Source organism: Camarhynchus parvulus, chromosome 2, assembly GCF_901933205.1.
Source record: "Camarhynchus parvulus chromosome 2, STF_HiC, whole genome shotgun sequence".
Classification (NCBI taxonomy): Eukaryota; Metazoa; Chordata; class Aves; order Passeriformes; family Thraupidae; genus Camarhynchus; species Camarhynchus parvulus.
In genome coordinates this window covers 71,150,974-71,295,152 of record NC_044572.1, presented here as the reverse complement: position 1 = coordinate 71,295,152, position 144,179 = coordinate 71,150,974, and the positions used below count along the sequence as shown (strand labels likewise).

Below are 144,179 nucleotides of genomic sequence, written 5' to 3'. Positions count from 1 at the left end.
AATACAATGCACTTAGTCCTAACAGCTATGGAGACATACCAAGAAGACTGGGTAGATCTAAGCTACCTGATGGAAACCTTAATTTTGGTATTTGACCAAAGTTTGGCACACTGCTCTAACCCTGTTTTCTCTTGGCAGGGCTGCTGAGCAGCCAAGTACCTGCCTTAGGAATGGGCTGGGGAATGGGATAGGTCAAAAAACTCTGTTGAGCCCCATGTATTGCAAAGTTCACAGGATGACACTGAGAATGGAATCAGGATGTTCCATCTCTTGATGATGAGGAGGAAAATCACTGGGCACTGCCTCATCCAGTCAGCTAATTATCAAATCCAAGTTTATTCAGCATCCTTGGTCTACCAGTAGCTAGGGACTTTGGAAAAGAATGCCCCTCATGAACTGTGTATACAAGAAATCAGTGTGACAGATAGATAAATCCAGATACTTGAGCAAAGTATGTTTGCTGCCTGCAGGGCACAATGACAAGGAGAAAATTATAGCCTGTATTGGGTTTTGCTGGAACATAAAATGCACATAAAATCTTTTTATGCCCTCGCGCTCTGGTTTGCTCTGCCTGGCTGACAAGGTGCACCTACACATTGGTACCAGTTTACACATCTGTTTTTTGCAGAGAGGAATCTAGTGCCACATGGCACATGTTTCCTGCTGAGGCACTTTCTCACCACACCTGCAGTGCTGCAGCCCAGCTAGCAACCACTGACTGACTGCCTCTAAAAGTCTGGTCTGTGATCATTCCTTCCCCTTCCTTGACACACCGATGTGCTGCAGCGACTATTACCCAGCACTGTACAAAACCGCAGCACAAAAGGTTATGTATACTGCACTGCAGGCACAATTTTCATCCAGCCTTTGAAACTTCCCTCCCTTCCTCTGGCTTGAGGTAGAAAACAGAGCATTACAGTATTGGGTGAACAAAGGCTGAGAGTCTGTTATGAGCCTCAGGGAAGTCAGGGTGCCAAACTTACCACCTTGGCAAAGTGGTAGTTAGTCAAAATGTTTATCATAACAATAATGAGGGAGGAGAGAGGAAAAACTGCTAAGCTGTTAATCACTTTTTACTGCTAATCACTTTTTCACAATCCTGCTTTCTGGAATTTGCAGTTCTCCTGTCTAAAGCAGATTGGCAAGTGGGGAGTCATGGTCTCACTGGAGCCTGTATCGCATGATCTCCCTCAGTGACACTGCTCTGGACCCACTGCTGCACAACCAGAACTCAAGGGGACACTGTGGGACACAAGCTCAAATCCATTCAGGGCAAATTCTTCACTGCCTGGTTCTGGGGTTCTTAGAAACCCTGAAACCATCCAGGCCAAATTCTTCAGTGCCTGGTACTGGGGTTCTTACAAACCCTGCAGCAGGTCAGAGAGGCCATGGTGGAGCACCTCAAGTCTTGGATAGCTTGAGGGAGGGAACGTCCCATCCCATCATCAGTACTTGTTTGGTGTCTGGGCATACTCTCCAAGGCAATCCACATGGGAACCAGTGTGCAGGTTATTTTCTGGCACAGGTCCCAGTTCTGTGTAACTCAAATGACATTTTTCAAGGATGCTAGTGAGCAGACCAGGCTTTTTTTTTTTTTTAATCTGACCTGTCTCCTTGTCTAGTAGTAATATATTGGTGATTATACACGACACATAACATTCTCCATCTGAACTGCTTCACTGCCCTGCAGAAAAAAAGGAACAGCCTCTGTCCCTACATTACTAAGAGGGAAAGTAAGGGGGAAAGATGTGCTGACTGTGGTGACAGAGCAGAGCTCCTGAGTACACCAAGCAACTCGCAGTCAGTCCTGAGACTTAACACTGCACTTCTCCTGTTCCACCTTGCATTCAAAATCCTCTTCATAATCATTCTTTCCCCAGCACTTCACTTCTTTTGTTTTCCCAGTAAATATTTTTCCACATTTATATTGTTGTTACTGATTTATGTAATGCTTTCTTCTTCAACCACACAATTCACAGCCAGTACACATCAACCCTTCATTAACTCTTCTCCACAGGATTGAGGCAGTCTTTTGCTGATGCTCAAGATAGAGAAAAAAATGACTGACAGCACACAAGGCAGCAGGGGCTGGATGCATCTTCCTGCTTGCCTGGGCTTTCTCACCTTAAGCTGCTCTGAAAAGCACAGACAGAAAAACTGAATATGCATAGTAGCAAAAAACCAAACCAAACAAATAAACAAACAAAACCAAAACAAAAAAAAAAAAAAAGAAAAGAAAAACCCAACAAACAAACAAAAAAAAAAAAAAAAAAAAAAAAAAACCAACCAAAAAAGAACCCAACTCCCCCCCCCCAAAAAAAACCCAAAACCGAAAGATGAAAATTAAACTGTCTCACTTACCTGAGAGACCCACTGTGGAAACCTTGCACTCCTGCACCTGAATGAAATTTCTGTTCGGCAGAAGGACAGGATGACCAGAAGACCCAACATGCAAGTTCACAGGGCAGTGAAGAAAGCATGAGTTTTCCCACTAACACAGGTCACTATGAAACATATTTCCACATTTCAGCATATGATTGAAATGCAGCTGTACAATGGTGCCTCTGCAATAACAGTTCACAAGTCAAAGCATAATAATGTCTTAGTACAGATCCCACTAGAACATGTATTGACTTGGGTGCATGAAGTATGAATATTACTGCTGGCAGCCAAATAATTTTGCTTATTACCAGGCATAGTGGAAGCTCTAAGAATTTCAACTTTTATTCTCTTATACTGGAAAAAAATAAGTCATCAGACTTATCAGACATACACTCTGCAGGTTCTTTTGCAAAGAATCTTTTAAGTACAGCCTCATATTTTGTTTGGATACAGACAGAACTGAGCTTTGGAAGATCAGCCCAGAAGAAACTTTTTTAGGTGTTTTCTTCATCTCAGAATAGTCCACACAATGAGATTTGTGTCAAAGAGGCACAGTATAGTTCAGGTTCCCTTGAACAAACAGAAGATCAGGCAGTGTGTTCAACTAACTAGTTAGTCAGTTTTTATATGCAAAGGACAGCATCTGGTACTTAATCTCCAGAGTAGAAGGAACCATTTACACAGATCTGAGATCACTCTGTGACAGGTGCCAAAGAGTAATTTCCAAAGCCTTGCAAGCTGACCATATGCTACATCTTTCCCAAGCTGGAATAAAGGCATTCAGCTATCATAAAATTCATTAGCATCATAGGACAAATAGATAAATTAGTGATGAAATCACACTAAATATATAGTAGGTATACTGATGTCTCAAACAAGCTAAGCAAAAATAATTACAATGCCAAAACTATGGTTCAGGATTTTATTCCAGAAACATGCAGATGATCAAGCTGAATATTTGGTTTTGCAATACATAAAAAAAACCATGGTGCACCACAATACCACTTTATCATAATCTATGTTTAATATGTTACCACTCAAACAAGCCTGAAACCATACTTATAGAAAATTCTTTACCAAGGTGTGACAAAAACATAAGAAGAGAATGGGAAGAATTCTCTGAATAATCACTCAAATAATTATAAAATCAGCAAATTATTCAATAATCAAAGTGTTTTTAATTTAACTAAGCTCATGTCCCAAGACTGAACTACCAGAAGGAGAGGAACAGAAATCTGGATACTAAAGTTTTACTTGTGGGAAGTGATGAGTAGGATCACACAAAAACCAGTCATGAGATTTTCCTTATTATCATTTTTGTGGAAAAATTCTGGACTGAGCTGAGGTACAGAAATTCTGCAGGCCTCAAATTTCCCTAGGTCTGACCTCAGAAGTCCATATTCTTTAATTTAAAAAAAAAAATTTAAAAAAGGGAGAATATCCACATGTTGTTCTCCTGGTTTTCAAAATCCCTCAACACTATATATCAGGGCAGCAGTTTCTATTGCTTTTTCAGAGGCACTGCTTGGGATAGGAAACTTTTCTACATTTCTCAGAAGATCTGGAGAAAAAGGGAAAGGATTGAGGGGTCTCCTGGGTGAGAAAGAAAAATATTGCCTCTCATGACTGATGCTACAGAAAAGCTATTTCACACACTTTGTAATCTCAAGTTCTTATTCCAAAGACTAATGTAAACTGGAAGAATCATTTCTACCACAGGTGGCCAGTGACAATGGGATGGAGTAGAAAAGGAGTAGTAACCAAACAAGGTGTTTATCCAGAGTCATTCCCTGCAAAAAGGCTTTTCAGGATCTGGACTGTGTAACCAGCAGAAGCCTAGCACTGATGGGTTCAGCCATCACTAATTTCCAGCCATTTGGGAATAGGTGATTATTTGACAGTAAGATGGGATCTGAGAGAGCTGCTATTAAAATGTGGAGAGAGCTGCTATTCTGGCACTGCAGCAGTGATCTAATACAATTGCAGAGCAGTGTGACTGGTAAAATCCACAGGGGAACAGACTTCTTCCCAGGGCTCAAATTATCAGCACATTTTCATTGCTGCCGAGAAAGAGACATGTAATGCTGTCAGATGCTCTTTGAGTTGGGAGTTTTTAAAAAGAGATGGAAGTGTATGCATTAAAGAAACCAATATTTACACAAGGACACTTCTCCTGTGAAATATAAATACTGGAATTCTGCTGGTTACAATCCTTATTTTGAGCTTTTACATGAGGGCAATAAACTGAAGAGGATGCAATTCTCCCTTCCCACTCACCATTTAGATTATCTTATATGAATTTTAAAGGGGTTGGGTAAAATCCAATCAAAGCTTCATTTATAGATGCTTGTACTTTACACTGCTGTCCTTGGTACATACTCATCCTTAGACCAAGCAAAATAATTCCAGGCAACAGTTTCTGAAAAGGAATGTGGTTTTAATGAAATAAAAGGCTCATCATGACAGGTCCAGGTTGAGAATAACACCCTATCCTGTTGCCATTACAGACAGAGATAGAAATATATCAAAGTCGCCTCGGCACTTGAAAGAGAATGGCAAATAAAAGGGACATGTCCGAGCAGTGCTGATGGCAGGTGTTGGAAAGTGAACATCAGCAGGATCAAATAGAAGATCTTTTCTCTGTTGCTTCTTGAAAAGGAATAAAAACCCCAAGACCCATAGAATTTTATTAAAAACAAAGCAAAATTAGATTGAGGCAACACTAAAGGAAGAACCTGGGGTTCCTACAGCGTCGGCTTGCAGAGCTTGGCTTACTTTCCTCCCAGGACACAGCACAAAAGCAGAATATTTGGCAACGTGTTCTTTGCTAGCAACGTGTTCTTTGCTAGCATTCCCTCATGGACTACCTCAACAAGCTTTTGGGTGGGTTGAGAGATATGGGAAAGCATGAGGTGCTTTTTATTCCCCCCCCTTGATAAAACCCTTTTGTGATGCCTCACTGAGAAGCAGATGTACATGCCAGGAACGTCAAGCTTTCCCATCAGCTGGACCAAATTGGGCTCTAAGCATGCTCAGCTGCTGGGATGTCGAGCACTGTGCTCCCATCCCTGCTCTGCAGGGAGATGACAGCTTCCACAGTTATAGAACTAAACCAGGGCTCAGGAAAACTGTTTTCATCTCTCAGCTCTGCCGCAGGTGCTCCACATGACTTTAGTCAGATCCCTGAGGTCGCATGTATGTCACATGTAAGTCAGGTGTGTCACATATATGTCCCATGTGTGTCACATGCGTGTCACATGTGTGTCACAGGATAACTGCGCTGGCACTGCCTGCAGCTGACACCCTTGGTGTGCACACAGTGCAGAGCTCAGCGCCAGAAGTGATGCATTCACATAGTGCTCAGTGAAATTACCAGCTTGGTTCTGAGCCAGCTTGGAAATCCCTGCATTCTGCTACACTTATCCATAGAGATATGTCTGCCCTTCTCTAATGGGTGATCAAACTGGTACCATTTGTTATACTCATTAATATTGCCAAGTTGCGTACCCTCCTACGAGTCCCTCAGTTCAGCTGCCTTCTAACTTTACCCAGTTTAACCTGTTTGGCAGAAATTTTACTTGCCCATTATCTGTGCAGTTATTTATATCTTTTACTGCAAGACTTCAGGCAATGCTTTTCAGTCATTTCCAAAAAAATCCTAATGAGAAAATACATTATGCTCTTCATGACAATCTTTCCCTGGAATTCTCTCCTGAAATTGAGCATTAGGCAAAGACCAGAAATTTGTCTGGGGAGAAAAAGGAATAAATCAGGTTTGTGCCTATATGAAAACTAGTCCAAACGTAGCTAAGTTAAAAGCCTTTGAATAACTGGTGTTCATGCATATCTACAATAGGCTGCTTTGATTTTAGCAGCTGAATTCCCCAAAGAATCTTCACAGGATGTGCTGGAGATTTTCACAACTCCTGTGCGTGAAGGAAGCATTGCCTGTACTACTAAGCAGAGAACAAGGGAGTGTGTTCAAGCCAAGGGTCATAGGTATGGTTTCCCTCTGTAATGACTGCTTGGATTCAGATATACACAATTGTCTTTACTGTGCTGTTGGTGCCCCTACTGCTGGCATCCAGGCAGCCTGGGAAATATAGCTACCCTATCAGAAGACATGGGAAAAAGGAGAGAAAGGAGACAGATCCCACACAGAGCTGGTACAGAAGTGAAGAAAGGGACCAGGAATAGGGGAAGGACTTTATGGAGAGTGGTACAAAGGACACCTAATTGCATATGGTATTACCATGTTCATTTTATAAACATAGAACTGATATAAATGCTAATCCCACATAGAGAAAGTTTATATCCTGACACTTCTTAAAGTTTGAAAAAGATGGGTTTAATTTTTTTTAAAAAAAGTACCATTTTGTGTATGCATTGTCCCAAATTTATCTAAAAATAACTAAACAATAGAAAAGACAATAAAACATACACAGACATAACTTTCATTATCTGGAGCCTTCCTGAAACACATGCAGGTCATCAGCAGAGTTGAAGACTTTCCTGCCAGCACACAGATTTTGCCACTGAGCTAATGGAGTGGCTGCTTGCATTAATAGATTGCTGTCAGCCTTGTGGGCACATGCCGAAGGGGGATGCAACACCCCATTGTGGCAGATGGTTCCAGACAGAGCAGTGACATTCCCTGATACAGGGGCAGTGACATTTCCAGATCCCTGATAGAGGGAACAAGATATCTGCTCAGACCTGTTCATGAGCTACCTGGCTCAGAAAGGGAGCATGCCAATGCAGCTCAGACACATCTACCACTACTCATAAGCTTGGGGGTTTTTCTCATTAAACCAGTCCACAGAAGCCTGATCTTGCCTCTTCCTTGTCCTTGGCTCCTAGGGCAGCTATGTACTTGACTGGGCTCTCATGCCCCCTTCAACCTTCTTGCTCACCAAGTCTTCATCTCACTGGATGCACAGACTTCAATTTCTAGACCCAGAGCCCTGTTGCTCTAAAATTTTTTAGATAAGAATTAATAAACAACCTCAAGACCGAAAAGTGAAGAGTCCAGACTCGTTCTTCAGTTGTGTGGGCTGAAGCAGAGACATCCTACGCATCTTGGGGCAGCAAATATCAACAGGCAACCCGAGATTGTGCCATATCCAGCTCCACATTCCCAGTCTATTCACTATTCTTCATCACCCAGCACCACATGTGCTCTCCATGAGGCCTCCCGACTCTATCCCCCTTGTCTTACTCTTGTAAATCACCAGTTTCCTTCACTCTCTCAGTTAGATCTGTCCTCCTTTCTGTCTCACCTCATCTCAGCCCCACCGGCTCTCTGTTCTCTCCTCCCAACCTATGCAGTTTTGTCTTCCTCCCACATGGCCAGGTCTTGTTCACTATCCCCAGTCATCACTCCTTTGTAGCAAGAATGGACTTTAATGTCCTTCCATAGAGATGGTGATGCCATGCCTGACAAAAAGGCTAAAATACCTTGAGGGAATTTCAAAGCTTGGAAACTTTGAGTGCCCTAAAACTGCTTTAGCACAATATAAACAAAAGGTCTCTAGCAAGTTCCTTTCTCCAAAAGAGTATCTTCAAAACCATCTCAATGCTACAAAAATTTGCCCTCTTGTTAAAAGACAATAAATAGAAATCGATGCAATGTTCAGTCACTGTTGCTAAATGACAGACAGAGGATGGGGCTGGTCAACCCTAAAATCAACTAATGTCATCAAACACACATTCACTAAAAGCAACTGCAAATAGAGTTGAAGAGTGTAAGATAAATTGTATTGTAAATTGATAAATTGTACTGTAAATTGACTGTTTTTCATATTGACTTCTGTAAATTGAAGTCAATATGAAAAACAAGCAACTAGTCTTCCAGTTTAAATGCTCTTTGAATTTCCTAGGTCAAGGAGCTTGAAGTCCAGACATTTATGTACGGCTGATCCATTCAGTGAACTGCAATAGTTATTTACTTGGTGTGATTCATGTAATTCATGTAATTTAGCTGACCAGTCATCATTTAGCACCATCATAAAACTGCAAATAGCAGTATATTAAAAACATAACAACAACCGAACAAACAAAAAACCCCAAAAAAAACCCCTTCCATTCAAGGGCTGGATGTAAAACTGCAGCTGGAAAATTATAATCTTGCAACAAAAAAATCTTTTCACAAAAGAAAAAAAAATCACTAAATATGCAATTTCTTACAAATGAGTCACTCAGATCCATTATTAATTGGACTAACTTTGGCTACTTAGTGGTTTTGATTGCTTTTGATATTGTTTATTTTATGATGGTTTAATTATTGTTGTTTATTTATTACAGTAATTGCATTTTAATTGTCTTTGGAGCAGCACCCTGACTGTCTTGGCAGGGAGTCACTAAATAAATAAAAGCATTATTATTATAAACATAATTGATGGTAATAGTTTTTCACTGTTATTGTTATCAATTCATAAAGAAAAAAAATACATATATAGTCTGTAAGATAGAAACAGTAATCAGAACCTCAAGGTTATATATCCAATTCTGCCACTGATTATATCTGTGACTTTGAAAAGTCACTTAGACTCCCTCTTATCTCAATTTATTCATCTGTGAAAGGATTATCATAACACTGTTGAATCTCCCAGGATTAGCGTAAGAATTAGCTAATGTCTTTAAAGCATTTTGATCTCCTCAAATGAAAAGTGAAAAAAAAGCTTTAATCTTTAGATTATTAATAGTAGAACAGAAAAACTGGTATAATCTACTAAACTGGAAAGTTACTCCAGTATTAATATTTTTAATCTATAACTGGTGCATTTATACTGTCCATATACTTAAAATAAGTCATTCTACTACTAGCTCTAGTAAGGCAAGAATCCATTCCCGAAAGAAAACAAAAATTGCTTCCAAAGTTTCCAAGCTGAGAAAAAGCTTGGAAAAAGAGGAAAGCGGTGCTTTGTGGTATATAGAATGCTTCCTCCTCTCTATTTCTACATCCAGACTCTTTTCTTAAAAAAAAAAAAAAAAAAAAAAAAAAAAAAAAAGAAAGAAAAGAAAACTACAAAAACCCAACAATTCCAAAATATGGAACACTTTTTTTCTTAGGATACCCAAAGACAAAAGTTGTTTATGAGGATTCACAGAAGCAGAATGCAAAAAAAAAAAAAAAAAAAAAAAAAAAAAAAAAAAAAAAAAAAAAAGAGAGAGAGCAAATGCTGCACACTGAAATTCAGAGAACAAATCCAAGCTTTAAAATCGGAAAATTATAGGAGAAGAAAACTTTGACAAGTTGCGCAGGAGAGTGATATGTAAATATTTTATTGAATCTTTTTTACGTTTCAAATATTTGGATTTCATTTAAACTAAGTAATATTGTTTTAGGCTTTGAATCATTATGCTAGACTTTCACTGAATTAACTGGCTTCTTGGTTTTTTCGTCAAGTAGCTTGTCAGAAACTGCTGCAATTAGCAAAAGTAGCAGAAAGAAACACTTGACTACAGTAGCCTACCTACTTGCTGGGCCCCTAGCCTGAGGTAACCTACCTACTCCTCTTTCTCCATATCCCCACCCAAACTCTTACATGCCTTTTTTACTGTTGTAATTAAAAGAGAGTTCTGCATAAAATGCAGTAAAATCTCAAAAAAAATGTATTCACTTTTGCTATGAAAACGTTTGCTTGACCTCACCGAGATTCATTTTCCTTCTCACTATAGAGGGCTATACCCTGAGATGTGATTGTCCATGAGGATTTTTTTTCGTCTAGAAAATGCTGACCTGTCTTCCACAGCTGCATGGTTTGAGTTATCCTCCCCCAAAAATCTTTGCCTTGTCATGCTTCATTCGCACACATCAATACTGATGCCTGTTGACAGTCAAATCCCTGTTCATACTCCTATTAATTAAAAATTTATACAGCTGATAATTTGTTAACATTGAGAATATTGCAGCCATTATTAATGATATTTGGCTTCCCATCCTTTTCTCCCTCCAGTGCTGTTTGCAATGTTATTGATGACTGCAACAGGACATTATCAAGACACTTACCAAATGAAATTCTGGTTTTTGGTAGACTGTCTTGTGGCAAAAATCTACCTAAAATCTGTAAAGAATAAATTCATACTTAGACTGTGACCAAGAAAGAAATACTTTACACATATAGCATTTCCAATGCAAGGATTTAAGGTTATTTATGCTTCATGTTGGGACACCTGTGTTTGGCAGATATCACAATCACAATCGATTTTGTGCAGTGAGCTTAGTCACTGTTAGATCATGACAACATTTTTAGAGAGGGCTCAGAACAGCTCAGGTGAGCCAGATAAGCCTTATATGCCAGGAGTGTCAAGCCCTAGGTATCAGTCAGGGTCAATCAAAACTGCAGTACCAAAGCACCTGTGAAAGTCAGACCCCAGATTATTTGAGCTGGGCATTCAAAAACCCAGGGACCCAAAATCAATGACAGTTTTCAGCAACTTGCCTGAGGTAATGGAGCAAAACCCTGGCAGAGCTAGGAGTGTATCCCAGTCCCTGCTGCTCGAATTGCTGCTGCGGCTGCTGTGACATCTTCTCTCCTTAGAAAAGCCATGCTTAATGTGTCAAGCTTATCCACCAAACCCAGTGTCAGAGCACTCTGCACACACAGGCAGAGGGATCTCACCTCACCTGATCCCTGCATTTGACTCCTATTAATACTCAACAACAGCTTAAGTGTGTTAGAATTCAGGGCCAGCCTAAGGATGTGCTACATGCGGCTGCCCAGGGTCCCATGATCCCCTTGGTTTCTCTCTGTCAGCATCCTTTCTGGACAGCATCCATGGACCCCTGGTTCACCTCTCACTGCAAGATGAATTGAAAAACTCAGTTCTCCAAGATCCTACAATCACAGCATCCACATCAGTTTTCTTAATGCTTTCATTATGAGAGTACACTTATTTTCCAGTCACTAGACAGTTTGTAACCACATTTCAGTATCCATGAGATGCTGAAACCTCACGTCCTTAAAAATGGGCCTCCCTATCACATAATCAATCCCCTTTTCAAACCCTCCTTCCATCTCAGTTGCATACCTAAGTCTGCCCAGGTCTCTTCTCAGTCCATAGACAGCTACAGAATTTTGCAGGGTAAGTTAAAGCATAAATTTGCAGTACGTCGACCTCCTTTCTCCACATTCTTAAACTTATGATTAATGCATTGTGTTTTATACTTTCTCTTCTTTCACAGAAGGATGAAATACCTCAGGTTACTTTACAATTACCATGGCACAAGGGTATACATGCAAAAATGTTACCATGGAGCTGCTGAAACACTGCAAATTCACAGCTTCGCTTCCTCTGTAGAAACTTATTTGGGTGCCTCTACCCACAGCTTATTTGCACAAGTTCTCAGAGAGACCTGAGTCTGGCACCAAGAGAATCAAACTTCCCTGCTTATTATGGGGAATGGGAGTTGCATATGTTGGAGTCTGTGGGGCTCTTCTTGTCTGTGAATAGCTGCCATTACCATTTATGGGGGGTATGCATATTGAGGAAAGAAGAGAATGGGCACCCACTGAGAAGAGAGCAGGCTCCAGCAATTCTATTCTTATCACATTGTGTGCTTTAGTCTTCACTAATCTCAGCAAAGTATCCTCATGCAAGTCTTCTGAAATGTTTTTTTTCTTTTTATCTCCATAGAAATTGTATTTTTTTAATAAGAAAGGTGACGAACGGTTAGCTTATGCTCCAGTAAATCCATAGAGTGAAATTATCTCATTTAAATATCTATTCAACTCTCAAAACAAATATCAAAGTTCAGACTTTGCAGATTCATACTTTGCCAGAGTAAGTAGGAAACTCTCCTTTATACCTGTTCAGGCTACTTTGGGGTCTGCTTATTCCCTCATATATACACCTGTGTTCTCTTGTAAACATTTTAACCTGTCAAATGAAGGTCTCTTCCTTTGTCATAGGGCCAGGAGACTTTCACAATATGAGCTGTTTCTCAAAACCTCTGCAGCACTACAGCCAACAGCAGAGTTTCACCACAGGGAGGATAAACACAGGCTAGGCAGTGACAGGATTTTTACTCTTGCCTGCTCTGAGCAAGATTAAAATGCCAGCAGCTAGTCCCAGTTAGCCCCTCTAACTGTTGTTATCACCAAGAGAGGTGAATCAGTGCTGTGCAAACGCTGGGAAATCTAATGAAAAATGTTAGTGCCAGCAGAAGCACAGAGGCTTAACTGAAGTGCTGATAGAGAATACTTTGGACAGCAAGAACTGATAGCTGCATACAGAGAGAAAAAGCCTTCAGAGCTTGCCTTTTCTTCTTCAAAAGCATGCATGAGAATTTTCATTTAGCTAAGATTTAAATTAAGGTTTTGATTTTTAAAAGTTTTACAGTTCTTTCTAGTCTGCAACCAAGGAACGCTGGTGTGACTACATCAATATCAAAAGAAAAAGCAAATAGTTTCTTCTCTCTACTTCACATTCACAAATGATGAAAAAAACCCTGCCTGAACCAGAACAGACTTTTCCCCCTTTAATTCGGAAATCCCATGTTCCTTTACTATAATACCAACTATCAAATGGAAAAACATTTAGTGTCTCCTCAGATTTAGTTGACATTTGAATTCTTACAAACTTGGGAAACAAGTAAATGTGCAAGATTACTGTTTGCTAGAAATCAGTCATCTTCCTATGAGGTTACACCAGAAAGTCTCAGCACCACAGAACAAGTAGCACTTGATGCAGGACAAAGGACAAGCTTGGATTTAAGCCATTCTTCTTGTATAATCTTCCCCCAAAATAAGGAACTAAAAATGAGGTTCAGGAACTTACTGAAAGCGACAGAGATCCAACCTAGCAGGACAATATCCTCTTCTCATTTGTCTGGCCCTTTGGAAGAAGCCTTCAGAAGAAGATGCAGGAGAGCATTCCCTGCCAAAGAACAGCCTCATAGAGATAATTTTGAGAAATGAATTACAACTCAAACACAGAGAGTTTGGTTAGGTGGCTTATTTAATGAGAAGTCATCCAAGCATGCAGAAGTGCTTGCAATGATGCAGGTGCTACAGGTACCGTGGATTAAGTTAACTACACTTGTGTGTAGAGTCATTAAATCTTATTCATTCTTCAGAGATCTTTCCTGCCTACCAGAAAGTGCTATGGAAATGAGAATGAAAAGCGCTTATGGCACAGCACTACCCTGCTTGGCAGAACAGGTGATGATGCCTAAAGCTATGACTGAGCAAAACAGAACTAAGGTTTGGAAGGAACATTTGGTAGAGTCTCCTCACTAGCAATATTTAGTCTCTTGACAGAGTTGAGTGATAAATATATTTTCCTTTACTTTAGAATGTTAATTGTATTACAAACCAGAGAACTTCAGTGGTATAGGTGAAAATTCATAACTGCTAGATCCCTGACCTGCTGCCCCCTCTAGATGAGGAAAAGCCAAAAAAAAAGGGTCTTTGTATTCAGTTAATAGGAATATTGCAACCCATAAGGGATATAAACAACTAGATCAAGCAACTTGCTCCAGCCTGTGATAAACAATGATTTTGTGTTACTATAAGTGTTCTCTACTGTCCTGGTGTCCAGGCTCTATTGCCTGTTCTCTTTATATGAGTGCTGTCAATGGCTGCTGTAGTCTTGCAAACCAATCAGGGGCCTATGCCAAATGACACCAACTTTCTTCCACATGTCTCATTTCCCTTCAAAACACAGGCTTTTTCCCCAACTTACCACAGTCCTGACAAATGCTTTTCTTTATGAAGTTCCCACAAGGATGGTAGGTTACTGCATCTTCTCATTTCTGTACTGTGAAGTTTAGCACACAGAGCAGTGCAAAATTGGCATGTCATTGTGACTGAGAACAGCTCCAGGACCTTTTTCTCAGCAGCCAAGGCCTTAACCAGTAAGCAGCAAATAGAAGTTGCCATGCAGAAGAAACTGTAATTAGACCCAAAACAGACTGGCAACACTGACAGAGACAGATGACCTTGAGATGAATAGGTGATCAATAGATAGATAGACTGGTTCTTTTGTTTTTCAATCATTATTGATAGTACATCTTAAATTAATTCATCATTCTGTAAATCTTCAACTCTTAGAACAAAAGCATTCTGGAAGTTTAATTTATCTTTTTTCTTTTTTTTTTTTTTTAACTAACACATACAGTAAGCAGCAACTGAAAGGCAGGAAAAATCAAATCCAGAGCAAACTTGTTATACTCAAACATTTGTAATTAAGCATGATAACCAATTACAGAAATACCTGGAATAGCTCCTGATTCACTCTCATATCAGAGGTTCCCTAATCAAACTGAAACAACTAAACACTGCTACAAAAAATAAGCAAGATCACAGCATTTACTAATGAGTCTCAAAAATGGATTTCACTGCATGAAAATCTTCATTGTCAGGAGAAAGCCTGTGTTCCCTGAATCTTTAGGGTCATTTCCATTTGCATTCAACTGGAGAGAAGTCTCTTGTTCTTTTCCTCCTTCTCACATTCTCTACGACTCCACACTTTTTTTTCTCCTCTCTCCCTCTGTGAGTTGGTGGTTTGTATCAATGTTCTACACTAACTTCTAAAAATACATCCGAATAAGGCCCTTTGTGCTGAAGTAGCTTAAATCCACTTCAATTATTATCTACTTTCGCTGTTTACCATGAATATAAATTTGGAGATGTGTGATTTCTGGAAAATTATATGGCAGAAGATGCAACAGCATAACTCTGAAGCACACACCAGGATAGTGTATTATGTTATGAATAATACCACTTAAACATTTGTAAAACGTAAAGCTTTTCTGAGCTCTTGTCCTTCCCCAGAGACTTGAACTCTTGTTGAACAAGCTGTTCAAAGCTCACAACTCTGATGAAATCCTACCCCAACAACAGAGTGACAGTCACTTTTTTTTTGTTATTGTTGTTATCTTTATTATTAAATCACCGTTTCAGGTTGCCAGTTGCTTGGTCTTCCTGCAACAAAAAAAAACCCAACAGTATCCATTTGACCTACTTGTCCCTAACCCAGCAATGTTTGGAGCAAGATGAAATCTGATTATAATGAACTTTTCTTGAAAAAGGAATTGCAAACTATGTCCCAGACCCTGCAATCAATTATTCATGTGAGCAACTTTGAACTCAGCAGGAGCACCCACAGGCATAAACCTTCTTACAGGGGAACAGTTGGCAGGATCAAGACCCACCTCAGGAGGAAGACACACAACACAACATTTGAACCCTTTGTGACTCTTTATTTTATTATTTTTTCCCCTTTTTGTCCTTGTTATTGTTCAATTTCATTTGCTAGTGTGTTTCCCACTTCCAGCTGGGAGTAGAAGTGAAGATGCCAAAATAAAAAGACAAAAGCTGTTGTTATGCACAGCTGGAAGAGAAAGTCCTAGAAATCTCCCTCTCAAAAAAAAAAAATTAGGCATAGATATTTTCAGACTAATTTTTAATTCCCCAAAGGCACCATGATAGTTCAAAGAAATTTTGTAAAATTTGTAATGGAAAGCAAAGGAAGAAAGGCAAGTTACTGGTGGGTTGTAATTGTCCTGACTAACTTCCCTCACCATAATCTTTCTTCATCAAGACAATGTTAACAATCCTTACCTAGAAGATGCTGCAGAGCCCTCTAGATGCAGAAAGACCCCAGGTCCACAGCCATGTAACCCTCAGACCTACAAGAAGAGAAAAGACATCTCTTATGATCCTCCTCCCAAAGAAAAGGGGCTCCCTGGGCAGAGAAGATGTCACCCTTAGAAAAACTCTCTGCTTTAAAACAAGCACTTCCTTGTCTTTGAGCTCAACAAACTCAGAGAAAGAATGAGATGACTGGCTGTTGATAAAACAAAGCCTAAATGCATAAGAGCTATTTTTGTAGACCCAAATCTCTTATACACAAATGAAGAAACTTGGACTTATGGAGTAAATTACTGAGTCAGAGGAATTAATTTCTCACTTCCAGGTTAAAGCTGGTAAGAGGAAAAAAACTCTTAAAAAGAGGAAAAAAGAAATGAATACTTTCTAGGACAAGGTTATAAAACAAATGAGGAACAGATAATGTTAGGATTGTTGGTGTTCCTGAGGAGTAGCAAGCATAAGACATCACAAGCTTGAAGCCCCTGAAGTAGACGTTGCAATTAATGTCACAGAGGGGGAAGCAGGAGAGCACCTGTAAGCTTCTGCAAGGTGATTAATCTAGGGTAGCTAACATACTGAAGTGCATGACTGTATACCAATTGCTCAGAAGAGCTGGAATATGTGGTAAACTAGAAAGTGAAGACATATTCCTGTACAGAGGTGTTCTAAGAGTGTTGAAAAGCAAATACACACTATTCATGGCACTAGCCACATGTTTTTACAAGCCATGAAATGCCTCATGAAACACCTAAGTACTCTATTCAAGCTGTGTGATAGCCACTAACAGTTTCCAGTATTCAGCTCTGTCAAAATCCTCTGCTAAAAAAAATCTGTTCTTCATGCTGCTGTTGGGTAAATAAGCAAGAGGATCCCAACTGAGATTAAGGTATATAGGTGTTTTGCATTGTGTGAGACTACAGCCAGAATACTGTCCTGTTCAAATGTCCACACTACAGGGGGGTGACACTAAATTGACAAAGGCTATGAGAAGAGCTGCTTGGATGTTTATATTCACTGAATCACATGCCCTATAGTGACATGTCTTAGCCTTATGACAAGGGGGTACAGGTATGATTTGATCAGAAACAGGGAGAAGCAGAAGAAAAGTCTAAGTCTGAAAGTCAGAGCTAGACAAAATTCAAGCTAGCCATAAGGCAGAATTTTTTAACAGTAAGGATAATTAACTACCGGAGTGTTAGAAATATTAGAGTGGAATTTCCATCATTGGAAATGCCTCAGAGTAAGGGTGGGATGTCTTTTTTTCTGACAAGCTCAGATGATAAGTCAGTTAGGAATTTCCTGTGGCCTACATGATTACTGAGGTCAGAAGAAGCAGCTGACAGTGTTTCTTCTGGCTGTGCATTTTGCATGCTGAATGCAAGAAAAAACTCTCCTGCAACAGTCCACAGTGTATAGCTGAATGCCATCTGGGTAACTCTGGGTTTGTTTTCCTTTCATCCTTTGTTTTCCTTTCATCTGCTGAGCATGTCCTAAAGACTGCCAGTGGTTAGGCTTTATATGGTGCTTAACAGCAGCATTCCCACCATGTCCCAATTATCAGAGCTTTACAAAATATGAAGGAGATCAGTCATTCCCACCAGCATATAGAAGCTTTGAAAAGAATACTCAACTGTACATTATTCTCATTTTGGCTCTTATGCTGGATCAAAGTAAAGAGAAACACTCCAAATCACCCTGCATCTTTGGTGCTGTGGCATCAACAGGCATCTTTGGGATCACAAATTGTTGCTTTGTGAGGGAGAAATTAATTCAAAAATTTGCTTGAACACTTATGGGTCTATATGAGCCAAACAGAGCCATAGTCAGTTCTTGACAAGCAAAGCCTTTGGACACAAGGAGGCTTACACATTCCACTAGCAGCAGGAAAACCTCTTCATTTTGAGGGCTCAGTTCAACCTCTGAGAAGAGATGGAAATCTCTTCAGAAAGAGGAGATTTTAACATATCGCTAGTTAACTGAAATTGCAAATGATGCAGCAATGAAGACAATTTCTAAACCATACTTCAAGAACAGTATTGTGACTATCTCTTATTTGGGAGGTGAGTCTCCCAGGTAGCCAGGGAAGCTAAGGTCCTGATGGTTGTGGCCTTTGTGACTTTAAGCACTGATGAATGAGGGACTATTGAAATAAATAATTTTGCCTCCCTGACAACTGTAGTATTCTAAGATATTGCAAATGCTTACATGACAGAAATATAGCATACTCTCCAGCAGCAGGAGAAAAAAATCTTCATAAAGGCTAATAAAATGTTGGCGTCTGTATGTGAAACATTTAAATTTATACCAAGATCATGCCAAAAGAGTATGAAGAGAAAACCGTGAATCAAATGAGGTAATAGCTTAGAAAACGTGCTAGAAAATTAATAAATTGCATTTCATTTTGGTATAACGCAAAATTTTAGAAAGCACAGAAAAGCAGATAGATAAACTCATAGTATAACGTAACTTATATAGTATAAGTATACATGGTATAAGATAACTTATATAGTATAAGATAACATAGTATAAGATAACTACAGATAGATAACTCATAGACTAAACCAAAAAGCTACGTTCAGCTTTAGCTAAATCCTTCATGACTATCCATATAAAAAGCCTGGAAAGAACACCTGAGAGCAGGACTGCATTTCACAGAAACAGACCTAACTGTGAGAAAAATGGCAAGTCCCAAAGCAGCAATGGCTTTCCAGGGGAGTTTTATTTAAACTCTAACTAAATAACCCCCAGGCTCTCCAATGAGCTCAATGAGGCCAAAAGAGCAGTATCTCACCTCTGACTGACCAAGAGGTAACATGATGTGTTACTCAGGCTAAGGAAGCAATCCTGCTGACTCTGCATGCTGGAAGCCCATTTCATTGATAAATTATGATGGGATCATTCTTGCCAGAGCCTTCGTCGTCAGTTGGAAAGAAGTTGCGACTCAAATTATTCATGTAAATCAGGTCAGATTCATTTCATGTCAGCTTTGGACACACCACCCCAGGCCATTCATTGAAACAAGTACCATTTCACAGCACTCACAAGAGCCTTTGGAGCCTTTCTGCTAGATTCTTTCCTTAGATTTGGCTGAGATGTCCCCATAATTTCTTAATGGCCTACAGTTTGGTGACCAGTGTTGATATTAGAGTGGATTAGGCTGCTTCACACCCACTCTTCCTGCCTGTGTGCCTCCTTGCTCGTTATGAAGGCAGGACCAACTTCAACCCAACGGCTGAGTCAGCACTGGTACCACTAAAATGAGCAGCTGTGGGGATTGGAGAGTGCAATGTAGGGGTAAAACTGACCATATAAAATGACAGCAGCAACAGACTGCTTATTTGGACCCAGCACAGACTCAATTCTTGAGCTGAGAAAGCTCAGTGCCCAAACTGTTGAACAGTTTGGCTTCTCGCCTGGATATGGGATTAAAAACAAAAAGACATTGGTGGGATTTCCAATAGCTCTTTTGACTGCCAGGTGAATTTATATATCTAGGAATTACGATTTCTGGAAATTTAAAACAAATGCTTCAGTTATCATACCAATCACAAATAAATGAGCTCTACCTCTATAAAATTTCATAAAATCCTGCTTCAGTGAAATTGTTGGCCAGACAGATCACATGCAAGTAACTCCATTACCATGCTCCACAAACCACACAAAGCAAAGCAGCTTTTTCTATTATAGTGTGATACTATTTTCAAATCTGTTATCCAAAGTGCTTCTGCTGTTTGTGTGGATATTCATCCCTCCAAGAGCTTGTTCTTAGCATGACTTTTGAACTCATTGGCCAAATTTAGACAAGCTGAACAAAAGGGCAGAGGCTGTAACAGTCTTAAATTCCTGTGAGTTTGATGAAAAGAGATGACAGGGTAAGAAGATCTTACTACTGAATGGATCACTGAAAGGCTGTGACCTGTACATAAGATACAATTCTCCAGTCTCAAATCACCCACTTCTAAGACAGAAGGCTTGCCTCCAAGGCTCATAGGCTACCTTCCTGCTAGTAGAGGGAAATGTCCATATGTCTATTTTAAAGAGACTGTGCCTACCAGCTGAGAATCAGTAGCTAAGATTCCCAGATTTGAGGGAGCATTATGATGCCTTTGTAACTTCAAAACATAGCCTTCTGAACTGCTCTTAATAAAACAAAAAAAAGTCCTAGAAAGCAAAAGCTTTGGAATTTTGTAGATGCCAAACATTACGGTGAGTGTTGGGCCCTGGCACTGCTCACTGCATGGCAAGCACTTGGTCCACTGAAGTCCTTCCCATTGGCATTAGCAGATTTCCAGGTATGGCTTGACATTGCAGCTTCACCCATGGTTTCAGCACAGTGTGGAGGTACTTAACCAAGTTTCCACCCAATCAGTGTGAGTACCAGGCACAATAAACTTAACACAGCAACACAGAGGTCAGTGTGGGTTATTCACCCACACTGAATTGACTCCAGCCCACACTTGTCCTTGCATGATAACTTTTCAGATGTAGTCAGTGCAGCAGAACCAGTAGACTAGAAGTCCTGAATAAAGTCTGAATATAAACCCACATGCTTTCATTCTCTCTCTCTCTCTCATCCATTATCTCTAATCCCAGAGTTTGGCAATACTGAGATGCACTACTGGAGTGCACATACCCCCACATGGGCCTACCTGCATAATGAGCTAGCATAACCTAGAAAGACTTCAGAAAAGCATGCTTCCCACCTGTATGGGATTGGAATACTCAGTTCGCCTCAGGTAGCAACACTCTGTATTAAACATATCTGAAAAAACTCAAAAACACCTGCAGCAGCATTTCAGACACGGCAACGTGCACTCTAACCTCCAGCGTCACTGCCAGATTATCCACTGCATCCTTCTATCTCTGTCACCTGTTCTTTTTTCTTTCTCTTTCAACTGCTAACTGCTTCTGCATTTGAAATCACTGGGAACAATGAGAATCCAAGCACTATGTGAACGCATTATACTCTTTCTCCTTTCTAATGTATAATATTTTGGTACCCAAAACGTGCTTGTTTTGGAGTACTAGAACACATAATGTAGGGGAAAAGCACAAAAACAGAAAGGAAAATGGTCCTTGGCTAAAAGTCCAGCAATTTGCGAACCACTGCAAACTGACAGACATTTACTGAAGTAGCACAGTTTGCTTGGAATAATTTCACAGAATCACACAAAGGGTCAAGTTGGAAGAGACCACACCGAGTCATCTGGTCCAACCTCTCCGCTCAAGCAGGGTCATCCTAGATACTGATATACATTGATGAGATTTCTTCTCAGTTTTGCCTTCTCAAGACTGAACAGACTCAGCTCTCCCAGCCTTCCTTTGTAAGAGAGAGGGTCCAGTCCCTTAATCACCTTTGTCAGCCTCCTCTGGACCCATGACAGGAGAACCCTGTCTCTCTTGTGCTGAAGATGCCAGAACCAGACACATCAGGGCTGAGCAGAGGGGCAGGATCACCTCTCTTAATCTGCTGGCAACAATGCTTTTCCTAATGTACCCCAGAACACCTTTGTCCTTCTTGGCAACAAGGACACACTGCTGGCTCATGGACAGCTCATTGTCCACCAGGACCCTCAGGTCACTCTCTGCAAAGCAGCTCCCCAGTAGGTCAGACCATGCTGGTTCATGGTGTTATCCTCCTCCAGGGGCAGGACTCTGCCTTTGCTGAATTTCAGAAGAGTGGAACCTTCTGAAGGCCCAAACAGCCCTCAGGGTATTGGCCACTCCTTCCAGCTTTGTGCCATCAGTGAATTTGCTTATCCGGAAGCAGTTTCTCTCATTAGAGGAGGGCTTGTAAACTTGTATCATACCTATGAAATGTCCTTCAATTTTCTTCTTTTCTTCTGTTTTTTTCCATACTACTGTAGTTTATGGAAGAGTTTGTTTTAAATACCTCTAGTGTGACAAAAAGGGAGGGAATCCATATGAGCAAGCGATAGAGCATTTCAGGGTGATCCTCTTTAACTGAAGAACCCCTCTAAAATCAAAATTTTCTGTAGACTTTAAACCTAGTTTTGATTAGAACATAAACTAAGACAAACTAACATATAGGAAATCTCGTGTAAATTTGAACCTGTCAAGGGACAGTAACCAAAATAAATAGTTCCATGGCAGAAGTGCTGCATGCCTTCAGTGAGTCCCACCCCAGAACACAACATGAACTTTTTCTGATGAAGTTACAGTGAACTGAGAAAATTCATAATACCTCTTAAATGCTCAGATATTATGATATTATCCATGCAAATAATTAAATAGATGGATTAATCTTCTTTTTCACAATTGAGATCCCTGTTTAGCTCACAATTCTTTTTTACTTCAGTCAATAACTTTTAAACCACTTCACTTTTAGTAGTCTCTTATCCTGAAAATTTCCAATTAAATTTATGGTTGGAAATTATAGAGCTTTATATAAAAAAGATTGTATTGTTCAGCTCACTCTACAGTATAATTCAACTGGCAGCCTACAGCCTGATTCCTCGGAGATCCTTGGACAGGGGAACAGGGGAAGTGTTTCTCTACTTTCTGTGAAAAGGCAAAAGCAGAAAGATAATGGCATCTGCTGGAGTACTTTGCACTGTACTCTGGGCAGATGCCACTCCTGCTACAGAGGCATTGCTTGTTCATTTTCCTTCTGTGGAGCTGCATTGTCAGCTGGAAAGGAACCTGGGTAACCTTGTTGCCACTCCAGCCTCTGCAGGAGTATGTAAAACTGCATAATCTCAACAATAAATATTGTTGTCTAAATGTGCAACTTCACCCTTTGTTCATACACCTTGACTACTGGTAATGGCCTGAACTGGAACTAGTAAGGCGCCATGGAACTAGAGAAGTCTTGACATTTGTTTAAACTTTGTTGCAGAGATGAAATGCTCTTGATATGACTGCAGTGGCAGGGCAGGAGTGAAAACAGGGTTGTCCTGGCAAATGATGGAAACTTCTCCTAGGTGATAGTCTTTCAGGGGTAATATTTTGTAATAGGTTACTTTGCATAATTACAGATTGCTCATGCCTGGTTAAATAGGAGAATAACCAAATCAAAGAATTACAGAATGATAGAATGGTTGAGGCTGGAAGGGACCTCTGGAGGCCATCTGGTCTAAGTCTCCTGCTTAGGCAGGATCACCTAGAGACAGCTGTCCAGGGCCACATCCACAATATTCCTGATGTGGTCTCATAAGCACTAAATAAAGGGGAAGGATCACATCCCTCTACATGCTGGCAATATTTTGCTGAATGTAGCCCGGGATAACCTTAGGCTTCTTAGCTACTAGGGCATGTTGCTGGATCAGGTTCAACTTGGTCTTCAACAAAACCTCCAGGTCTTTTTCTGCAAAGCTGCCTGCCAGCTGTGTGGCACATGGTGTACATTGGTGCATGGGGCTGTTTCTCCCCAGGTCCAGGATTTTAAACTTCCCCTTGTTGAACTTTCTGAGATTTCTGTCAGCCCATTTCTCCAGCCTGTCAAGGTCCCTCTGGCTGGCAACATGACCCCCTGACCTATCAGCCACTCTTGCACTTATTCATACCAATACCAGAAAAACACATTGGTAAACTTGAATTTTCTTTTAATTCATAGGTGGAGATGAAAAAAAGCAAAGTGAAACACTATACAGGTAGACCCTCATAAGCATATTATGGGGAAGAGTCAAAAATGGGATTGGTAATGACTGATGCAAGTGATAATCTTTCAAACTATAATAAAAATTTCTAATAAAGGAAGGAGGGTGACTATTTAAAAAGCAAGATAGGGTTTGGGTTATGTTTTCTTGTTTGTTTTTTTGGATTTTTTGTTTTTTTTTTTTTTTTTAGATTTAAAGACATCTATATAATATCAGGAAGAATTAATGGATACATAGCAGGGAGATGGATTTGCACCTTATTAGTGAATCCATTCCAGAGAATGCACATATTTCTGCAAACAGAATGTGGTAAGGTAATATGGAAAGACAGAAAGAAAAGGATTTTGTTCTTCACTACAAAGTTGTCATGACAAGGTTTTGTTTTCTGTGAGTACAAAGCCAATAACACAAAAAAAAACGTGCCTTGCAGCCCAAGACCACCTTGATGGCAACAGCAGATTATACATGGATAGGTGGCAATGTATCTACCATGCACATAGTAACAGAGGACAAAGCACTGAAAATGAGAGATAAAGAAAGTTTGTCTACTTCCCAACTTTATAGTCATCCAAGTAAACAATTAGAAAACATCCCATTTGTGGTTTTTTCAGCTTTTGTCAGCTCTGCACCATATCTTTCATCCCACTTCTTGGATAACTTAGTGTTTGAAAAGGAAGTCTAAAAACTCAATGAGTTTCTCATGATTAAAGGACCATGAGGATCCAACTTCAAAGCTTGATGCAGACAAAATAAATGGAGTTGCTGTGTGAGGCAACTGCCACCATGCTGGGCTTATGATTCTGGCAGCTACTTTCAATATTAAGGAGCAGGAAACAGGATGACAGAGGCCTTTCTCTACATACCAGACAGATACTTCGAGCCTTTTGTTAACATTCAGAAGAGTTTCTCTGTGGTCTCAGAGGAGAGAACAAACAAGAACAGTATCATTTCTGTTGCAACTACATCAGTTGATGATGATGACAGGGAAACAGGAAAGGAAGAGTGACCTTACCTCCTCTGCCTTCTGCTCATCAGCAGTACAAAGGCCTAGAAAGGAAGAGGGAAGTATAACATGAGAAATTCACATAACTACAGTCAGTTCTAAAGAAAAAAAGAGGAATCTTTTTAGTCTGTGTTCCATCAAGCAAACTTTTATTAAGTGCTATTCATATGCGCTGTATCTGGATCGTAGTATGCTAAACCACACCAGCAAATATGAATACATTTATTATTCCAATTAGCTTCTCTGACTCCCCTGGAAGATATTAATTTGAGATCTAATGAAAAAAATGGGATAAACAATTCTTTTGTTGAAAGGATGATGAACAAGATTGGTACAAAGTTGATTAAAATAAGTAGAAATCACTGCTTTCTAATCTGGGATTTTGGCTAATTCAGTGGGACACTGAACACCCATTTTACAATCTTTTTAGCCCCAAGCAGGAGACATGAGAGAGAAAATTGCCAGCAGGGGGTAATGTAATGTGACCTCATTGGGATGTTCCTACAGATATGATAACAGAAGGTTTTGATCATGACAGGGCACCCTGCAAATGTACTAGTTGGCTAGGATTTGGTAAAAATTTTATGTGTATGGCTTTTTTTGTTACAGAAGTGCCAATATTTTATGGACTTGTTATTGCAATACTAGTGGGAGAATCATATATTTACCTGATCCCTCTAATATAAGAACCATTCACAAAATAAAAGGGGAAAAATACTGCCTGGAATCCTGTCATTATTTTAAAGGAAGAAATAAGAGTTTACCCCCCAGATGCCACTGAAAAGTACAAGCAGTTTGGCATTCAACTCTTAATGTTGTCTAAATCTGACTAGGCAAAATGTTTACGTGCAGTTATGTGCTCTTTTAATTGAAGAGAAACTGGAAGAGTCATAGATGAGCCTGAATCACAAATTAAATACCACAGGGCTAATTTGCTCCATCTAGAGCTTTTGTTTTAGTGTAAACAAACATCTTTTAGCCTGCTCTATTTTAAGATGAAGACTGTACAGTGAGAAGTGGCTGTTCCTATGATACCTCTGGGAGCAGTGCTGCAAAATATACACCATATTCTTCAACTCTGACACGGAGGGATTGCCAGAGAGCTCAGAGTGGTTGGGTCAGCGCAGTTACCCACTCTGCCTCTCACTTCACACTGCAGCCTTGCTCTTCCTGATGAGCCACAGCAACTGCTTATCTGACTGCTCTGTAAACCAGATCACTCAAATGCTTGGGGTTGAAAGTTACTCTGAGAAGTTACAGCAAAATAACTTCAGTGACCTAGCTCACTGGTTCAGCTCTCATCAAGCTGTGTCAGCAGAGCTGGAGGAGTTGGGATGGTGAACTGCAATGCAGTCTTCAGCATTTCCTGAGCATCCTTCCCAAACATAACAAGTAAATACACCCTCCTCAGCCTCTGCAGCCCTAGGAGCTGGATGCCTCTTACCAAAAATCCCAAAAATAACAAGGCTGTGCTTTGGCAATATAGTGCATTTGGCTTCAGAGTTCATCATAGATTGTGGATGTAATGTATTAATTCACTCTGCCAGTGGTGACAGGTGAATTTTTACCAGTTGGCTGTATCAGCAGTTGTCTGTTGCCCTATAGCCAGCATGAAGCCACTGTACCAACACATCATCATTCATTACTGTGAATCTATGCTCTGTTCAACAACCAAAGAAAAAGCAGCTGTGAGCCGGTTCTTGATCCAGGCCAGATGTCTGTTTTGCAGCAACCCAGCCCACAGATCCACTGCTTGGGAGTGTGGAATTACAGGCTGGGCAAGGCTGGCGTGAAGGCAGCCTCACTCCCACCCTGTGCCTCATGCCTGGCTTGCCCCAGCTCTGTGCCAGCAGGATGGGCCCATGCAAGGAAGCACAGCAGCTTTCACCAATATTCACATCAGCTTGGCCACAGGAACCCTCAGTGCTACTATGGATACATCGTCGTGCAAGCTTGGGAAATCATTTTCATCCAGCTCTAACAGCGTTTTCCTTTAAAAATTTGCCCGCTGTGTAAGAGAGTGAAAGCAGTGATGGATTGCCTTCTACCTGGCAGCTGACACAGTTGGCGAAGGCCAACTGGAAAGGCCTTCTTGAGGAGGGAGAGCTGATGTGCCATTCCAAAAGCCATACTGGAGGGGGAACTTTTCCATAAAAGGTAATGCCGCAGCTCGGAGATTTTGCAGGGAGATATTGCAGTGTGTCTAGGGCAGCTTCTGTGACAAGCAGTTCCCAGTTCCAAGCCAATCCTGGTAACAAGCACTGCTTAAGTTCTGATGACTGGTTCAGAAATAACAGGGACCCTCTCCAAAGCTCTTTGGTCATCTTGTGACACAAACTACACTTTGGTGAGATTACTTTGCACTTTCAGAAGCAGTATTCACCTCCTTAACAGATATGGAGCCTTTGTATGCGTTGCTTTTCATTTCAAGATTTTGGATTCCTGAATAAAGCTCACCTGTCTTTTCACTATAATATTTCAGATTTTATTTTTTTTTCTGTTGATTATGCCCCTACTCCTTGCAGATTTCAGAGAGTCAGGTTTTCTCTTGCAAACCACCCAAGAAAAGAAATGGAAGTATCTTGTAAATCCCAAACCAAGCCAGTATAAGCTAGTAAGTGCAAAAAGGACAGAAAGAGCCATAATATTCTGTAGATGAAATGCATGGGTAAGAAAGGATTCTGTGTGTGTTCTTGCCTCCTTATGTGCATTAGAGATTCATTGCAGCCTTTAATTGCTGGTGCGGGTGGATAAAATAGAAGGGTTGAAGAAGAGAGCTAAGGAAAAAATAATGGAAACCTGACCAGTGACAGGAGCTGATTACTGTTGGCAGACTGTATAGGTTTCAAATTCATGCTGTGACTTAGGAAATAAGGCCTGGCTGGGATGCATTTTTCTGGAATATCCCTAAGGAATATCTATCAGTGATTCATCTAAGCAGCCACTGGATATCATTACCACTCTACCAAAAATGAGGATAAAATAACAATCTGGAAGAAATGAAAGAAACAAGTGCCCCAGATTTTCTCTCCAGCTGTAGTAAAGAGATCACAAGGGTGGGTAAAGAAAGGAGGGGGGAAAGAGGAAAGGGCTGAACTTTTCATCTGCATGTCCTCAGTTTGCCTTTAAGCTGTGCACATCTAGTTTACTCTTGTCAGAAGCTACCACCACCATACTTTGTAGCTCTAAAGGAAAGAGATAATTGCCTTTTTTTCCAGTCACATGCTCACTAATACAGAACTTTATTTCTTTTTCCCCAGCCCTACACAGTAGGACCTCCATCATTCAAAATAGCATAAGCTTTGCTAGAGATGTTAATGCACCATCCAGAGCAAATACAATGCACAGGCTTTGACAGGTTCACATTTTGAAGTCCCTTTTTGAACTCACAGTTTCTCTCTTTTTTGTCAGATGAACAGTGGCCAATTATAAATTATGGCTCTTTCCAAAGGCCCCATCTCAACAGCCCCTATGAGTTATGTTCCTACTGGGTGTCTGTTACATTAGGCTGATTTTATGTCTCCAGATAGTTGTTGGGCATTTTCCTTGCTGTGGTGGTTAGCTAATATATAACTAATCTTATGGGACAAAATAGAAGGGGAAATTAATTCTAGTAATAAAAAGCCTTATAAACATTTTTTTTTAAGGACATGCCAATAAACCTATTTTTATCCATAGCATCAGATACTCAGCTGGACCTTGAACAAGAGTTCACTAATTTACGTCAGATGCCCCATAGGGTCTCTTTGATTTGCAAGTTTAAATAGAAGACTGTTATTGAAATCAGTGTTCTTATATATAATATATAGCTGATCCAAAGAGAATGTAAATATCTACCACAAACCAAATTCACCCTAGATTCTCTGAACCTTTTAGGAATTAACTGCAAGAATTACACTTTGGAGCTTTTAAAACATGAGATAATTGCCTCTTTTTTCTGTCATGGGTTTACTAATACAGAACTTTAGATTTTCCCAATCCTCCACAGTGGGACTTCCATAAGTCAAAGTAATGTACACTGTGTGAAAGATGCTAATGTTAAGCACTACAAAAATATTCAAATAGGCTATACAGTATTTCAAGTGTGAAACAAAGCCTGTGGGTTCAGGAAATATTTCCTCACCCAATTCAAGGAGAACAAGTAAACAGGATTTTTTAACTCTTCATAGTCTGCAGTGGAGCTTTACTGTAGTGCTAATCCCTACAGTACCTTGAGCCCTGACTCAACAAAGATGTAAGGTGAACACTCCAGACTTGGGTGGACTACTCTGGTGCCCTAAGTTTAGTCTGTTTCTATTAACTTGCAGAGCTGCAGCCTAGGTCAATAAACTAGGATTCCCAACAAGAATCCCAAAGCAGCTACTGTCTTCCATTTTTTACTGTCTACTGTACATTTTACTGTCTACCCATTTTTATGGGTCCTTGCTAGTATACTTATTTTCATTCAACTACGAGATGGTCTTTTCCTACAAGAGCCCACCAGCATCACTAATTCCTGCTAAAATACTTCCTACCTTAAGAGAAGGCCAGTTGAATAAAAGGTTAGAAGGAGGATCTAGTAGAGGATGTTTAGCTTTTTCCTTTTCAGTGTAGTACCTATTAATGTGATCTAGGTGTGTCCCACAGCATTGCAGTTCCTGAAATAGCTGCAGGAAAAGGAGACAGTGAAATGCAGAAGGCAGTGTGTTAATTCTCTTGTGAATTACTATCACAGTTTGCTACTAATTGAGAATGTAAATAAAAAAGGTCCCGGAAATACATTCTTTCCTAGTGGGGACTATTCTCATTAAATGCAAAATAAAAGGCTCCTCCTGCATCTCTTTCTGACTGGAAATCCTTAACAGAGGCAAGAATACTTCTCTTCATTCAAGGAAAAATGGCCCAAAATCATATTAACACCAGGCTGAGTAGCCAGCTGCCTTACGCAGTTTCAATATTTCCTTTGCATTCCACAGCAACCATTAGTGAGCTGCCTCATCCTTAGGGACTTTACTTCTAACGCCACGCATAGTTGTGCAACTCCATTTGAAGGGAGTCATAAAAATTTCTGCTATGAGTTTGGCTCCTGGTTTCTACAAGTTCCTTGAAAGTGCCAGGGCTTGAGGATGCAGGATACAGGATGACTGGAGGATTAGGATGAAGGGTTACAAGTTACCAGCATGGAAGCAGATGAGGTGGAAATATTTTAAATTTTGCAGCCTTCTAAGAAAAGTCTATGTGTTTATAGACACTGCATGGACATTTTTACACTTTCAGCTGCAATCACACTATTATTTGACATTCAAACATCCTCTTAAATCCAAAATACCCCTGCCTTCTTATGATGCAGACTGAGATTAGTGCCAGTCTCCTACAGTAACACATGTTACAGTCACAAGAGATAGGGACAAAAAAGTTGTGAAAATGTCCTGCTCTGGACTTCATAAACTGGAATCACGAAGTTTGCCTGGTGGCTTCAAAGAAAGGCAGAAGGAGCTGCAATTTCCACTCTTCAGATGAAGGCTTTTGTGACAAACCAGATGAGAGGAATTCCAAAAAGAAGGAGGGGGAAAAACCAGACCTATTGTAGGGAAGAATAAAATAGCCCATGTGAAATGTGACAAAAAAAAATTTGCTAGGCCCTTGCCTTCAGCCAAACATGAGAAACAGCGAATTATGTTCTTAGATAAAGCAAATAGCATACAAAAAACCCACAAAGATGTGGTGCCAAGGGTGTTTGTTTCTTCTGGGATGACAATAGTGGTTGTCAAGTAGAAAGGCAGCAGCAGATCCACTGATTAGCTCAAGTAAATGCTAATACAAAACTCTAGGTCACTTCAAATTCTGTATATAGCTAGAGAACAATCTTTCACAAGTGTCCTGGGGAGTTTTCATCATTTTTATTACTATGCTGCTATACAACTTCTCCTGAAAAGGGAATGTATCTCTTAATGTGTAATATGACACTACTTTTTTTCCAGTGACACAGTCTTTAAGAAATTTCCCCCAACCACCAATCTCCTGCATATACACAAAGGTGCAGTAGTTCACAATCCACTCAAATTTACCACTTCAACAGGTGATCCAAATGGTCCAAATTAAAAACTAACTTTGTCAAGAATAATTTCTAACCATATTGATTTCTGTGCCCAGATTACAGCACATCCCATTGATGGTTTTGATGACAAAACTGGGAGAGGTGAGCAGGGGCAGAGGCAGGAATGATGAGCCCACAGGTAGAGGAAGGGGAAATGACTTAAACTGCTCTGTCAAGAAAAATGCAATGTTCATTTGCAGCCTTAGTGTAAGTGAGGTTTGTGGGTGGGTGTGGGCGTGTCGCAGAATTCAGTGCTGGTAAAATCCCACAGGTCACTGCAGCCACGCAAGGAACATACTTGGGATTATATGAATCAAAAAGTGGAGGAAATGGGGGAAAGCAAAGCACCACTTTTCAGAAAACTACTCAAAAATTATCTACTATTCATTGTGTAAACCACCTAGCCTAACAGACAGAAAAGTCTGTATGTGTCAATATTGTTATCAGTAAAGATGAAGATTTGGGCTAAGTCATAATCCTGAGAAGGAGAAACTGATCAGCCTGGGGGAAAAGTGACCTGTGGTTCTTAGCAATACTTATCTGAGAAATGAGAAAGATACACCTGGATTGAAACCTTTGGTAGGGACCAGCCATGACAGGCACTCTGAGTAAGAGGATAAAATACTGTTTTGAGCTGGAGCAGAGTAGGAGCCAGGTTTGAATTTTATCCCCAGATCTAAACTGACCCATGGCATGAATCTGAACTCATGTCATCTCTTCATTTTCCTTTTTAGCATTTGCCTTTCATCTCTATTTAGGTGACAAATCCTTTGGGCCAGGAAATCTGCAAATGGATGTATATATGTGTGCACTACTGAAAAATACACTGTGATTTTGACGTATTAATTATCTGCATGACTTTTTTAGTGCTTTTTCTCCCGTTGTACTAGGTACTGTGCAAGCTGAGGTAGAAAAGACAGTTATTTCTCCAGAGGTTATTAAAATACAAAGTATGTTCATGTCAGACTCACAAGCAAGTTGTTACTGCGCAGTGAGTAGCCTACATCAGCTGAGGCATAGTACCTGTTCATAGAGGTACTCTTAGCCAGGAACACATGGAAGATAATTCTTTTTAGCCCAGTCCACAGTGAAAAGGGATTGACAAAATCAAATTACATGGTGTTTTCTACCATCTGACAGTACATACAGACAGTCACTGCAGCTCAGGCAGTGAGAAGTAACTGGTTAAACCATGGTAAATTACACAGAATCTCTGAGCCCTTAGAGAAGAGAGAATGATGGATATGAACAGACAGGGGACTGGTAAGAACATTAGATTCACACAAATAAATAATAGGTTCCTTGGCCAAAGTGCAGCTTTGTGACAACAAATGCAATCATGTAGAAGAGTTCTGCAGGTTGCACAATAAATTAAAGGATTTTTTTACAGAAAATTAAGTATTTCTTGAAAAATGTTTATATGTATCTTGTAAAATATTCCCAAAGCATCCAAAACTTTGACAGATGTGGAAAAATTAATTACCTTCTAAATTTGCTTCAACAACATAGCATGTGGAAAAGGGTAGTATCTCCAGATTCTGATTAGTGCCCATGACTAACAACTCCTACAACAGCAGCATCAGATTATTACTGATAACCTTTTGTATCAGTTCCAGGGAAGCTATCGAGATTCTGACTGCAGCTGGATGATGTACAGTGAAATTTGGTCATGCACTCATTCTATTGTATAATGATTATTCAGCTAGAGGGATAGAATCTGATTTTTCATTTACTTCCATCCCTTGCACATAGATGTGTGTTGGCTTCTCATTTATCCTAATGATGCAAGCTCTCAGTTTTAAAGACCATACTGGTTGAGGTTTAGTTGATCTCCATGGTGCTTTGCATGGAAGAAGTCTCTGTCCTTTCAGGCCTTTTCTATGGCAAGTTGAAGTGTTGGTTGCTTGTAGGAATGCTGATTAGTGCAATTATAACTTCATGTACCTGTTGAGGCAATGAAACTCCCCAGGCATTAGCTGCTATTTACCCATCTTATTTGTTACACTGACATTTTTATGCTTCTGTCAGGAATGATCAATCCGACATATTGGGAATGCAAACGGTGAAGCATGCTGTTGTATTACTTTTAACAGCAGAGTTTCTTGGTTGCTTGCCATGAGTGAGGGGTGAACCCTGAAACACAAAGGTTTGGTTCAGCTGAACCTATATAAACTATCTGCATGTGAAACTTACCTGCCACCCTTCAATTTGTTACTTTCACAGCACAATACTGTAATTACTGATTCCACAAGCAACACAACAACAGCTGTTCTTGTGATATTTTAATACCACTGGAATTAGGAGAGCTAAGAAATTCAGAGGTACATGACAGTTTTGAAAATATCTGTTTCAGTATGAGTTTAATCCAAAATGAAATTGTTTTTGCCATCCCTAGGCAAAAAAGGCATGGACTAAACACTGAAGAAAAAAATGGTGAGGGACCATGATGGTCAGGTTTATTCAATTCAGAAGTAAAGCTATTCCTTAAAGAAAATCTGTGTTTCTTTGAAACAGTACCCAGAGAAGGACAGGAATAGCTACCATGGTAGTTGACTGGAAAATCAAATCTCCAGAATAGTTTTGAAAATAAATTTTCATCTTCAACCTTGACAAAAAGACATTAGTTCCAGTTTGCTCAGAGGAACTGCACAATTAATGAATAAATACAACTACTTCAAGGATAAACCAAAAATGCTGTTACTATTTTCTAATTACTATAATTCCCTGATTTACACCACTGAAATGGGGAAAGACAGACACTCAAGAAACCATAAAACTGCAAGAATTTGCAGTATCAGGTTCCCTACTTGGGAAGCAGCTGAGAGGTTCAGACAGCAAGCTAAGAAAAAAAAGGCAGATTTCATAATGTTTCCACAAAATCAGCAAGCTCTGATTCACATTTTGCTTCTTTGTTCTTTTGTATCTCGCAGTGGGAATCTTTTTCACCCTAAAATATCTATGGAGTAGGCAGAAATGGAGTAGTTCCTTCCTCATGTGGCTTATGAAGGAACCAATCAAACCATCTGCTGCTTTTCTTCATCACTTCTAGAAGGGGCTAAAACATGTAACTAACTCAAATTAGAACAAGGCATTCAGATTCATTGGAATAATCTCCTTCTACAATTTTGGGGGCCTCACTGGAAGAAGGACATTGACAAAGAACAAAACTATTCAGAAATTGAGAACAAATATGCTACGCAGGGCTGCATGCAATCACTGGGATCCTTTGGGCAAACCATTACTCTTCCAGTGGCCAAGCAGACCAGGATGAATTGACAGAAAATGGGAAAGTGGTTTGTGCTATCCTGTTTCTGAGGTATCTGCAACAAACTAGGACTAGGAAGACACCAGGGCTGCTTCAGTGCTGTGAGAAGCACATCTTGCTTGAAGAATGGTAAAATGTGACGTTATCTCAACCCTTACAATTGCCTGGCTAATCCTTGATCACTGCATATAGATCTACAGGACTGGGCTTAAACACTTGAAAGATGTGTCACTCAAACTTGAGAAAGCAAGGCTCCCCACCCCTAGGAAAAAATAATAAAGCAAAAAAGAGGGAAGAAACATTTTCTTAGACTGAGGTTTCCCCTTTATAAATTCAGAATAAGGTCCCTCTTTATTTTTGGAAGAGGCTGGGCAAACTCTGAAGTGTGGAGTTACAAAGTGAGACATTTTGTAGATACTGCAGCTTATAGTGAACCATAAGTGGCTGTTTACTCTTTAAATTCCACATAGACATCTTCTATTGTTTGGAAATAGTATTTCATCTAAATAGCTTAGAGAATATTGCCATATATTCCTAGCTCATACTGCATCTCCTTTTTGTGCTGGTGACGGAGACTCATGGACATTATGGTCACAGTCGGAAGGGTTTGGACATTCCACAGAGATTGCAGAGGCAGAAGTTGCCACTTGAAGTCTTTGTTCTGACTAATTCTTGTCAGTCCATGGGCAGGAATGCTTGCTAAAGAGAACAGCCACAGACTAGGCATTGAGACAGTACGTTTACCTTGAGTACTCATTCTGATTTCCAACACAAGATTGGTTCAAGAGCTGCAAACAATGTTTTTCTCCTTTCCAGTCTTGGAGTCTTAGACTCATGAACGTTCAGTTCTTCTTTGAACCTTCTTATATTCTCCACCTCACAGCAGGGAAGTTGTTTTCAACCAATCTTGATCAATTTTCACAATCCTAGCTGAGTCTTTCACTCAGCTAATGTATCAAGTATACAGGACTCTTCACTGGCTAATGATGTGATCTAATCTGCTAATTCTATTATCATTATAGCTGTCAATAGAAGAGGGCTGAGGAAGAAAAGCATCATCCTGAAAATATCTCTCAAAAATGAAAGAAGTTTTCTTCACACAGCTATGGACTTCAAATTGTGAACCACAAATTTACATCATTAATCAGAAGATAAATATCTTATGTACATGTTATGAAGAACACAACAGTTCCTGCACTAACTTTTCCTTTTTAACAAAAATACAGAAGTCCTTCTTGGATATCATTAATTCCACTCTGAGAAAATAAAATAAAAATAAATAAAATAAAATAATAAAGCAGCCTTACCAAGGCTAATGAGAATATGATGCATCTAGGAATGAATAGTGCCCAAGGAGACCTCAGGGTTAGAGTGGGCAGTGAATCGACAATGCAATATGGCAGGGAACAAGAAAGCCTGCAAATGTGGTCTGTCATAAAGAGAGATAGACTGTGTCCAGAAAGGTCCTGTGGGAATGCTCTGCAAATATTCACTGAGTTCCTGACCTGTCATTGTTAAAAAAAAAAGAAAATAACGAGGGAACCAGGAGAAGTTCAAAAAAGAGCAACCAGAATGATCTCCAGGCTGGAAAAACTCAGCCATGGAAAGACTAAAATAGCCAGATCGTGGCAGTGGTACTTCAGTGGGTTTTCAGGGTGATTTGCTTGAGTTCACAAATATATGCAAAGCAGAATGCAGCTTCTTTACACTGCTTTGCCTTTTGTAGTATCATACAGAGTCCTTAAAATAATTAATTCTGCCAACACAGTGGCTGTGGGAAATAGCTTGAAGGCTTTCTTAAGGAGCCTGTTGTCCACAAAAATCAGACTCGTTACCTGGTGTGCAACAAGTCAATAATTATACACTCAAGAGAGACATTGATTATTTATTTCACAGTTGCACAAGCCTGGGTGCTTGGTGGTATTCTGCAAATCAAGCACACCAGCTATCAAATTTTTACTATTTATACATTTCAGCAAACAAAGGAGTTAGTGTTCATCGGTGACATGTTACATAGTTCTCTATTAGTTACTATGCTATCATCTTCTATTGATTCTCTTGCTTCTCATGCTAATTAATCTTTATGCTCAATCTTTCTCTTGAGTTGTTGGGTTTCTTGGGTCGATGATCCATGAGTCGGTGGTCATGATCTCTCCCTGCCAGAATTACCTTTTACCCAGTTGGAGCTGATTTCAGCACAATTGCTGAGTTATCTTTATTAGTTTCTTCCTTACCTTGGGAGTTCTGCCAGTTCTCCTTGTGGCCAGCAAATTCTGCATTCTTTGTGTCCACTAATGGAACATCCTTCTTCCCAAGCTCTGGTAACCTTCCCCTAGGTCCAAGATCACTGAAGCATGTCAGGCCCTAACCCTTAAGAAGGCAATTCTACCAACAAATAATTTGTTTTTCTAACACCTGGACATCACTTAGAGCATGATTGTTAGCTGTGTTTCATGGATTAAATCTCCCTTCTTGTTGACTAATCTTGAGTACACAAAGATCAAACATTAAAGAACATCCTTCCTTAAGAAAATTTTACATATTCCACATTTTACAACAAGCCCAGCATCAGTTTCAGCTGTGCTGTGAAGATGATGCTGCAGCACTGAGCACAAGCAGCAAGATTTCTACCTGAATTCCTGCTGCTCAAGGTATTTAAATTAAACTAAAAGCCTTGAAATAGTCCAAAAACAGGACACAAAGATGGCTTAGAGCCAGCATAGACCCATCCTTAAGACATACAGCATGTAGAAATTGTGAAAGGTGGATAGGAGCAAGGGAAGAAAAAAGGAAGAGAAAAATAGAGAAAAACAGGATGACTTTAGATTTACTGGCAGGGAAAAAAATCATAAAGGTCAAACCTAAGACGGTGGAGATGCGAGAGGCAAATGGCAGAAAGCTTCACTTCTTCCAACATTTCCTATGAATCTTAAGGGGACACTGTGCAGCTGGAGTGGACTCTTGTCAGGTAAACAATAAACTGGCTGTCAATTTCCATCTGGTAATTTAAAATATAGATTAAGAAAATGCAAAGCCTTATTTCAGGCTGTATTTAGGCGTTTGGGGGGGTGTGGGGGGGAGAGACTGTACAAAATGCATGTGTGCAGAGGGCTCCACGAGTCCCGCAAGCAAAAGCTGAGATTTCAGTTTGTTCTGCATTAAGATTAGTCATAACCTCCTGAGTGGGGAGCCCTCTGGGAAGAGAGGGACCAAGCAAAAGCAGGCACCTGGAAAATCCCCCTCCGCTGCTTTCCATTCACATAGAAACCGCCACATGCGACCACGAAGTGTCATCTCCATTAATAATTCACCGAAATATCTTGATTCACCAAGTCCAGGAACTTCCTGGGAAGTGTGGGAAAAGACCAGCGGGGCATCTCAGACGTCGAGAGAAGGACTTAAGACCAGCTCGGAGGATGAGAAGCCGCACAGCACAAACACACAGTTCACAACAGAGGACCGTGCCTCTGCGTCCTCTTTATCCCCCCTCCCCCGATTTTATTCCGCTTTAGCTATCGCTACCGAACGATTGGGAAGAAGCTGGCTGCGCTCCACCTCAAGCACGGAGCTGCTCTCGGGGGAGAAGGGGGGCTCGCTGGCACAACCCTCCCCCTCTGCCCTCCCACCGCATTCAGTTGCAAATCCCTGCCCGCCCGGAGGAATCGGCTCCGCGCCCGCTCCGCGCGCCCCCCGGCCCCAGTGCGGCAGCTCCGCCAGCCCCGGCAGCCGCAGCGCCGGCGCCAGGGGTGCGGGTGCGCGTATGTGCGGGTGTGTGTGCGCGCCTGCCAGGGAGCCAAGCCGAGAGGGAGGAGTTTGGCTTTTTTTTTTTTTCCTTCCCTCCCCCTCCTCCTTTCCTTTTTTTTTTTTTTTTTTTTTATTAATCAGGAGCAGTGAATGGAAACCAATCAGATAGAGAGCCCCCTCGGCTCGGGCTGCCTGCATGCCGGAGTTAAAAAGTGCTGCTGGCCGAGCGGGAGCCCTAGTGCGAGCCGGGGAAGCTGAGCGGCGGGAGAAGGGGTCGGGGAGCTGCGTCGACCCGGGTGAGGCTCGGCCGCGTCGTCCCTGCGTGCCGGTAAGGAGATGCGGCTCTGCACCTCTGGAGGGGCAAGTTCTAGCTCTCACCAGCCAGCCGCCTTCTGCTTTTTTTTTTTTCCTTTCTTTCTTATTATTTCTGCCGTGCTTATTGGGAATGCTAATTAAGGGGGGCGAAGAGGAGGGGGACAGCACTTATTTTGCAAAGTTGGCAGCTGTCTTGCGGAGAGCTCTGCCCCCCGCCGCCGCGCCGGGGTGACCCCCCCGGGGCTCCGCGCCCTGCCCGACGCTCAGGGGCGTGCGGGGACCACGTTTGCTGGCGTTGCCAGTCAAGCGAAGGGATGCGGCGTTTTCCTGGGGATTGTCATCGCCAGCAAGACACTTCGGGCGAGGAGAGGTGGTGAGAGCGGGAGAAGGGGTCGTGTGTGCTTGGAAGAGAATAACAGTAATAATTAGTAATAACAACAGCAAAAGGATGAATAACTAGAACCTAATAATATTTAAAGTCTGTCTCTGTTTCTTGATACTGCCTAGTTGCTTTGAAATGAATACAGGGCAAAGCCCTTCGAATCATGACCAAAATCCGAGGCAAAGTGCAGAACTGAATGTAGAGCACAGTTGAATTGAGGCGCTCCCTCAGTGAAAAGAAGGGGGCAGAGCGAGCAGATCGGGGGACGTTACAGGAATTGACAAATGTGAAGTCTTTTATTTGACAAAAGAACGGGTTGAGGAGTGCTGGAGGAGGTGGAAGTAAGAGGGTAGGCGTATAGGCATTTTTACAGGAAAGAAGTTGGGTAATTGCAGAAAGCAAGCGCTGAATTTGGTGGTGTAGTAAATGTTTCTAAGGAGCTGGTAACATACTTTCTGTGTCAGCTAGGTTGAACTATTTATATATTCGTATGTATGTAACACCTACTTACGTGCACGCACAGGGAAAACAGTTTGCATACTACATCTGTGTATTCTTATGCAGAAGGTCGAGTCAAGAGATAAGCAATAGCAGTAGAGGTCGGTGGCTGTGGAAAGGAGTCCTGTCACTGCTGCAATAAAATCCATATTTTACGGAGAGTTAAATGCAGTACTTTTTAAGTGCTAGTGGATGGTCACCTAAGTAACTCCTGATGACATTCAAGGTTCAAGAAGTTTAACGACTGAAATTACTCCCAGCACGATGGCACAGCTACTACTTTTATACAAACTGAGAAGATAGGGCACCTTTTCCCTTTTACTTGTATATGTTTTGGGATTTTAAAGTTCTGTTAGCCGTGCATGAGAGATTGAGTAGCACAGAGTACTTACAGAGTGTAAGGTCAGTCCTTTCTCCAAATTTACTGTTCCGCTAGCACAGCTGGAATAAGAGTACAGTTCTTGTCTATTCAGGAATCTCTGAGGATGGAATGTATATCCTACATGTGTACCTCTTGAGCTACATGGGTGAACATTTATGCAAAGAGAACATTTCAATCAAAAGCAAGGTTGTTTCCATTCCTTTTTGTCACAGGACTGTGTGTACTGGCATTCTAGAAATGACATAATTCCAAGGGAATAAAATTGCTTGATCGTGCAGACCTCTTTGGTTTTAATCAAAATAGACATAACTCTCCCTGTCAAGATAAAGGCTTATCTCCTGTATTTGCTGGGCTGAAATCTCTATTATGCAGACAGTTCTTTACAAAAGTACTTGCATGTTACTTAAAACATTGCATAAAATTGATTAACATCTGTTCCTGAGCAATATAATGCTATGGGTAATGGTGCATCCCTGTTCATTTCTTTTTTTTCTAATTCCTGTTTAAAGGCAATAAGTTTGCATGTCACAGGAGAGTTGGGTAGGGCTCTGAGCCTTGTGATCAAGATTAAGTAGATTCCTTTATCATGGATATATACAGTTTTAAAGGCCTGGCAGCAATGACACAATTGGATAGCTCCTTTAAAGAGCCCAAACATGCTAATAAAGACTGCAAAGCTGAATCTCTTTTTTTCTCCTCTCAGATGTTATCTGACACAGCACCAGTAAATATATAATCTCATATGCTTCTGGCTTTCAGCTGCACCATAATCTTTCTGGACGTATTTCTGGTGGTTTGCAGTTGACTTTTGAGCTGAGGGAGGGAAGAGGAAAGCACCCAGTCTTTTAAGAATAATATAATCAGAGCAGTAATACTATTTTTTTTTTTTTTTTATTCCCTCTGGAAAATGGCATTGATTCAGTCCTGTTGTAGCTCTCTGCAATTATCCTTTGCAGCCATTTAAGTAACTGGGGTCCCCGTAGGGACTTATTAGTCTCTCTAGGTATTTTAATTTTCACACCATTTCACAGCTCTTGCATATCTCCATGCCAGCACTCTAAAGATTATATTTATAGACACGGTCATCATTTTCTAACCAAGTTGTTCAGCTAGAAATGTGCATCTTAACTTCTGACTCTTCTCTCCCTCCCTCCCTTCTTCCCTTGCATAGCTCTTCCATGCAAGCAGTAACCTGCCGCTCAAGGAAGCCTTCCCTTTCATAAAGTTTGCATTTTGCCATCTGCTGTTTCAATAATATTTAGTTGAGAGACTTCCTTCAAAGCAAAACATACACATGTTAAGAAGTGTGGCGTTTTTTTCCCACTGCTTTCTGCAGAAGATCTCAAAACTAATGGGAACTTGATAGAAGTTATGAATGTGCCTGTGCTCTCACCAGCTGAGATCCTTCTCTAAATGAGCAGCCCGCTTCTCAAGGGCATACTGAGTTCCTCTGGGCAGGAGCCTCCCTCCAGTCCACTGTCCCTTCAAGTGTGTTACATTTTTGCTTTGACTGAAGAAGTTTTCAGCACACTGACATGCTGCTTATTAAGAGACTCCTGCAGTATTTTGGGGTTTGGAAAGAACCACTCCTGGGTTTTCTGGTGGTTGCCTGTGTGCTGTGTGGGGGTCAAGCAACATTTATCTGTTGTTAAATGAAATGGTGGTCACTGTCTTATGCTTAACTGAACTTTTCAGTGTGTCACCTTCCCTTTGTTGACTACTTTTAAATTCTGTTACCTTTCTAGTGCAATCTTGCAGCATTATGGCTCAAGATGTGCAGGAAATTACTTATGGATCTCCTTGGAAAGGGTGGCTAATTACTAAAATAAAAGGTAGCTGAAATCTATAAAAAAGAGTGGGTAGAATGCATTTGAAGCAGCGGGCCCCACTGTGATGGTGCCTCATCTTACATAATGGTTACAATTCCTCTAGTGGCTCTGCTGCAATTATACCAGAATGAAGTAGAATTGGTTTTCAGTATCTTTTGATTATCATAAGCATGTGGGAAAGGCTTTGCCTTGGAAGCTGGGTGTTAGGGAGACTTTCTCATTAACCCCTTGAAGACCTAGTTAGCTGCAGTAACTGTTCCTGTGTTTTCAAAGGCTTTGCATCATTTGGGGTTTGCTTTGTTTTTCCTTTCTCTTTTTCCTATATAATTTCTTGGGTTTATAGCTCTTAGAAACAGGGCTGATAAACTCAGTTGTGGTTATCCTGACTGCCATGGTGGGGCCAAATTCAGGATCTTTTCAATGTATATCTTTAAAGTGAGTCTCCCATCCTGTGCGCAAAGTGAAGAGTTCTGTGGTGCACAGATCAAATCTCTTCTGCTGACTCTATGCAGGATTCAGTTTGCAGTATAAACACCATTCTCAAGTTTAAATGTGTTTTGGTTGAGATAAAAATCCAGTAGCAGCTGGTTTGCTCATGCTGTATGCTTAGTCATGGCAGACCTTTCCAAGGGGTCTGAAAAAACTATGCTGTGTGAGGAGAAAGGTATGGCATCTTGCCTTGTTTCATTTGGGATGGGGAGAGATGCGAGGTAGTGTGAATGTTTAGTATTAAATGCAGTTTTTAGTTGTCTTTATTGCTTAACAAAAGGTACAGGGCAGATTATTAGTCCCTGTTTTAAAAACACCCTTGAAGAATGCATAATTAATACAAAACATCAGCAGAAAAATCGTCGTCTCTGGGTTGTGCTGTGAGTGTTGCTGCAGTGGAATTAGGTAGGGAAAGCGCTGGATAAAAGCATTTGTAAAGTTTGACTGTGAGTACTTCATATCCAGTTGTGCTTTCTGTGCCATAAATCTCAGCCTAAGAATCTCTTTTTGATTCTTCCCATGACTAGCTGATACGTGTTGGGAGTCCATCCAGGTTCAGGTTCCTAAGCTTCTCCAGGGCACTGCTCTGTGTCCTGATCCTGATCACCCATCAGCTACTTCCCCATCCCATTTCAGGCAGGCTTATCCCTCTTTGTATCCCTGACTATCTCCTTATTCCTCCTTATTCCGGATGGGGCTGGCTGCCACCATTGTCTTCCACTTTATTTTCCTGGTTGTGCATTTGGCACTGAAAGGCCCAAACAAAGACTGTAAATATTTGAGTTTATGCTTTTGTTTGTTTGTTAGCAAGAGCATTCCCAGAAGAAAATAGAATAACTGAATTTCAGGAGTGTTTATAGAGTAGAGTGAATTAATGTTATTGGTCGGTACATCCAGTCTTGTGGAGCTGCCTGCTCCTTGAGTATTTTTCTCTCTCAAAACAAACCAGAAAGGATAGTTTCCTCTGCAGCTGCAGCCCTCTGAGCAGCAGTGAGGATCAATGCTGATGGGGAAGGGTGAGGAGAGCCTGTGAGCCCTGTCAGGATGAAAAACACTCAACTGGCATGGTGTCCTTCCTGAGTTAGGATGTTGGATCTCCAAAAAAAATCTTTAAGCAAAGAAGTGATTGCTTAACTGTGATGGTGCCAGAGCACTTGATAGCACCATGCTGAAACATCCAAGATAGAGTGATACTGCATTATCTTTCTTCACACCCAGCCACAAGACACCCTCTCCATACCCTCCTCTGCACCAGGCGCATAGACAAAAAGTGCATATACATTTCCATCTGGCCTCATTCGAGAACACTGCCAGCCTTGCTATGTTTTAAGTAACCTGTTCAATAATGGCTTTATTCTGGCATTGTGGGTAAATATTTTATGGGTTAATTAGACTGTCTTATCAGGATATGCATATATATTTATATACAGTCAGAAAATTCTAGCCAGAATGTGACTATTAGATTTCATTTGCAACATAAATACCCATCATAACTCCTCAGCTCTTCCCTAGTGACACACTGCAATGCACAGAAGAGAGCACTTTATGAATGAGATCCGTCCTGTTCTAACTGGGTACCGTAATTCCTCTCAGCTAAACTAATTTCATTATCATGCTGTAATGTTTACAGCTGCCTCTGAGATAATAGGCGGTGTATCTTTCCAGCATTCCCACTTCTGCATCTAATCGCAGAGTCAGAGCGGGAGGACCTAGGAGAAGGGTCAGCAGGAATTGAAAATTAGCACAAAAATTAAACACTAGTCAAGTTTCCCCAGGTACTGCAGGTTCGTGCCTGTGTGGTGGAAAGCAGAGCTGCCTGTTCCCTCATTACAATTGTCAGCTAATAGCTTCTATAAGCACAAAGGCTGCTTAATCAACACGATCATTACCATGTAGCTCTGCTTTGTTGTGAGGGTAACGCCAAACTCAAAGAGAATACTTGCCTCTGATGGTAACTCCACTTAGCATTGAAGGTCATGGTGATCCAGACTTGCATGAGAGGCCGTGGAGTGGTGGGAGAACCACTTGTGCCCGTGGGCCCCAGCTGGGGTGCTGGCACTGCGGCACTGGGGCCAGCCTTCCTACTGACAGTCTCACTCCAGGGAAAACCCTCTCTCTTAGAAAGATGTCTCCTCCTCCCTCATTCTCTTAGATCCAATACCATAGCAAAAATAATTAAAAGCACAGTTGCATTTAGTTTTGCCCTGAGGACTCAGGTGAAATCTGTTTCCTCACTGAGTTGATTCACTTTGAGTGCCTGGTGGTTTGTAACTTTAGGGTGTCATTAGTCTGGCAATCATGGTTTGACACAAGTATCTTCGTGGACAAACAGAAAATTATATAGCTTATTGTAGTCTGCAAAAAAACCCCACAAGAACCCACAGATACTCTGTGCACATTTGGTAGTCTCACTTCAAGTGAGGGACAAGGTGTAGTTCATTGACATGACGCCTTCACTTAAAAGCTGTTCAAGTATTCCAGAATTCCACATCTTCACCACATGGCCCCACTGTGAGGCTGGCCTGTATAATTGGCCGTGTTTTACAGCGGGGGAAGCGAATCACCACGAAGGTGAGTGACTTGCCCAAGGTCACAGGAGGAGATCATAACGCAGCAGGGATGCTGAACCAGGCTCTTACAGCAAGTACAGCTTGCAGTCAACCTGCCTGCCTCTCTCCTGCTCTCTTCAGTTGTTGTAGCTGATCAAAGAATGGATTGGAGAAAAAAGTCAAATTTGGGTCTCTTTTTTTCATCCAAAAGAAAGCCAATTATTTTTCTTGAGGACTCCTTGCATCTGCTTTGACACTCCATCCCCAAAGGATTTTCTGGATATTTTTTGCTTGTTTGTTCAGCCATGTTTTCTGTGGTGGGGAAGGGGAGGAAGCTGGGTAGCTCCAGAGCTGTCTGAGACAAGACTGAGTATCTTATTCCCAGGACAAAGTAATCTGAGCTGTCCCCAAGCAAGGTGGCAATGACCTTACTCTCTGCATTGCCCGAGTTGGACTGGCCACAGAGTTTCTTTACCATTCCCTGCCTCATACATTCCCACCTACTTATGCCTGTGGGAGAGAAGGGGATAAAAAAGAAATCTCATAAAAGGCTGCCTATTCTGCATGCTGCTCCCTGTGGTTTGGGGCAGCCAGAGGTCATACCACACTATCTCTTGTTCATGTCCATGCCTGCATGAATTCATTTCAAAGCACTCCTGCTTTGTAAATATCTAAGGAGTAGTATTCCTAGCACACAGATATGAAGGTGAGTCAAAGGGAAGCTGCTTGAATAAGGACATGGTGTACACCAATACCCCTGACATGAGTATTGATCTCAGTGTAAATAAAATAGAGGGAGAAGTAGAAAAAGACACATAAAAAAGACACATTAAATTTAAAAGTTATGTGGCCAGTTTAGATCGAAGCAGTACCAGGTCCTGAGCTCTGTGCCACCTACTATGACCTAATGCTTTTGGAGCTGGCCTGACAAACTGATCAAGCTGTACAAGAATTCAAGAGAGCCTATTTCCTCACTTTCATAGTGTGAAGAGTGCTCTGGCAGATCACAGAGCAAGAATATATAGAGGTAGAATCTCTTTCAGGGAGCAAATTTCTTTTGTGAAATTGGTGCTCAATTTAGCTGTCAGGGCTGAAAGGGAAAAAGGTACAGAAGCAACTCTTAAGTCCACCAGCCACATCCCTTTAAGCAATTCATGCTGTGCCAACCAGTTTTATAAAACCCTGTATTTCATCTAAACTCCATTTAAGTCTAAATAATATGAATGTTCTGCTATGATATTTCCCTTCTCACTGCTGATAATTACCAAGTTATTTCTGCCATAAACAAAGCATGTTCTTCTCTCTGACTTATCATACCTGGTCCCAGAGCAATTTGCTTTTAAAAGTACCAATAAACTGCACTGAAGTCTACAAGGTTGTTTCAATATTTGAGTGTTGCTCTGGATCAAGGTGTCAGAGTTTGTAATGAAGTGTTTACAACTTTGCAATTACTTTCATGGTGACCACAACACAACTGCCAAATATTTTTATAATTTGTATCCCTAAATAATAGACTACACTAAATGGGGATGGAAAGAAAACCTGTGTAAGGAATAACCATCATTTCCCATTGATGCCAACAGATGATCCCTGGATCATCTGTACAGCATGGAGAAGGATTCTCTGCAGTCTCTGTCTTCTCCCATCAGCAGTTGCAGGGGGGATAGAGAGGACTGGACTGAGATTTTCACTTCCTGGCTGTTTCTGCTGGCATGTAATGGGAACATCCTTCCTTTGTGCAAGTGTCACTGTGTATTGCATCTCTGAAACCAATTCTTAGCTCAGATTCTTCCTCCTGGTGCCTGTGTCTTCAGGTCATCTGCACTTAAGAGGAAGCAGAGCATAAGCATCTGAAAAAAAAAGCTGGCCCAGTGTATCGTATTTATTAATATTTACAGCCATCAGCACAATTCTGCAGACAATCTAATCTCAAGCAGCTTTGAAATTCAGTGCTTTTCAGAGTGGTGTTTCCCATCAGAAACAGAAGTGTGCACTGTGATTTATAGGAAGGATTTCTGTTCCTCTTGGAGAAAAAAAAAAACAAAACAAACACAACAAAACAACACAAGAGGCTCCCACTTTTCTCAGCACATAATTTATATTGCTATTAAATGAAATGCATTACCATATTGTAACATGTAAGGGTCTCTTTTGCAGGATTTCTGAAGCAGCTTCTCATTAATCCACCATAATTCATTTGTCAGATATCTCGAAGCTACTTGATATTGGAGTTACTTTAATGTATGACAGAGTTTTCCTTGGCAGCAGGTTGTAATTTCAACCAGGCTGGTAAATGTGAGGTCAGAGGCTTGTTGCTGCAAATCTAGAAGGTTAAAATATGCTGCACATCCTTCTTCTCTGTTGCAAAAACATCCTGAGTCCTGGATGAGCAAAAGTAAATACTGGAATTATTCAGGAAGAACGGGTTTCATCCTCTTGGAATGGTCACTTAATATTGTGTGTTTTGTGTCTATTGCAGAGGTATTTATATTTGTCAAGCTGGCATTAAAACCAGCCTTTATGTGATGCAGACACCTCAGGCTCAGATTTAGTTTCGAGCCCTGACCTGAGCAGGTATCTGTTACGTCTCAGAGGCTGTGGGTCTCTGCGGATGGAGCTGCTGGAGCTGTGGTGGTGCCTGGGGGGGGTCATAGTGTTAACAACAAACATCCTGGCATGGGCAAGCAGGTATCCCAGCACTAGGAGCAGCCAGGAAACTTACTTTTGAAAGTGGAGCTGTGCAAGGCAAATGGAAAGACTAGCATGTATGAGCAACTGCAGCTTCAGTCAGTGTTTGACTGCAGCCAGATTGGTGCAATCCAAAACACCAGAGGTCTTTTGTTATGTCCCACAGTTACTGCGCTTTGCAGCTGGTGGTAGGAAGTACCAGATTATGGCAGCAGGAGCGGTTTCCGGCTCTGGGAATGGTGGGGCCGGCATAAGCAGGAGATATTCAACCAGATGGTGTTCAAGTCCCGTTTTTCACTTCCTTCAAAGGTGACATGGTGGACTGTTTGATACTTTTTTATATACACTACTGATGGTAGTGCAGGAGTCATGCTCATTGCAGCTTTATTTCTAGGATATGTTGCATATAGGTTAATGAGGACATGCTTTCAGATACCACCCAACTTCCTGTATTCTCCTTCTCTTACAGATTTCTCTTCCTCCATGGGAATGTTATATACTTGTCTGTTGTTTTATAAGATACTAATTCTTTGCTCAGCCCTGTGCATGTTCTAATCATAGAACGTTTTAGGTTAGAAAAGACCACTAAGATCACCAAGTCAAGAGTTAATCCAGCACCGTCAAGTCTGTCACTAAACCATATCTTTAAGCACCATGTTTCCTCAGGAAGGACAAGGCACACCAGGAAGCCAAAAGTTCAAAAGACTTCAGTGTGTTGGAAGTAGGTGTTTGTTGTCACATTGTGGGTTCATCATGAGGCTGGATGAGCTTGCTCTTGCAATTACTGTTTTACCATTGACTCCAAGCTGACCAATACAAAGCAGAGACCAAGCAGAATTCATCTGCAAACTGGGATAGGATGAATTATCACCGAATATTCTGAGCTGGAAGGGATCCATAAGGATCTTGAAGTCCAGCTCTTAAGTGAATGGCCCATACAGGGATTGAACTCACAACCTTGGCATTATTAACACCATGCTCAAACCAAATAATTGAACTGAGCCATTAGAAATAAGTTGCTAATGCAAGCAAGATTAACTTGGTATGCTGCCTGAAATGAGATGTTAGAGATGATAGGGAGGAGAGAAAACTTTTAATTTAGATGGAAACAGGGCTGATTAATTAAGCAGTAACGAACAGGGAACCTTGCCTTGAATTGATATGAGGCTTGCAGTGCTAATTTAACACAGAATACAGCTTCCAATTTGTTATTAAATTAAAATGGCTTTTAAAATTGTTTACTTTTTTTTTCCCCTTTTCTGCTTCTGTGTGGCAAAATGATTATTCTGGCTAGTTAAAGAAACCAATCAGAACAGCAGAAAGTGTAGGTTGAAAGAGGAAAGATTGTTCTGTTGTGTAATTAAGAAATATACACTAATATCCATGACATCGTGAATAAGCACTTCAAAGTAGTAAGTATGCTCTGTATTGCATATTAAATGAAACAATCAGTATGCTAACAAGCTGCTCTGGACATACACTAAAACAGACATCACAGTTCAGGAAATGATTGTTTCTTATTTTTTACTCTAAGGATCTGCTCACCTGAGTGACAAATAGTATTGAGAAATAATGAGGAAGAAGCATTCTTCCTTTTCGTCCTTTCCTATTTTCTCGGAATTTTCAAAGCAGTTTTAATTTTGGAGACTTTGTGGTTAATCCACACAAAGAAGCTTTTTCTACCCCAATCAAATTACATGGTGGAAGTGTGAGAGATTGTATGTGATAGACAAATCCTATGGAACAAGAGGGAAAACAACCTTGTAGCGACATTGCTTTTTTTAGTCTCAAACAAAATACACTCTTGACAGGAATGATTCCTTGTAATTTATTGTAGGATAGCTCAACAGTAGCAATTTGTCATGCGTAGTTATGTAATTTGATGGGTTCATTTCTTAAATGATCTATGGATTATGGATTACCTCTGTATATCAACAACAGAGCTGTATCTTTTATGTAAATATTCCCTCAACTTTTTCTTCCTCTTCCAATCCATTTTCCGTCATACAGAGATGACTTTTTTCCATCTAATCTTTCAACTAATAAGGTGTTTAATAATTTAGCAACCTAAAAAATGAGCATATTTCAAAGGAGTTAGTATCAATGGTAGTGTAAGAGCCTCAGGCTACAAAAAAGTGGATGAGGTTACCAAAGTTTTAGAGTCAGGATCCCAACTGTCTTTCTGCTTCAGGCAGCTATTTTATTAAAGTTGGTATTAAACAACACTGCCTAAGGTCTGATTAACAATTTATGACTTCCTAAGAAGGATTAACAGAAGCCTATCATTTTTATATTTAAATCTTGATTTGCATCTAAGAGAAATCATACCCAGGTTTATATTTTCATTATTTATTATTTTTATTATTATTATTATTGCTGCCTCTGAAATGTTGCTTTTGTGAATATTCCAGGTGCCAATTTGTTGTGCTGATATGTTGGTACCTCATCCCCACACGTGCCAGAGTGATAACTTGCTTCTTGCAACCTGTGATGGGCTTGATCCTGCAAAGTGATGGCTTTTGTCTCATTCTGGGTTCAGTTGCTCTTCACTGTCCCTGAAGTCCATTGGGACAGGGTGATCTGCAGTTGGTAGTCAGGCTGGGATCTGCAAGACCAGGAGCTGAATGTTGTCCAGCTAACATTACTCTGGGGAGTAAAATCCAGATATACAGGACCAAGGTTCGCCTGACATACCTTCCCAGAGGGGAATTTTCCAGTTTGACATTCACTGTGTGCAACCAGTAGCAACTCCGTCCCAGTGTCTCAGTTTTTTATAAGCCTCCCAGTCCTGCTTATGAGGCTGCTTCTGGGCCGCCTCTGCTAGGAGAGGAGCAGAGGGTGATTCTGCTGCTGTGTTCTGGGATGCAGCAGAGCAGGAGCTCTGTTGTTGCTCTTTGCTCTTACGGAGGCAGCCCAGAAAGAAGCATGCAACCAGGTGGGAAAGGGATGAAGAGTAGATACCTAAATCTGCTGGCCAAATTTAGCTCACTCTCCTGTACAGGGAATCAGGCCAAAGACATGCAGCTTAGTGTGGGGCAGAGTGGAACTTATTCTACTTCTGGCCAAGATGTTTTTTTATTATTTTTGTTTTAATGTTCAAATAGAAAATAGTAACAATGGCCTGTTCTGTTACCTCTTTTCAAACTGTCCTAATTCCCCCATTGACTGTCTTTTCCAAGTTCAGCTGCTTTAGAAAATTGTGTGGCTTTTTTTTTTTCCCCTCTGTGTACGTCCATTTCTGATACTCTTCAGTGATTTTAACACTCATTTCACCAAGGGCTGGATATGGCGGTCATAGCATGTAGAGCTAAGGGAAAAGATTATCAGCTAGGGTCTATGAGCTCCACTGGCTCACAGCAAGGCAGATGTTATTTTGGTTTTCCTGAGCTTCTCTAGTCAGTAACACATGAAAAGGTTCTGAAGAAATGTTGGTATTTAAGGATCTTCATTACTTTATTTGAACTCTCAGCATGTCCATGGTTTTCTTCATAACCAATAGCATGGTTTTTGTCTTGGTCTTAAGGGCTCTTAAGTTTTAAAATACTAAAATAATCTGAAAACTACCGGTTCTTCAGAGCAAAAACAAGCATTACCACATTCACAGAAAGATTTCTCATTTTCCTGGCTTTTCAGGATGTGCTAAACTGAATTTAAGTTTTAGGACTGCATTCACATTTCAATAATCTGCCGTTAGAAAGACTCCAAGAACTGCAGTCAGAATATTTTCTTGTGACACTTGCCTTCGGCCTGTGCTTGTGGGTCATTATTGACAGAGGGATTTAAACAAATGCTCAAAAGATTGTGCTGAATCAGGGAACAGTACCTGAGAGGAATAAGCCCCTTAGATGCTGGATTAACAACACTCAAGGTTTCTAGCTTATTCTTCAGTTCCGACTAAAATTTTATCCAGTCATATTCTCAGTCAAAAGAGGACAAACGAATATTATTCCATTGACTTCCAAGGAGCTGTAATGATAAATATGAGCTGAAAAACCAGACTAAGGAAGCAGAAGAAAATGCATTAATAAATTATCAATAGTGGACATGCCCAGGAACTTAGAGCAGTCAGCTCTCCCCATTTTCTCTTCTCTCTCTCCTATTTAAAAATCCTCAGCCACGTATCCAGAGAGCAGGAGCAATATCATGGGATGTCTGTGGCCGGAGAAACAGAAATCAACTGTGCAAGTGGATAGTTCATACTTAATCTGTGTGGTGAATTAGTTATCAAATATATCCTACAGCAGCACATATTTATTTGTATGACATTAATGTCCATGGGTCCTAATTGTGGGAAGCAGTGCTCTAACCTAATAGAGTCCCAGCTGGCAAATATGTTCAGAGAAATCAGTCATAGCTGCAGGATTATTTGACCAAAATATGGCTAACTTCGCAGAAAATCATATTAGAAGAGAGTGGTTAAGTGAGTTCTACCTTATAATAGATGTGTAAGTTAAACATGTCAGCTACACTTTTGTCCAATTAAAGCATACTTACTAAAAAAGATAGCTAAATACCTGCAGTATTGTGATTCATTCTATAGCCACTGAAATTGTTTTAAAGTCTTCTGCGCACAGAATTTGCAGGTGAGGTCTGTGATTTTTCACTCACAAAAATGTCTTCCTAGTTCCCTTAAATGAATCAGAAATGGAAGAAAAAAAAAGAAAAAACAGGTCTGACCATAAGACAGACACAAGAATGTCTTATGTGTAGGAACAGCATGGTATCAGGCATAACACAGAATGTCACAGTTCTTTAAAGAAAATAACAGAAGTAAGAAATAAAAAGTGAGGTACAAAATATTTGCTGGGAGTCACAGAAGACCATACTATGTGACTTCAGTTGTCTTCAGGATAGATTTTGCTCTGAGAATGACAGATCTTTCCCCTGTATTTGTGGGTAGGATTGTTGCCAGGAAAATGACCTCTTCTCTGAGCTTTGATTTTCATTTTATTCCTGTTCTGTGACTACACTCTCAGAACTACATAAGCTCTTCAACCTTGGTCAATAGCTGTTTTGTGGTTATCCCAGGTTATTTTCTGCAGCAAGGTTAACAGAGTTTGGAGGAAAAGGTTGTCTGTGTCATCACAGTTTGCAGATATGGATATGGTATATCCATCAAAAGAGCTACTAGATGAAAACAGTCTGTCAGCACCTGGTTTGTAAACATCTCTCAACATCTGCTTTTGGATGCTCCTTACGAGTTGATTTCCACCACACAACAGTGCTCTAAAATGTTCTCATGTGGACATCAGCTTGCAGTAGAGTGTCAGCTAGCCAGTAATCCAAACATAAAGCCAAGTACCTTCCCATTTTGAAAGTTTCTCAAATGGTCTCATCTTGACATGACTGAATGAGGAAAATACATAAAGTTGTGATCTCCTAACATCTGCTCCTGCCTTATTTTCTGAATCTCTTCAGAATGAGCAGACACCCAACCCTGCATTCACACTGCCGGCTTTAAATGGGTTACTGGTATTCTGCACTTTGCTGCTTGAGTCTTTCTGCATCTTCAACCCAGCTCTGAAATGTGTCCCTCCAGGTTAGCTTGCATAAACATAAAGCCCCAAATTAGCATTGCAAGCAACCATTGCTCTCAAAAACCAGTACTTTTTCTGTGCTCAGTGCATATTTGCCATCTGCTAATGCATTAAAAAAAGGAAAAAAAGTCTCGGCCAAGTCCTTAATTTGGAGTAAGTCCATGTCTAACTCTAGTAACTTTAAGGAACTGTCATTGTCTGTACCAGCTAGAGAACAGGCCTCTGTGACTGCAAAGTAGAGGATGCTTTGGAGCACTTGTGCTATGCATTGTTTCTCCCTGCCTGAAAGGATGCCAAAAAGACAGAATATGTTTTCACAGAGGCAGCCTTCTGGTTGTTGTCCACTGTGCAGAATGGGGTGTGTACCTATACAGTGCAAGTCTTCTGTACTGCTTGGCTCTAAGCACAGCTCACATACCTATGTGATATAAATACTCAGCTTTGCTTTCTCAGCTCTAACCCTTCCCATGCAAAGTCAGAACCGTGGACACTGTGCCAAAAATAGGATGCTGAATCCTAGTTCTTTGCAGAAATGATCTCTTTAAAAGCCACAAGCAAAGAGGGAAAATGATCTGCAACCATCTCACACCGTAAAGGGTATTTTGGTTTTTCTTCTATCAGGGGAAAAAGCCACAAATAAAATAAAAGATTGTAATTATAACACCAGTTCTTGCAGACACAGGAATGAACATTTTACCCAGAGTCCTGCTCAGGACAAGTACTGTGTCTGGCTTGTCCTACACCATTACTATTCAGGCCACTGGCACTGGAAAAAAACACACAATGTCACCACAGGAAATGTAGAAGGGTAAGAATTTTTAGAAATGATTGTATTTTACATCTAAAATTCTATTTTTTTTCCCCTACAGTATGGATTGATAAATCATTCCGGAGGCGTGATATTTTTGGACAGAATTAAATACTCTCTAAAAGTTTTCAAATAATGCTACCTGGACAAGGTAGTTCAGTAAGAGTGTTTTAAAAGGCCTCACAAGAAATTCTGCATCTTTATTTCACAGCTTGCCCTCACTTGCCTGTCTCTTTCAATAAAATGTTACTCTGCCATTGAGGGTACCTGGCTTGCTGGCTGGCATCACACATCTTTCAGTACATTGATACCAATGTAGATGTTATTCCTCAGGGGATTGGCAAGCAAACAAAAGCCCTCTACCTTCAAGGCCCCTACTCCAACCCCATCTAGAGCAGATGCCAGCAGTCAAAAGCACCATTAGTACCACCTAATGGCTCTTCACAGGACTGTGTAAGCAAAACAAGTATTTTACTCCCTTTCATACAGAAAAAAGAGAGATAGTAGTGGATTGTACTAATAGCATCATCTGTTGAGAGCTTCAGTGGCACTGGCCCATGAACCAGAAGCAGAAGTGGTGTGGACGATGGCACTGCCAAGTGATCTCTAGGCTCCTTGGTGAGGTGGGCTGAATAAACTCTCATTGCTGCTATTTATCCATTATCTGTTCTGTGGACAAATAAACATTCAAGCTCTGAAGCTGACAGTGTCTATACTGCAGAAGCATTGCACCAATAAAAAAATTTTAAAGGGAAAAAGAAAAAGCACATTCTGAGGTAGCTGATTTATCATGAGAAAATGTCCTGTACTTTTAGGCCCCTGAGTTGCTCAAAGAGCCTGTAGCCTGTGTTTTCTCATATCTGCAGAGAACTACAGGGAAGTCTCTAATCTCAGGGTGGAATTAACTTGTCTCACATTCTAGTCATACAGTGAAAGACCTGCAGCATATAAATATGTACCTGATGTATTTAGGCTACATTTTTAAATCTGAGTGTAGAACTTTGAGTTGTGATATCTCTTCTGATGGAGGAGGAACAGGAAAGGAGCACAAAACATACAGTTTTGCAACCACCCATTAGAGACCACATTTTAAAGAAGGAATTGGATAACTTGAGGTTTGAGTGTCAGTGCCCTTCCTTTCATGAGTGAGCTCATGCTGAGTTCAATTTTTTTTTCCCTAAAGTGCATTTTATCACTGCCTTTTAAGGTCTTTATATCCCAGAGCAGATCCCTTGCAAGTTTACAATGGAAAATTATTTCATGAAGCTGGTGATGACTCACTGGAAGAGGTATTTGCAGACCTGGACACTGGGGTTTGAAGACTGTCTGAGTGTGCAAGCTTTTTAGATATGCACCCCAACAGAAGCACAGGCATGTAAAAAAAAGACTGTATGGCATGTAATTGTAAGTAGAACTATTTCTGCCCTCACACAAATAGATGTATATGCACCTAGAATGCATGTATCTGTTCATCCCATACAGACGTCTTTTTCTTCCACTTAAATCCAAGTCAGATCTATAACTCAGCCTTAAGTTTCAGTTAATCAGACAAGCACATCAGTATTCTTCCAAAGAAAAAGAAAAGCCAAACCCAGTGAAATTTATAAAAGGACATGATCCTGTTTTCTGTCATTTAGATTGTCTGGCCAAATGACAGGACCTACAATCACTCTTAGTTAAATTGAATTATTGGTCCCCCACTCTCCACCAGGAGATCCTGGTGACATTTTCAGCGGACTTGTATGAGTTTGCAAGGCTGAGATTTTAACTCATAGATTTTAAGGAAATTGTCAGCTTATGTGACTAGAATTAATGAATATTTAATATTTTACGGTTTGGGTGGTGTTTGTTTCTTCTGAAAATTTGTTGTGTATATCACTCCTTGTCTACTCTTAGAATTTATTTCCTTAAAGCTCTGACCTGTTAAGGTAAGAATGTTATTATACATGGATTTTACTAAAAAAGTTAAATCCTTAGCTCTTGCATGTGAAGAAGGTCTTGAAAACATGAAGTCTACCAAAGGAAAAAAATATAAAAGAACAGTCTCAAGATATTTTTAAGTCAATTCAGCTTACAATTAATTTGGAGACTTGGGGTTTGCAATATAGTAAATTTAATTGAAAACATTTATAATTTCTCGGTAACTGGTTGCTTATTACCAGCAAATTTATCTCATAGCTTTCTGGAGCTAGGCATATTTCAGGACTCCACTTTTCCATTCCTGTGGTTTCACTAGTTCACCCATGTGCAGCCTGGCCAAAGACACATGCATGCCTTGGTCACAAGTAGCTAAAAAGGAGAGAAATGTATTAAGTAAAGGTGAATGATAATGACTGTAACACTTAACACTTGCATGTTCCTCTGTGTCCAAGTGCTTCATAAGCAGGAACTAATTACCATACATTCAGTAATAATGGTATGTTCAAAGAATTGTAAAACCGTGCTCTTCTTGAGATGAACTGCTGTGCTGGGAAAGGAAATCACTAGATTATAAAATAGAAGGCAGCATCTCTAGGATAATCCCTCTGTAACCTCATGCACCCAGGTCCCTCCCATGAGATGGCACGCATCCACATTTTCCCACTAACACCTACTTGGGAGAGGTTTGTACCTTGCCTTCGTTGCCTTTGCTTCAGCTTTGTTGGTGTAAAGGGGCTGCAGGGCTACAGGAACTTCTGCCTTTGTCTATTTGTGATAGGACACAAAACATTGGGTTGGGAAAACATTTTTTAATGGCCATGGCTTTAAAGAAAGCTGACTAACCCCTAAAGCATTTTCAGTTACATATTGCAGAGCAAGACAAAAAAAAATCTCTTTGCTGCTCTGCTGTACTGCTGTAGCAGAGTCATCCTGTGTTTTCTCCTTGAAGTATGTGATGTCACCAAAAATTGATTACTTGGGTAAAAAGAAATAGGATTGCAGGGAAAAAACAGATTTGTTATATTAACCTGATTATAGCTTCAGGTAATAGATAACCTCGTGCTTTATTTTGTGGGGAAAAAAGATAGCTTTTTTAAACACTTAAAAAATTACACATTTTTAATGGAGTATTTAGAAACAAAGTAAAAAGCATCGTCCTTTTTGTTTTGGTTTGGTTTTTTGTTATTTTTGTTTGTTTGTTTGTTTGTTTTGCATTTGCTTACTTGTAAGAAACCTTCAAGGGACACTTCACATTTTAATATAATCTTTTTTTAACTTTAGCCAATAAGCCTTTCCAGGAAGGCTCTGCATGAGAGAGGTGGTGGCAGATACTTTCTAAGAGGTAACTAAATTGTGCGTGTTGTGCTTTCTCAGTACTGAACTCCAGGCTCTGTGCAGCTGCCCTGGAGCTGCTCCTTGCGGGTGCCAGGACACGGTGATGCTATTGCTGTGGTCCCTCAGGGAACTAAGGCATTTTGGATAAGAGGGACCCTACAAAGTGTTAGGCATTAAGTGAACTTTGGAAATGAACCGGAGTTTCTGTTGTCTTGGCCATGCCCCCAGCCAACATGTTCATGGCATTCCTGAGCTTGCCCAGCACATGTCACTGCAGGCAATTTTGCCTTTCCTTGTAAGGTATGGTGTGGAGATGAACTTCCTATCCATGGATGCTTCAGGCATGGACATTCTTAAAAAAACATACAGCCACTAAACAGCAGTGGTAGATATCTTAGTTACTGGAAATGTTCAGGGTTATGGAAGAACACCCACCCCCAACTTTAGTTTCTTGACATCTAAAATTGATCTTGAAATACCAGCCCTGTAAAATCCATTGATCACTCCTAATGCAAGAGATAAGGCATTCCTGAACCTCTTCATTGTTTATAATACAGATTTAGTGAAGGTGGATGTTGCAAGTTTCATGGGTGGTAACAGCTTGGGTTGTTTTCTTTCTGCTTCTCGTTCTTAAAGGAGCATTCGGTGGCAGTTTCCCTGGCCTAAGATGCTGAATGTCTTTTTCTCTTCTCAGCTTTCTCAAAATTAAGTGTAATTCAACTCCTGTGAACGATACCTTGCAGATAACGACCTAGCCAAAATTCCAACTGGAGCTCATTTAAAGAGGTCATTATTCCTTTTAATTAAATAAAAAAATAGGAAGTTGGTCCTTTCTGATTCTCAAGGAGTATGAATTCTTTTCTCATTGATCTATGTTCAGTAAATCCCATAACTGTGTGAATTCTAAAAGCCATTTCTGAAGGTATTACAGCACAATTTTTTCACAAATAATGTACATGCGGAAACCTTATCCTTCTTTTTCTTTTTTATTTTTTTTCAAAACCTTCCTCAACCAGTATCTATTTGATCTAAGCTTTCACAGTTACCCAAGCACTAAAAACATGGAAAGTCTTAGACTATTGGCAGAACTAGCATAGCTCATGATCTATTTAACTAGAAGAAGTTAATTTTCTAAAATGCTGATTTAAGAAACAATAGCAAACAGAAGGTGTTTACTTTCAGATGAGGGTAATACATTAAAAAGAAAAAACCCAACAAAACAGGGTCAAAAGCAAACAAACAAAAAAATCCCCAGCTACCCAAATAGACTGTGGAAAATGGAAATGATTAAAAAAAAAAATCTCTGATCAAAAAAAACATCTGCATGCTAATCCTGGTGTTTTCAAGTGGAACAACAGAGTTAAGAGGAAAAAACCCACACATTTAAAAAGAAATGTGAGAAGCAAACAAAAATATAATGATGAATGGAAAAATAAGACCGAGTCAGAAAAATTCAGAGAAAGAAACAGACTGAATCTGCGTGTTCTTTCACAATAGAGCTTCTGCTGGTGAGACTGCATATTCAGCAGTGTGAATATTATAATTAAAGAATGTCAGCTCAAGCAAAATGTTTTAAAACCTTCCTATTAATAAGCAGATAAACTGCTTAAAAATACTGATTACATTAAGAAAAAAGGGAAGTGTTTGGGTTTTATGTTTCCATTCCTTTCATCTGCTAGAATACATTTAAATAGCAGATGTCTTTCCCAGGCAGTGTTTGACAGCGGCAGTGTTGATTTTGATGCCGAGGTGATAAGACCATCTTGGTGGAGGGGCTCAGTGCTGTGCTGCAGGTCCCGGCGCTGCCTGGTACCTGTGCAAGCGCCAAGCCCGGCGCCAGGCAGAGATCCCTCAGCAGCAGCCCATCAGCAGGATGGATGAGGTGCTGCTCCGGCGGGGCTGCTGACAGAGCCAGGCCGAGCTGGGGGCTCTGCTCAGCGCCCTTGGCTGCGCAGCCCTGCGGAGCTGCGGACAAAGAGCGCGGCTCCTCGGGATGGCAGGCAGCCAGTGCTGCGCAGCGCCTGGTCCCGGACTGGGAGCGGAGCAGGAATGCCTGACCTCCCTGGAGCTGGGAGGGGTGGGTGCCAGGTCAATGCAAATCTCTCTGTTCTCAGGAGTTTGGAATTCTTCTCCAACTGCATTGCAGTTCAAGTCGCTGCTTCTTTTTGTACTGGCAAGGCAAAGCTATGAAGGTACCGGACGAGTGCAAAAAAAAATTAATTTAAGCAAGAGTGAGAATTAACTCTGGTGCCCACAAGTTAGCCTAGACAAGCCCAATCTTGCAAATAGTTACACACATAGATAGAGACACAGTCTGAAGCCCTTACATGTATAGCGGGTTGCTTATCATTCAGAGATTTAGGGAAGATCTAATCATTACATGCAATGATCTCAAGGAAGATCATGACAGTGTTGCTTAAACCCACACCTTATGTCTCTTTAAGATATTGTTCCAACACAAATAATTCAAAGTTGGCTGAACTGTGAAAAAATAGCAGTTGAAAAACAGCTGCTGATGTATATATTCATCCTGGGCTTGAAGGAAAAACATTTGTCATTTGGAAAGCCACTCTGAGCTTGCTTTTTTAGCACCCAAAAGTATCAGAGTGTCTTAAGGTTTTGTCAGGTTCTGCATGTGAGGCTGCAATGCACTTTTTTCCCCGTTGCGGCCAAGCTCTGTGTTGTGAGCAAGACAGGTCACCTGAGGTGTCATTACAAAGCGTGAGAAAATTGTCATCATAAATCATCAATGTGAAAATAGAGACAGCCTTGGGGGTTGCATGATTTCTTCCAAATCTTTCTACTAGCTATGAAGAGAACAGTAAGCTAGCACTAGGTTTCAGTCTTTTTTAGTTGCTAAAGTGCTGTTTTGCATTTCCAGGTTTCCAGAGAGTCACCATGGCAGTCACACTGTTAACCCAACCTTGAAGAGCAAACAACAGCACCAGCAACAGCCTGGTTATGACTCTGTAAACATTACCTCATCCATTTCAGAGAAATTTTAACTTTCTTCCCCACTCCAGACAGTGACATACAAACTGCCCACTCCAGTGTCAACTGTTTAGAGAACCAAAACTTTAAACATTACAAAAACCAATTTTAAAAATTCCAGAGTAATAAAAATACATGTAATCACAGTCTGGTGACACCCTGATTAGGCCCTTTTTCAGTCAAAGACAAAACTAAATAAATGTTTCTTACTGTATATTGTATTTAGCTTTCTTTTGTATAGAAATCTCAACAAAAATGACAGAAGTTTCGAGTTTGGAAGATGAGTAGAACATTATGCATTCCACTACATATTAGTGTAGCAGAGCTATGTGATGCAATATGATGAAAATCTAGATGAACAAAAGCTTCACATTTAATGGGTGGGGTTTGGAGAGAACAGCATTTAGTAATGTCAGTTCTGAGTGTAATTCTCCCTTCTCATTCTTTCATCCAGTTGTTGACTTTCCATGCTGTAATAGTTTTATGGTTTTGTATCAGAAATCTATTTATCTCATGTTCACGGCTGGTCTCTCTTCCTTCCACAGTTTGGTCATCACTGTTTGGGCACTATTTCTTACTGTGTGCTATCTGTTTTAGGCTGCTTGATTAGAAATGGTTAATTGTCCCCAGTTCTTATGTCAGGGAAAATAACAATATTTTAACTGTATTAAGCTCCCACAAATATTTCACTTTATGTTAATTTCCTTGTTTCCAGCTGAGCTGTTTAAAATACTAAAAAACCCACCCTTTTTTTTTTCCTCACAGTTAAATAGTTTACTAGGAAACAGTGTAAGGATTAGCTGTAGTTTAAAATGTGTATCAGTGAAGGAGATAGGGGGGTTTGTTTGTTTGTCTTGGGTTTGGGGTCTTTTTAACACTGGCCATCCTTTTCCTTTTGCTCTTAAATCCTTTGCCGATACCCCATCAGAGCACCGATTTAATTATTTTTTTTCCCAAGTATCGGCGGGCCGGGCCTGAGGCCGGGTGAGTCCCGGGCCGCTGCCAGGCCTGGAGCTCCCCCGCGTGGCGGCCGCGGCCGGAGCGGGGCCGGGTCCCGCGCCTCCCGCCCGGGAATGATGCTGCACGAGTCCGCCGGAATTTCATCCCTGCGAACATCGGTACTTAAAGGTGCACCGAAGCACCGCTTTCAATAATTTTTTTTTTTTTTTTTAATTGGAAGAAACTTCTCTTTTCATCGTTTCTGCCGTGCCTCGTTTTGCAAGGTTTCCTCCCGGAGCAGTGAGGAAGGGGAGCCATTCCAGAGCGTAGTGCAGTCACACTGGGGAGGCCTGAGCACCTCTTGGGCTGTGCCTCGTCTCCAGCCCCGGAGGGCCCGGATATCGCAGCCGTGGGTGTGATCCAGGGGATGCCAATGCCATGGCAATTGTAAGGTCATATCCCCTCACAAGAGAGGAGCCTCCATGCAGGGAGAGCTGACGGAGCAAACACAGCACAGGCAGGTAGTAGGGGGATGAAAATACCCCATCGTTCTATTGAGCATGAACAGGGGAGGTATTCAGCCATGGGACAGGAGAGCACCGTGGAAGTGGCTTGAAAGGTTTCATGACACCAGCTGAATGTCATCATGCTGCTACCAGCAATTGCAATTGATAGAGCACAGTATTAAGTTTGGTGCCTGGACAAACTCAAACTATTCTCCACTGACAAGTAAATGAAGTGTGCTTTGTGGATCAGTGGCACCTGTGAGGACCTCGCTGTGTTCGAGTGTGGGGACAAAGACTTTCCCATCTGAAGTCCTGCAAAGGACCTGGTCTGAGCCCTGTAAAGGTGCCTCCGCTATCTGACTACAGCCCTTGCCTGAGCTAGCTCCTGAGCACAGGTAGTCACAAGAGCTGACACCATCAAACCCTTCATCAAGTTTTTCAGTGTTATTTTTCCAATACATATAACAAGGCAGCATACTTTTACCTGGGTGCACTGCTGCTTCTCGCAGCTTCAATTTACAGCTGCCTAGTGTCATTTCAAAATCCTGGCTTTTGAATCACACATAAAGCTCAGAGCTTAGAGATTTTCCCTTAAACATCCCAGCCTTTCTTTACTTTTTACTACCCATAGTGAGAGTATTGAAGGAGCACTATATCATGCTCAGTACATTATGCCCATGTTTAGAGTAAAAGTGTGGTAATATGGACACAATTTTGCCTATCCATTTCTATGTGATGGTTTCTTTAACAGCTTGTTAAATCATTGATCCAATTGAGTTGTATTAACAGGGACTGAAAATGGGTTAACAGTTTAATGAATAAAAAATCAAGTACAAAATAAAAAGCCCAGCTTCCAGCCAGCCAGGTCTGAAATATCAATCCTTGGCTTTAAATGGTTCTTCTTTTGTTATTCCCTTTCCACATTTAGACCCTGTTTGCATTATTGTAGATTTGCACTATTCATCTAGTATAAATCTGCCCTCACTCAGCCCTGGAAAGCTTATTCCAAAATAGGTGAATTCTCAGACTGAGCAGAGCATTCCTAGCAATTTTTGTATTACCTCCCTGCAGAGAGTGTAAGTCAGGACTTCATCTAAAATGTCCTTTATCACCCTGTTGAATCCCTGCTGTGTTTAGCAGCTGGCACAACTTAAAATAGCCTTCAGACTACGCTAAATATTGCCGAATTTCTAGTGTACTTTCTAGTGCTATGTTCCCATAGCACTAGAAAAAATCATTTGGGACACTGAGTCCAGCTCTTCCGTAAGAACAAGTTTCCACGTAATACACATCTATTTTGTGGGAGAGCACAGTTCACCCTTCACCTCATCCTGTAACCCACCTGAGACCTGAAGTATAAGATGCAGAAGCAGTTTAAAAATGGCAGAAACATTGCAGTAAAGGAAAGGAAGTGATCAAGGCTATGACCTGGCAGAAACTGACAGAGAACTAGTAATACATAAGGATGTCATAAAGCCACCTTTAACCTTACCTTTGCTCCCCAAGCAGCTCTTAAGCCACAATTTAGCATGAGTCAGGCTCCCCTATGCTGCTTTTGTGCAGTGTCAACTCTGTAATCCTTTCTAGAAGTCCGAGGCACTGACAAAAAGATCTGTGGGACTCATTTTAAAGCGGGAGTGCTTTACAACTGTGTAGGAGTTTGTACCATGTGGTTTCTGCTGAATCATGTAATGTTGTACTGGTGAGCCAAAAAATGCATGATAAAGTAGGTTGGTTTGATACTGGCCAAAAGCAAGATCTCCCTCACCATGGTGATGTATGTCCAAGTCTTACATTCCTGTCCAAGTCTTACATTTCCCTTCTGAAATACAGGAAATACATTGTTCTAAAATCTTTGACATGACAATAATGACTTAGGAGTGCATTCCCTCAAACTGTACCGATACTTTTCCTACTTCCTTGCTACATTTCCACTAATAAAAACCACCGCAGGCATAGTTAATATCTGATTAATTTTTAGGGCCCACTGAGAAGGATTGTGATCCTTTCAGTCATTCTGGTTTCTTTTAATGAATAATTAAATATATGAATGTGAAATGGATTCAGAAATTATTTTCAGGAGCTTGAATTTTACTTGCCAGGTTTTCTGCTGCTTATTAGTTCGATTGACAATGACATGTTATTGCTCACCCAATAAACTTGTATGCAATACTGACACAGTGGCAGTGTTTTTTCATTTTTCATTTTTCCCAAGAAAGGAGCAGTGCAAAAGCAATAACAATTTATCTTCTTCAGAAGCCTAGTTGTTTGCAAAAGTCTGGAAAAGTTTATGTCCTTATTTAGCAGTATGCCTACAGCTTTGTGTTGCAGTGGAGCCAAAAGAGGCAAATAGAAAGACATGTTTAAGAGCACTAATAGGAATATGCCCAAAAAAATAACCTCATCAGGGTACACATAGCTGTTAGAATCAGTGATAACAAGGGAAGGATCTTGAAATTTTCTTCTCTATGAAATACAGCGACCAGAAGGTCTTGAGGAAGGACTAAAAAAAACCAACATGTTAGCAGTATCTGTAACATGCAGGAATCCTGCCCCCGCTTCCATTTCCTTCTCTCCCTCATGTGCTTGCAATATGTTGTAAGGGTGCAAGTGTGAAAATGAGCACATACAGAGTAACTTGTAGGCAGTGCAGAGACACTTGTAGCTTTTCTTGGTGTGTGTATTTATTTTTGATGGCCAAACATCATAATTTGGCCATTTTCATGGAATTAATTGGGCAGTGGAGTTTGCATCTGACACTTTTTCTTCCCTAAAATCTTCCAAAGGTATTAGAAGTTATGGTCTCATTTGAGGTGGATCACTGGGACCTAATTTTCCCTGTAATCTGACTATACTTTACACTGAAAGTCCTCCTTATACACATACTAATATACTCATGTGCTGTCACCATTCACTCAAATAAAACCTTGTAAAAATAAGTTTTATATAAGAATATGGTTAATTTCCATATAGATATGGATTTGTGACTTTTATAATAAAGCAAAAACTCTTATACTGCTTTGTTTGCTGGACAGGGAGTGAATAGTTCAGTAGGGTTTTGTTTGACAAGTGCATATTGTTTCACATGTTGTATGGACTAGGCTTGTCTTGCATGTTTGTGCAACTCTGTGGGATCAGCAGAGACAAGCATTGTTTGTCGGGTTACCTGTGTTTCATTGGTTCTTAATGTGTTCTACTCTTACAGCTGCTCTAAGCTTTATGGCCCCGTTCCTAAATGTATAAATTCAGGGTATAGGAAATGTGGGGTTTCTCATCTAACAGGAATATGTACTGCAGGAACTGATGCTACACAGAATCCTGCTAAACCCAATTTTGCTAGTGTCTGAAGAGGGGTGTGTGTGTGGACAAACAGTAAACTGGGAAGGGGAATTCCTCAGGATCCCCATAACTACTTTTGGAAAGTCCATAATACCTCAGATTTTTCGAGCTGAAAGAAGTCTGTAACTCTAGCAGATGAGGCTCCCCATGTGGAAAGCAGATTATCCCTATAACAGCCTATTGCTGGGATCTTTGACCATTCCTCTAAATACAGGTCATCCACCAGATGCTGGCCACCTTCAGAGAAGAGGCATCAGACTCCATCTGCCATGTGCTCATTCTCACACTGCTCAACAGCTCTAGTCCTATGTTCCATTTTTTTTTTTCCCAATGCTTCAGGAGTTCAAATTCTAACTCAGGTTGAACTCTGCTATAATAAAATAGCCATTGCCTAGAAGTGTTATGATAATCAATCTTCTAACAAATCAGGTAGAAGAGACAGAAGAGCAGAGACGTAGCAAATGCCACTGCACAGTGTGCTGTCCTGTTACCTGGAGGCGTTAGGCTGTACAGAAACATAATGTCAGCAAGCACTTGGCTAATTCAGCTCCTCCTCATCTTCAGTACTACCTTGGTAAGAGGTATAATAGAGCTCTTATTTCTGTTCTTTTCAGATTTTGTTGCTATGTGTTTTTGTAAAGTCAAACAAATAGGAAAACTAACAACAGCATGTGAATATAGCACAGAATAATGCTACTTAGGGACCGCTGTGCCCTTGTTTCCAATTAACCTTAGTGTTCATCATAGGTTGCAGCCAGCTGCATCTATCACAGTTACTTGGGTTGGTGGAAAACATACATCATTATTACAGCCACACAGAGATATATACATTATTTTCCTAAAGCATCATAATCCTCCACTTAACCAAAGAGGGCCTGGGGTAGCTGGGAGGAAATGAAACTCAATTTTCCCTCACATCTGCTTCAGCCTTCAGTATAATCAGCACCACATGCACTAGGCAAGGTCACAAACTTTGGCAATGCTCATCACAACATTCAATTTCTCCATTCTAGTGCCATTAACTGCTCAGCAACCTTTCTTTCTCCATCCCACTGTTTTTAATCTGCTAGAGCACTTCCGAGCAGGAATAGGAGAGCTTGTCTTGCAGACCTGTTTCCAAGATCACTGCCACACACCACGCTTTGAGAAAGAGTCAGCGGTGAACCAGTACCCCATTTGTTTCAGTGGAATAAGGAAAAGAACCTCACAGTGGGATGCAGTTTCAAGTTTACTGGCTAGCACCTGAATCTAGAAAGAGATTCTGATGGCACCAGCATTACAGGCATTGTAGTGTCTCCTCTGAGTAACACTCTGATAGTTTGCAGCGACCTGTAGCTGACTTGTAGAGACAATGAGACCAAAAGCATTTTTTTTCTTTTATTTTAAAAGGGTATAGAGTAATTGTTTTTATTGCCCTATGTTACAAAGCTGCTTTTTTGCAGGATGGCGTGGTCAATGATGCACTGTTTCTGAAAGCCTCTTTGCTTAACCTGCATTGTTTTAGCTGAATCTTTGTTCAAAGCCTGTAGTTTGTTTGAAGCAGAAATGAAATCAAAGCATACATCACTTGAGACAAGGGTAGGAAGTTCTTGTGAATCTTGCCTTATACTATTTCATATGGTGCTTTTTGTGCTGCAGTTGCTCCCTTCATAAAAGCAAACCTTTCCCAAGCTACCCCCTGTAAAAACAAAGGGTTAAATGCACTCCCATTGGCTTTGCTGACTGCCTCTCTCCCAGACATTGGCTGTACTCTCCTTCCATGGAGGGCCTTTCCTCCCCATTGCACGAGGCAGCACCTCCACACACCACTGCCTCACTGCCCCTGGGTAAAGGTTTGCTGTGCCCAAGGGTCAGAGCACCCAAACATCAGCCGCTTGTTTTGAAGCTGCCCTTAGCTCAAACAAGGGGATGTAAAAGTGAGTAGAAGCATTATGAAATAGGCAAGATAGGCCACAGGTGCACAGAAGTAAAAAGATAACCAAGTCCCTGTCTTCCAAGCAGCAACATCAGCTCTAAATAGCTCTCTCTGTATGTATCCAGCTGATGAGCTGACAGATACTTCACAGCCCTCTGGCTGAGGATTTGGTTCTTATGCAAACCTATGACTTCAGATTGCATTCATGCAAGAGGATCTGGGATTTTTATAGAACCAGATGCATCTTTTGGCAGGAGGTGTATAAGCATGTGTGTGGAGGGGGGCACATTCAAATTCAAATTCTCCTCTCCCTTCTTTTTCTCTGTAAGGGAAATTGTTAACCAGGGAAGACATTTATGTTCCCAGAACATTGTTTGCTTTCCTAGTTTCAGAAATGCTACTGTACTTAGCAAATGATGTGCTGGTCTCCAGAGAGGATAAACAGACATCCTACTCCTGGTTTGCCAACATGTAGAACAAAATGTGTTACTGGAGTAAAACTAAGGCTGCTCGGAACTTGCAGGACAATCAGAGAGTCCATTCACCTTTGTTCCTACCTGACTCAAAAACAAAATGCCTGTTTGGAAAGAATAAGTTAAATAAACTTACTGGAAACATAAAACCATTTGTTTCAATGAGTGAGAGATAAGATGCAGAAATCCATTCCTCACCTGTAATCCCTACTGTTTTTATGTGCACTGAAAAAGTACTTCTATCAGCATGATGCCAGCCCATCATTTCTTAGATAATGATCAACATTTTCTGTTTTGCTCTCCTTTTTAGGCCCCAATTCAGCAAAGTGTTCAGGTACATCTTTATCTTTAGGTCCTCTAGCAGCCTTCAGTAAAAGCATACAGTTTGAAAGTAAAGTGCCCTGCTAAATTGGGTCTTTCACAGAACTAAAGAGAAAGCTCACACAGGAGCAAAGCAGCTTTGCTTTCCTTCCAGTCACACTTGGTTTATTCACTTGCTCTTGCTGTGTACAGCTGTGGATTGCTGGCAGTGTGCTTGGATGGAATTTGCAGGATTTGCAGCTTCAAAAATGAGATGTGCCAGCCTTTAGAACAAGCTTGTATAAACACAGGCAACCAAAGCCTCCATGTGAACAAAGGGAGGTAATACATATATTCACACCTGAGCAAACAGACACACTCGTACATGCAGCAGCAATGCTCCAGCAGGTTCTACAGCATTCACTGTATCAGCAGACACAGCTCTCATTTCTGCTATTGCTTTTCTCTTGGCTTCGTGATCAGAGACGCACTGGAGCCAAGCCTGCTAGTTTTGCAGCACGCTGTAAAATGTATGAAGAGGTCTCAAAAGCTCTGACAGGGTCTCATCTATACTGAGCTAGCTTTATAGTTGTGCTCAGGGAGTGCAGTATGCTACATTGAATTCCTACCTTATTTTTTGTTGTTCATGTACTTTTTGTGTTTTCTGTAATTTTTGCCTGTGGGCATGGATTTGCCAGCTGTCTTGCTGAGATCTTGGAGGGAAGGAGATGTTGCTTGATTTTTGAGGAGACAAGGATATTTTAAAATATATCCTGTAAATTGAAAGACATGGTTTAGAGACTAAACCACTAAGTGATGTATAATCATAGAGACCAGAAGAAGAAAGAAACTTAGTATCACAAAGATTGAACTTTTCTGAAGTCAGGCACAAAAAATCTCCCAGGTATCTCAAGACTTCAGAAGAAGCAGGTTACTTTATTGTAGTCTTCTCTGTCTCCGTGCCTTCCCTGCCCTGCCACAACCTACACCAAGAAGCAGCACTACCTTCATTACTGATGTAAGATGAGCTAGATTGTGCTTCCTGCTGCATTACAGAGTGGCATGTGCAAGTCATCCCAAGAGGTGACTTAGTCTTTTGTGGGCTACCCAGGGCCACCTTCAGTAACAAGTAAATGTTGATCCTGAACACACAGTCAGAACATGTGGAGCCTTTCATGCCAGAGCACACTTGGCCAGCTAGTGTGGCAGGCTTCTGGATTACCCAGGCTCACTGTCATCTCCTTAGAGCTGGGTAGGCTGACCTCTTGTATAGCCACAAGTCCCACTTACTGCAGTGAGAGGTAGAAACATTCACCGATAATCATAGTTGGCTCAGACTTGACATACTCTTCTGTATGAGATTTGCAAAGATTTAATGTTACTTCAAGAGGCTTGCAAAAGGCCCTGAGGGAGTTCATCCGCAGGAGTTTGATTCCTTCACGGGATGCATTGAAGTCAGATGGGTGCCTAATTCCCATTAAGTTAAGTTGCACAAGTATTTTTATAAGTCCCTCTCGGCACTATTCCCTCTTGGCTTTTCTTCCCCCTTCTCCTTCCTCCTTCAGTCTTTTAAATAAAGATAGCACTTAGCATAAAGGTGTGTTGCAAGGCTCTTCTCAGTGCCTATAAAGTGCTTTTAAACTCTGGCAGAAGTGCCTAAGTGTACAGTGTTCAGTGAAACTGGAAACAGTGGGGATTTTTATGGAGATGATGTGCAAGCTCTAGTCTATACGATACATTCATCTCAGATTTCCCAGGTGTCAACGTCAGAAGGCTAAAAGATGGTGCTGATTCCCCAGGGCTCTCCCTGCCTTTTGGTACTGCAATTAAATCCCCTAAGTCTGATTCCCATTTCATCCATTTCTGCATGACTGAAGCGGGAGATGTGGTTTTAGCAACAGCATAACAGGAGATATTTTAGCTAAAGCTGTGTAGCTAAGGTTTAGTTATACTCCGTCATCTTCAAAGAAAAGACAGATAATATACAGCCGCCTGCATTACAAACAAAAGACACAGGAAGAAAGTAGGGAAGGGTGGAAGCAGACAACTGACAAACCAGTAATTTGTTAACAGGGAGATGAAATGTAACAACAGATTTATTTATCAGACCATTCTGTTAACCTCTAATGCAACATTTCATCGTTTATAATTAAGCTTTCCATTTTGTTATTAGACCTTAATAGCTAAATTGGCATCTTGCAAACCAGGCCAGGAAATACAAGCAAGCACAGTAGTTCAAGCACTATTCAGTCCCTTCATCAGTTCTCCTCAGAGGCTGCATTAGCCCCCATTTTTTGATGTTGCTGAAGTCTTGTTCCTATATCCTCTTCTGGCTCTGCTGTGCTGGTGAAGGAGACCCCCTCACTCCTCCACCTGCAGGCCACCTTCCCAGAACTGTTCACATGGACCATTCCCTAGGACCCCTCCCCACCTCCTTTGTGTCAACTCTTTGCTTTGAGATCTGCAAGCTACAATGAGTTTATTTCAACTGAGATTGGTTAAGGCATTGTGCAGCTTAACAACCTCCTTTCCTGGCTGGGTGTACAGATGAGCATTGGGTGACAAAAACTAAGCCAACACAGCTGCAGCTGAGAGAGAACATGCGGACAAGACTTTGCTCCTCCATCTGAGCCCATTCAGTTGGGTAAGGTAGAGCTGCAGCACTCTTTATGCTCCATTCATTTAGGCAGGAGCCAGGAAAAGGAAAATAAACAGGAGACAGAGCTCAAGCCAAAGCTTTCCCTTTGCTACCACGCCAAAGAAAGGCTGGAGAAGGGTCTCAGATGTGGTGGTTGTGCAGTCAGATGGGCAGCCTGGGTGCTATAAATATTAGAGAGTGGTACTCAGCTTTAGCACAACCCGGTTGGAAAGGATTTTCCTCCGAGAGCCGCACCAGATCACAGTGGCTGGAGGTGGGAGATGGACTTGCATGCCATTCCAATTTGGTAGACACAGTTTGATGTCCCAGCTGAGGCTCCTGAGGGGAAATAGGAAAATGAGGGTCTAGCTTGTGAATCATGCCAAGTGTTAGCTGCCTGCCACATTGCCTGCCTGCATCAGATTTGCATAATTTTGCCCTTTCTCAATAGCATAAGTGCGCGCACCTGGAGGGCTTTGATGACAGAAGTACGAGTGCCTGGGGAATTCTGGCACCACCAGGGTCAGCTGGCAGCTGAGAAGAGGTTCAAAGGCTCTAAATACTGAGCCTCAGGGTCCAAATTCTCTGTCCAGGAACACTGATCATATTGGCTGTTTCATTTCAATGATTGAACAAGTATTACTTCCATTATATGAAAGTTGCTTTTGCACTTTGAGGAACCCTCTTTTTTCCTCGAATGTCACCAATCCATTAAAAATCCCACATAATAGCCACTCTTACTCCATTCCTTTATCCCATTCTTCATGATGTCCTCATCCTTTTAAAAGTGGACAAATTGTTAAAGCTTGTTCTTAAAACTCTGCCAATTACATAAATGGTGACTATTATCAGCCATATTTGGGAGAAAAAAAGGCATCAAATTGCCTAATGCCAGGGCAGATACTGGGTAAAATCAGGGTGCTCCAACCAATGATTCTGTCCAACAAACTAGGTCACTTCATGGCTGTCTTCCATGGGATTGTGACAGGTTTCATGAGATAGGGAAGGAAGAAAGTACAATTTGCTAGTTGGAAATAGATTCTATCCTACTTCTCTTGAAGTCCGTGTAAGAAATCCTATGAATTTGAGTAGGCATATGAAAAAGGCAAAATACAATGAGCATTAAAAACTTATTTTCTGGCCAGTAAGAGGTTTTTATTAAAATATTACTGAGTAGTAAAAAACAAACATGAAAGCTACAGAACTGCACTTGACATGAATGTCTTTTAAAAAATAAACAGACATGTTTGATTATTTGTAATCCAGTATAATCCACTGTGTAATATTAAATATTTTAAGAGAATTTTTCTTCCATTTGTTCTCAGCATGGTTGGCCTGAAGCCACAATCTTGTTATTTTTAAAGGCAACATTCCACTAAGGGTTTTGAATTTCTTTCATGTTGGCTCTTTTTATGGCATTTTGAAATTGATTGTGCATAGCAAATTTATAAGAGGGGGAAAAAACCAAAACCCACAAACAAACTATGGCAGCATATTTCTCTCATGTACGTAAACTCCTGGTCTTGTTTCCCAGGTTTCTGCAGCAGGAGACACTCTACAAAATAGTTGCTAGGAAAAATAAACCTGTAAGTATGGAAGCATGGTAAAAATCTTGCTTCCACAAGGCCAAAATATAACCAGTTCTTCCCTGTGCCACTACCAGAGAAGGAGAAGCAGGTGAGTTTCTTAGAACCCTTCAGAGCTGAGAGTGCCAGTGGTGAAAGAACTTGCCTGAGCCTCAGCCAGATGTAGAAGTCTGGGGAGAATACTGCTCGGCTGTGGACTGAAACCAGGGCCTAGTTCATTTTATACAGTTTTGAATGCACAGTTTAATGGCATTTTGGTGCCAAAAGATCGATTAAATCAGTCTCTGCAAGAAACTGGATTCTGCAGTAGAAGGTAACAAAGCAATTTTTTTCTGATAGTGTTTCTCTCTCTGGCAGAAAGCATGATTTTTGCTCTGTCCTGGATGTACACCTAGCAGATCGAGTTTGCTAGGACTGCTCTGTTGCTCCTGGTCACAACAGGTATTTTGCACCCCTACCACATCTTCCTTCCCATGACATCCTCTTCCATCTGCTGTTCTCAATCTCAGCACGATTCAGGTCTTGAATTTGAACATCCAGAATTAACTATACCACATTTGAAAGTCTGGGGCACAGCCCCAATGTGTATTAGTTTGGCTTTCCACTCCAGAGGTGTTTTGTCTCAAACAATGAAAACACATATTCAGATAAGCTTTCATTGCATTTGAGCCCAGCTAGCAGGCTAGGACACAGGTTATATTTCCAAATATTGTTTGGCAAACATCAGACTTGAAACATGCTTTCCTAAAAGAAAATGGAATTTCTCCAACATTAACCCGTCTCCAAGAGCTGGGACTTTAATTAAAATAACAATTACTGCAAGACTTGTAATGAAATTGCCAGTCTGATCATCTCGCATTCCCGCCCTATTCAGGCTTCTAAGGTGACATGCCTTTCTTCCTAAAACTTTCTGCAATGTAAAAAATGACCTGCATGAGCAGCCCAATTCTCTTTTAAGATATTTGTATAGGCCTATAACCTCTTTCGGGGATTTCTTCTTAATTTGTATTCATTCGCAACCAGCAGAGAGAATGAAAAGTGTGGCAGGGAGAAACTCATTCCAGCAGTTCTGCAGCACCCTGCAGCTTAGCAAAGGTAATTTGTGTAGTTACAGCTCTGCTTTTATTGAGCACATCTGCAGCAGTCATTGGATTGGGATGTTTCCTTTATGCCTCCTTGAGAGCTAGTACATGTCCTGGGTGAAAGGCTGAATTTGAGAAATGTTCATATAGCCTGTGACCAGCTATGAGAATATAAAAGTCAAATTACTTTGATCCTATTAAACTGCAGAGATACTATAACACACACACATACACAAAAAGAGAAACAATAGAAAGGACTCATGGGTAAACAGGTATTTATTTGTTATGATCTCACCCTAAAGATTTTCACGTTAAGGCTTAATGTGATTTGGAACAGAGGTGAGCTGGGGCATGGGGTTGGAGATCAAGCTTATAAATAACAGTAAGTACAAAAAACAGTTTAAAATTTTGTTCCAATCTTTTTTCCTTGTCTAAAATAGAATTTATGGATTTTTCCCTTCTACTACTAGGATGAAAATAAAGTAGGATAAAGCAGCCTTAAAGTACAATTAGAAGCAATTCAGGATAAAAAGCTAATCATGACTAAACAAGTGCAGCTGCAGGCAAAAGGCAGAAGAGGACTGACCCACAGCCACAAGGTTGATTTTACCCAGCCAAGTGGATTAGGAGTAGGGTTAGATACCTGGAGTGTTTGTGGGATACTGTCCCCCAGAGTGGGTGAAAGAGATGCAGTGGAAGCACACACTCCCTTTTAAACCAGAAGGAAATTCTGTTTGACCAAACCAAAGTCTTCTGCCATTCCTTTCCCATCCCTCCCAGGCTCTGAAATGTTCAGAAGCAAAATAGTGACCCGTTTTACTTCTGATTTTCTTCCTGCAGTTTTGCATTTTAATATAATTCTTGCTACACCTAGCACTACAAGTATTATGTTCACATATATATGGGGAAAGAAAAAGACATTTAAAAAGTATAGATCCCACACTACACTACATAGAAGTCTGTCAAAATTTTGCACGATAGACCAGCTGACAATTAATCTTCCTTTCACCCCCAGCCACAAGCTGTGCTTACATCCCTCCACGTCAGAAAAAGCACATTCATCCATTATGTGTCTCTTTCCTGTCTCACTCACCAAACAGCTATAATAAAACATCCCACCTTATAAATTACTTCAGAACACAAAGGGAAATCTCTCCATTTTGTAACAGATTGGCTAATTTAAAATGGAATGAGGATTCTTTTTCCCTCATGTTTTATGCTAGCATATACTTTCTAGGACATCATCTCTTGTTATCAATTTACAGCAAGTATTCATCCAGATTACTACAGGGTCCTCCAGCAAATGCAGAAACAAATTGACATTAAGAAGCCACACATTTTCTGTAGGGAGTCACCTTCTGCAAACCTTGCCTGCCCATAAGTATGCATAAAAATGCAACTTCTGGGAAAAAAAAAAAGATTGAATTCTTATCTTGGGGGAATGGAGGAGGGAAGTTGGACTATTAATAAATCCAAGTGTTAAGTTTAAAAAATTATGCAGAGTTTAAGAAGGAATGATATATTGTACTCTCCCATTTGAGAAGGAATGGCAAGGCAAGACAGTCGTTGCCATTTTTTCGTTGAAGACAACTCATTTTCTTTCATATGCTTATTCAGGACTCAAGACTTGAGTGCCTTTTAAGTGAGAGTCCCCACAGGAACTACATCCTGGCCTTTCCCCACCATGTCAGTTCGATGGGTATGCAACTCCACTGAAGTGAAAGGCTCTCTTTCCCTGTTAGCTTGCAAGAGCAGTGAGGCATATTATTTTTTTCTTTTTTTATGACTGAGGAAGCCAACTTGTCTGTCACACCTTTTGCTGCAATTGGATATGAATAAGGACCCAGCCATCACTCCCAGATTCCTTGTATTTACCAGAGGATCTGTTTAAGGAGCTTATAAAGGAGCTTTAGAAGCCCCAGACACCATCAGGAAGGACACGTTCCCTCAGACTTCACTGCACAGGGACTGAATTTCAGCAGCTCTGCTCACATATTTTATCAGCTGTGGGTGCGTGTCCAAAGATGGTCTTGGATTTGGAGAGGTAGAGGCTAAATTGCAAAACCCAGGCTGGTATGGTGACTACAGAGCTCCTCAGGACTGCCTAGGCTTTGTCAGAGGCCACTTCAGGCCTCACAGCATGGCAGAAAGCAAGGCTGCCTAAAGTCACCCTCATCCACATTTCCCTCAGGCATCCATACGGGCTGCACCTCTGAGATGTGGCTCCGAATTTCAGTCAACCTTGACTAATAAATTGACGCTGTCTGTTTTGGCATGGGGCTTGTCCCTGCAGTGCAAAACTGCTGAGAATAGGGGCTGCTTCAAGAGCAAAAATTATCTTGTGACCAAGAGAGCAATCACAGCCCTTGTGACACACGCAGTGCCCTTCCTTCAGTGCTGCTCCGAGAGGACAGCACAGGGGAGGGGCACCCACTCAGATCACTTGCTGGGCTGGAACCCAGCCCCTGCATTGATGGTCGGCGTGTCAGAGTGCTGCTGGCGTGAGATTAATATAAATGCATGAAAAGGTACATCTGAGGGGTGTGCCCTGAGTCTTCTTGTCTGGCTGCATCCCAGGATCACAGCTGGATAACCAGCTGTGTCCCAGCTCTGAATCGCTGCCAAGCTAGAAGCCTCTTTGCTGCCACTCCTCTTTCTCCTTCCTGCTACTTATTATTTTCCCTTTTCCCACACTTCTGCTGCATAAAAATTGCCCATCTGACAAAGAGTATTACAGTCAAAATCTCATTATGGGCACAGGAGGGCACACCTTTTATGCAGAGCCGACAATTAGGGTTTATTGTTAGTCTAATTATTATTTCAACAGTAAAATCAAAATTAATCAAACAGTTACTCCAAGTCCAGCTACAATGAGGCTAATATTTACAGTTTGTATTATCTAATTATTGCTAATTCCCATTAACTGTACAACCCAATTTGTTACTCATCAACTTCCTGGTATTTACCTCTTTTGTTATATCACACTCACATTTCTTATGAGTAGAAACAGAAAATAATTAGCACCTTAAAATCTTCACTGGGAGGAATATCTTGAGTCATGCGGCTGCTTGAGTTTTTTATGCAGTCTGTTAATACCACTTTTTTAATTGGTGCCCAACTTTAGTTACCAGTTACTCACTTAAGAGGTGTTGGAACATGCAGGCTGTAATTTCTTTAGGGTAAAACTATGACATTTTACAGAGTGAAGATAACACCAAAAATAAGTTGGATATTAGTAATATGTTGGGCAATTGCTGATGCAGCCAAAACAAGCTAATTTAAGCTCAGGACCAGGCAAAGACTGAAGTGGCCTATGTTCAGGTAAAACAAAATCTGCAATTTTTCAGTAGCAATGGTAAGATCTTATTTCCTAAGGTGCAGGGCTATAAAAGCTGTGCTCACACTGGTACTGCTGATGCAGCCTTGTACGTGCCAATTACATCAATGCTGGTGTCAGTAAAACTCTTCTTGCCTGTTCTTTTTCCAGCTACAGCCAAATAAACTTCAGTCCAAGTGTTCCATGTCACTACCCCAAACACCTGAGGTTTTCATTCAAGCTGTTCCCATCTGATAGAGGCACACTTCCATTCTCAGGAACAGTGGCTTTTGATTTTAAGCCTCCATCCTATTCTGGATACTAACATCAAGGAATCACTTGAGCTATTCAGCACTGAAATTAAAGTTTATTTCCTACTGACAACAGTAGCATTACAATAGCCATTATTAGTTTAGGTACAAGTGTATAGCATACAGGTACAGGCATAAGTGTGTGCGTGTATATATATATATATATATATATTTAAATACATGCATATGTAAACTCAACACGGAATATGGTACTAAGTTGTGACAGTGTTCACAGGGGTTTTCAGGTGAGGGAAGAGACGAGAATGTTGACTCCATGTTCAGAAGGCTTGATTTATTATTTTATGATATATATATTACATTATAACTATACTAAAAAGAATAGAAGGAAAAGTTTCATCTCAGAAGGCTAGCTAAGCTAAGAATAGAATGGAATGAATAATAAAGGTTTGTGTCTCGGACAAAGAGTCCAAGCTAACTGGGCTGTGATTGGCCATTAATTGTAAACGTCCAAGATGGGCCAATCACAGATGCACCTGTTGCATTCCACAGCAACAGATAACCATTGTTCGCATTTTGTTCCTGAAGCCTCTCAGCTTCTCAGGAAGAAAAATCCTAAGAAAGGATTTTTAATGAAAAGATGTCTGCGACACTAAGTGACCATGTATCACATTTCTGACAAACTTCAGGCATAGATAAACAGAAAGGAATGAACATCTAAAACCATAGATCTTAGACTGAAGTAGATTAAATCTTGTTTTTCCATAGATAGGTTGAATCTTGGGTAATCCCTACTGCTTTACAAGTACCCATACTTAGAAAACAGTCATATTACTACCTACAAGCTAAAACAGCTCGCAGTAAATCAGAAGATAGGGGTATTGGTTAGTGATTATGAGAAGAGGCACAAAATACTCGAGAAGAATTCCCCTCACATTACCTGTGTGTACCCAACACGTGTGTGGTGGCAAAGTTGGAAGGGTTTTAAATAGGAGAAAGAATCTCATTTCTGGTTTAAAACAGAAAAATAATGGATTTTTCCTGTAACTGAAGAAACAACATTTGGTCACAAGACAATTCAATAGATAATGTGTAGATAGAGCTAATAAACTGCTGGTGTAACCTCAATTTGTTTTTAAACTTGTCTTCAATCCGGCAGGCAAGAAACATCATAAAACTGTAAATGTCTTACACCTTCTTTAAGGAGAGATCATTAAAAGGAAAGTTGACAAGACTTATCTAGAAAAACTTCAAATCTTACAGAGTAATGAAAAAGAAACATGTATGTATTTATGAGTATATCTATGTTCAATTTATAATAATTTCTCAGATTTTTTTGGTGTCCATATTGTCTTCTGTTTCTGCATTAGGTCTAAAATGTCAGGGTATAAGAAGCTTAAATGCCATTGACTTGATTGCAGTAAGAGTTAGGTTTTTAAATGCCTTTGAAGTTCTGGTCTTTACGTTCACTTTCTATGTTCAGAAATTGTTCTTTGCAATTCTCACAGAACTACACTGAGAATAAATACAGTGAAGATTATTAAGTGATCAAATTCCTTGGTAATAGAGGCTATGTGGGTGCCTTAGGTGAATAAACACTCATAGTTTGCAGGACAATTTGACAATTTTTGGCTTACATCAGTTTGCCCATAACTAGAGGAGAGAGGGAAACAGGAAAGCAGAAACTGGGAGGACCTTGGGATCAAAGCTAAGTGACCTTGACAGGAAGAAGGCTTTTATCTGTCCAGAAGGAAGCAGCCCAAGCTGATGACAGTCAAAATGCACTAGAAGTGCATGTAATATTTAAGATACTGAGGTGGAACATGTTATGAGTGCAAATAAGTCCAATTTTTAGAAATGTCTGAGATTTAATTAATTGCATTCTTTATTGCAAAAGCATGGATTTCTCCGGATATAGTCAAAAAACATTTGATCACTTCAAATCGTATTTAAGTTCAGGTCATTTAAGCTCCTGTCATAAAAATCAGGCTAACAGAAATTTTGCCAGTAAGAGTAACAAAAATTGAAAGAAGCCAAGAAACATTTTTAAAAAATTAGGAGTGACTTGCTGGCTCTACTGGCACAAAATTCTTATCAGTTTCAACAAGACTGAGTCTGATTGTTGCTGTTCCCTGCTTTCTGTAAGAGTGTCAGAGAAGTTTAGGTTTGTCTCAAGAAAATACTTAAGACACATGGAGTCTTTCCATTAATGTAAAAATAGACTATTTACCCCTCTCTGATATGAAGGGAAACATCAGAGATTATACTGGCACCTCAGGTGGTCGCGTTTCTTTTCTTACTGGAAATAATTTTCTTGAGCATTAAGTGCTCAGAGGAATGCCTGATGAAAAGGATTTTCTGAAATAAAAGTCTCTCTTGTCCAGATTGGTATCTCCTTGGTTTGTTTTTTTTAACAGAGACATCTGCTTATAGGCAAAAAAGCTAAAATTATACAGAAATTATTTCTTTTAATTCTGCTCCTCACAGACTACTTCTCCAGTGTTTTTGATCTTGGCTATCAATCCTGGCAACTCCATGGAATTTATTCAGAATCAAACCCAAAAACTCCAGTGAGCAAAGGCCAATTTTGCTGTCTTCATTGGCTTGCACAGAGCAATGTTCTACTGAGTCCTGGACTGAGAACAACCACTTGAATCATATACTCTGTATTTTTAGGATTAGCTCCTTCAGTTGTCTAAAACATAAAAGCAGAGCTGTCCCAGAAGCTTCTAATCCCCAATTTGCTGCATATGATGATCACACAGTTATTTAGTGTTAACAATATAGTTAAGAGTTGCAGGATGGCTCCAGTTCCCTTAAATGGAAAACAATAGAAAAGAGTCTGTCTGGAACAGATTTTAAAAATAAAGCACCATATTTAAGTCTCCATTACACAAGGGGAAGATTTCAGTAATTCCATTATAAACTCCACTTGCAAAAAAACCAAACTGTCTATACCCCAAAGAGATTCCCCATATAATTGCAAAGAATTTAGTGATACCAGAAACTCCAATTGCTCTAAGTCAGATTGCAGTCTTTGCTGACTTTTGTTGATGTTCTTTTTCTTTTTTTTTCCCCATGCCTAAGAAGAAAACATTTTTACAGGGATTTTATTGGTTTCAATGCCCAGAGAAAGCTCCTCACCAGAGAAGTATGCTTTAACAAAACAAGCAAAGGGGTTAGCCACCTGTATAGTATTTGATTTTCACAATGCATTTATATAGAGCTGTATGAACCAAGAGAAAAAAAATAAAATTGTGCCATTCAAATTTCTTCGGTATTTCTAATTAAGCAACTCATTAAGATTTTTCAAAGAAATATTGATGTAAGTGGTATTATTAAATGCTTCAGAAGCTATTCAGTCACAAGTAACATTATTCTTTTATACATTTTCATATTCTGAGAAACATAAAATTACTAGCAAAAATATATTAAAAAGCCCTTCTCAAAGAAGAAATCCACCTCTCAGATTAGTGATTTGAAAAGCAAGTATGCATGTTTCCTATTCAAGAAACTTCAAGAGTTTCAGAAACATCACTCACTGTTCACAAAACCTCAGTTAAATAATGAGTCATCATGGCTGGAAATACACACTGAAGTGGTAAAGTTTATTGCCTCACCTGAAGTCACAGGTTGAGTGTAGCTGCTTCTGCCATGCACTTGAACAATGAATAAATATCATCCTTCTGGAAATAGAATGTGCTACTTGTCAAATTGCTAGAACATCCCTGCCAGCATAGCATGGTATTTATTCACCCAATGAACCACAAGCATGCCTTATTCCCATTTTAATACTCATTCCTCAGTCCTAATAACTCTGAAGTCACTCAGAAATGGTCAGTCCCTCTCACTGCTGCAGCTGTTTCCTCATGCTAGTCTTCCTGGGCTATCCTGGCTATCTCCACCCTCTGCCATCCAGTCTAGCCCTGCTTGAGAAGATCTCCTAGATCCTTAACAAGATTGCAAGTAGGATGAAAAGATCTAAGAAGGGAAACCAGCCCATCTTCATTAGCTTTCCTCTCTTTTGGTACAGCTTCTTAAGCTGTGTAATTAATAAGGGTAACATTAGGAAGCTTTTATAGATTCTGTAGTGTTTTAGTGTAGCCAGTTACTATCATGATCAAAGAAATAACAGACCTTTTCATCAGAAAAGAGGCATGACCTCCTAATCTACAGTTCTTTTAATAGCACATTCATAATGAAATCAGTCTTAATGGGCATCTCTGCATTTTCTAGTTGACTTCTCCCATTGGAGTATATTTGCACAGATGGAGTTTGCTTGCCCACAATGAGCTGAGCATTGCAGGCATTTCTGATTTGGTAGCACTCTGCGCCCATTTCACATTGGTAAATGTGCATGAAAGTCTATGAGAGAGAAGAAAGTTCCTGACAATCAAATGGAAAGTCAAAGTTTAGCTGTTTCTATCATGCCCAGGTTCCAGTACCTTATGTCCCACCTCGTTTGTTTTCGCCTAACTTCAGAGTGGGAAATTAGCATATGTTTCTGTCAAGAAGTCAGGAAAAATGAACTGAGCACTGAGCCTCTAGCAGAGAGGAAGATGCAAGCAGCAGCTGGTGAATAAAAAACTGCTTAAGAAAGACAACTGTTTTGCTCTGCCACAGATGAAATGGGGCTCACTGGGACCAGGGGTAGCGAGGAGAGGAGGAGAGTCCCTGTAGCAGGGAACTGTGAAACGTAGGCAGAAAATATTAGGGTCACTAAAAAAAAAAAAAACCAAAGAGATACAGCAGCCATCCTATTTGGCATTGTGGCTATCTTAGAAATGTGAGGTTACAGACAGCTGTAAATAAAAAACATAAAAGAATAATCTCCTTTGTACATAGGAAAAGTGCATAAGTTCTAAAATGCCTAAATTGGAATTGTGGGAGTTCTGCTTACCTGTTTGCCCTCACTTGCTAAAATTATTCTGTTGTTCGAGTATCTGGATTTCTTTGGAATGGAATAAATCAGGATTTTAGCAATTAATATCATATTTCACACTCTGCCCAAAACACCCCTGTCAAAGAATTTTCTTTTACTTGTGTCTGTTATTGAGCTGCCTAATTGCTACTGTCAAAAATAGTCAGTCTTTGATGAGAAGATATGCCTGTGCCTATTGAAAAAGATGCCTTACCTCCCCCTTTCTTTTATTCCTGTCTATGCATGTGGCAGTATAGCCTGTGCCTTCATTATCACACTACAATACTTCAGGGAGAGCTGCAATGCCACTAAAACATCTGCAAGCCCAGATTTTTCTCCTGTGTTTGGAGAGTATCGCTGACACTTTGGCTTTGAGTAATTGCTGATCAGCACAGAAAGGATCTGTTGCCTGTGGTTCTGTCTTATTTATGGGAGTTTGTGGATAATTTTCCTCAGATGGCATGAGAGTATATACCTAATAAATGGTAGGCTGAGTGAGTGTGGAATAAAGCTAAACAGGGTATCTCCCCTAGAGTGAGAGAAACAGTTTTAAGGGAGAAACTGACCATTTTTTTCTTATTTTTTCTTTAATGTGTCCAAAGATTTTTAATATGTTCCTTACCAGATATTTTTGAGTGGTGGCATCCCATACGTTTCTCAGACTGGAGTCTTGTGTAAAATAGCTTTTTTTTTTAACAATGAAGAGCCTAAAATGTCACTGATTATGTCTAAGAGCATGTCTAGGAGACTTCCAAATTCCAGTGTCTAAACAGAAATACAACAGACCATGTATGTAGCTTTTTCAGTGAGAGATCATATTCAGACCATGTAGCTTTTTCAGTGGGAGACAAAGAACTTTAAATTAGATACTTGATGGTCACCTAAGAGTCTTTCTATTATCTGGATAAGAAGGCCAGGCTCCTTTTCAGACATCAAATTTTGATGCATGGCATAGACTTAATTTCTTTTTGATGACATGCCTCTCTTGAAGAACCTGCTAGTTCTCTGTTCTAACATACCTAAATAAAAAAAATAAAAAGGATTAGGGAAAACCATAGCTTAATAATTTGATAGTAGCTTACTGCATGTCTGAGAAAAACAGTAACTTGCACAACGAGATGACAACACTGCGGACTTATATGAAGGACTGCAACAGGAATTAAGATTTTCCTACAGCATTTTCATGGCTTCAGGGGTACTTTGAGTACTGCTGGAAACTCTGGCTGTAGTTCCATGCACATCTGCTACTCTCTGCCATTAAGGTACTCATCAGGAATAAAGAATATGCATATCAAATATGCATAGCAGTAGGAGCACGACTGATTTGTTCTTCTACTAAACGTAGTTGATTGCTTGGCTGTTTTAGTCTTCTATCAAGGAACAACTTAATGTAATTTACAGTATTAGTCTGTCCTATCTGCTAGTCACATACCTGTCCCTGGTTTAGATTAGAGCACAGCATTAGCAGGGTGCTTACTGCTGCAGGGGGACATTGAAATGATGTGGAGGCCTGTCCCCACATTACCTGCAAAGGCAGAAGAAGCTGGAAGCCTTTTGCAAGACCAGCTCCTGCTCTGTGTTAACGCCACCCAGAGGCAGCTCACAAAGAGGACAGGATCAGCTAGGGCTGTGTCTGTCCTTCCTCTCCCATTACCCTCCTTGCAGAGGTGACCAGCCTGTGGTACCTGTGTAAGGTTGCTGCTCTTGCTTTCACACCCAGGGAATGCCAGATCCTTTTCCAGGTGCTCCGGCTACAGTGTCCATACACCCTCCAGCTCATACCAATGTCCAGCATTGTGCACAAAGTGCAAAGCTGCTTGTGCTGCTTAAAGCACAGATAGGATTACTTGAACTTCCATCAGAAAGGAAGAATAATATCCTCAGATTACAATACTGCTGTAAGCCTCAAGGATCTACATACAGGTTCCAACCCTTCCACAGATATTCCACAGAATATCTTCCACAGATATTCTTGAATGACCACAGAAATGTCGCTTAAAGCAGCCATACAATGAAAACAAGATTTCTTTTTCTGTGCCATTCTTCTGTCTTGTGTGTTGAGACTGATTTTGCATAGTGGATAAAAGATACACTCCCAGTGTGGCTACTACAGAGACTGAGAGTGGGCATCTCTGGAACAAGATGACACTAAGTATCTTTCCAAATGCCAGGTGAAAAACAAAAAATCAAAATGTCTTAGAACAGACAAATACCATCATCATTTCACACAACAGCTGTTGAATAAATTCATACAGTAGTTTTTTGCCATGGCTATTCATGGACTTAAGAAGGAGATACACTTCTCACTTCGCCTCTTTTGTTAGTGCGTGCTTTTGTGAGGCCTGGTGCTCTCACTAGGTCCACTAGGATTAAATCAGTTATATTGTACAAAACCACCATGTTAATAGTTCCCAGTGCAGGATGGAGGTAGTAGTTATCTTAGTATTTCTACTGCATTTAGTTATTTTTATAGTACTGCACCTTTTTTCCTGCTGAGAGAACTGAATAAAAAAATGACTTTGAAAGACATTATAATCAACAGCTGCTGGCTGCAATTACATTGTGTACTTGATGTCTTCATAAAGTACCTCTAGTTTAAATCTACAAATCTTTCAGTTTGAATTCTCTCTTGGCTCTGTTCTGTTTTGCTATTTCAGTGGTGTATTTGCAGGAATGATCGCTAGAGTATATGGGTTTATATAACAAAGATATAAAAAAAAGTTATCAGAAGATTAAAATTTCATCATCTATCTTTACACTGGAAAAGTGGCATTTTGTTCCATTTATGACTGATATTTACAAAGGCAAGCCTTGTGGACAATAAAGAAAAAACAGCATTTGGGTTTCAGTGCTGTAAAAGCTTATTCACACTTGAGAAAATTATTAGATGAATACTTTCAGATTTAAATGTTCATAAGAGAGACATAATTGTAAAGTAAGCTCAAACTTAACAACGGTGATTTAAGTCCAAGTCAATTATGGACAAGTCTGCAGTGTTACAGCTTCTGAGCGCATGAAGCTTAGCTATTACTGAAAATATCCAGCAAGAAATTCTTTGAATTCATAAAAATATATGAAAATGTATTAATATGATTTATTAAAATATATTAATATGATACTGAAAAGAAGTGAATATAATAAATTTGGAAGCTTCTATTTTTTGAAGTTAGCTGGAATACTTTTTTTTTTTCTCTGAGCAACTAATGTCACTTTAACCTTTCCCCCTCCATGGTAAGAAAGTAATTTTTTTCAGATTTTCCTTAGAGACTTAATAATTTCCTTGCAGTCTGCCTCCAGGATAGCAGAATCACATTCTTCACATTAGATAGGATGGCCCCAAGGACACCCTAGGGTCCTGGCTTCTCTGACTAATTCAAATTCCTCTAGGGACTTGGACATTTCTCCTTTGACTTTGCAATAAGGTAAAATCCAAGCAGCAGATCACCAGAACTTTACCTAGAATGCTTCATTCCATACCCCAGACTCTCACATCTGATGCAGTAAATGCAGAAGTCACTATTTAGCCATTTTTCTGCTCCCCCATTAATGCTTTCCTCACCTTTGGTTCCTCAGGCTTTGACAATGAGTTGTTGATGTCTTCCCCTGTCACAGACCTGACAGATTTAACACTTGCACATCATGTTTGAGCCAGGGGAGAGTCCTTCCAGCAAGACTACGTGAGTAAAGAGGGTTCCCTCACTGCAGGGTCTTGCTGGGGGCTAGGAAGTGACTCTCCTATGTAGGGAAGCTGTGAATCTGGAGCCTGCTATCCAGGTACTGTCACTTCCACTTGGCTCTGTGGAATTGTTTGGGATTTAAGCGGGCGCAGTTAGCCTGACAGACTTAATTGGTGCTGATTGGTTAAGCATCTAGAAAATGATGTCAGAATATTTTTAATGTGTTCTCACGTCATCTACAAAATTAAATATAAATTAGAGCTTTCAGGGTAGAAACCTTCTTTTCTTCCAAAGATACTGCTGGTAAACACTTCATATGATGATGAAGCCAGGGAGTAGTTTGTATCTTTCTAGCAACAGCTCTAAATTAGACCTGATTTGAGGGCAGTGAAGGTACATATACTTGTGCATTCATAGTGTAATCTGCTAGACTGAGAGAGTAGGGTCTATTCTCTGTGCATCTTTCTCTAAGAACGTAAGCAAATTCCGTAAGGATAGAGGCAATTTGTTGTGTCACAGAAATAAATAAATAAATAAATAAATAAATAAATAAGCAAACATGCCTCAAGCCCTAAAACATTTCCCATTCTCAGTTTCCTAAATGCAATGCCAAAGCAAATATTAACTTTCACCTGCCCATTCAGTTTCTGTGAGAGAATAACAGGATGTTACCAGTTCTTCAAAACACAGTTGATATTCATTCCAGTATACTAATGGACCTTAATCCAAACCTGTGAAGCTTTGTATGCAGCACTTGAACAATGAAACTGTACCTCGATGACCAGGGAATAAAGGATCTATTAAACTGCCAGTTCCATTTGATTAAAGGTTGTATCAAAAACTTCAGAGATGCCAATGGTTGCTAGCCTATTTAGAAGCTATTTAAAATCTAATTATCAGCAGCCCATAACATCCAGGATGTATAAATTCATACAGTAGGATACTTGAATGCATGGGTTCAGAAAAGAAATTATCCTAAAGTCCAGACTCTAGTACGCTTTATAAAGAATATTCCTTTGAGAATCTGCTGATGGAGTGACTACTATGGGGTTGAACAGACAGGAATGAGGAAAAGCTGTTTTCCCTCTCCTTGATGATGCCTCTCATGGGAAGGCTCTTTGCTAGTCTGGTTTATTTAACAACCTGCTGGGAAGACCATTACAACCCACAGAGCTGAGGAGGAGCAGAAGTGGAACCTCTTTGGGGCTCCTCATGTCAGGAATCTGTACCTGATGCCTGTCACTATGCCAGAAAGGCATCTCCAGGGCAGGGCTCCCTGATTCATAGGAGTTACTCCAATGGATGCATTTCCTATTTGATTTATAGTTGAAATACTTGGATATTGCTCTGGAAGGATGTGAATTTGCACTGAGTTCTCACATTAAGACGTTACATTAATGAAGTGTTGGAGAGGGTGAATAGAAAGGCTGACTATGACTATTATCACCTGGGGGAAATAATTTTGAAATAGATACTTATAGTGGTTAAGCAATTGTCTGAGCAATCTTTCAAAGAGGCATGAACATAAACTTCAGATCTGCAGCTTGTCACACTGAAGAAAGTTCTATAGCTGCAAGTGACATTGCTTTTATCTTAACTACGACCATAGCTAAAGTTACACAGGGATTTTTTTTTAAGCTTGGATGTGCACATTCCTTTTTTTCTTGTAAAAAAGCCCAGATTTGCTATACATTTGAACTGGCAGAGCTAAGCCAGTTGTCAGAGGCTGTTGTACACTAAAATTGTTTTTCACTCTTGACAGTTGATTATGCAGCAAGTTCCCCAGCCACCTGACCACCTGATGGTTGAGAGAAATGCCATGTTTAAAGTGCCTCTTTTTACCTGACTTTGTGCAATGTGAAGAAAAAAATTTCAGCCCCCATCCCTGGGTCCCATCAGTTATATTTGCACATCTACACTTAAAGAAAATAAAATCTCCCTGGTGAATGACTTGTTTTCGAAATAAAGAGAGATTGCACAAAAAGAACTGTTCCATTGCAGAGACCTTTCTGGAGCATGAGACGCTGGGACTGGAGCACAGAATGGCGTTTAAGATCCACAAGAGCTCACTCTGCTAAAGGCTCAGCTCAGAGTGTAGTGCTCTGTCCTTTTTATTCACTCTACTAAATTTATCATTATGACCCATAAAAAAGTAATCAGCACCCATAGGGCAGAGACACCCTGGATTCAGCTGGTACTTACCCCAGTTGCACGCTTAAGCCAGGGTCTGTAAAGGTGTGTCTCCTCTCTTGCCACTTACAGGGGAGCTGCTGGGGCTTAGCTGCTCTGCTGCATCATGAAGGCTATGCAGTCAAGAAGGACATTACAGGATCATGCCCTTATTTCAGCATTTTGGACACATCTCTGCAGGGGAGAGTAAAGGGCTGTATTTCACAGCTATGATATCATTCTTGTAAGCTATAATTCAGCATGAGCCACTATAAAACCTTTCCCATGACATCAGAGCTGTGAAATATAGCTGACTTCAAGTGCAGAGAATTCCCCCACAGGAATAATTGTTTCCTGGCAATTGGTGTTTGAAGGACTGATCCTTTAAAAGGCTGGCACAAATCCCATCTAGGTAATGCCGGTCCAGGCGGCACTTCTCTGGAAATGTTATGTGCAGGAGCAGAGGTATGGAACCCCACTAAAGGATCTGGCCATAGAGGAGCATGTCAGGTGATGATTTTCACTTCCTTATGGCTCAAAAATCCAGGCAAACCTCCCTAATAGCAAAGTAGTAGATTTGCTCATGTGCTGTACTCCCTACATCTTTCCACATCTGCCCTCCAAACACAGATCATCCTGATATGTCCGTCCTGATACATGGCAGCTCACCAGGTCTGCCCCTGCTTGGGGCAGTACTTAACTCACCTGGGCAGGTCCCAACATCCCCCCACAGCAGCCTGGCAAGAAAATGGAAGTCAAAAATGTTGTGTGAGGTGCAATTTCCTCTTCCATACCACATGAAGGAGGATGCCCTCTTGAATACAGTCCAGTGGGAGCCAGGGTAATCATCAATGTTGGCAGAGCCATAAAGGACAAGACCTTACACGGGTCAGAAGGGTACAGAAGGAGGAGAACAGAGATTATAGACATGGAGAGGGTTAAAGCCACCTCAGCTCTCCCTATCCCGGTGTCTGAATCTGCTGAACCTGCTGCTTGTGTCCTGCTCTAGCAACCTTCACTCTAGTTTGCCACTGCTCCATCAGTTGAACTGAAAGCAATTGTTGAACACATTGTAAAGCTTAGTTATGCCAGCTTTCCCTTTTCCTCCTCTGGGAAGGTCTTGTTGTGAATGCAGCTCTGTTCTTGCTGTTCCTGCTGTTCTCTCTGTGTCTATGGTTACGTGCATGTGTGAATACACCCAGGGGTCTGTATCTCTCTCACAAACTCTCAAAGCTGTGTGTGGACACAGCTCCCATGACCTGCAGGACAGAGTTGTCTTTCCCTGGATAATAAGAAAGCTGGCTACAACCCTTCCCTCTTCTCCAGAAGAAATTACACTGTGTCAGAATTAATTGTATTATTTACATTCTTCCTCTTAATGCTAAAAATCTTACTCCTTCTCACACAGAAGTTACCTCTTAACAGTATTTTACCTTTTGAAACAGTAAAATGATATTGTTTAAACAGCCCTGTTTCATTACCTACTATTCATATAAAAACTAAGTGGTATTTCTTTATAGAAAATTATTTACTAACAGGAACTCTAAGAGACTTGAGGTTATTTCACACAATTTATTACCAAGAATAACAACAGCCAGAAGAGTGGCTAACCCAAGGCATTGCAGGTGCTGTAATTCCTTCAGCATAGCTCAAAGGCTAAATTCTGTCTAATGGACACTTTTAAATAGACAAAAACATACTATAGGTGAAAAAATCATCTTTGATGTGAATATGACCCAGGCAGTATTCCATGAAGCACAATGAAACATAAAAAAAATTCTCTTCAATTTCATATAGTCAGATTGTCATTCCACAGTCTTTATTTACAAATACTGAGAGATGCTGTATTGAATCTTGAGCTGGTTCAGAATGGTTTATTGGGTTCTGATCGGATAGATGAAAAAAAAAAACCCTAACTTTCTTTCAAAGAGCATCAGTGAGAAAGAAAATGAAAATTAATTAAATTATCCTTCTCTGAGGTTATAGATCTGTTTGAACTAAAAATTCAATGAAGTGTTTACAACAAAAATATATGTTGTGGAATGTTTCTGTCAGGTAATTCTGATTTCTTCACATTCTAAAATGTTCCAAAGCTGTTCATTAGGCACTGGTTACCTGAGACACATAGTGTATTTTCCTCCTTTTGAATAGAAGCTTTCAGCTTTTTCAAAAACAGAAGAGCTGTGCACAGTACTCTGAGGTCCTGTATCTGTAGCTTTTTGCATGTTGAAAATTACGCAGTATTCAGAGACAGATAATTTTTGTAATTATTTTGTAGGTGCACTGATATTTAGTATTGTAATAGTAGGAAGCAGTAGCAGTAGTAAAAACCCACAGGTAGCAATGAACTAGCTGCAGTGTGTTTTCTATTTTTAGAAGTTATTAGTGAAAGCATTTACATACGTAACTATGTATTTAAAGATTCAAAACTCTGGCTGTAGATAATGAGAAAACCAAAGTGTCTACTTCATTTCCTATGCAATAACAAGCAGGTCTGTTATGTGTGAGATATTGATAAATACACATTTATTTCACTAACCTGTTAAGCTGGGTTGACTCCTTTCTAAATGGAGTCAAAGGCAAAACTCCTTAAATGTGAGGGAAAAATCCTGGAGTTAAGTCCAGTCTTTTCAGTCCATAACTATAGCAACAGAATGCTCCTGGGAAGACAGTATGCAGTTTTGCTAGCAGTTCTTTAATGTAATATGGTAACCTCATCAAGATCCCCAATCAGAAAGTAATCAGTTACATCGCAAAGTTCAGGCAGTAAAAAGAGAAATACTTGGCTTGCCTTTATCAATGAAGGGAAGCAGATGGGGTTAAAGGGGACCCACACACACCCTGAATCCAAACATCATGACTCCTTTCTCATACTTGATACGGATCCACTCAGATCATTTGCAGCATTTTAAATCAGAAACAGCCCAGGTTTTCAATAATCATTATTACTCATCCACCTTGTGGACTTATTGCTGCAGTGATGACAGTTAAGTACCTTTGGAAATGCTAAAAGAGTTGTTATTTTTTCTTTTCAGAGATCCTTTGAGGCTGCAAAGACTATTTAAAGAAGGAAGACGGCATGAGATTGGATTTAGTGCAGTAAAGTAGGTTAATTTGAGGACAAGAAAAAAAATCATTATTTAGACCTACTTGTGTTGCCATGATGAGAACTTACCATTGCTTCTGGCTGCTGTTTTGGGCTGGTCAGCCCCACCAAAGTTTCTTAACTCCATTATCCAAAAGGACTAGTGGCTTTCCAGAAAAGGAAAAGGTTTTGGTGTTGTCTGGAAACAGCAGGCAAGACCTCCATCGTTCCAAAAGGAGCTGGATGTGGAATCAGTTCTTTTTATTGGAGGAATACACTGGAACTGACTACCAGTATGTTGGCAAGGTAAGTTACTTTCGTTTGCATCTGTGTTTTGATTTTAGAAGCACTGGAAAGCCAGCAGTAGCAAGTAGGGAAGAGCAATGCCTGCTACAACTTTTAGTTCGTGTTCCTGTGTCCCCAGCTTCTGCTGAGGAGTAATTTCATTGGAAAGGTATGTGCACTTCAGCTTCAGAATGTAATCAACAAGTCTTCATTTAACCAGAAAGTCCCATGGCAAATCACTGGCAATTCTATTAAAGATTTTGCATTTTATTTTGTGCCTGGAAATAATGCAGCTTAATTATAGGCTAGATTTTTAGCTTTAAACTGGGATATGTGTTTTCCCTTGTGCTCGCTAATTTGCTGCAGTCAAACTATTTAAACCAGGAGAGGTTTAGAGCTAAGTTGAGATTCACAGTACCTACATTTTGGTAAGGATTCTCTCTACCCAGCAAAAGGTAATTGTTTCCGTTTTTACTACCCACTGCACACAGCAATGCTACAGCCATTTTCTGATGATGTTTCGTGGTGCCACTGATGACTGTGTGACATGACCTTCACACCACCAGCCATGCTACTACAAAGCATGGTTGAAGCACACTGTGCATGTACACTAAGAAGCAACAGGCAGCTGAAAATTTCTAATCTCAAAGTTGGGAAGGGGTAAAAAAAAATTGTAAAAAGAAAAGTCACTGCTTAACTGTGAGAACATCTGCCTCCCTGAGCAGCAGACTCCCATGTAGGTGACAGACTTTATGTAATCTGTAGAGCAATGCACCTGTGTTAAGAGCCTAAAGAGAGTGTATACTGCCCAAGGTGCCTCATTCTATAGGAGTATGTCTTGCAGAATGCAGAAATTATGCTACTGATGATGACATTCAAAGCAGAGACAATACAGCTTGGTTTTCCAAACAAAAATGGGGTTGTATCTGATCTAGTTTGATCTCTCAAGCCTCTTAGAAAAGGCTGCAGATCACAGTGGTTTGACATTTTATCTCCCTCTGCAAGCTTCTGAGCATTCCCATGAGAGATGGTGGCTGCTTTTCTTGCCTGCCAGTCAGCTGTCAGTCAAAGCTGGATGCAACATTCCTTTCCTGCTAAATGGCTGCAAGGCATGATTCAAATGAGGAGCTACTCAGCTGGTGTAATACTCATAGAACTCCAGCCAGGATAATCAGCATTCATGAAAGGTACCATTGAGCCCAATCTAGAGGAAAAGGCCAAAGGCAGAGAGTCCTCAGAGAGGAGAAGTAGAGAAGGAAGATAAGAGGGTAAGAAAAGATACCAAAACAGAAGAGAGTAAGAGGAAAGAACTAGAAAGACAGAGATGGAAGGAACGGAAGCTTTATAAAGAGGAATCAAGATGGAAAGGAGAGGGAAATGGCGTTAAATGGGGGTAGAGGATAAGAGTTGGGAGAAAATTTACCTAAAGAGAGCAAAAACAAAACCAGAAGATGAGACAGTGAAGGAGAAAAAAACCAAACTGGTATGAAACATGGAGTCAAGGACGTAAAAAAAGGCAACAAATTGAAAGACAGCAGTCCTCCACACACTCTCCTGTTTCACAGTCTGCTGAGGGTAGTCAGGGTAATGGGGATCTTTTTGTTACAAGATAAAGCATATTGAGGTGGTCCTGAGGTGATCCTGAGGTGATCCTACAGTCTCTCACTGTCACTGTGAATTTTGACATTAAACTTCATCAGCCCCCAATTTTTTCTACTGCAGAATTAGAGTATCAGCTATTGACTTCAGAGGGACTGATGGGGAAATGAATATTTCTGCAGGACAAATTTGCTGAGAGACAGTTTAAAAATGGTCTAGCTGGACCAGAAAACCAAGACAGTTTCAAAAGGAGTCAGAAAGATTTAAAAAAGTATGTTATTTTTAAAAGTTGTTCTTCCACCTATTTGTACTTTATTACACTTTCTGTTGTAAAGCATAGAAACAACACATAATGTATAAATGTCATTGATTTTGTGTTCCTAAGCCATTCACAAGTGGCCTTTCACACATCTTTCAAATGCCAGAACCACTCACACTCTTTTAACTGAACAATTAGCCAAGAGGCATGAAAGAGCAGCCTTTTATTATTAAAGTTGAGGATTGGTGTGAGGGGAAATGATAGAAACATCTAAATGTCTCTAAATTGAGGTAACTAGGCAATTTAACTGAGCAATTAAACTTGATTGATGTGGGCAAATGAGGATTATGAACATTTTTATGAAGCATATATTTTTTTCTCAGAGGACTAAATGTTAACCTTAAATATAGATTTAAAAATGGTAAGAATATAAAGATGAAATTTGAACAGCAAAATCTTTTAAAACAATAGCAATATATGTATATAAAACGGAATTGTGCTTATGCCTTACTGTATAAACAGATAGACATGAATCTTTTGGGGTTTTTGTGTTTAGTGGCTAAAGCTAGGTGGGCATTAACATCATAACCATAAAAAGAAAAGATTCTATATAAGCTACAAAAAAAAAAAAATCTTTTACTCATGCTGGTTTCACTTTTGCTTCTTCATTTTTTTAACATCTGTTTAATCCAAACATCTACATCAAAATTTGAGATGTAAGAAGTCTGTTGTGAAAGATTCTAAAAAACAACTTTATTTGTATGAGATGCCCAAATTACAGTTGTGAAATCCTGTAACTGTTTAAACTACAAAAAACAGATTTGCATCATAGTAGTTTTAGAGCGTAAGAAAAGAACAGTGAAAGGGGATGCATTCAGGTTGGGATAATAAAAGAGAAAAGTAGTTATCTCTGAAGAGAGAGCTCAAAGCAGTATTGAAGACAATGTTGTAGCATCATCTGAGTCACAGACCAGAGCACTGTTGTTGTTTATACCCTGCATACTCTTTTATTCATTGAACCCAGAGCTTTCCATCGTTTAGGAATTAATTGTCCAAGCACATATGAAACCTTTTTTTTTTTTAGCTGTGGGTACTGTCAGCTGTTAAAAAGTGCTCCCCATTTTTGTATGCCTCACACTTCATTGTCAGCCCAAACATGGAGCTGTATCTCACTGGACAAGGATGTGCAGCTGCCAACGAGACACTTGCAGGGTTACAAACACAAGTTGATTTTGCTGTGGCGCTGACACCAGACGGATCGCATTATTGCCCATCCTTCTATTCCTGAATTTCATTCCTGTATATTTGTGAAATAAAGTCTTTTTTAAATGAGATGAAATTCACGCCCCCAGTCACTGTAGTCTCAGACCTCAAGGAACTTGAAGAAAAGTTCTAGACTGGATTTATTCACTGCAGTGCTGAATAACTTGTGAACTATGGCTATGCATTGAAGTGTGACTGATGGGCACAGTGACATTTTAACCTGAAGATATCTTTTTTTCTGGTTCAGAAATTGTAGCACTTGGCAAGGACTCAATCCAAAAATGAAATAAAAGAATTACATGAGAATCAAAGCAGAGATGTGTCTAGAAGTACTACCTAACCAAAATTTGCAACACCTGAGTTGGGTTTTAAAAGAGATCTAGTTGTACACATGGCTGTTTAGTACAATTTGAAAGGGCTGAGGTGAATGCAGCTTTAAATCATAGGTAAAAAATGAAGTGATAGTACAACTATATATAAAAATATATGCTGTGTTTCCTAGAGATCTTCAGATACTCCAGGGTTAAAAAAAAAAAAAAGAAGAGAAAAAAAATTCTGCTCTGTTCCAAGATCATACTCATAGGTACAGTTACTCTTTGTATGCACTTGACAGCTTTGACATGGCAGTCCCACTGGCTGCATAAAATCCATGTACTGGCATCCATCATTGAGTTTAGAGCACAAACCTAGAATTATTCTTACATAAAGGGATGAGATTCCACTTTCTTTAAGACTAAAGATAGGTCTGAACAAGTCTTAAATCTTACTCGTTAACCCAAGAACAGCTTTTGGCAGTCTGTAGTGGAAAGCCAATCTGCTTTCCTGGTAACAAGAGGCACAACTGTGGAATGATTTTGTAATGCTCTGGATGTCTGGCACTAAAAGGAAACTTCCAGACATCCTTTTCATTTTTGCTGTGTCTTATTGATGTTCATATAGTTCAAGCAGTATGCTAGCCTGGAAGCTATCTGATGTTACTACCTGTACAACCCATCATAAACAATCAACCTCTACTGACAACTCCATTTTTCAGGGAAGATAAAGTCAAACTCCTGCTGGTATGTGGCTTGGCAAAGCAAAAGGGATACTGTGTTACTGTAGGCAAACCCAGAATCTTTTTGTTTGGTGTTGAAAGAACCTCTTGGAAAGATGAATTCCCCTCTGTCAAGGAGTGATTTAAGGTACTGTTGACCCTGCTTTTCAGGAGGGGATGAATTAAATTTTATCACAGTATAGTTTCAGCAGTGTTTTTCTTTTTTTGTTGTATGATTTTACTTCTGGCTACAGCTATTCTGAAGGCAAGCACAGCAGTGTATTTCAGCAGAAGCAAATGAAACAAAAGGCAGAATCTCTTCCAAGCCGTTGCACGTAGAGGGACTAAACAACATACTGAGGCAAAATTATCTGGCTGTGAGCACACACAAGGGACTATTTAAACAATGAAAATTACTGTCATGTAATACAGTCCATGCTTTTTCAGCGTTTTAGGAAGTAATGGGTAACATTACTCCAATGGTTAAAAGGTATCATATCTTAATTGGATGGCATGGTAACTAGCAAGAGAAATCTTCACTTTTTCTCAGATTTTAGTGCACTAGTGTTCTGTACTTACCTTTAAAATTTTTGTACCCCGAAAAAGCAAGATGTGAAAAGTCGAACTAAAATGACTCCCCCACCTGCACTTCTAACATTCTTTATGCGGCTTTATTGGCACTTGTTGAGTATTTGTTTTCCTAGCCTTGTAACTTGCACTATGATGTATACTTGATGCCTTCAGTTTCCTGTTCCAAGCATAGTGACTATTTGTTATTTTTACAATGCCTAAAATTAAAAGTTACCTTTGTAACTTCTGTTTATTCAGAGAGTATCACAAAGGAATTTCCCATTCATTTTTGATTATTAGGATAGGCTCTCTTGGGATCTAGATTTTGCCTTCTGCATCCAGAGGCAATGCAGACCAGCGCTTTGCATGTGACAAAACTGATGTACAGGGAGGTTAAGTGACCTTCTGCACAGCTAAAAGTCAGAAATTTCACAGCAGAGATTGGAAAACAAAAAAAAAATCAGAGTTCTTAGCCCCTTCCCTACCCCCCACCTCCCCCAGTTTGTATGATTAGGTCACCTGCCTCCCTCTTCAGTAGACCTAGTACTTGTCATTCTTCTAAAAAGTAGAACAAAAGCTGTGGCGCATCTGCGCTTCTATTATTCCTCATCCATCAGTCATATTTTATGTTCCAGCACTTGACTTTCCCAAGTGCCCTTCATTCCTATATTGCATTGCACACACATACACACACTTGTCTTGTATTCCTCTTTGAAAGATTTACAGGTGCTGGTAGAAGTTCTGTGTGCTGTTGGTCCCTGCGGAATAGAGATAACTCTGTAATGAGGGACAGCTGAGAGGTTAGAGGCCCACGACGACAATCCAGAAACAGCTTGCAGGTTTTAAACCATCACACAGAGGCTAAGAAAGGAGATAATGAGCAATGGGTGGGATGGACAAGGATATTATTCAGAAAATGAAAAGGCAGGAAATACAGCATGGTTAATGTTTACGATCATCATAATTGTGAATCTACTTGGCATCATCCTTGTATCCAAATATATTGCACAATATAAGAGCCTTACAACCATCTGTTTCAAACAAACCACATTTCCTACATGATGGCACATGATGGAACTTATAGTGTAACGATACAGAACCTCCTCCCCTTCTTCCCATTCTGCCTACAGAAAAAAACAAATCCTGGGACCCTCAAGGCAATATTTCTGTTAATTCTTGTTTTTCATTTTTGTGTCCCAAACAAAACAATTTTGTTTTCCACATGCTAATTACCCACTCATAGTGGTGCTTATATTTTGGATCACATCTTTTCCCAGATTATCCTGTTCTACTCTTGTTAGCAGTCTGCACAAAGTCCTGAATTGTGTGTCCCTAGACTTCCAGCTATAGAAAAACAGCTGAACATCTTAATCTTCCTTTCTAGGGAGAGACTACATGTAAAGTTCATGCTTGATTATGGATTATTTAGATCGCTGTTATTTGGAGCTGCATTACTATTTTTTTTGTTTGTTTGTATAGCACAATAGTGTTCCCACTATGAAGCTGCAACATCATGAATATAAATTTTGAAGGGATAGCTGAAAAATAAAATCCCTCTTTCAGGCCTAAGACAACCATTGTTACTCCACCATTTGTTATTTACAGTTGGCTTACCAAATATAGTAAACCATAAAGCTTAGAGAAATCTCTTTATTAAATTAAATATATTGTCTGTGCCTCCCTTTTCTTTTGCTGCCATTTCCCTCATTGGTGAACATCAGTTCACAGTGGGGCAGCAGCAGGTTGAAAGCTGTGGCCAGTCAGTGTAACATTTCAAAACACAAACTGAAAATGCGTTGTGATGTGAATGCCTACTGTTGATCCGTATGCGCTAATGCAGACTGTGGCTTGCTTTCACCATTAATGGGGTGAAAGAAACCACAGCATGCACTTGCAAGTACTTCAGGATGCAGTGAAGCTTGTAGTTGTCATGAAAGTCTGAGGTGGCAGATGAAGAAAAGGAAAGAATTGCCCTCTGAAATTTCAGAGGAAGGAAGGAGAAGGAAAAAATATCAGTCCTTTCTGTCTTCTAATTTTGTGAAAAATCCACCTCAAAACAGAAAAACAAAGTTTGTAAAGAAATAAAATGCTGAGTGAGCTGGAAGTTTAAAAATTTACATTAAAGGACAAGGGGGAGACATTAGCAAACGTTTATGTTAGAATTCTAATAACCACTGTTTTCTCAACAGAGTTCTTTATTTTGGAGTCATATCTGAAGGTTGCAGTCCTTCTATCTCCAGCTTGCTTATGCCATGTGGTACAGGGCAGGGCTCATGGAAAGCTCAGCTGAAATGGTCTCTCTTTATAGGAATATTATCGTTCCTCTGGCTTTATTTCATACTTTGTCTCTATGAACCATTAAGTGATGTTTCACATTAGATGTCTGATGGAACAAAGGAGGTTTTAATGCGTTGCAGAGGCTCACATGATGATAATTTAGTCATCTTTAGCATATTGGTCATCTCTGACCATTCTATATCTTCATGTTGGAAGGCGACATCAAGTTCAGTCAAGTCATTTGTATAACTTTTGTATTTAGCATCATGTTGTCATTAGTGGAAGGCTCTCCTCAAGAGACAGAACCAAACAACCTATGTGTACCTTTGGCTCTTTGACATATTTCCTTGTGCCTAACAGCCCTTGCAATCAAGCTGATCAGGGCACTGGCAGAGGATTTAAAGGACATGCAAACTGAGGTGTCAGAGCATTCATTCATAGTTCCTTTCCAGTTTGCGTAGTTTTGCACGTTTCAGGTCAGTTGCTTAAAACATAGTTAATGCTGCTTACAATGGCTAAAATTGCTCACAGAATGGGAATAACATAATTCCCACTTCTTGGGAATAACAACTGCCAAGGGTGTTGCAGGCAAAGAGTTAATGGCTGTGGAAGAAAACCCTTGCATGTATATTTGTGGTATTTGTAAACTCAGGTGAGCTTGACACTCATGCTACTTGCAGGTAGATCCTGTCAGGATCTTCACCATTCCCCTTATAAATATCTGTTATTTTACCTACAGAAATATTTTATGAACAATTGCCTTTAGAATTTTTAGACTGATAATATCACAGCAATTATATGTGCTTCAGAGAGAATTCTTTCCTTTCATGAATACTAGATATTATATAATTAGGAGAGCATAGACACAAGTATTTTCACTAAAGGAATTCCAGGTTCTCCAGTTAAAATTAATATTCGTTCCCAGATAGACTATCCTGGATCTTGAACCTGAATTGGTGTGACTTTCCCTATTTAAGAATTTAAGAACCTTCCCCAAAGACCATGGTTTTTCAGACATTATAGAAAGAAACATTTTATCCTGTCACTGTCCTTAGATGCATCCTTTTTTTTTCTTTTTTTTTTCTATGAAACTATGTCCAATTTACTTAAAAGGCTCCTGATTTATTGGTTTTTCTCTGCTGTGGATAATGCTTCACTCTACCAGAATTTTCTGCCTGACTCAAGGCTCTTTGGGGCCTGTGGGCAAAGTGCTGTTCCATATCCCTGAGCAGTTCTCCTTTATTCATGACGAATGGGTCCAGCATAACACACCCTCTGGTCAGCTCATTAATCACCTGGGTGAAGAAGTTGTCTTAGGACATTCTGCAGAAACCTGGGTTGCTTGCACACAGACATATTGCCCTTCCAGCAAACATAAGAATGATTAAAGTCCCCCAAGAGTACAGGGTTTCCTCCATCTGTCTAAAGAAGGCTGCATCTGCTTCATCTCTTTGAGCAGGGAGTCTGTGGCAGATACCTAATGTGATGTCTTGTGTTGGCTTGTCCTCCTATCTTCAAGATCTCCACTGATTTGTCACCTGTTTCAAAGCAAAGCTCCACCTACATGTGCTGATTATTTGCTAATCCACCTCCTTGCCTTCCTGACCTGGCCTCTGTAAGGATTTACATTCTGCTGCAGCATTCAGGTCACTTGAGCTGTCCCTTCACAGCCTCACTAATGGCACTTGGAGGAATACTTATTTGAAAGAATCTACTCAATACCAGACTTGCCTAACATTTCCCATAAACATTTTTCCAGGTTGAGGAGTCTTCATCAAAAGGGTCGTGTTGAGAGATAAATGTGTGGCCTTTTGTATTGCATCTACTGTCTCACAAACCTTTTATTATCTGGTTATATAACACAAACTTCTGTTTAGAAACAAAGTTGGAGAACATAACAGAATGGAAATATATCTCATTTTCCCAGCTTCTGACCTATAGAACTAAATGACAGAAGCATGAAAACAGATTAAAGACTCAATTAAACTTGTGGATATGAATTAGTATCCTTTTTGTTAAATCTTCATTTAAATCAGAATGTGGGTTTTCATTTATTTTAGGGTTTGTATCCTCCCTTCTCCATCCCGCTTCTTCCTCCCTGATACATACACTTTTATACAGCATATAAAATTCATACACACATTTCAGGGTTTGATTGTCAGCATCAAGCACTCAGAATATCAAAGGGTCACCTTTGTCAGTAAGCAAAGGATGAGCATTTGCTTTCAAGCGCATCCATCAGGGAGTAGTCAGAAGCTGTTACTTGCTGAAGAAGCCTGATGTTTTATTCAACTGTATCCCAGTAAAAACATTTCTGGATATTAGGCCAAGGTTTTGGGGTTTTTTTTTTATTTTGTTTTGCTGTTCATCTTTCAGATAGATTCTCCTGTACCGCCACAGGAGAATAGTGGTTTTCACGGAATGAGAAATGTATGTGCTTATATACCTTAATTAAGGCGCTGCATTTGCTTACAGTTTAATTATGAAACATTTTTGAAAGTTCATGATTCCAAAGAAAATATTTTGTCCATGATTAAACAGATAATTCTGACCCCTGATAAAGAGTGATCAACCATCCCTGGGTAAATTCCCAGAGAAATCAAAGGTAATCAAAGCAAATCTGGACATACAATACAGACCTATTTCACTAACTATACACATCACATAATTTAAAGACTAAAGCACATACACTAAAATTATTATTGATTATTGAAGTGCATGTTTGCTGAATGTACTCTTTTAAAAAAAAATATTTTCTCGTAATCACAACAGAATACCTGCTGCCATCTTCTACTGTATGAATTCCCTTTTCTAATTGACTAATACAGTACAGGACAGAAGTCCCATTATATTCAGTGGAAGGATATCAGGATATTTGAATTAATTTCCTCTGACTTGGGAAAAAACTGTAAAGAAATTTGGTGCTCTTGAATTGCAGGCACAGTTCTAATTGAAGAATGGGGTTTAGGCATGCATCCTTTATGAACTCTTTGTATTCCCATTGAATGTCGTTACAAGTCAGGCAGTTAATTTTCTTTAACCTCTCATATGAGAGCACACATATTCCTTTTTAAGGAATTTTTAAAATACCTCAAAATGCTACTTTAGCTAATATAGCCAAGCTTGGAATTCAGAAACTCCCCCACCTACCCATCCAAACCTTTAGTGATGGTAACCTTCAGCTGTGGGATAATAACAAAAACCTGAGAACAATTAGATTTTCTACCATTGCAGCTGCATTAAGGAGAGGCCATCTGCCCCACCCTCTAAATACAGTAAGCTGTGGCAAAGCCACAATATTGCTATTCTTGATTCCAGTTAAATGATACCTAGTCTTTCCACAAACATAGAACAAATTATACCCAAGGTTCTCAAATCATGTTATAATCATTACATACAGAACTGGACATTGTTAACATTTTACTGCAGGGAGAATGTAGAAGCATCACATAGTGATCTGTCTAAGATCAGACAGGAAGACTGTGACAAAAGCCATATTAAAACTTGAAGCCAATGACTGTCTATTCAGTTAATGTGGCAGATTTGCAATGCTAGCAATGTCTATCTCCTAAAATGACTTGTACAGCTTTTTCAAGAATACAGAGGCTTGAGTTATCATTCCTGATCACTGATTTGTATATACTAGATAAAATATTGTTTTAATCTGTTCTGCTGTTCTACTCAGCTATTCAAGAGAGTTCTCCTAGTACCTGACCTAGGTTGTGAGAAGTCTGGAATTGGCTCAGCCATTTATACTTTTTAGTAAGTTAATGCCGATGTCTCAACTAAAGCAAATCCCTGTATCTGCCAGGTCCTTTCTCTACCCCACATATTGAAAACACTGGCAAGAAGAAATAATTCTTGCTTTGACAAAGAAATCCAGATGTTTAAATAGATGTACCAAAAGCATAAAACAGGGATTTTAAACTGCCTTGGCCCACCTGGAGAGAAGAACGAGATCCTCACGCTTTTGTGAGGCTAATTGCAGAAGTCTGTATAATGCTCTATTGTTACCATCACTACTGTTTAGCTGAAGAGAGCTCTTTGATCTTTCAAAGGCATAATGAAACCCAACTGCTCTAAGTAAAACTGGGAAAATTCAGTATGTAACCATGAATTTTTTTTATTTTTTTTGAGTAAGAGGTCAGTTATTACTCAGAGTCAGAATTGTTTTGAGTTCCTTAGAGTCTGAAAGGAAGACTACTTCTTTCTAGTGTTATACAGTAATTCAAAGAAAAGCAAGAAGTTTGATAAAAGGACATGAAACTCAAGAGCCCATACGTATAGAGAAAAGACTTGACACCATGGTGTCTTGTTCCTTACAAATTCAAGACCTATTTGTCTTTGTAAGGGCAAACTTTGTAAATTCCTGCTATAATTTGACTTATAGATAATAGGAAGAGGAGCAAATAAAGTGCATTACCACAGAAGTGCTTAGCAGCACTCAGCTCAAGAGAACATGAAGATACCTTTACCTAGTTTGCAGCTTTGCCAGATATTCATTAAGATCTGGTAATCAGTTGTCCCTAGAGACAAGGGCTGTCAGAATGAGGTACCTTGGTAGTTTGGTGTGCTGCAGTGCAGGACAAAAGCTCTTGTGCCACTGGCCCTGTTTAATCACAGTGAAGAGCAGAGGCAGCTGGGGAAGCCAAGAGGGAGAAGCCTTGAGAGGTCCCAGGCAATGTTGAAAGGATTGACATATTCCAGTTGATTTTTTGCAAAGCTGATTAGCTGTGGCTGCATGTTTGCACTTCAGGTTAGAAAACCCATTTGTGATTTTGAAGGGTGTGTAATAAAGGTGTGAGTCACCAGAGTATGGATGTTTATTCTTAGCTCCATACATTTAAAACAGAACGCCAGGTTCCCAATTACACTTGGGGCAGCCTATTCCTTAAACCAAGGATCCCAACATCAGCCAAGCTGTAGTCCCTGTCTGTCTCAGGCCATGTGGTCTCCCATATGGCCCTCACAGAAAGAGACTTCCAGCCTGCCTGCCCGAAGGGTGTGAGCCTGTGGTTCCAAAGTGAGAGAACACCTTACATCTTGTTTCTGATCAAATGACAAATTCTTATTCCACTGCCCTTTATTTTTCTTATTATTTTTTATTTTTTTCACTCTAGCGCCCTCTATTCTTATTATATTGACCTTTCTGTGTTGTATTTGTTTTGAAATCAAATGCCACCATCTTTTATATTCAGTTTGCCTTTTGAGTACCTGGTTGCTTCTGAATCTTGAAATATGCTTAGTGCTTTTTGATCTATTCATTCACTGAATTTGTTCATCTCTATGAAACTGGTTTTAGCCTCTTTTGGTGTCATTCATTTACAGGGAACAAATTGTCACTGCTACTTTTGCGAATGAATGAGAAAGTTCACTGACATTTTGATACTCTCAAGAAGCAGAAAGACAGCATCCCCATGATATTTTTTTAAAATTCTCCTGCAATTCTTAATATCAGGACAATATGTTTTGCAGATGATAGTGCTGTTGCAGAATGCTTGTAGCTTTTTTCGCCGTTCACAGTGGGTGCAATTTTAGCTTTTTTGTTGCTGTTCTTCAATCACATTGCTGCCTTTTTTTTTTGTTTTCTTTTAAAAAGCCAGTACTTAAGTTAAAGGTTACCCTTAGAGGACATTTTTGTTTTACCCTTTGCAAGTTCTGCACCAAGGTTGCTATCTTAATAAAGCATTTGACTTTTGTTTAATAGTTCAAGTATTGAATTCCTATGTCCTTTAACATTTTCTCTTATTATTATTTCAATATCAATTTTTCTGCTAATTTGCCTGTTTGAATGCAACCAGGTTGATATGCTTTTTATAAACAAGGTATCTTGCAGATATTTTCTTTCTACAAAAACACATCCTGCTATGTATTATTATATTAATAGGATTCCACAGCTGAATGAGACAGGTTTTGAGGTATTCTTTTTTTTTTATAGTGTTTGCTATACTAACTCTTATGGATCAAAAATGTAAGCACAATGAAATAGACATAGTACATTTTTAAATAACCCCAAAAAAACCAACACACTAAAATGCAGGAACCTCCTATAACCTCAGTAATTCTTCAGTGCTCTTTTCCATTAATTTTTATAGATTTAATGTTTTCAATCAAGATTTGGATTACTCGACGATCCTGTTAAATCCCTTCCAACTCAGTGATTCGATGATTCTTGATTTCATTTTACCCTTTATTATGAGAACATACTACAGTAGAATAAGAGAGCTATTAAAAACTGAAGGAATACAAACAGGAAAAAATGCAATGTTCATGAAATAGGAGTCATTAAGAAAAAAATCTAATAGACAATGTATAGTCATAAAATGGAAGGAGAAGGAACAGAAGAAGGAGAAAAAAACTGAGTGTTTTAGTCTAGAAGAACTATTTTGATATAGCAATGAAAGTAGCAAATCTTTCTCCTCATTTCTAATGTAGGTAGGAAAACATTAACATTCCAAAATCTATGTCCATTTGTACAGAAGAAAGGCCAATTGAAATGCAGCAATTACAGAAAACCAGCTAGGAACATCAGCCCTCCATATCTGGCCTTTTCTTCACTGGCTCTTTTTGGAATCCACTTGACTTGAAAACAAGATACTGAGGTTGTAAACAGGTTTTCAGCTGAGGACTCAGAAGTGCCTATTTTGTAAGCAAAAGCTGTATGTAGGCTGAGAGTCTAGAAAAAGAAACAAAATAACAAAAACAAAGCAAAAAAAAAAAAAAAAAAACAAAACAAAACCAAAAGCATATGGAATTATTATCTGTAAATGCAGGATGAGGAGGAATGTATGTATGTGGGAGGAGGCTCTTAAAAACAGAAACACAATGCTGGCACAAGAACAACACATCTAGTTTGGGAAACAAGATCTTTTCTACCCTCGAGAGCAGCTATTTCTTTGAACGGGAACTGTGAACCTGTTGCAGCTTTTTCTTTGCTATATATGGTGAGAGCCAAGCAAGATAAACCTACATTAATAAATTCAAACACTCAGGAATCAGTCACACTGAACCATATTTAGGTTTACTGTATTAACTATGGTAAAGGAGCTGTACTTACCATACTAAACGAGTCCCTTACTATAGTTAACCCATTGAGTTACTCCATAAACTGTGACATCTGTAAGGGCAAGAAAGTGATTAAAAATGAAGACTGCTGAGGACTTAGGACAGCAAATCTCAGGTTAGTAAGGAGATACAAAAGAGTGTGAATCTACTCTAAGTACCTATGGTAACAGTTTAAATACAGCCCCTGTGTGAAAGCACTGTTCCTGGCAGCTGTGCATGAGGCATCATGGTTCTGTGATCTGCTAGCACAGGTCTATTTGCCTTTCTTTTTAATCTTGTATTTTTTTCTTTATTGTTTTTTTTCTTTTAAAATGGCAGTGTTTGAACCTTACTTCAAAGTCTGTCTCTTGATTTTTGATGCTATAGAATATAAATCTTATTATAATCTTCAAATTGCTTTATATAAGAATGGAAAGGAACCATCTCTTCTAGTTTCTGTAAGCACCAAGAAGATTTGGAATCACTGTAGCATCTTTCTCCCATTGTCTTCAAAATTATTTTTAAGCATCTAGCTGTCTAATAATCAGGTTCAGCAGTCTAGCTCTATCTCTGCCCACTGGCCTCCTCTAAATAGCTCTATAGTCAATTAACTTATTGGAGTTTAATTTTGTAGAGGAATAAAGGTGTCAAAATCATTAATCTCGTGTACAGTTTGCAGAACAGTAGCTACATCAGGCAAACAAACCTACTTTTAGCCTTGACTGGCTGGTCAGCTGGCTTTTCCATAGATACACAAATAAACCAACATCCGCTGTGGCCCATGGTGGTTCTCCAGAAAGTATGTAAGGAACATGAGAAGCAGCACCATTCTGCAGTTTCTATAGGATTTAAGGACAAGGACCAGAGCAGGAAGTATCCAGAACCATGCAGTGATGTGAGTGATATGAGGGAGACAAGAGACTGGCTTAGGGCTGAGTTAGGTAGGTTATGTGGTGTATGGAAGGATCCAGAGCTTAGCATGATTGAGACCAAAAAAACATGGCACACACATCCATAGGAAATCTGGCATTTCTGGTGATGCTGGATCTCTTAATGAACCTTCTGGAATATCCTCTGTAAGAAAGCATCTTTTATGTCTTGAAATAAATTATTTGTGTAGGTGTTTGCCCTGATGATATTCATTTTGTATATATGGAGGTATATGGAACCCATATGTAATGTTTTGGCATTATTTTTTGTGATTTAGAAAGAAGTGTGTACTTAAACTTCACCAAAATACATATAAATACTTATTACCTAATGCGCAGAGCCAGTGACATTTTCCTTTTCACACCAAGTAGAGTGAAAAGTTTGGTGCTGATTATTTGATGATACTAAAGGAGTTGGTTATTATAGTAATTGAGGGATTTTTTTGTTGGTGTAGGGATAAAGAGCACCAGGAGAGCCAAGGAAGAGTGCAAGGTTGTTATTGCTTTTACTATTACAGCATTAGCAGTCTCTTTGTGCATGCCTTGTTTTCTCTAAATGCTTCAGTATTGCACTGTGTAACCTCAAGCAATATATTTAGTTGAATTTGTTTGTTTCTAGACTGTATTTTGGTGTTTGGATATAGTAAAACTGGAGTGGAATCATGTGCTATGAATATTCCCAGTAGTAAAACCATGGTTCCCTTCATTAGCTACCTACCAACTGCTTGCTTACTATTTTAATAGTTGGTCTCTATTTCATTAGTGTGCTAGGAGACAAAAATGGGACCACACCAAGCCCAGAATATCAAGTCACTCTTAAAAACACAAATGAATAATAAAACACAACAGGCAGCTTATTTGTGCATAATTGTAGGTTGATGGTTCAGTGTATACATCCCAAGGTCAATTGACTTTGATCTTTGCAGAGATTCAGTAACTGCTCTGAAATTCAGCAACAAGCATGTAATATTCACAAAAGGGAAAGGAACTTGGTCTGTAGGGTGAATAGAAAACCATTTTACCCACTGAATTGCCAGGTATCCTAACCAGCAATATGACATTAGTGGGAGCTAAACTGCAATTTACACCTGTCTTTCATAACCTAAAGCCACTTCACAAATGAGATTAACTATGCTGTTTAAATCGGTGTTACAGAATGAGGTAGAGGAGGGGTGTTATTTAACTCTGGAGAATAGTCACGGCCTGCAATTTCAATTTGTTGGAATTTAATTACCACAGCTGTAAAAGTACATTTTCAGTACAACCTTGTTACAAATATCCGTGCTAGAAAACCACTTCTCTCTGGTGTATCCATTTAAACACAGAAAATAAGTTAGTGGTTGGTCTTAACCTCTTAAAACATATGGGATCTCAGTTATTCGGTTTTGGTCCTCATGTTTCATAAAGTTTCATATCAAGGTGAATTTAGCATGTTGAGAAAAGGGCCCCGAGTTCACTGCCCAGTCTTGACTGTCTCTGTTCCCCTGCCCAGAGCCCAAGACTCCAGGTCAGCCTCATGAGCCTGCCCCAGAAACACCACGGCAGGGCCAGTCTCCAGCTCCTGACAGCTCTGTCCAGCCATCTCCATTCCCAGGAGGCTCCCAGTACCCAGCACCAGGGCTGTCCTGGTCGCGTCTGGCTGCCCTGCTCCTGCCTGGGGTGGTGGGACAGGCCATGGCTTCCAGTCCCTGCCATTGTCCTCCTGGTAGATGCTATTCCCTGCACCACAGCAGTTTATAGTCTAGCTGCAAAAGCACTTGGAAGATGCCCTTAAATTCTTCCCATATGCTTTGCTGAAGGAATTCCTGAGTGTATAGAATCAATCCAACTTAATTCTTAAAATCATGGTCAAATTTTTGTGGAGTATTGCTTTTAAAATAAAACAGTGCTATCTGTTGATGTGATGTGAGATGAACACAAATGCTGTCAATAAAATCAGTCCAGAAATAAATAATAAAAAAAATGCTTGTGTAAAAATACTTTGAGCAGAGATTTCACTTCCCTTTTCTTTGATGTTGTGCCAAAGACAGTCCATTGCTACTACCCTTGGAGATTTTGGAGGGCTCTGCCAGAGATACTGTAGAGAACAAGGCTACTTAGATTGTGGCTAATTTTAAGGGGGAAAAAACAGAAAACAGCTCTCACGTTAAAATAATTATGTATATGACAACAAGTAGAATGTCCAATTCAGGGAGCTGTTGCTCCAGTCCTGAGTGCACTTTAAACACCTCTTCCTTCAGGAGGAATGCAGCCTTCCCTGTGTCCAGGCAAATGTATTTGAATGGTTTGGGCCAGGACATTTGGGAGGAACAGAAGAAAGACAGAGGCTGGAGAGTTTTTATCTGACTGTAAGTCATTAAAAGCAAACCAGATGGTTCACTTTACAGTGGTATTAAAGTAAAAGGAGTAAAACTATGCCTAGGGCATAGTAAAATTTTTAATTTGTCGTTTATCCTCAGCCTTAGCCAGTGATTAATGGACAATGTCAGAAGAGTGTCCAGATTAGATTCTGAGTGAATCAATTTATTATAATATTAATACAGTGCAATTGCTGATACATTTCTTTTTTATTGCATAGACTTAGCTCTTCACCATTTTGCTTACCTTTGGGGTATTGCTCAGTTCAGCCACCAACTGAAATGAAGGCCAGTGAGTAACGCTGAGTTCCAACAGAAGTAAAAAATCTGTCCTAAAGTGGAGTACTTAAAAAATTGGCTGCACTAACTTTGTCTTGAGGAAAGGTTTTATGGTGCAGCCCAGATTACATGTGAGGGTTGTGTCCCAAACATTTTGTTCTATCCCATAGCTAACTGCCATGGCCCTTTTATTTGACTAACTTTATGCAGAGGATAATGGACACCTTTTTACAATACAAATGAGTAAGGAGAGTGAAGCTATAGTATCATGTATTGGCTAGGAGAGTCCTGCTAAAAGCATCTGCAGTGTAATTTATGCACATACTTCATTACAGCAAACTTTCTTGACAATGAGATGTCGAGGTAGTGAAAAATAACTTTAACTTAAAAAGAAAATGGGGTTATTACAATTTATTTCATCCTCATAACCTCACAATGGTGTTAAGTTTTATATACAAACCCCATCAACTGTATTTTTAAGTACATCTCACCTCCAGGCCTTTCTTCAGGACTCAATTTGCACCATTTTTTGTTGTTTGATGTTATTTGCAATTTTTTTTTAACCTGCTGGTAATAGCAATTTCCCTTCTTCATATAGATTACGCAAACAAATATTACTTCCAAGATAAACTGACACTTAAAAAATGAACAAAAATGTTGTCTTTGTCTGGATAGATCTTTTCTACCAAATAAACAGTCAAGGACAGATAAACTAATCTAAAATAATAAATCTTTTTATATATATATGTATATATTTTCCTCACAAGGGGATGTTGCAAATTTTTCATCTGTGAAAAACTTTTCTTGAGATCTGCTTGGTTTTTTATTTTTTTAATATGTATATATATTTTTTTTTCTGAATAGAAGGAAACAAAATCCAAACTATTTTGATAATATAGTTGTCCCAGCAATTAAGCAGGTGGTGTGATACGGGTCTATCCCACAAAAACCTTATGGCAACACCTATCCTCCCTTACTGAAATCAAGTAGATTTCAGTCATACTTTTAGAGGCCCTTTGTGAACCAGGTTGATGAGGCCACACATGATGATATGCTGCACATTCATTGTTGGTTTGAAGAGCAAGTATTCAGCCAGCCTCAGCTCTCTGTAATACACATGCAGGACATGACCTCCCACAGGTCAGACTCTCGCAGTAAATAATCCACAGCCTGGCTAGCTGAGCACTTAGTTTGTTCTGTCATGTCTTAGGAAAGTTGTAAAGCTAAAGATATTGGAAAAGATTTTATCCAAGGGAGAATCTTTTTTTAAAGATAGTGATTTAGATGGAGGTCTAAAGATTGAACCATGGATGAGGATCGCCTCATTCTCACTGTTGATGACACCGAGATGTACTTTCTCTTATTGTCCGGAGTCACAGTGGGTCTTACACAAGTGGGTTAATTTTGGAGGAGAAGTGAAAATTTAATAAACAATTGAAAAAATCATAAAAGTTTCCATTTTTAGTTCTTTATGTAGTCTAGGCTAGTTAAAGAATATTATGGAAAACTATTCCCAGTGGTTCCAACACCTTTTCTATCTTGACCTTTTTTGCTACTTTGTTCGTTGAAACCAAGTTTAATTAAAATGATGATAACAATGAGCTTGGGAGTTCAGCCTTTACCAAGTCTCAAAACAGCACATTCCATGACTCATATGAATTAATGATAGTCTGTTACTGAGGGCTGTTTTTGTCCCGTTCTGATACAAAGTTAAACAGGCTTTCAACGCAAACAGAGGTTGAATTTTTGATGTGAAACAATCATAAAAATACACAAATTTAAAATTATTTCCACGTCTTTTCTGTCGCAGGTTGCCTTTGAGGAAAGTTCTATTCAAATAACTAATTGAAATTACTTCCTGCAGTAGACTTCTAGTCTGACTTCTTAATAAGCTGGTCTGATAGATGTTTTTTAGAGTCTGAACTTATGTCTAGTAAATAATATAATTCCTCTAGGCCCCCTGGCCAAGGAAATTGGCCAACTGAATGGGACTCAAGAGACTTCAATTCTATTCCAAATTTCAAGACAAGCCTTCTGGGAAACTTTGTTATCCAAAAACAGAGCAAATGGTATTGACTGGTTTCGTGAAGGGATGTGAAAACTCTTTAGGAAAAATTCTGCACAGAACCTACTTATTGCTATCCTTATTATCAAGAGAAAGGGCTCCGTGCAAAATTACACAGAATGCCCATTTTCTCCCTGAAGGAGAAAATCAAGAAGAGTGCTTCAGCATGTGTGCTAATGATTAACCATGCCACAGTTATGATATTTTGTATTATTGGACAGTCTTGGAATGTGTGGTGTTGGAGAGTTTTGCCCTTAAAGGCAGACTTTTTGCACAGAACATGCTTTCTCTAGGGATCATTGGCATATGCGCACACAGTGGAACACTGTGCCACCAAGTGTGGTGTCTGTAGATTTCTGATTTGAGCAGAAACTTGGAGGAAGCCCAAAACATCGACCATATGGTCATGCTGTAGGCTGCCCTTCCAGCATGGTACGGCATAGCCAGGCACAGCTGGAGTCTATGCCAAGATTCTTTAAATCTACAAATTTTACTGTCCTCTGCATGCTATCCAGCAATGCTAAGTGCTTTGCAAAACACTCAACAAGGGTTTTTTTCTAACTCCTATTCAGGAAAAGATAAGCAAAGAGATGGTTGAGAAAATCCAGCTCTCCTGTCTCTTAAACAGGTTTTGTCTACAAAAGAAACAATTTCCAGGAATCTGCTACCTAACAGATTTTTTCCCCATTGTCTTCATGACCTATGCTCATACATTAAAAGCCATTTTAATGTTTCATTTTTTAAATTTTTATTTTCACTGATGTAACAATAAAATAAGTTGTAGTTGAGTAGCCTGGATTTTAAGGCCAGGGGAATAAATAAGGCTTTTTTAAGGAATACCCATAAGGGTATGATTTAATCAGTTACACCTTTTGAGTCACTCAACAGAATTCCAAGAGATGCGGAAATCATCTGGGGAAATAAAAGATGCAGCGCATGCTTTTTATGCTAATTACCATAATTCTTTTATTTCCCTTTCCCCCACCATGTTTCAGCTTCATCTATGCCCCTTTGGATAAGGCAGCTGATCTCTTCACTTCCAGTGCTGTAATGGTCTGTTACACCTGCCTGGCTCTGGCCTTAGTTTGCCAGATCTGTGAATGCATGTATTTGTCTGCTGTTTGCATATGTATTTGGTAGGTTATTTTATTGTGCATTATATGATATATTACATAATGTCCATGGGGCATAAGAGCCAAGCACCCAGAATTTAAACTTAAGAAATGTCTTGACTGGCCACTTTTTAATTCTTTGCTTACTGCAATTCCCAAACACACTGTTTTTTCTCTGTAGGATATCACTGCCCTATATATTCCTTGGATTCCACCTAAGTCACTAGAATCTGTGTTTGATTGATGTATATTTAGCTTGGGAAAGTGGTCTGCAGCTTCAGTTTATGGTTATCCTCAGGCAGCTTCTTATAATATTGCTGACCATTTCAATTCTGACATCAAGACACAACTCAGTCTATTCACTGATCCTGTAGTATCAACTCATTTCCCAAAAGGAGTGTGCAGCCTTCTGGCTGAGTATTACTGATAGGAAAGCATATATCATGATATTGGTTAAAGTATCTAGAATTGTGTCCCAATTATTTATTTATTTTCCTTTCTTTTTTTTTTTTTATTCCCATTTCACCACCAGCTGCATTCAGACCAGGATAAAGGAGATGGATCACTTAAATACATCCTTTCTGGAGATGGAGCAGGAGACCTCTTCATTATCAATGAAAACACTGGTGACATCCAGGCCACAAAGAGACTAGACAGGGAAGAAAAGCCTGTATACATACTCCGTGCCCAGGCTATAAACAGAAGGACTGGAAGACCAGTGGAACCAGAATCTGAGTTCATCATTAAGATCCATGATATCAATGACAATGAGCCAATGTTCACAAAGGACGTTTACAATGCCAGCATTCCCGAAATGTCAGATGTTGGTAGGTGCTAACTAATAACTGGTTTCAGTGGCTGGTCTGGTTTCTTTCCATGGAGTTATTGAAGGGCCCAGACTCTACAGGTGTTGAATAGAGACATCTGCTGTTTGAGTCTGGACTAAAAGCACCTGAGACATTAAAAAAAAATTAAAATCCAGGAAAATAGTGGCAACAGTTTGCTGGAATCAGAGGTGTCAGCTGGGTGAAACATGCTCCCTCTGTTTACCACAAAAAATGCCAAGTTAATATCATCTGGTTTAATGTCAATCAAATTGTGTCGAGCTCTGTTATGTGATACCTGGTTTTAATACATGTTAGTAATATGGTATTTCAAGGTCAATTGTGTCAATACCACACCTAGATCTGTTCAGCAACCCTTATTTAGTTCAGGAAGGTAAACAAAATGGAAAAGGGGGTACAGAAGGGGTTGTACACATTTCTGTCACCCATTCGTTCTGAAATATGCCATTAACTTCCTATGACCTTTGTTGTTCTTTCCATGCAGAAGAGCTCTGAAGTCCTTTGAAGTCCATTGAAATTTTTCTATTGATTTAAAATAGATTGAGCTGTAGAAATCAATGAAGACAATTAAAAAAAAAAAAACTTCTTTGGAAAATTATTTTAAGATGAGATCTTTTCCTGAGAAGTTGACAGGTTTTGATTCTTTGATTCTTAGGGAGGTCATTTTGATTTCTTTGTCAGAGAGCAATGGATGGTTAAATTCCAAGAAGCACATTTCTAATTTGAGATAATGTCCAGGGAGAGAAGCATTAATTAATCATGATCAAGAGTGAGATTAAAATAAAGCTCAAGCAATATGAAAATAAAGACTTTGGGGCATACGCTCTCCCCTCATTCATGGGACTTGTCACATGGATGAAAACTCATCTGATGAAGTGAGAACCTAATATTCACATTTTAATATGTGAACACTTTATTCACAAATGGTTTTAAATGCCAAAATCTAAGCGAATTTTTTATGTTTCTTAACACCTTCCCTAAGATTCAATACCATTTCTTTCTCTAGAAAACACCTGAAGAACCATAGTTACATTCTCTCATCAAATACTTTACGAGTATGAGTAGATTTGCAAAAGTATATTCTTAACCTAGATTCAAGGAATGCTGAATGCTTAAATATCTGAAAAGGGGTGCATTTTTGTTTCCTTCATGAAAGAAGGATCCACATACTCAATCAATAACTGTTTTTGAATGTGTTGAGAATAAGACAGGTATCATTTTGAGCTTATGTCCTTCATGAGCAGAGAAAATTCTACAAAATACGAATATTTCTGCCATGAACTTCCTGCCACAAATCTGACCTGAACATGAATTGTTTTTTTCTCTACATCATAAACTGTCTTGGCTGTGAAAAAAACCTATTAATTTTTGTTTTCTTTAATTTTTCATTGCAGGTACCTTTGTTGTGCAAGTCACTGCAACTGATGCCGATGATCCTACATATGGGAACAGTGCTAAAGTTGTCTACAGCATTCTCCAGGGACAACCATATTTCTCCGTCGAATCTGAGACAGGTCAGGGGACCTTATCTGTCATTCTGTGACAATGTCTGTAATTCAAAATGACACGCTAAGCCAAGCTAGGATATATTACTAAACAAACTTTGAAGAGATTACATCTTACTCAGTGCAAAATCTGACAAATTTAATAGAGCGATACATCTGTAAACATGACACCTACATTATTTTAATCTTACCAGCAAAGTCTAATAAATACAATTAGTACTAGTTGTGAACCAGTTTCTAATCATTTTTAACAAGCAGTGGGTACAGAAACTGCAGTGGATGGTTAAATTAAACCAAATAGGTTGGCTTTTAGATGAAAGAGAGAAACAGGTGGGTGTGGAAAAAAAGTGCTTAATCCTCATAGATCTTCATAATAGCTAAATTAAGACTGAGGGCTTGTTCAGGTGAGTTTTCTTTCTCCGTTTGCTTCTTCAAAACTTGTTTAAAGTAATTATAATTTCTTGCATCTGCAACATATCACTTTAATGCTAATTTTATGAAAGAAATCTTAATTAAGAGTAATGATAGAAGAGGTAAAATTGACTGTTGCGCTAAAGTAGAAGATCACAAATAGAATCCCAAAGTTCTGAGTTCTGTTTTTGGAAGATGTTTAAATTATACACAGTGACTGGAATTTTTAATGGTCTGACTAACAGACAGCTTTGGAACCTGTGCATATATATTCTGTCTGACTGAATCTGGTGTAACATTGACTACCTGACTACACAGATAGTCTCTTCTCAAGCTTTTTGACTAAGTTTTTCAAGAAAAATCAAACTATCTCAAGAGACTCCTTCAGTGAAACATCCCCTGTGTTATGTTGCTGGAAGCTAGGGAAATCAGTTCTCCTCAGCATCCTTACAGGAAAGAAACAGATTATCCCAGACAATTCATCAGGTTTAGGATTGTTTCTTAGATAAATCTTAGAGACTCAGGCAGGGAAAAGGAAGGAGAGACTCTATGTCTCAAAGTGAAACCTGAGTTGAAAGGGTGTACACAATTCTGCGAAGAGGGAGAGCCAAGATCAAAGGGAGCTTCCCTTCAAGCATAAGGTATTAGATAACAGAAGCTAGGATTTTTGTGCTGATGCGTTCTTTCTGACGTGGACAGTGCAGTATGTACTCCTCTAGAGTTATAATAAGGATAAAGTAGCTAGGAGTTCACCAGTAATAAACTTGTATCAAGAGGTTTGTGTGGGGGACCGGAAGCTAAGTAAACCACAGTCTTGATCTTCCTGCCATGGAAATCAATTGCAGAACTCTTAGAGTGAAACATGTCTCTTTCAAACCCACTGTGAATTTTGTCATGGGTTTCAGTACTTGAATTTCACCCCTTTTGCCTACAAAGGAATCAGTTCTTACCTTGAGAGACCCAGTGAGAATGCAAACACTTTGCTTCATGGTAAATCTGAATGATTGAATTTCAGTAGCAGTTGGCCTTATAACTGTTATTTGTGCCTTTGAAGAAGGAAGTAACTGGCAAATCATTTCAATCAATGTATAAAAAGAAGTATATATACTCAGGCATGTTTGAATGCTCGTAATTTTCTTAATTAATTTCTTTTCTTCCATTTAATGTTGCTGCAGTCTTTAATGGTTTGTTGCTGAAGTTAGCTTTACTTTTTTTTAACCACATCTGTCAAAATAATGAACGAACAGCCTTTTTCCAGTTCAGTGAGAGTTTTTAGCATGAAACTGAAAGAGGGTAAATAGTTATGTAAAATAACATGGCTCACAAATAAGTAGAACATTTTTCTGTGGGTACCACTTATACTGTGTCTGTCACATAGGCAGGAGCCTGAGATGTGACATGACAAATCTGTAATTTAATGAACCATCTCACAACGGTAAATATTTGTACTGGGCAAAGTTTACTGACTATGCAGAGATTATTTTTTGTTCTTTTAATAAGAATTCCCATCAAAGTCACTACCTGTGAACTCCCCACTCTTTAATTTTCATGTTTACAGGCATTATTAAAACTGCTTTACTGAACATGGACCGTGAAAATAGGGAGCAGTACCAAGTGGTCATCCAGGCTAAAGACATGGGAGGCCAGATGGGCGGATTATCAGGAACCACCACCGTGAACATCACACTGACTGATGTCAACGACAATCCACCTCGCTTCCCCCAGAGTATGGAATATTTACATTCTGTGTTCTAACACTAAAATGGACAGAAATGGTTCTTGTTTTGTTTTTTGTTCACCTTAGATATTGTTTCTTCTATTGTGAATTTACTGAGTATCAAACTTCTTTAGGAAAGCAAAAGAAAGCACATAACTAAGCAATAGCATCATGACAAGATTAATTGCAATAACTGGGAAATGAATATTTAATATTTTTACTCCAGTTGCAATTGACAGTCTGAGACGTGAATTATTGTGCAGAAGCAACTTCTATTTTTCCTACTTTTTAAATAACTGATCAATGTAATCTGTATTTCTTGTTCACTACTATTTCTTTCAGACTTCGTGATTGATTGCATTTTAAGTTATCTGTTGTAATCTAATATATTGAAGTTTTGAAACAAATTTATTTAAGTATGCAAAAATATCCCAAGAACAATTCTATAGAAAGGAGTATTTATAACAAGAAAGCATTTGTTGCAATGAACTTTCCTATATTCTTTGCATACAGAACCAAAAACACATACTTAAATATACCGGGTATTTCTGCCTAATTACTTCCTCTCTCTCAAATAATTCAGTAGATATCTGTGTGATGCTTATAGGAATCAATTGCACAAGCTGTCTTAGAGAGTAATTTCTATTATTGACCATTCATTGCTGTAAGGGATTCAAAGTGATTCAACTTTCATCCTCTTCTCTTTCCCTCTCTCTTTACTTCCTTCTTTCTCTCTCTATTTTTTTTTCCTTTTTTACTTTGTCTAACCACTGCTCTCTGTATGATGTGAGTGTATTGCAGTGTCAGTGTGTGTCAAAGTCAAGAGCAGCTGTTACAGGAAATAATTGCAGATACTATCAGACAAATCAGTGAGCTTTGGCAGTTAAGTCACTGGGAAAGTTATTGGAAGCAACTTGTCATTTAGGTTCAAAGTCTGTTCTTAGCTGTGGGCAAAGAGTTTCCATTTAAATTAGAGCAACTTAAGAAGAAGTATAACACTTTGCACCCCATGAGTTAATTATACATCTCTGGACATGAGTGTCTTCAATGTAAAAAGCAAAGATACAGCTTCATAATGTCAACATTCCAAAAGCAGTTTTTCTCTGACAAAAATTCAATGTAGTACATTTTTAATGGGTATTTGAGCTGGATTCAGTTTTAGTGATACTAAGCTGTACTAGCTTCTGACAATTCTTAATATTTGCCCTTTGGCCTCAAGACATTTTTCATACACATTTCTGATACATCCAACAGAGACCCTGAGAGCACCCAGAAAGGGACCTCTGTTGCTAAAGTTACATGTTTATAGCAAAGCAAAATGCCCATCCTCCATATGAGCAAACAGGTTGAAAAATAAGTAACTTTTACCCCCATGAAAGTACAGCAGAAGCTGAAGGCTTTTGGCCCAGGAAGACTCAGTGACTTCCTAACTCACCTGCACACTCCCAGCGTGGACAGTGGGCTGAGGGGTGGTGTCCAAAGCACCTTGAGACTAACCAGATTTCCCTGTCTGTCTGCTGTAGGCACGTACCAGTTCAGAGCTCCTGAGTCGACGCCGCTCGACTCCCCAGTTGGCAGGATAAAAGCTAATGATGCTGACGTGGATGAAAATGCAGAGATTGAGTACAGCATCACTGAGGGGGATGGATACGACATGTTTGGAATTACCACAGACAAGGACACACAGGAAGGAATTATAACCGTGAAAAAGGTACCCATCTTGACACACTTCATCCCAGCCTCTACGTATGTAAAGTTTCTTTTATACAAGCAATTGGTATCCTTCCTCTTATACCTTCTTTACTGAAGCAATGCACAAACTTTGGAGGACCTGAGAGAGTAAATTACCTAAGGTGTGGGGTACAACTGGGAAAAAATTCTGCAGCCTGAATATACTCAGAAAAACTCAAGGAAGCTCCACCACCATCCAACTGTGATTTTCTCCCTATGATGCTTACAGGTTTTGCTCACTTAGTAGAAGATACTGTGTTAAGACCACAGAAATAATTAGTATCACATTGCCTATTCTTCCTTATAAGAGGGTGTTGATTCAGCAGCTATAATATATTAAAGTACATAGACAAATTTCTTTTGACTCACATTTTGTAAAATTTAATACATCTATCAGCATGCTTTTGCTTTAGAAAAAAAAAATCAGTGCCTTGCGAGATCACAGTGGACATCATCTACTAGGTTGCACATTGGTTGTCAGAAAAGGTTTGAGAAATATTGTTTACAGTGGGTTATCAGGCAAACTTGATAAGGTTACAGATATCATCCTTCATCAATTCAAGTTCACTCATCACTAGATAGACATTGTGTAGATTTTCCAAACATGCACTTGCTTGTTGATATCAGTACGACACCTGTCATTACTTGTTTTTTAGGAGATGCCTTCCAGGGTCTGATTATGATATCAGTCTAACTCTGTTTGTATTTCTGTCTGTTGCTGACAGAAGCTGTGAATTTTCTACAATGTAATGGAAAAACAGGGTGACTACTCTGTCCCCACATTTCTCCAAGTAGTAACAAAGAGTCTCTAAACGCTGCTTCTTTGTAGTTTTAAGGGTGTGTGCTATAGTCATGGCCTATCATAAAATCATGTTTGGTTTTGTGAGTTGTCCTGCATATCCAGACACTAGATGCCACAGTGTTTCATTTCTGTGATGGAATGCCAGTGTCTAAACAAGCAACACCTAGAAAATCTTCCCTCCTTTACTGTGTGGTGCCTATGGGCAGGAAATAGATAATAAATCATCAAAATGCCAAAAATGACAGAATAACTGGCATGAGGAGTTAAAGCTGTATGAGAAAACTGCTTGACGTTTAGAAGTTCCAGGCATAGAATTCCTTGAAAAAAGTGGTTTTCTTCCTAATGTATTATCTGGGCATACAGCCCGTTCTCCTTTTCTGCTGGCATTTTCATTCCAGTTCAGGCTCCTGTTATCTAGCACAGGCCTCTCCATGACTTCCCACTATTCATCCTGCTCATCTGGCTGAGAATCACAGCAATCTCTACAGACTTCCTAAACTTTTTTTTTTACCTTCCCAGGCACTGGATTTCGAAAGCAAAAACTTGTATATTCTCAAAGTGGAAGCTACCAACACTCATGTGGACCCCCGATTCCTGTACCTGGGGCCATTCAAGGACTCAGCTACAGTCAGAATTCAGGTGGAGGATGTCGATGAACCCCCCATGTTCAGCAGACCAGCATACATAATGGAAGTGAAAGAAGATGTTCCATTAAACAGTGTAATAGGAACAGTAACTGCTCAGGATCCAGATGCTGCCAAGAATCCTGTCAAGTAAGCATATACTACTTCAACTTGCCTGTAAATTCTTTACAGCCTTGATTTTGCTTTTATCATGTCAGCACACACAAAAAAATCCTCACTTGTAACAATGTGAATTGTAGGGCATGCTTGAATATGGGATATTGTACATGGTAAATGATCTGTCATGCTTGAACATATTTAAGTATGTGTGAATGTGTTTGTATGGCCTTTGCATCTTGAATTATATCCTAATCTCTTTAGTAACTAATGAATATGGTTATTTCTACCATGAAATAATTTACTGCAAAGAGACCACTGAGAAAATCTTAGTGTTTTCCTTCCACCTTTAATATTTTCCAGTGCAATGCAGTGCATCCTCTTGGCTATATGACAGGGGGGTGATCCAACAGCCTTTTCTTCTTCTGTCTTCTGTCCAGACCTGCTTAACAGGGGCCACATCCATCTTTTCTAAATCACAAGTAGAAATGCCTCAAAATCAGCTCATGTGCACACCCAGGCTCTGATCTCACTTGTATCAGTGCAAGGCTTGTAAGATAAGAGTCAGTCTCATGAGCTTCATAAATTAAACTTGCTATGAATCAATAAACTGTTCTTAGAGGAAGTGGAGGAAATGTTGAGGCTGGAGTAGCTATACCTAAGTCTTCTTTTTGTGAATTGTGTATTGTTTCAGTGCATACTGGAGTACTTAAGTCATACTGGATAGAGTATTAAAGAAGTTTTAAATATTTGTGTTCTTTAATTAAAGTTCATTTCTACTGACAAGGCAGCAAGAGGAGGAATCAAAAAGTGCAGCAGTATTAAATCCAGGTCAATTTTCAGGAGGTTTCTGAGTTGGGCACCTTGGAAATTCAATAGTAGCCTTTGATCAAAATAGAACAGTGCAGGTGTAATAAAAATCTAGTCCATCAATACTTTACACTTGTGCAAACAGTTATCTTTCATCAAGATTTTTTACAGTAATGAGTAAGTTTTAAGCTCTTAGCTTATCTTGTGAGAGCAGTAAATATTTTAATGTTAATTTCCTAGTGAACAAGCTAAATCTAAAATGTTTCTGGCAGAAACTATCTTCAGTTTGCATAGCATGACCTATACATGAATTCTTCTTCAAGACTAAGCCTTCTAACTTTAATTAAAGTTTTCTTAAATTTCTAACATGGCATGCAGCAATTCTCTGGCATTCTGGGCCAACAGAGCATAGTCACTTTAAGAGCAGCATAATGCTTTTCTGACTTTGGTGAAGCCGCAGGACAGAATGAACATCTTCTGTAGCACATTTTCATGGGCATGGGCATGCTAGCATGAAGATGAAAAATTGATTGGGGTGACACCCAGTTCCCTTGCAGTCTTCATAGGAACCTGCTTTTTTATATCTAATGGCACCAGAGAGTAAGGGGAGTGCTTCCCTCCTTCCCTGTGGTGATAACTACAACCATTTGCATTTCACACCAGCACAAACTCCTAATTATAAGTGATTTACAGTGGTTAGGGACTATGCTGTTCATTGTTGAGTACTGCCTACCGGCTCTTTGCTATTAATTGAATGTGTGTGCTAAAACTTATCTAACTTTAAAAGGGCACTTCTTTAATACTGTGTAAGTACTTTGCATATTTTAGTATCAGATAGTTATTGAGCAAAATTTAGCAGAAGTGTCAAAACTGATGCAGTGCAGCAGAAAGCTTGTCTACTTTTTACCTTAATAGCATGCAACAGCCAAGTGCAAGGAGAAGAAAAAAATCAGAAAGAGGTTAGAGTAATAGAAATAAACATAGCAAGAAAAAACATGAAAATCAGTAAGAAAGAAAGGAAATCAGCAGAGAGCAGTAGCCTGAGAGATGTTAACTTGCAATAAATGTAATTTCATGGTGCTAATATCTTGGGTATCTGCTAGAATTTAGGGGCATGGGTTGAGTCTGCATCTTTTTGACAGGGTAATTTTTTTTTTCTATCACGCAATAGAGATGCTAAATCCGATTTTCACTCTGAGCTTCGGGGAAGATGCAATTAGACTGTATATATATGACTTGTCACTTGCTTGTCAATTTTTCTTGACAGTTAAAAATAAAATCTTTAGACACTTGATATTACAATGAAAACCTTCCATTTTCTCCTTTATTCGAGTGAAGATTTCTCTTCTTAAACAAACTGAGCCCTAACTCCGTTAGATGAAAGCCCCTTTGATCTTCCATTAAAGGAAACCTTCACAATATCATTATGAAAATGCATTATGAAAAATTCACACACACATCCCTTCCTGACCCACAAATCTTCCTGACTTGTGGTTGCATTAGACAGCAAGCTGCTGAGCATCAGAAGACAATGAAGCAATAGCAAAACATGAAGCGGATATCTGCCCTGGTTGTAAGGCTGCAGAACCATTTGTGACCTGTGTATTGGCAGAGCTAAATTGCATCAGTCTAAGTCTTCTAAGTAAGTTTTGCTCTGATATGACATTGAGAAAATACAAAAATACACCAGTACATGTTTGGCTGTATTTGAATATGTGTCCAAGTATAGTAACATTAAGTTGCTCCTGAGTAGCACTCTATGGTCCAGAGGTGTTATAAAAAAAGTTTTGCATTCTACTTGTGTTTGATCTACACATAAATAATATGAACCTCTGCATACTGATGAAAAAAAAAAAACCAATGCTGAAACTGGCACTGCTGTATTGTACATCAGATCTTTTTAAATTGCTAGCTGAGTTTTTTTGCTATAGTAACTCCTCAGAGGCATAATGAAGTTCATCAGTCACTGGAACTGTCTTCCTGCTGTGATTTGATTTACTAAAGTACCCCAGATGAGAATGATCTGCAAACAAATGTAAGGCTAAATTTTGTTTGTGTATTTTACTGACAACATATTTGCATGTGTTAGATTCTCTCTTTTACCCTTCCCTTCTTCCTGTTGCGTACAAGGAGAGACTGGAGTCTGCGTAGATACTTTTTAACTTCCTAGCTTGTCAATTCCTCAGAGCTTGAAAGAGATGAAGTCCTGAAGTCTGACAAATACACACCCGTAATTTCATTAAATAAATGTAAAAATTAGTTTGATGTTGTCTACTTAATTCTTACTAGGTTGTGATCCAGAAGTCAGAATCAGCACCAATTCAAGATAATTAAAAATCCTTGATCAAAAGAGACTGGATTATGCAAACTGAGAAACAGAAGTGACAGTCTAGCTTATTAAAATCATCCTTCTAGAGCAGATTTAATGGTATAATTGGAATATACTTTAAATGCACTGACCTTGTATGTATTTTCTTTGGGATATGAAGAAATAAAATTAACATTCCATTAAGAAACCGTCTCTGCTGGGTTTTTTTTTTTATGAGTTTGAGTTTCCACTTTACAAATGACTGAATATACATATGGCTTTACAAATACTTGTACTTTAAAATCCTTAATATCTTGAAGAAGAAGAAGCCCTCAATGTTACAGCCCTGATAATCTTAGAAAAAGTCCAGAACCTTTTTTTTTCTTCCAGATACTGTACCACAGACTGAATTTGGCAAATCTTTCAAAGATAGTGATTGCAATATACCAAGCATTAAAATGTGCTAAGACAGTAAGATATTTTAAGTGCATTCAAAATACGAAGCTGGAGTGAAAGTAAAATTGAAGCAAAAACCCCCAATGAACAGACAGCTCATGCCTAAAGCTAGTTGCTTATTTAAATGTCTTGCTGAATAAGAGTTTGAAACATAGTATTACAGTTAGCTGGAACAGCTAAACTGTGGAGAATCCTGATATTTCGTTTCAAAGAAGAATACAGAATCTAGATTTAACTGCAAAATGGAAATACCAAAGTATTTCAGCTGAAAGGTGTGGAAATGAGCTACAGAATATTTGAAAATAATTGAATTCACAAGACACGAACATAATATTATACAAAAGCCCAAATGAATAAAAGTTAAAATGAAATGATTACCTTATCAAATACTTAGTCAAGATATAAAAGAGTCAGACCAGTTTGTATAAACTTTTTCCCATTAAGCATTTCAGCCAAGTCAACAATTTGACACGTGCTGTTTAGATTTACACAAAGCAGCACTTTTCAAACGTGATGGTAACATCACACTGCTACATAAAGGAACTAAGTTAGTGACACCACAGCTCACTTCCTGCAGCCAAAATTGCAGTTAGCTGTCAGTGAAGTGACAGCAATGAATGAAAACTAAATCTGAACTCCTGAAGAATTAAGAAAGTGTGCCCATGCAAGTCCTGCCAAAATATGTTAGCTTTTTGTGCTAGTACCTTTGAAGGTCATTTGAGTGCTTCCCTGGGAATTATCATGGAAAAAGAAAAACAGTTTAGTGCAAATAAGTAATACTTGCCATTGTTTTGTTTAGAGAGGTAGGCTTCACTTAAATTCTTATCTTGGAATATGACCTAATAAGTCTAATTTGCTGTAGGCATTATATCCCACATTTTATTTGCAAAGAATAAAGTTACAAGACAATTAACAAGTTAGTTCAATTTAAAATTTTGGCATAACCACATTTCAACTAGTTTCTTCTATTCCTTCTTTCATGCAAGGTGTTTCTCAGAATTTAAGAGACACTGCACAGGCACTAGGAAATCTGTGCAGAATGGAGAAGCTGTCCTGCAGCTGCTTCTAGGGCAGAGGAGGGGAGAGAAATTCTTCTTCAGCCTCTGCCTTCCCCTGAATTCTGTGGTGGCAATGAACTCTGCCAGCCATTCCCTGGCCCAGTTTTCATCTGACTGCTTACCAGCTCAGCTGTTGTCTTTACCCTTGTGTGGACACACTGGACAGCAGTAGCTGCCTTGTCTCCATTGATGTGGTGTGCAAGGAGACCAAGGGAGCACACTGGGCTTCCAAAGGATCTGTCCTGCATTGTACATGAGCACACAGTTGGGCTGGAAACAAGAGCAGAATAATGCAATTGCATTCTTGCTTTGGCAACATCAGAGGCATATTTCTGTCAAAACCCTCCATAATTTATGCAAGAATTTTCCCTTCAGGAGAGATGAAACCAAGTCACAGCATTTGGATCAAGGTGGTAGTGCTCTCTCCCAGGAATTGGAGAGTTCTACTTTTAAACTTGGATTTAGTTCAGCTGAAAAAGCAAAAGATCAGATCGAAATTTTGAATCTGTATTTAGACTCTGAGCTCATCCAGAGCTTGTTAGCATTCCTTTTCACATATAGATACCATCAAGCAGGGCTGAGAATGTTAGTTTTAATGAGTTACAACAAACCTTTTTGTGATATGTGGAATAATGAATCTCTGTTCTGTGCTGACTTGGTTTGGGAGGGCAACCTTTTTAAATGCTGAGAAGTGAAAAGTACAAATGCACCCCAGCTGTCACATTTTGTATCAGAAATTATTTGGAACAGTTGAGATATCAATCCATAAAAAGAAGGTTTTATAAAGGAAAAGCCAACTCAGCCTTAAAATAAACTTCGTATCTTTCAGGGCACAGACTTCACATTATTCACTAAAAACAAAGCTTTGATGATTCTCAGAGGTATGTAAATTCCACAGCAATTCATTTATTCAGTGACAATACTCCACCTTCTAAATCAAACCTCCAATGTGTCATTATCCAGCAGCTCAGAAGTAGCTCTTTGTGTGAATACATAAAGACTCTGAAGCCTGTGCTGAAAACAAAAGGAAACCCCATTTACTAGCTGCTTGATGTCTAGTCTTAGAAAATGGTTTTAGAACATAGAAATTAAAAGAAAAAGCATTCCTCTAACCCCTGTCTCTGTATTTGCAGGTACTCTGTAGATCGTCACACTGATATGGACAGAGTATTCAACATCAATTCAGGAAATGGTTCGATATTCACTTCCAAACCCCTTGACCGGGAAACGCTGCTGTGGCACAACATTACAGTAATAGCAGCAGAGATCAGTAAGTTAAACCTAAATATGACTCCTGTCCCTGATGTAATGAATTTAGCCTTCTAGCTGAGTGTGTGGAAAGCGCAGCTGGGCACGTGTCAGGTTTATGGATAGCCCACTCAATACTAATGAAGAAGCAGTAACTCTGCAAGAGGTCATCTGCAGTTTTGTGTTTATTAGGGACACAGTTCATGAAGAGGTAACGGAACAGGGAGAAAAGGTGACAGTTCTGTGTTCTCTGATCATTATAGCCCCTTTACATTTTGAACGTGGTCATTGAATTCTGAAACTGGTATGCAGCAAAAGAGGTGATTTAAAGCCAAACTGCATTCCTTGGCTGAATTCAGTCTCATTCAGGCTGGATGTTTTCAAATAAGGCTAAAGTGTCTTGGTTGAGCTGGGTGCCCAGGTCTAAATCATTTTATGCATCTCCATTTTTAACTTTGTGTGCATCTTTTGAAATTACAAGCTGCGCCTACAAATCAGTCTGTCACTTAGTTTAGGATTGTTCCAAAGTATTAATCTCGTGGTAACACTAGATATGCTGATTTTAGGAGTCGAAATGCCAGGGGTCTAAGATAAGGACATATGTTCGAGATGGCCCTAATAAACAATCCACTTTGTTTTACTACATTATCTATAAGTACATCACATGCTCAAATATCAGGGAATGCAATTCTGTTTGCTTTTGCAGAGTCACAGTGCCTATGTTTATGGTGGAATGGTAGATAAGTTTAATATAAACACCAGTGACTGTTCTGTGTCTGTGACTGTTCTGTGACTGTTACAATGCCTCTCTGCAACCCAGAGGCTATAAAGCTTTTGATTTTTCTGAGACAATGTAAGCTCTACTTTCTTTTTTGTATGTGTATATGGCTCGATTACCTGCTCAACAGTGAGAAGAGTGTAAAAAGCTCAAAATTACTTTCTTTATTGTGTAAGTCTTCTTTAAAACTGAAAACCAATGTAAAACAATGTTACTGAAGCAAGCAAATGGGGTTGTATGAAGAAGTTGTGGGTATGAGCTTATAGGAATGACAGGACATTAATAATTTTCTCCCTCTCATTAAAGTTTGCACCTTTTAATGCTAGGTATGGGGTTTCAGCACACCAAACACTGAATGTTAGTCACACAGCTGTGTTTCTGTTAAGTTCTTGAAGGTGGGTTCTAGGGTCAAAAATTGTACACTATAGGCAGCTCCTGGGTAGAGCAGAAGGGAAAAATAAATACCTAAAAAGGAAAGAATAGTAAGAACATTTAGCATTGACAATAGCAAGAACACTTGCATTGACTTCAGCTGGGCTGAAATAACATGCAGTATAGAAAACTGTCCAAAAACCAGCTTAGCCTCGATAGGAAGTACTCATTTGGTTTCTTGCTTCCTCCCCTAAGCACAGACCTTCTACTGCACCAAACCTTCTCAACTTAACCTCTTGTGTCTGACACAGGTTTCTGTCTTAATTGCCATTCTTCTTTAGTCTGAATCCTTTCAGGCTGCAGCAAACCTGCTTCCCAGGGTGTGCTTTACTAAGCCTAGACAAAATTTGGAATAACTAGGAATAACTATGTCTTCCAAAGGCAATTTTTTTTGTTGTTGAAATGTACTTTTATGATCCAAGGCACTTCACTAACTTTAGTCTCAAGAGGCTAGACTGGAAAGTACCACTGCTTATTGTTCCTGGCAAACCCAGAAATTTCTAGCAAGGCTACTTAAAGTCCCATTCCACTAAATTCCATAGAATCACTTATTCTTCTCAGTGACATTATCTCATCAAGCTCCAAGTATATTTCACCGAAGTAATCGAAAAAAATATCTAGTCAGGTTACAGGCATGATATGCCTTCAAATGGGTGGGTGCTCCCTTTGATATAGGAAAAAAATAATTATAAAGTCATAAAGAGAAACACCTTTCAGTGATGACTGCTCTTGATTTGATTTTACAGTTATAAAAAAATACAGAAGTTGTTTTGCCTTTGTCTAGAATTGTCAGTAAGTGTAGATTGCTCCAGTTCCAAATGTTCTCCTTTTTCACCAGTATGAGCTGCAATTGCTCAGCAGCCCAGAGAATCAATCATGCTGTGACTGCTGCACATAAATAGTTGGTGAAATCCCAGGTCAGTACATCTGCCACAGCCAGACAGCAAAACGGGGGACACAGGGCTAGTGAGCCACAGCTGCAGAATTACAGCTGATTTACCAAAGACAATTCCCAGAGCGTTTTTAAATATTTGCTACTTAACACCTATGGGTAAGTCAAACATTGGCAGGACTATGAGGCTGTATTCTGGAAAAAAAACACCTCTGTAACAGTTTTATTGCTGGCTCAGCAGAAAACATATCTCTATGCAAAGAAGTAGATTTAAGCACTTTGTTCAGTCTATGGAAATAGAGCCCAGCAGTAATTAAGGGATAATGCTAACAAATGAGCCTACATTAATTAATTTGCACAAATAATTTGAAAGATGATAACACAAAATATAAAAAAAAAAAAAGACTTGAAGATGTATATAGATTTCCATTAAATCAGAGAAGAGGAATATGTTCATAGAGCCTAGAGTTTATATCAAGCTTCTGTTTATTACAGTATGATTTTAAATTGTGAGAACCTTAAGCACCTAGAAGTAAAATGAAAATATGTATGTTTAGGTTTAAAAAGCAGGAAACAAAACAATTCTCCTTCTTTAGAGGAAAAGAAACGTGTTTGTCAATATATTTGAATGTATTTGTTTGCAAAGTGTGCCCTACAAAATAGTCTTGCCAATAGTCCTGTGACTTCAAATGAATGCCTTTGATTTCTTCCTGTTATAAAAATTCAACTCTTTTATTGATGTATTTTAGCAAAGAATTCAGCTCACTCCATATTATACATAAACTGTTATTTTATACATCGAATGAATTTAGCCCAATGGCTGATATTAGAAAGAGGTTTATGCCTAATGGAATCATATTAACTTCAATGGGACTGTGGAGCCTTAAAGCACAATATTTTGTCCAAATGACTGAGCTCTGTAATACAAATAAGCAATGCCAATTTTGGAGAAGGCATTTTCACATTTGTGAAAGGATGATAAACACATTAATAGGACTTTTATTAAAGTCAACAAGCTACTATAATGAATAAATAGAAGCTGCTATAATGAATAAATATAATAATAAAACCAGCAAGCTACTATAATGAATGCTTCTGGAAGAATATAGAGTCTTAGATCTGCTATATTTTATGGCATTGTTTTTTCACTTGAATGATAGGTTAGAATGCATTGATAAACCATATTAATGTGGGTAGGAGATCAACATAGGAAATTCAGTATGAACCCTCATGTAGGAGAGGGGAAGGTATTTATTTTAAAATAAATTATCTCAATCACACTCTTTTCCTCCTATTTCTCTCTCTCACATTCCCATACCCACATAATCCTAGGTGGATATTTTGTGATATGCAGCACAAAGGAGACAGATCAATGGCAGTGTCTCTTGGATTTCTTTCAATTAGTGATGACAAATTTCTTTGGGACCAGATCTTGTACATTTTAGGAGTCAGTGGTTGTTGTGGTGTGACTTTTTGCCTCGGAATCTTGCCTATTTCACCATGCATGGCCCTAGGCAAGGTTACTGCCACTGCTTTTTTTCCTTATTCTGTATATCATTTTGACTTAAGCCTGTCTCCTCCCAACAGGAAAATGAATGGTCTATACAGTATGGTGTGCTTCCAGATGTTTTTATTTTTATCCAGAAAGATGGCAGTATTTTCGCTAATATTCTGTGCTCAGGAATATCTTTGTCAATTTCAGTCTCTTGGCACTATGCAGTCCTTATAGGTTAAAAAAAGATTGTTTACGTGGGGGGGTCTGCAGATTCTGTATAGAGTTTATGTTTTTCAGCTGATACACTTTAGTATTTACTCTAGAACATCAGACAAAACAATTCACAACAGGTTAGAAAGCATCTGTGATCACAGATGCAGTTATTGTATTATTTTGATAAAATAATGATAATCATGGTAGCTTAAGGAACTGTGCCACAAGATTTGTAGGGCCCAGAGTATCATATTTAACAAGTGGAGAAGAAAAAACACACTCAATCTCATCCGCATGACTCTTCCTGTTAGAGACCTAAGGAAGGGAATACGTTCTAGATACTTCACTGCCACCAAACAGTATCAGTCAGGCTAATAAATAGATTTAATTTAGTTCCAGTATTATATTTACGTATATCACACATACATTCATAATCACACTTGGAATGATCAAAGGAATTTATAAATCCTGGACTCCTACTCCATCATAACTCTATATTTACACAGAATTAGAGTAATGATACTGCATTTATCCCATAACACACTCACCAGAAATCAACAGAATGTAAGCGAAGTGCTCTGAGTGAGAAGAATTGAGCCACCAAGTCTTTCCTTTTCTTCCACTGCACTGAGTCAGTAGCTGGGCTAAATGAAATCTCCATTCTGGTTTTGTCATTTCAGACAACCCCAAACAAAGCAGCCGTGTCCCCGTGTTCATTAAGGTCTTGGATGTAAATGACAACGCTCCGGAGTTTGCCATGTTTTACGAGACCTTCGTCTGCGAAAATGCAAAGGCAGAACAGGTGTGTTGCCTGCTCGTACTCAGAAAATATTCCAAATTAAATGAGTTTTGCTGCTACTCTTGCATTACCTCATCAAGCGGTGTACTTTGCATTGCATCAAACTTAATTGCAAAATTAAACAGTGACTGCACATTATCTGATTTCACTCAGTATTCTTCCAGCTGACATGATGGTATGTTTTTGAATGTTATTTTCTGTACTACACCTTGTTACCCCTGATTTATTTTCTTTCTTTCATCCTTTGCTTTATTCAGGCACCTCCACTGTCTCCTTCAAAAACAATTTCATGTCTGTAAATGTTACAGGTCCTGTCTGTGATACAACTATATCCTGCTAGATAGCTCTCAGTCTACCACTCCTATTGGGAAGTAGCTCAAAGTTGCAGATGATTTGGAAGATTCAGCTAAACAATTCTGTGACATGAAATTTGGGTAGATAAATATAAATTCAGCTTGGACTCTCTCACCTTTCATCCCTGTTCCATGTCACGTGCAAAGGTTTCCTACCCATCTGCAGTGGCGTTAACCCAAGCCTTCTGGTGAAATCCACGTGATTTTCCTGCCAGCTTTCAAAGTCATTATGTCACTCCCTGATGGTATAGGATATAATAGTATGGTGACCCCAAACAGCATCAGCAGCATATGGATGACTTTTCTTGAGCTCACCATAGCAACATCATCTGCCTTGAAGCAGAATAAAAAAATTAATAAAAAGATTGCTTTTACAGTTGTTTTTAGAGTACGTAAATAAATATAAAGTTCACTGACTTAGGAGATAATTTTGTTCTTATTGTTTCAGCTGATACAAACATTAAGTGCTGTTGATAAAGATGACTCTTACAATGGACATCAGTTTTCATTCTCCTTAGCTCCCGAGGCAGCCAGCAGCTCAAACTTTACACTACAGGACAACAGAGGTGAATTTCTAGGAAGACTTTTCTTTATTATCTTATCCTTGCTTTCAGTCTTCAGATGAAGATTTAATGCATGCTTTGTGTTTCCAGACAACACAGCAGGGATTTTCACTCGAAAAACCAGATATAACCGGCATGAAACAAGTACCTACTTCCTGCCAGTGGTAATATCAGACAATGATTACCCCATCCAGAGCAGTACTGAAACAGTAACCATTCGAGTGTGTGCTTGTGACCATCGAGGAAAGATGCTGTCCTGTAATGCAGAAGCCTTGATTCATCCTACTGGTCTTAGCACTGGGGCTCTCATTGCCATTCTTCTCTGCATCATTATATTACTTGGTAAGTAGCTCAGGGACATTTTGTTCCTTTCATGGTCATTTTGCATTGCTGTAATGATTATTCCAAGGCAAGGACAAAGGAAAAGTAAAGACATCATTGTCTTATCCTGTACATATGTTATTGTATTTCTTCTTTTGAGGGCTGCTACAGATGGGGTGTATAGGGCACAACCAATCTAACCAGTTATCTAAAAGTTAGCAATATATGAGGGAGAGGAGACAGCTGGGCTCTGCACTCTGTTCAATGGAAAGAGACATCTGTAGAGAGACATCCATCCCATCCCATCCCATCCCATCCCATCCCGTCCCGTCCCATCCCATCCCATCCCATCCCATCCCATCCCATGCCATCCTTTATTGATATCTGAGGAGGACCAGACACATTACTCATAACCCTCTGCAGGTGTCCATCCCTTTCTGTTGCCCATAGAAAGAGAGCAGATAACTTAGTTTTGAAAAATTAACTTTCCATTTCTAAACTGAGGAGAAAAAAGTCTCTTTTTTTTTTTCCTGTTGGAAAAGGATGCTGAATGATACTGAGGGACTCTCTCAAAAGCTGCAGGATCCTCCATTTCAGCCACCATTAGAAAGAGGTTGGACCCTGAGTGTGGAGGATGTGCAGAGGGCTCTGGCTATGGCACTTATAGGTGTTCAACTTTATATATATATATATATATATATATATTTATATTTATATTTATATTTGGACAGTTTGCAACATCTCTCACATACCTGTACTGCAAACAGAGATAGTTGGTCACTCGGCCATTATCTGTACCTGTTCATCTGGGGACAACTGTACAGTACAACGTAGGCTGTTATCTGGGAGATTTCATTAGGATCTTAGGAGAAAAGGAGGGAGTCAGACCAATTTTACAGCAGTAGGGTCATGCAGGGGACAAAATGTTTCCTTTATGATTCTACTTTTTTTACCATACTCCTATCTTCCTTGGGCATGCTTCTCAGCACTGCAGAGTCATCCTGATCTTTTTTTTTAACAAAATTTCCTTCTCCAATAATGAGTCTAAGATGAGGTTGTGATTCTCAGACTCTAACAATGTAGTCATGGCTTGCTCAAATAAGCTCTATCCCATTTTCAGAAAAGATTCCCACAATAACAATCTGATCTTTAATTCACCATTAAATTCATTTTTCAAAACATGGTATCATTGCCCCTAAGGGCTGAGCTCACTTTGTATTAAGTTCCTGACCAGAAAAGTAATGTAATGCTGCAGGTAGTCTTGCACTCGTTAGTACAACTGTGCTCATTAATATCAATCTGACATTAAACGATTTCCTGTTTTATGTCAATCGAAAATAATTGATTCTGTGTGCTAAGCAGCACTTTATGTCAATTACTGCTCATGCCACCATGCACCATAAGCAGATTTTCAATTAACTCAGCTATATAATTTTCTATTTTCAGGTTGGTTGCAGGGTTTGAATGTGCAACCACTACTGAGTGAAAAACAATACTCTGGGCAGACCTGAACCACAACTCAAAGTTTAGCAGCAACAAAAAGTGCCTGTAAATTGCTAGGTTTATATGCAATTTGAGTGAGTTTATCATCTTATCAGGAGGTTTCAGATACTGCTGAACACAGACATGCAAATAAAGGCGATGTACTTCAACACGTAGCTTATGATGGGGTCTTTCTCCTGCAAGTTCAGCACAAAGCAGTAAAATCCACGTATCAGACGTGTGATGTATTTATCAGTCTCATCCTTGCATGTTCTGTGTAACACTGTTTTTGTAATGTGATACTTCAGCAACTCTTTGATGTAAAATCTATCATTCTTTGCTTTCTCAGACCATTCTACCAGTCTCTGTTCCAGAAGCCCATTCCAAACTAATATTGTGTTTTTCAAGTTCCCAAAATGTTCTCCAGATATCTCTCTTCTTTCGTACACACCTTTCACCAGTCCTTCCATACAGTGCCATGGCTTTTTGTTCTTGAGGAAGACAGTCATCTCTCACTGCATGTTTGCACAGCAGCATGAAGAAGCCTCACTCAAACTAGGACCCTTCTCTGACACCATAAGTAAATTCTCATCATTAGGCTGAGGTCCTAATGCAATCTAAACCACCTCTCCTAATCCTTCAACTTCCCCATACATTTCCTTTCATATTTGCAGATGTTCTTCCTTATTCACAGTATTCCTGTGGTAAAACACAGCATTTCCTACTTTATCCTGTCTTTATGGTGACTTTCTGTAGTCAATCTACAAGATGCTTGGGCACACTTACAGGCAGCATTTTGCTCTAAGCAGTCCTGCAGGGAAACTCAATATTAAAAAAACCAAGCAATCACATAAAACAAAAAAAAAAAAAACCACCCAAAAAAAAAAACCACACCAAAAATCCAACCAAAATAAACAAACAAAAAGAAACAAAAAACAACCACCGTCCCTGACCAAAAGAAAAAATTCACCAGAATTTGTCTGTCAAAGGAAACTAAGAATTATAAGGTTCAATGGAATAAAATTTTGGGCTGGGGACACCCTTAGTCCTTGATGTTGGACTTAAAAGGTTGCAACTGAGGAAAGGACTGGAAAAAAAAATGTTTAACAGTTACTGTGCTTGACTCACACGCCATTTTAGAAACAAAGCTGACATGAAGGATCATTGTGATCCACCTTATCATCTCACATCAATGAGTTTAGGCATTTCTGCTTTGCTTTGCTATGAAAAAACTGTAAAGACAGCAAGATGTGTCCTTCCTTGGAGTTTGCACTGCAGAGCTGAAATGCTGGGCACTGCAGACCTCAGACTACCAAAGCAACACTGACAGCAGAAATACATCCCTGCTTCTTGCTACTGTTCATTTGTCAATATTCAGCCATTTACATCTTAATGTAGAATACAGCTAAGAAATCTGAAACTAGCTTCTACAAGAAAGGGTTGACCATATCCATTTCCACGCTCTGTGCCCATTTCTCTGTCACTACTGAAAATCATTATTGAGTAAAAACATTAAAATTTGCATCAGGATCATGGAAAGAATTCCTTCCCTCCAAATAAATTAAAAATATGTGTATGCAAACACACACTTTAAAATGAAGGGCATAAAATATCTTCTAGAAATCTGCCTTTGTCAGATTAAAAAATACTTTTATCATATCGCACCAGTCCATTATTTAATTTGTATAGTTTTCAAGGTGATGTACACTGTAAAAACATTGCAGGGAAGTTAATAAAACTCAGACTTTGTGCTGACTGAAAATCTGTTCCATATCCCAAGCTTTTTTCCCAGAGAAGCATGGATTTACTTATCTTGAAATTCTGCTTTGCTAACATCAGTAGATGCCATCCTCATCCATAGCAGAAGTTGCATATTGTCCAAGGGGTTCAACATATATAACATCTGATGCTACTTATTCTGGAGAAGGCGTTTCCTCCTTCCCGGCTGTCATGAAACTAGTTCTGTTCTCAAGGTGACAAAATTAGGATATGTCTTTGGGTAACAAAGCGCTTACCAGCAAAAAGACACTCTGCTTGGCTTACTACAAGCTTGAGATCTCCTTTCTTCTGTGCATCCATGCCATTTCATTTCCCAAGGAACTCACAGGCAGACCAAGCACAGCTTGAAAATCTGATGTGCAGATTTTCGGTTTTTCAAAACATCTTCTCAAACTTCAAGCTCAAGCAGAGGCGCAGCATTTCTTCTGGGCTTTAATGGAGTTGGGGATTAACCTTCTTTCCCTTTCTCTTTCACTGTTGTTTTTGTTTGCAGTTACTGTGGTGCTGTTTGCAGCACTGAGACGGCAGCGGAAAAAAGAACCTTTGATAATTTCCAAAGAAGACATCAGAGACAACATTGTCAGTTATAACGATGAAGGTGGCGGAGAGGAAGACACCCAGGCGTTTGATATTGGCACGCTGAGGAATCCCGAAGCCATAGATGATAATAAATTACGCAGAGACATTGTGCCAGAAACTCTTTTTCTGCCGCGGCGGACTGCAGCGACGCGAGATAACACGGATGTCAGAGATTTCATTAACCAAAGGTTAAAGGAAAATGATACAGATCCAACAGCACCCCCATATGACTCATTAGCAACCTATGCGTACGAAGGTAATGGTTCTGTGGCCGAGTCACTCAGCTCCTTGGAGTCGGTGACTACGGACGGAGATCAGGACTACGATTACCTCAGTGACTGGGGACCTCGGTTTAAAAAGCTGGCAGATATGTATGGCTCAATGGACAGTGACAAAGACTCTTAATATGTTGTCTTGTTTTTCTTTTTTCTCTTCTTTTTCTGTTCCTCATTCCCAGAAACAGCATTGGGATATGTGAAGTGGCTATTTCTTTCTTTTTCTCCACAGCTGTTTGAAAGGGTTCTCTATTCTACCCATTTGAATTGTCTAATGACTGCAGTCTATGTGGGTTAGCCATCAGTAAACTTTCTCTAGTATCATTTTTTGAGCTTCCAAGAGGCAAAATTCTTCTTTTTGAGTGCATCCAGTTTACCAAGCCAATCTTACAGGCACAGCAGTAGTGGAGGGGAAAAAAAAGGATCAGATGGGGAGCAATATTTTTATTTGTTCTGCTTATATTGTAAATTGGAGTATATTACTGTTTAAGCTCACTTGCTTTTTACTTGTATTCAGACTATTCAGCTCAGGCAACTGCTCTGTCGATTGTGTATTGCACATCCCAATGTAATGAGGTACCCTAGTTTGTATTATAGTCAAAAGTAGTGGTGATGGAATGAAGGTTTATTATACAAGTAGAGTAAGCTGAGAAAAGAACATCAAGCACGCATTTTACTCATGAGGAGGGTAGAGAGGCTTAATGGTCATTTAAACCTGAGTGTTTCTCTAGAGCTCACCATTTCCCCATTGCACTGAATCATACTAACACACACATATATATAGTTCATTGACTGCTCTGTATATATTCTTTGGACCTAGCATTGCTGGAGAGATGTGTGTGTATGCACGTGTGTGTGGTCAGTAGCCCCAATATATAATTCTTAGATGGTTTCCTCATTTTAACCCAGGCTTGCTTTGTGATACAGGGAAGTCATCCAGTCCAGCTCCAGATTAGGTCATGACTTGGAGGAAGGAACAGATCATAACTGGGCTTTTGCTTGCACTTCCTCAGTTGCCCTCTACCTGCACATCAGTTCAGTGATGGCCACTGTCCTGGAGACCTTGTAGTCAGGGTGTTCATACCCAGCTACTCCTGCCTGTTCTCATGTGCAGGTGGGGAGGAGTGACCTCAAGGTGACTGCAACCCTCTGGGGCAAAAGGAGCAACTGCAGAGGAGGAAAGTGCTTTTTTTTTTTGTCCTGACCTTCTCTGCCTGGATGTCCGGGGTGGATTCCTGACTGACGCTCTGCCCGGTTTTGCTATCTGTAAAATGGGGAAATAATGCCTACCTCATCAGGATGTTGCAAGAACTATGTAAGACATTTGGAAGATGCTTTAGAAATTGAAAACACTGGCATTCTGCCAGAGGAAGTAACTTTTCATGCTTTTTGTTAGTTGTTTCTTTTTTTTTCTTCCAGACTCAAGCCCTGAACAAACAAATAATGGTCATTCCAGTGGCCTGAAAGGGAGGTTTATAATTATAACTAATTTTTTTAAAATAAACTACTCAGTAAGGGTTGATAAAGACTTCAATGGAAGGTAAAATTTTAAGCATAATTTTCTCTGTGTGTGTTTATCTGGTTCGCCAAGCTAAGTAACTTTTGTCCAGGTGTGGAGTGGGGGAAGTTGCCATAATCTTGGGCCAAAACAGTTTTCTTTATAGCTTGCACACCACTCAGTATTTCAGTTGGTTTTTCAAACATGTAGTGGCTGCTCTTCAAACCCAGACATCTAGGAGAGGCTCTCTGGAGAAAACCCTAAGTGTCTGCCATGGGCATATCCCATTCCAGGAGTTAAATGCTGCCCTGTGTCCCAAAGTAGGGAACCAGCCCATAGCACTGTGCCAAGGAAAGAAGGAATTACTATTTTTAAAATACCTCATGTGTAACTATTCTAATTTATTTCATTAAACAATATTTAATATTAGAATTACAGGAATGGATCTATTTTCCTCCTCCCCCAAATTTTAAGTGAATAATTTTGAAAATTAAACAGCTCCAATTTACTCCAGAAATAAAGAGAGATGAGAAAAAAGTTAATAAACAGAAAACTAAGGGCAATTAAAAATTTATCCCTGAAATTCATTATTCCTTGTGAGTTAAAGAGAGCAGTAAGCGTCCCAAGTATAAGACTTTTACAACCACAATACCAGAATTTTAGATTTTGTGGACTAGCACAGAGTGAAGAAGATGAGCCATCCATGCTGTGGCCTGGCTGGGCAGGAAAGGACTCCTTGAGCACTGCACACCTGTAGGAGTAGGGCACAGCAGCTAATGCCTTGCAGATGCCCTATAGATTGGATGCTTTCAGAGCAGAGGGGCCCAGAGTTTCCAAGGGTCCAGAGCCCTAGGCCTCCCTGGTGGAAGCCTCTCAGAATGTTTAAGTCCAACAGAATATGGTTCCCTACTCCATCACTTGGTGGGGTGCTGAGCTGCTGCACCCATCATGATGGCAATGGCATGGCTAGAGCCTTATTATGTCCTCTTCAGGGCCCCTAAGTAATTTAAGATGCTACAAGCCTGGTTCCTCATGGCTTCCTTGAAACTGGAACTTCTAGGAAGCAATCTGTTCAAAAGCTGGCTCTGGCAGACAGGAGAGACCTTATGGATTTCAGATGTGTGGAGGAGCAGCAGATGCTCAGCACCATCTGCCCCAGGTCCCTCACTTTGGGCTGCTCCCCTCACACAGTGTCAGTGGGGCCAGCACATCCCTCCAGGGGCTCTCCCCAGTGGCTTCCTAACACATCCCTCTCTCACCCTTCACTTTGGGGTTGCCTCCAGCAAATAGCCCCAAGCTCAGAATCCATCTGGATGCCCAAAGTTAGCCAGTGAACCATCCCTTCCCTTCCTTAAGCCTCAAGGAAACAGATTGGGGTGTGGAGGGGATGGCAGAGCTGGCTGTGATGTTGTTCAGCCCTGCAAGCCACCTGCAGCTCACTGGGAAGAGGGAGTTGGTGGCACTTGGCTGAAGACAGCCCCAGTGCCCTGAAGGGGCTGGGCCACTCTGCAAGTTAGCAGCCTGCATTAGTCACTTCTTGGGTGGGATAATGAGACAGCAGGACCAGTGAACTCCTTGTAACTATTTTCCTTTGTTTGTACAGTGATTTAGTGATTGTTAGTAGCAGTCCAAGCACAAGTTTTAGGTTGGTTTGGGTTTTTTTTTCCTTTTAATTCAAAGCTGGTTTTATCTTGTCCATTGAGTGACACAGTAAATAATAGAGAGTGGCTACTCATGCCTGTTATGTAAATATATTATATATATAAAATTATGTTATGTCACCACGAATATGGTGCCTGAATAGCAAATGCATTCTTCTAAGAAAATTTGAGGCAAACTTGCATCCAAATTATTATTTATGCATCTAGGTTTTAAGGTCTACTTTTTTTTCCTGCAAATTAAACAGATTTAGCATCTCTCAAACAGCAAGAAGAGTTCAATTCTTTCTTTTCTTCTTGCTTGGCAGTACCACAAAGTGCAATTTATAAAATCAGTACTGCATTCTAAATATTGAAAGTGCCATATTGCAGTGAATACAAACCTTTGCAGTAGTATTTCTTTGCACTTTGTTGCATGGTGCCGTGCTAGATGATAGAAATGAGTATTTAACAATGCTTTCCCACAGTGCTACAATTGTCATTTGCAGATAACCAGTTGTTGGACTATGGTCTATGAAGTGGCTTTCAAGGCTGTTTTATGCCTGCTCTTCTTACAGCCCCACCTACTTCAGACGAAGAAATATTATTAGGCAGTTTAGCTAAGCCAGGGAGAGAGATAAAAATGCAGTTGGCTTTTAATTTGGGAAATCATCTGACCTAACAACAGGAAGCATATTAAAAGATGCCAAGGAATTCAGTGGAGTCAACATGAAACAGGGACCTGGTAGGCTATGCCAGACATGCAACTGCAGAACAATAACATCTCTACACTTGAAATGGAATAAGGTTTCTACAGTAACTATTTCATCTCAACTCCGAAGAGAGTCACTTTAACCCAGAAAACTGGTGGAGTTGTTTTTGTTTTGTGTTTGCTGGGGTGGTTTTTACCTCAGGAGAACTACTTCAGGCTAAACCCAGTTCTATCCCACAGCAGCACCAGTGTAGGGAGACACAGCAGCCCGTGCCTCCAGTGCAGCTGTTTGAGGACATCTCTCCTCTCTGTACTTGGAAGGGAGCTGAGGCAAAGACTTGCAGAGAGCTCTGCGCAAGGCTCTACCAGCAGGATTACAGGTCTGAGATGTGTTTCCAAACCTGACAGAGATGGATTTGTGTGTAACCACAAGAAAACCAAATTCTTTGTATTTTTCAGTTATATCTGTTAAATATCTGCTGGAAAAGATAGGTAGTAGAAGAATATATCACCTGTATCAAGAGAAATGTTTTCTAAATTTTTCCTAAGAAACATATTTGTCTGGTCTTGCTTCAGGTGTTTCTTTACTGTTAAATGTGAATGGAAGAGGCAACCTTCAAATAATCCACTTTAGGAAGTAGCAGTCTACTTACAAGTTAAAGCTTTTCCATTTCTCTGTTATGAAAACAAACAAACAAAAAAATCCTACAAAACCAAAAGAATTAATATCTGCAGTGCCATAAACCCCAGAACAGTCATAGAGAAATATAGCAGAGAGAAGTGGCTTTAGAAATGTATGTTGTCTGCACATGTGCAGTTTGAAAACCAGAATTATGCATTTTGAGCAGGACCAGCAGTGGATTTCTAACACTTTCAGGTTTCCTGACACACCAGAGAGACATCTGCATGGATAGGGAGAAAGACTTCTCTTTTAAACCAAGCAATGTAAATCCAGGCTGTTTCCATCCAGGCTGTAGATCTCTTGGAAAGAAAGGCACATGCTAAATTTCTGCAGCAGAACTATCTTCATGGTCTTCTGTGGGGTGATTCCTGACAGTGGTTTTGAGCAGGCAACTCTCTGCAAGCACCACTGTGTTAGTTGTACCTGCCACCATCTGTTAGAAAGGTCTCTCCATGTTTCCTTTGGCTATGAGAAACATTGAAGTGTTTCAGAAGACCACTGTCCCAAATGGATGCTGCCATCCCCTGCAAATTTGCATTTCAATTAACTCTGCAGTCTGAGCTGCCTCATCAAATGAGAGCTGACAAAGTAACAGTCATTATGCTGCTTCCAGTGAGTATGAAATGTCATAAGCTGTGAAAGGCAGGATTTTTCCAACCCATCTACACCTCTGAAACAGCAGCCTCATCCAATAAATGTCAAAGCCACAATATTTTTTGCTTTCAGTTCAGTCTTTAGAAAGAGTTCTTTTCTCAGAGATTGTTTCTGTACTTAAAGAGGAACAAAAGCATATTTAGTGCCCACAGACTCTTGCATTGCTCCAGAAAGAGAGAAAAACACAGAACTCGAATGCTTTAATACCAGTCTCTGCCCTCAGCAGTTTTATTCAAGCCAACTGAAACAATCTTGATCCTGCCCGTCATTTTGCAATATTACACTTTTGAGCCCAGAGTTGTGTTTGTCATACACTAAAACGGTTTCCTGAAGAGTTCATAAAATTCAGCGGTAGGTATCTAAGAGCTGTGGCTGGGGTTGTAGGAAGTACAGTGTCAGAGAACTGAGCATTTCAGGAAGAAGAGCAGGAGGTGAGTTGCATGGGGGGTGAGGGGAGGTAGTCAGTTATATGCAAGGCAAGCCCATGGCACTTAAAAGCCACTTGTGTGTAGAGTTGCTGGATCTCAAAGGAGTTTTTACAGAACCTGCCCTTATCCTTTTTTCTTCATGTATCTTTGGCTTTCTTTAAAAATAAATTTTAAAAGGAAAAAAAAAAAAAAAAAAAAAAAAAAAGGAGCTGCTATGTTTAAAACTTCTCCTACCACAAAGTCGATTTGACAAATAAGGCATAAGTCCAGAATACAGAGAAATCCTTTCCATTCCCATGGGCTTTTGACTTTTCCTATGAGACTGCACTATTTATGTAAATATACTTGGAGACACTTTCTATAAGCTTTTAGTTTTCTATGATCTATTACTTTAGTGTTTATTAAAGATAAAAACTTATAGAACTATTAAGCATTCAGGTGAACACAACAAAGAAAAAACACTGCAAACACAAAATCGTTCTGGATTTTGACACTAAAAAACTCTTCAGAATCACTGTACTGTTTTAATTCTGTGATTACTTTCATTGCTTTGAAAAAATTAAACTTTAAAGAAAAGCCTTATAATAAATGCTATGTGCATCTTAACTGTGTTACTGAGCTAAATCAATCTGGCAAACTCCTATTGCAATTTGTGATTTTTTTAAACCCTTTAAAATAAATGCTTTTTGGTATTGATTTTTTTTTTAATTAAAAATAGTTCCAAGCATAAATTGAAAATGATGCCTCCACCTGGGAAGATTTACTTGCTGGCATGCTCCAGCCACACAGTCTCTCATGATATCATCCCCTGGTTGTGCCAAGGGAGCCTCAGCATTGGATGGATCTGTCATTGCTCAGCAGAGTGCAATGAGACATTTGTGGGTGACAATTTTGTCACCCAAGAGGTTTATACCTAGAACTTCCCTGTATTGCAGAGGGACCCATGCTGGAATGATTATCCCTTCTGCAGCGTGGATGGGCAATTTGTTTTTGTCAGGTGGAAAGTGTGCACTCTCTCCCTTATATTTCCTGTTCACTGTACTGGCTTCTTTTTTTGGGGTTGGGGAGGGCAGGGGGAGATGAAATTTAAGGATTTGATGAGAAACCAATTTGAACAACAATTTCTCACAGACAGAGTGAATTTGCCTTTTTGCAAATTGATTTTTGTAACAAGTTATTTATATGATATTACTTAATAAATTGTTTTTTCTAACTTGGTTTTTTTTTTAATTTTCTCAATCTATGTTATGTATTTCCAACACTATCATAAAGATAAACCTTTGGAAAGATTCTCCAATCACTTTAAGACAAAGGGCGAAATTGACTCAGTCTTTGAAATTCCATTCTTAAGTGTCTGGTGTGCACCATGCTATAAAAGCAGTAGGATCACTATTCTGTGATCATTGAGGCCTCCCAAGAGTGGTGTAATTCCAGAAGGAATCATCCACAAGGAGGATATTAGTCTGTGATCACAAGCCAAATTTTGACTAGCCAAGGTTCCCCAGGAGGGCAGCAGAAGCTTTGTCAAGGTAAAGCGTGCAAAATGCCTTTATTTAAGCATATAAAGATCACATAATTTATAATAGCACTGTTCAGTTATTTGTCTTTCATCATGTGAGATTAAAAAAAAATTAGTCTCATTGCAGTTATGGAGAGTCCAAATGTCATTTGCAGTATCTTTTTACATAAGAACAACCTCCAGAGAAAATTCTTCATTTTAATACTCCCTTAATAAAAGAGCTGTCTATATCTCCAGAAATTCCATCATATTTTAAAGGACAAGGACAAAGACAGAGTGGGAAAGGTCACAACAAAGTAATATTTCATTAAAAGCATTAGAGTGAACCACAAAATCAAACAGTTTAGCACTGAAACCCGTATAGGGTTTATGAAAGGACTGAGTTCTGTAACTGATGAGAAATTAGCCCAGATATCCACCTGCCAATCTTTGGTGAAGCTCCAGGAAAAAACCTCTGTATGAATGGCCAAAAAACCCAGCTTTTAAAAACAATAGGAGATCACAAGGATATAAATATAGAAGTCTGCACAGTTTTTATTTACCTCATTGTCTGAACACCAAACCAGGGAAACCAAGCATGGCACTGTACAGGAGGACGCATCTTCTGCCCACCCACTCCCTTCAACAGAGGCGCACACACACACACACACACACACACTTGCAGGTGCAAGCACAGAGAGGCTGCAGTGACCCCATCTGTGTTCCTTTGTGCATCAGAGCAGCCCTACAGGATTCACAAAACATCAGATTGAGCTTTTCATCTTCTAAATAATGGCAGTAACAGCAGAAGACATCCTGGTTGTCCACCTGCTGAAGGTGGTCCAGACTCTCACAGGTGCTGAGAGCAGAACCATTTTTATTTACATGAAAGAGGAATCTGTCACATTTCTTGTCTTCTCATTTGATTTACTATATCAAAGACCACTTCAGTCATAAAGAAAATTCAACTAAAGGGTAGCATTTCAGCCAGAAAAAAATGTATTTGATGTATTTGGTTTTCCAACATTAATTTGCCTGGTTTATCTATGTAAAATTACTACCCCCCCCACCCCCAACAAGCAACACACCAGCCACAACACCCTGCAAATATTCACCGTTCATTAATACTACCAAAGTCATCACAGAGATAAGTCAGCTAGACAAGCCATTAAAGCCAACAGCCTTCTTACTTTTTTAAAGTTCTTGTTGAATTTGTCTCCTCCTCCTCTGCCTGTCTGCTCCAGTCTTGTGAGACCCCATCTGGAGTGCTGCATCCAGCTCTGGGATCCCCAGAAGGTCATTGACCTGTTGGCATGAGTTCAGAGAAGGGATATCAAGATGACCAGAGGGATGAACTTCCTCTCCTGAGAGGAAAGGCTGAGAGAATTGGGATTGTTCAGCCTGGAGCAGAGAAGACGTGACCTAATTGCCACCTTCCAGTACCTGAAGGGAGCTGGAGGGACAAGCAAGATGGAAAATTATTTTTTTACAAGAGCAGGTGGTGACAGGACAAGGGGGAATGGCTCCAAACAGAAAGAAAGTAGGTTTAGGTTAGATGTTCGGAAGAAATTCTTTGATGTGAGGGTGGTGGGGGACTGGCACCAGTGTCCCAGAGAAGTTGTGATGCCCCTTCCCTGGAAGTGTTCAAGGCCAGGCTGGATGGAGCTCCGAGAACCTGGTCTCATGGAACGTGTCGCCCCTGCCCATGGCAAGGGGATTGGAACTGGATGATCTTTAAGGTCCCTTCCAATCCAAGCTATTCTGTGATTCTATAAATTTCAAGCTTGAACAAGAGAACCCAAGAAAAGAGGAAACTTTTAGGATGCTTTAATTCTTGAATACAAATTGCAGGAATGATTACTTAAATAAGCAGCCAAGTAAATTCAGTGTTGATTCTTCCAATCTTACTCTCATATAGCATTCTTTTTGATGCTGTAAAGGAAATTTGAGTTTGTTGGATAAGGCACAATTAAAAAAAAAACAACAACATATTCTTATCCAAAATCTTAGAAGCTTTTCCTTTTTCTTTCCAACACTAGTACATTTTTCCCTGATTGTAGTACAGTTACTAGCAAATACCCTCTCCAGAACGTTTCAGTTTTTCTCCAAACTGCTACAACCACAGTTTTTCAGCAGCTATCTCCACATCAGATCCTCAAGAACCTCTGTCCCTCCAATCAGAAAGGCTGATTCCACTTCCTTTATTCCCCACACAGAGGCAAACATAAGCATCATCAGAATCCTCAGTCATTCACTATTTCTAATTGCTCCAATATTCATGACACATTTTTGACCTTGGCAAACCACAGAGTGCACAAAACCATTTATATTTTTACAGTTGCGGAGACACGGCCTGATAGGACCTTATAATCATATCCTACTTTATTTAAGCAAAAGAGAAACAAACTTATCATGATCAAGAGAACAGAGTCAGGAAGACTGTGTGCAAGGGGACATGCTAGTCTGAAAATTTCAAAAACCTTTGGGGCTGTTCCTCCTTTACAGAAGGTAAAAACAAACAAACACCCAAAACCTCAAAAACACAAGCCAATATCCACCCCACACCCAATCAAATAAAAAAACCCTAAAAATCCAGGAATCTTCTAAATATGGCTTTCCCTACACCCCTTGTTGGAATTTTGCCTTTCTTAACTCAGAACTTCAGCTGGCTGGCTGCTCATGCATGCATCTTAATTAATAACCAAATGTATAAATCCCCTCCTGATTGCTTCTACGTGTTTTTCTAAACATCTGCTTCTACCTTCATTGTTAGCAAAGCTG

The 144,179-nt window shown here is 39.7% G+C and overlaps 1 protein-coding gene across 3 annotated transcripts; it reads left to right on the top strand.

Moving 5' to 3' along the window:
- The first annotated feature begins 37,832 nt into the window (after positions 1 to 37,832).
- Positions 37,833 to 140,941, top strand: LOC115914924 (cadherin-6). Of its 3 annotated transcripts, none has more exons than XM_030967798.1 (12): positions 37,833 to 38,015; positions 89,576 to 89,931; positions 111,230 to 111,524; positions 112,937 to 113,056; positions 115,017 to 115,184; positions 116,699 to 116,886; positions 118,228 to 118,481; positions 124,214 to 124,350; positions 128,819 to 128,940; positions 129,739 to 129,856; positions 129,944 to 130,195; positions 133,929 to 140,941. In XM_030967798.1, exons 2-12 carry the CDS (start codon positions 89,701 to 89,703, stop codon positions 134,417 to 134,419), a joined length of 2,376 nt encoding a protein of 791 aa, XP_030823658.1. In that variant the 5' UTR covers positions 37,833 to 38,015; positions 89,576 to 89,700; the 3' UTR covers positions 134,420 to 140,941. The 3 variants fall into 3 exon arrangements, with proteins under 3 accessions (XP_030823658.1, XP_030823677.1, XP_030823667.1); XM_030967817.1 differs by having other exon boundaries at positions 37,833 to 37,983; positions 133,929 to 134,419; XM_030967807.1 differs by lacking the exon at positions 37,833 to 38,015 and adding an exon at positions 38,230 to 38,375 and having other exon boundaries at positions 133,929 to 134,419.
- Positions 140,942 to 144,179: the final 3,238 nt, after the last annotated feature.

Excerpts from the sequence above, each read along its gene's own strand:
- LOC115914924 (XM_030967798.1), top strand. The coding sequence starts at position 89,701 with ATGATGAGAACTTACCATTGCTTCTGGCTGCTGTTTTGGGCTGGTCAG. Across the intron at positions 118,482-124,213 it reads GCTGCCAAGAATCCTGTCAA|GTACTCTGTAGATCGTCACA; the intron begins GTAAGCATATAC and ends CTGTATTTGCAG. Across the intron at positions 130,196-133,928 it reads CTGCATCATTATATTACTTG|TTACTGTGGTGCTGTTTGCA; the intron begins GTAAGTAGCTCA and ends TTTTGTTTGCAG.